At 46.6% G+C, this 144,179-nt stretch overlaps 1 protein-coding gene across 1 annotated transcript; it reads right to left on the reverse strand.

The window, feature by feature from the left end:
• Positions 1-29,212: 29,212 nt before the first annotated feature.
• Positions 29,213-98,505, reverse strand: LOC140732480 (protein FAM83H-like). The gene is made up of 5 exons (XM_073055193.1): positions 98,361-98,505; positions 75,904-76,375; positions 69,732-69,896; positions 39,165-39,289; positions 29,213-34,633 (listed from the first exon to the last, which is right to left on the reverse strand). The coding sequence occupies exons 2-5, from the start codon at positions 76,348-76,350 to the stop codon at positions 31,990-31,992; spliced, it is 3,381 nt and encodes a 1,126-aa protein (XP_072911294.1). The 5' UTR covers positions 76,351-76,375; positions 98,361-98,505; the 3' UTR covers positions 29,213-31,989.
• Between the last annotated feature and the right edge of the window lie 45,674 nt (positions 98,506-144,179).

Consider the following 144,179-nt stretch of genomic DNA (forward strand, 5'->3'; position numbering starts at 1 on the left):
TTTGACTCGAGAGATTCAGGCAGTTTTGGCAGTTGGACTGTGCAATCAAGTCAATCAAGATTTGAATAGCTCAGCAGAAAGCCGTTGATTAGACAATCAAGATTTGAATAGCTCAGACTCAGCAGAAAGCAGCTGATTGGGCAATTGAGGTCAGGTGACCAAGCAGTTTGAAAAGCTCAAACAAATAAATAGAGGGTTACCTCAAGCGGAGCGGCCTGTGTGTGAGCCGGCCAGCCAGTGAAGGAGTGGAGATTTGAGGCTTTGACGAGAAGAGGCTGAGGACGAGCTTCACTCCAAGTGAGGTAAGGCCGGGTAAGTTCCTTTCAAAGGAAAAAGTTTCAAAAGTTGAGGCAAGTATTGGGTAGGTCATGGCAGCTGAGATCGGCCCCGTGGTTTGTTCATCCTGCAGCATGTGGGAAATCAGGGATAATTCCAGTGTCCCTGACGACTATGTGTGCAGGAAGTGTGTCCAACTGCAGCTTCTGGCAGACCGCATTGAGCATCTGGAGCTGCGATTGGATTCATACTGGAGCATCCGCGATGCTGAGAAAGTCATGAATAGCACGTTCAGTGAGTTGGTCACACCGCAGGTAAAGGCTACACAGGCAGAAAGGGAAGGGGTGGCCACTAGACAGCGTAGCAGTAGGCAGGTAGTGCAGGAGTCCCCTGAGGTCATCTCCTTCCTAAACAGATATACTGTTTTGGATACTGTTGGGGGAGATGTCTCATCAGGGGAAGGCAGCAGCAGCCGAGTTCATTGCACCATGGGTGGCTCTGTGGCACAGGAGGGAAGGAAGAGGAGTGGGAGAGCTATAGTGATGGGGATTCAATTGTAAGGGGAATAGATAGGTGTTTCTGCGGTGCAAACGAGACTCCAGGATGGTATGTTGCCTCCCTGGTACAAGGGTCAAGGATGTCTCTGAGCGACTGCAGGACATTCTGGAATGGGAGGGTGAGCAGCCAGTGGTCGTGGTGCACATAGGTACCAACGATATAGGTAAAAAAACGGGATGAGGTCCTACAAGGTGAATTTAGGGAGTTAGGAGATAAACTAAAAAGTAGGACCACAAAGGTAATAATCTCTGGATTACTACCAGTGCCACGTGCTAGTCAGAGTAGAAATAGGAGGATATTTCAGATGAATATGTGGCTTGAAAAATGGTGCAAGGGGGAGGGATTCAAATTTCTGGGGCATTGGAACCAGTTCTTGGGGAGGTGGGACCGGTATAAACAGGACAGTCTGCACCTGGGCTGGACTGGAACCAATGTCCTAGGGGGAGCGTTTGCTACTGCTGTTCAGGAGGCTTTAAACTAATGTGGCAGGGGGATGGGAACAAGTGCAGAGAGACAGAGGGGTGTAAAATGAGGGTAGAAGCAAAAAGTAGTAAGGTGAAAAGTAAAAGTGACAGGCAGGCAAATCCAGGGCAAAAAGCAAAAAGAGCCACTTTTCAACATAATTGTATAAGGGCTAAGAGTGTTGTAAAAACAAGCCTGAAGGCTTTGTGTGTAAATGCGAGGAGCATTCGTAACAAGGTGGATGAATTAAATGTGCAGATAGTTATTAATGAATATGATATAGTTGGGATCACAGAGACATGGCTCCAGGGTGACCAAGGATGGGAGCTCAACATCCAGGGATATTCAATATTCAGGAGGGATAGACAGGAAAGAAAAGGAGGTGGGGTAGCATTGCTGGTTAGAGAGGAGATTAACGCAATAGAAAGGAAGGACATTAGCCTGGAGAATGTGGAATTGATATGGGTAGAGCTGCATAACACTAAGGGGCAGAAAACGCTGGTGGGAGTTGTGTACAGGCCACCTAACAGTAGTAGTGAGGTTGGAGATGGCATTAAACAAGAAATTAGAAATGCGTGCAATAAAGGAACAGTAGTTATACTGGGTGACTTCAATCTACATATAGATTGGGTGAACCAAATTGGTAAGGGTGCTGAGGAAGAGGATTTCTTGGAATGTATGCGGGATGGTTTTCTGAACCAACATGTTGAGGAACCAACTAGAGAGCAGGCCATTCCAGTTTGGGTATTGAGCAATGAGGAAGGGTTAGTTAGCAATCTTGTCGTGCGAGGCCCCTTGGGTAGGAGTAACCATAATATGGTGGAATTCTTCATTAAGATGGAGAGTGACATAGTTAATTCAGAAACAAAGGTTCTGAACTTAAAGAAGGGTAACTTTGAAGGTATGAGACATGAATTAGCTAAGATAGACTGGCAAATGATACTTAAAGGGTTGACGGTGGATATGCAATGGCAAACATTTAAAGATTACATGGATGAACTACAACAATTGTTCATCCCAGTTTGGCAAAAGAATAAACCAGGGAAGGTAGTGCACCCGTGGCTGACAAGGGAAATTAGCGATAGTATCAAGTCTAAAGAAGAAACATATAAATTAGCAAAAAAAAGCGGCACACCTGAGGACTGGGAGAAATTCAGAGACCAGCAGAGGAGGACAAAGGGCTTAATTAGGAAAGGGAAAAAAGATTGAGAGAAAGCTGGCAGGGAACATAAAAACTGACTGTAAAAACTTTTATAGATACGTGAAAAGAAAAAGATTGGTCAAGACAAATGTAGGTCCTTTACAGTCAGAAACAGGTGAACTGATCATGGGGAACAAGGACATGGCAGACCAATTGAATAACTACTTTGGTTCTGCCTTCACTAAGGAGGACATAAATAGTCTTGCGGAAATAGTAAGAGACTGAGGGTCTAGTGAGATGGAGGAACTGAGGGAAATACATGTTAGTAGGGAAGTGGTGTTAGATAAATTGAAGGGATTAAAGGCAGATAAATCCCCAGGGCCAGATGGTCTGCATCCCAGAGTGCTTAAGGAAGTAGCCCAAGAAATAGTGGATGCATTAGTGATAATTTTTCAAAACTCCTTAGATTCTGGATTCGTTCCTGACGATTGGAAGGTGGCTAATGTAACCCCACTTTTTAAAAAAGGAAGGAGAGAGAAACCAGGGAATCATAGACCGGTTAGTCTGACATCGGCGGTGGGGAAAATGTTAGAGTCGGTTATCAAAGATGTGATAACGGCACATTTAGAAAGAGGTGAAATCATCGGACAAAGTCAGCATGGATTTGTGAAAGAAAAATCATGTCTGATAAACCTTATAGAATTTTTTGAAGATGTAACTAGTAGAGTGGATAGGGCAGAGCCAGTGGATGTGGTATATTTAGATTTTCAAAAGGCTTTTGACAAGGTCCCACACAGGAGATTAGTGTGCAAACTTAAAGCACAAAGTATTGGGGATATGGTATTGATGTGGATGGAGAATTGGTTGGCAGACAGGAAGCAAAGAGTGGGAGTAAACGGGACCTTTTCAGAATGGCAGGCAGTAACTAGTGGGGTACCTCAAGGCTCAGTGCTGGGACCCCAGTTGTTTACAATATATATTAATGATTTAGACGAGGGAATTAAATGCAGCATCTCCAAGTTTGCGGATGACACAAAGCTGGGCGGCGGTGTTAGCTGTGAGGAGGATGCTAAGAGGATGCGGGGTGACTTGGATAGGTTAGGTGAGTGGGCAAATTCATGGCAGATGCAATTTAATGTGGATAAATGTGAGGTTATGCACTTTGGCTGCAAGAACAGAAAAACAGATTATTATCTGAACGGTGGCCGATTAGGAAAAGGGGAGGTGCAATGAGACCTGGGTGTCATTGTACATCAGTCATTGAAGGTGGGCATGCAGGTACAGCAGGCAGTGAAAAAGGCAAATGGTATGTTGACGTTCATAGCAAAAGGATTTGAGTACAGGAGTAGGGAGGTTCTACTGCGGTTGTACAAGGCCTTGGTGAGACCGCACCTAGAATATTGTGTGCAGTTTTGGTCCCCTAATCTGAGGAAAGACATTCTTGCCATAGAGGGAGTACAGAGAAGGTGCACCAGATGGATTCCTGGGATGGCAGGACTTTCATATGAAGAAAGACTGGATCGACTAGGCTGATACTCACTGAAATTTAGAAGATTGAGGAGGTATCTTATTGAAACGTATAAAATTCTAAAGGGATTGGACAGGCTAGATGCAGGAAGATTGTTTCCGATGTTGGGGAAGTCCAGAAAGAGGGGTCACAGTTTAAGGATAAAGGGGAAGCCTTTTAGGACCGAGATGAGGAAAAACTTCTTCACACAGAGAGTGGTGAATCTGTGGAATTCTCTGCCACAGGAAACAGTTGAGGCCGGTTGATTGGCTATATTTAAGAGGAAGTTAGATATGGCCCTTGTGGCTGAAGGGATCAGGGGGTATGGAGAGAAAGCAGGTACAGGGTTCTGAGTTGGATGATCAGCCATGATCATACTGAATGGCAGTGCAGGCTCAAAGGGCCGAATGGCCTACTCCTGCACTTATTTTCTATGTTTCTATGTGAAATTTGTTAATTTAGCAACAGTATTACAATGTAATATATGATAATATAGAAAGGAGAGAACTAAGTAAGTAAATCAATTACCATAAGACCATATGAGCAGAATTAGGCCATTCAGCCCATCGAGTCTGCTCCACCATTCCATCATGGCTGATCTCAGATTCCACTCAACCCCATTTACTTGCCTTCTTGCCATATCCTTTGATGCCCCGACTGATCAGGAAACAATTAACTTCCACCTTAAATATCCCCATGGACTTGGCCTCCACTGCAGTCTGTGGCAGAACATTCCACAGATTCACTACTCTCTGGCTAAAAAAATTCCTCCTTACCGCTGTTCTAAAAAGTTACTCAATTTTAAATCCATGCTCTCTAGTTCTGGATATGCCTGTCATAAGGAACATCCTCTCCACATCCACCTTATCTAGTCTTTTCAACATTTCAATGAGATCCCCCCGCAATCTTCTAAATTCCAGTGAGTACTGGCCCAAAGCTGCAAAATACTCCAGTCTCTGATTAGAGTACAGTGCAGGCACAGTAGAAGCATTCCCGCCCAACCTGGTAATTAGGGGTACCGTCCAGTGAAGCTGGCATCATGGGAGTGGTCTGAGTCAGAGTGATAAGGTTTTGGCTCAACAGGGTTTTAGCAAGATCCGGTGGAGGCAAGGTAGTTAGGTAAGTTCATTCTTTATTTCTTATTTGTTTTTTTCTTAATTAACTCTTGAGAGAATAGGAGATATGTCTACAGAGCCAGTTTTCAATTCTGGGTGTCAGATGCGGGATTTCCAGATTTCCAGCCTTTCCGATAGCCACATCTGCACCAGGTGCATCGAGATGTGTCTCCTTCGAGACTGTGCTGAGGTCTATTTCATTACGAGGAGTAGCATACACAGGACAGGTGAACTTTTGAGCGTGGATCAATATTTGGAACTATGACACTGTGGATATTACAGAGATTTGAATGTCTTAGGGGCAGAAATGACAGCTGAGTGTGCCGGGTTTTAGATGTTTCATAAAGGATGAGAAAGGAGGCAAAAGAGGTGGGAGCATGGCATTGTTAATCAGGAATAGTGTCACAGCTGCAGAAAAGGAGGAAGTCATGGAGGGATTGTCTACTGAGTCAGACAGGGAGGCAGATTCTGGAACAGTGCAATAATAATAGGGTTATTTTGATCAGTGATTTTAACTTTCCTAATATTGACTAACATCTCCTTGGAGCAAGGGATTTGAATGGGGTGGAGTATATTAGGTGTGTTCAGGAAGGTTTCCTGATGCAATATGTAGAAAAGCCAACTAGAGGAGAGGCTCTCCTTGATCTGGTATTGGGAAATAAACTTGGTCAGGTGTCAGATCTCTCAGTGGGAGAGCATTTTGGAGGTAATGATCACAATTTTACCTCCTTTACTAGAGAGGGATGGGAGCAGACAATTTGGGAAAACATTTAATTGGCTGGGGGAAGGAAATGCATGGCAGAAACGTGGCAAATATTCAGGGAACATTTGCATGGAGTTCTGCATAGGTATGTTCCATTGAGGCAGGGAAAGGACGGTAGGGTAGAAGAACCATGGTGTACAAAGCATTTAGAAAATCTAGTCAGGAAGACAAGAAAAGCTTATAAAGGTTCAAGGAACTAGGTACTGTTAGAGCTCTAGAAAATCACAAGGTTGTCAGGAAAGAGCTTAAAAATGAAATTAGGAGAGCTAGAGGGGGCCTTGAAAAGGCCTTGGCAAGCAGGGTTAAGGAAAGCCCCAAGGCATTCTACCAGTATGTGCAGAGCAAGAGGGTGAGCTGTGTGAAAATAGGACCAATTGGGTGCAATTGTGGAAAGTGTGCATGGAGTCAGAGGAGGTAACGGAGGTACTTAATGAATACTTTGCTCCAGTATTCACCACTAAAAAGAACACAGAATATAGAACATAGAAATTTACAGCACATCACAGGCCCTTCGGCCCACAACATTCTGCTGACCTATAATCTACCCTAGAGACTGCCTAGAATTTCCCTAGTGTGTAGCCCTCTATTTTTCTGAGCTCCATGTACAAAGACATCTAAATATCTGTAATGGCCACAACGTCACAGTTCCACATATTGATTCACACTCTAAGTTCATCTGCTTTGTTTATGATATTCCTTGCATTAAAATAGTCACATCTCAAACCACCAGGTTGAGTGCATCCTTGCCTATCCTTCTACACAAACTCCTTACAAGCTGTCTCTACTTGTGCTCCAACCGCCCCATCCTCCACCTCTTCACTGCAGTTCCCACCCCCCCCCCCCCGCTGTAAATCTAGTTTAAACTCTCCCCAGTAACCTTAGCAAACCTCCCTGCCAGGATATTGGTCTCCCTCAGATTCAACTGCAACCCATCCTTTTTGTACAGGTTACACCTTCCCCAGAAGAGGTCCCAATGATCCAAAAATCTGAATCCCTGCCCCCTGCTCCAATCTCTCAGCTACGCATTTAACCTCCACCTCACTCTATTCCTATACTCACTATTGCGTACCATAGGCAACTATCCCAAGATTACTACCTTGAGGTTCTGCTTCTCAGCCTCTTTCCTAACTCCCTGAATTCTGGTTTCAGGACCTCCACCCTTTTTCTACCTATGAAAAGCATTAAATTAGATAAGTCACCAGCACCGGACGACATATACCCCAGGCTACAGTGAGAAATGAAGGGGGAGATTGCTGAGCCTCTAGTGATGATATTTGTTTCATCAATAGGGGCAGGAGAAATACCAGAGAACTGGAGGGTTGCAAATGTTGAGTCCTTGTTCAAGAAAGCAAGTTGAGATAATCCAGGAAATTATAGACCAGTGAGTCTTACTTCAGTGGTTTCAAAAGTTTCAAAGGTACATTTGATAGAAACATTGAAAACCTACAGCACAATACAGGCCCTTCAATTCACAATGCTGTGTTGAACACATATTACTTTAGAAATTACCTAGGGTTACCCATAGCCCTCTATTTTTCTCAGCAATGTCAGAGAATGTATACAATATACATAGTGAATTGTTTTTTTCTTTGGAACCATCCACAAAAACAGGTGAGTGCCCCAAAGAATGAGTGGCAGTTAACTGTTAGAACCCCAAACTCCCCCCCCCCATGCACAAGCAGCAGCAAAGCAATAATCCCCTCTCCCCCACCAGCAAAAAATCCCTTCCTGACAACAAATTCCACAGATTTGCCGCCCTCTGATGAAAGTAATTTCTCTGCATCTCTGTTCTAAATGGACGTCCTTTAGTCCTGTAGTCATGCTCCCTTGTCTTCATATGTTAACCCCTTCATTCCTGAAATAATTCCCATTAACCTCCTCTGGGCTCTCTTAGTGTGGTCTGACTAGTGTCTTATAAAGCCTCAGCATTATCTCCTTGCTTTCATATTCTATTCCCCTTGAAATAAATGCCAACATTGCATTTGCCTTTACCAGGGACTCGATCTGTAAATTAACCTTGTGGGAGTCTTGCATGAGGACTCCTAAGTCCCTTTGCACCCCTGATGTTTGAATTTCCTTCCCACTTAGATAATAGTCTGCCCTATTGTTCCTTTTACGAAAATGCATTAACATACATTTCCCATCACTGCATTCCATCTGCCAATTTTTTTGTCCGTTCTTCCAATTTGTCTAAGTCCTGCTGCAATCGCATTGCTTCCTCAGAACTACCTACCTCTCCATATCTTTGTATCATCCACAAACTTTGCCACAAAGCCATCAATTCCATTGTCCAAATCATTGACAAATAATGTGAAAAGTAGCAGTCCCAATGCTGGCCCTTGAGGATCATCACTAGTCACCAGCAACCAACCTGTAAATGCTCCCCTTATTCCCTCTTACTGCCTCCTGCCTGTCAGCCATTCCTCAATCCATACCAGTATCTTTTGTAATGCCTCAGTTCTATCTTGTTAAGCAACCTCATATGTGGCCTATATGCAGTAAGTGTATGAATGTACATATATATATTTTTTTAAAGTGAGGTCCATTTAGGAATCTTATGACAGTGAGAAGAAACTGTCCCTGAATCACTATGTGTGCGCCTTCAGGTTTCTGTACCTTATGTTTCTTGCAAAAGTCTGCAATCTTTCTACAAATTTGTTGCTCTAAATCCTTAGGTCTGTTGGATAGATTGTAATATAGCCCTATTAACATGCATTTAGTAAGGCACTTGACAAGGTTCCACACGGTAGACTTATTCAGAAGGCATGGGATCCAGGGAAGTTTGGTCAGGTGGATTCAGAATTGGCTTGTCTGCAGAAGGCAGAGGGTCGTGGTGGAGGGAATACATTCAGATTGGAGGGTTGTGACTAGTGGTGTCCCACAAGGATCAGTTCTGGGACCTCTACTTTTCGTGATTTTTACTAATGGCCTGGATATGGGGGTAGAATTTGTTGACAAGTTTGCAGACAACACAAAGGTTGGTGGTGTTGTGGATAGTGTAGAGGATTGTCGAAGATTGCAGAGAGACATTAATAGGATGCAGAAATGGGCTGAGCAGTGGCAGATGGAGTTCAACCCGGAGAAGTGTGAGGTGGTACACTTTGGAAGGACAAACTCCAAGGCAGAGTACAAAGTAAATGGCAGGATACTTGGTATTGTGGAGGAGCAGAGGGATCTGGGGGTACATGTCCACAGATCCCTGAAAGTTGCCTCACTGATAGATTGGGTAGTTAAGAAAGCTTATGGGGTGTTAGCTTTCATAAGTCAAAGGATAGAGTTTAAGAGTCACAATGTAATGATCCAGCTCTATAAAACTCTGGTTAGGCCACACTTGGAGTACTGTGTCCAGTTCTGGTCACCTCACTATAGGAAGGATGTGGAAGCATTGGAAAGGGTTCAGATGAGATTTACCAGGATGCTGCCTGGTTTAGAGAGTATGGATTATGATCAGAGATTAAGGGAGCTAGGGCTTTACTCTTTGGAGAGAAGGAGGATGAGAGGAGGCATGATAGAGGTGTACAAGATATTAAGAGGAATAGATAGAGTGGACAGCCAGCGCCTCTTCCCCAGGGCACCACTGCTCAGTACAAGAGGACATGGCTTTAAGGTAAGGGGAGGGAAGTTCAAGGGGGATATTAGAGGAAGGTTTTTCACTCAGAGTGGTTGGTGCGTGGAATGCACTGCCTGAGTCAGTGGTGGAGGCAGATACACTAGTGAAGTTTAAGAGACTAATAGACAGGTATATGGAGGGGTTATATTTGAGGCAGGGTTTAAAGGTTGGCACAACATTGTGGGCCAAAGGGCCTTACAGTGCTGTTCTATGTATGTTCTATTTCCTATTTTTCAGTTTGAACCCATAATGCCTCACTAGTCAACTTCTCCAATCTGCCCTGACTGAGTACTGCCATAACATTTTCCCTGACTAGTAATGACACCCCTCCCCCTTTAATCCTTCCCTCTCTGTCACCTATAAAACAGTGGAACCCCAAAATACTGAGCTGCCAGTCCTACCCCTCCTGCAACCAAGTCTCACTAATGGCTCCATGCCCTAAGCTCATCTGCCTTTCCTACGATACGTCTTGCATTGAAATAGGAGCAGCTCAGGACACTAGTTGCACCGTGCTCAACCTTTTTGATTCCTGACTTTGTCTGAGGTCTTTCCAACATCAGCCTCCACAATCTCTCCACTAACTGTTCTGGCACTCTGGTTCCCATTCCTCTGAAATTCTAGTTCAAACCCCACCGTGCAGCATTAACAAACCTTCCCACTAGGATATTAGTCCCCTTCCAGTTCAGGGGCAAACTGTCCCTTCTGTACAGGTCCCACCTTCCCTGGAAGAGAGACCAATGATACAAAACTCTGGTGCCCTCCCTCCTACAGCAACTCCTTAGCCACATATTGAACTGTATAATCTTCCCAGTTCTAGCTTTGCTATCACGCGACATGGGTAGAAATTCAGAGATCACAACCCTGAAAGCCCTGCCCTTTAACTTAGCACTGAACTCCCTATGCAGAATCCTGTCACTCATAAGACCACAAGACATAGGAGCAGAATTAGGTCATCTGGCCCATTGAGTCTGCTCCACCATTCAGTCATGGCTGATCTTTTTTTGTAATCCCCTCCTCAACTCCAGTTCCCGGCCTTCTTTCCGTAACCTTTGATGCCATGTCCAATCAAGAACCTATTAATCTCTGCCTTAAACACACCCAACAACCTGGCCTTCACAGCTGCATGTGGCAATAAATTCCACAAATTCACCACACTTTGGCTAAAGAAATTTCTCCGCATGCTACCCGTGACATTGGTACCTACATGGACCACGGCCTCTGGCTGTTCACCCGCCACTTAAGAATGCTGAGGACTCGATCCAAGAAGCTCTAGGCCCTGGCACCCGGGGGGTAACATACCATCCGGGAATCTCGTTCCCGCCCACAGAACCTCCTGTCCTTTCTCTAAACAAACAAATCCCCTATCACCACCACAGTGTGCCTCTTCTCCCCTAAGCCCTTCCCTTCTGGGTCATACGTTAAGGGTGAAAGGTGAAATATTTAAGGGAGAGCTGAGGTATTTCCACTCAAAGTGTGCCGAGCATGTGGAATGAGCTGCTAGTGGAAGTGGTAGATGCCAGATCTATTTCAAAATTTAAGAGGTTTGGATTGGGAGGGGTAGGGATGGTGCAGGTCAGTGGGATGAGACAATAACCAATTCGGGCCAGATGGTCTCAGCTCTGGCTTCTACTCAGTCCTGGATTCATCATCTTCAATTCAACATTCTATATGAAGCTGGGGGGTAAAGTAACCTTTTGGGGGTTTAATTTCTCCCTCTGTAACTGGTTCTTGGACATTGATGGCAGCTGTATCTCTAGCTCCTTCCTGCAGAGCAGGACTGGGGGGCTGAGCCCGCTGCTGTTCACATTACTGACGCACTAGATCCATCTCTTACCACTGACGACACAACAATAGTTGGCCTCATCTGCAGTAATGATGAGACTGCATACAGGAAGGACAGTGGCTTGTGGACCGGTGTAAATACAACAATCTGCGTCTCAACATGGACAGGACAAAAGAGAAGTGCCGGATGGCCACATCAAGAGTTCCTCTATGGAGAGAGTCAGGAGCACCAAGTTTCTTGGATGATCTCACCTGGTCCTCCAACAACACCTCATTAGTCAAGTAAGCACAACCACGCTCCCATTTCTTGAGGGGATTGAGCTGAGCAAGGCTCCCCACCCCGATTCTAAGTGCCTTTGACCACAGTACTATTGAGAGTGTCCTGACCAACTGTATCACCGCCTGGTATGGGAATTGCAAGGTATCTGACTGCAGACCCTGCAACGGATTGTGAGGACATAACTGGGATCTCTCCTGCATGCATCGGATATATTTATCAGGTCTGCTGCATACGCAGGGCCCTCAGCGTTATCGTCCCATCCATCCCGCAATCTCTTTGACCTGCCATCAACAGGCAGAAAATAACACAGATGGATAACAGCTTCTTATCCAACATGTGAGACCGACAGTGCCAGAAGCAATAATACTCTTGTATATTTAACTGTTTTTATATGTGCATCTCCAAAGTACTGTTTTATCTGTTAATATCACTGTGTTAATGTTATTACATGTGCTGTGTGTGATTTATCTACTGTTTTCCACCTTTGCCTCTGAGGAACGTTGTTTCAGCTAGCTGTATACAGGTGTATAGTTGAATGACAAAGGGTCTCGAAGTGTCTGTTTCTGTGTTGTAGTGCTCTATGATCTAAATGGGGGCTTGAAAGGTTTCAAAGGTACATTTAATGTCAGAGAAATGTATGCAATATACATCCTGAAATGCTGCTTCTTCGCAACCTTCCATGAAAAACAGAGGAGTGCCCCCAAAGAATGAACGACAGTTAAATGTTATATCCCCAAAGTCCCCTCCAGCTCCCCTCCCTCCCACGCGTAAGCGGTAACAAGCAACAATCTCCCCTCCCCCACCAGCAAAAAAAAAGCGTCAGCACCCGCCATCGAGCACTCAAGCGTGCAGCAAAGCATCAACAAAGACAGACTTGCTGCACGCCAAAGACTACGCGTTCACCCGGTATTTGACATACCACAGGCTCTCTCTCCCTAATAAGGGAAAAGGAGGTGTCCCTGTTTCACAGCGAGAGGGGAGACATAACAAACAACTGGCTGGTTTATTACGTTAAACATCTGTTGTGTCACTTTTTCCAAGTTCTGTGCCCAAAGATCTCAGGTCTCTGGGGACACAGCCATAGATCTTCTGACTCCCACAACACACCAATCTTCTGCTGGGACACCGACCTTCGATCCTCCCGTCTCCAGAGCCAGGAGATCTTGGACCTCCGAAGGTGAGCTGAGCTCTTAGGCTTCATCTTTAGCATGTTGAGTAATGGTCACTTGTGAGACCCCGAGAGCGGGTCCCATTCCTGCAAAGAACCGAAGTCAGCATGTCACTCCAGGTCAGGGTCTTCAAAAGAAGCGCTGTTTCCAGAGATGCAAGCACAGGAGTCACCGTTTAGTGCCATCGTGATTAAGCTCTGTCCTCCAGATTCACAATTTACCAGCCCGACTACAGTCAGTGGTTTCCACATTTACCTCAGCAGTCTCCTCAAAACCGAGAAGTGGTGAGGCGCCATCAGTCCAGAGGGGTTGACTGAGGCAACTCTCCACAGGCCTGTGCAGCTGAGGGGAGTCACTGCACGTGTCACTCATTGAGAACTGAGGACCCAGGTGAGTTATACTTCTTCCTTCCAGCGAGTGCCAGTGTTGCACCATGAACATCCTGCAAACCAGGTGGACCCAGGCCTTTCAGCCCAACTTGTCCATACTGCATGGTGATCTCCATCTCCTATAATCCTACTCTCCTGCAGTGCCCTTTTCATGCCTGAGTACCCAATTCAAAAGCGGTCAGTCTTTGTAATTGTGTCTGCTTCTATCACTTCCTCTGGCATCTCATTCCGGATACCCACCACTATCTGTGAACAAACGGAACCCTCAGATCTCCCAGATTTCTCCTCTCTTACCTTAAAGTCTTCCCCTCTAGTTCTAGACTCACCTAGCGTGCGATAAAAGACCCTCAAAATTTTACAAATTTTTATGTCTCAGTCTCCTCTCTTCCAAAGAGGAGAAAAAACACGGCTGATCCAGTCTCTCCTGCTAAACTCAGAGCTCCTTTCCAGGCAACATCCAGCAAATCTCCCCCATTGTTCCCACATTCTTCCTGCTGACACCCCGTAGGGGGCTGCCAGTCATTTATTTTAAGTTGCAGACCGGGATTCATTCTCTCCAGCCTGAATGGAGGAATTGGAAACACGAGCAGGGTATGCCACTCGGCACGATGGAACTGATACACCATACACCGTGATTCATGGCTGACCCACTCCAGGCCTCACTTCCTCCTCTGCCCCAATTCCCCATCGGCCTCATTCAACATCAGTCTGCCTCCATTATTCATTCTCCATTATCCCAGCGACAGGAGATCCCAGGGATTTCCCACGCCCCACTTGGGTTCCAGAGATTCCTCAGCCCTGGGGTAGGGGTTCACGGGAATTTTCCTCCCCGAGATTGGGGTTCACTAGTGTATTCCACCCCAGATTCAGGGGTCTCAGACATTACCCATTATCCCGGCATAGCTGCTCGGGAATTCCCACCCCAAGGCTTGGGGCTCCAGAGATACCCACCTCGTGGTAGGTCGCCTCAGGGATTCCCAGCCCAGTTTTAAAATCCCGCTCACATATTTTCAACGAGGCGGGTATGAACGATGGCTGCCAGTCTGCTGACCGCTGGCCTGGCGGAATGTCCTTTCGTCTGGGAGCAAATGGTATGAGGACCATGGCCCGATAGAGAGGTGGCCTCTCGGCCTGCAGTGCAGCTTCAGTCTCCACCCTTAACCAGTGGAGAACCGTCCCCAGTCAACTGAAATCCTACCCAAAACCATCTCAGAGAACCGTCCTGGCAACTCAGCCTGATAAATATATACAGTACTGTGCAAAAGCCTTGTATATAGCTAGGGTGCCGAAGACCTTTGCACAATACTGTAGTAATTTTACTTATTGCAGTCTACTGCTGCAAAATAAAAATCATGACATCTATGAATGATGTTAAACGTGTGTCTGATATGGGTCTCGATTGTGAACTGTGAGAGGGGAGTCATCGTTGGGAAAAAGGGAAGACAGAGTGGTGGAGTGAGAAGAACCAGAAAGACATTCCGTAATGATCAGTAAATCAAATGACCTTTGATAGAAGAAAGGAAATTGTAGATCATTTAGCCTGACCTCAGTGGTTGGGAAGAGTTGGGAAGAGTTAAAGAAATGGTTTTGGGGTACTTGGAGACAAATGACAAAATAGGCCAAAGTCAGCATGGTTTCCTTAAGGGATAATCTAGCTGGACAAACCTATTGGAATTCTTTGAAGAGATAACAGGCACAGGCACAATAGACATAGGCGAATCAGTAGAAGTTGTGCACTTGGATTTTCTGAAAGCATTTGACAAGGTGCCACACATGAGGCTGCACAGCAGCTACACCCAGACACGTACACTGCTGTGGACCGCACTGCAATCTGTTTATGATACTGATTCACAGTGCCTCCACCCACAATATTCTCCTCCTTGCTGTGTCAGCACCTCATCACCGCCTCCACCCTCCCACACCTGCCCTGCTGATCACTGAGTCATCACAGCCTGAACTGGATGATAAGACAAGAGACCTTCTCTCACAGTCTCCATGCTAAAGACACCAGATTTCTGAATCATTGGGATCTCTTTTGGGGCAGGAGTGACCTGTACAAAAAGGATAGGTTGCACTTGAATCCCAGGGGACCAATATCCTGGTGTGGTGGTTTGCTAAAGCTACTGGGGAGAGTTTAAACTAGAATTGTTGGAGGATGGAAACTGAACTGTAGAGACTGGGGAAGAAGTGGTTGGCTCACAAATTCAGAAAGCTTGTAGACAGTGTGTGAGGGAGGATAGGCAGGTGATAGAGAAGGGACGCGGTCAGATGGACAGTTTGAGATGTGTCTATTTTAATGCAAGGAGTATTGTGAACAAAGCGGATGAGCTTAGAGTGTGGATCAGTACTTGGAGCTATGATGTGGTGGCCATTACAGAGACTTGGATAGGTCAGAGACAGGAATGGTTACTTCAAGTGCCAGGTTTCAGATGTTTCAGAAAGGACAGGGAGGAAGGCAAAAGAGGTGGGGCGTGGCACTGCTGATCAGAGATAATGTCACGGCTGCAGAAAAGGTGGACATCATGGAGATATTGTCTATGGAGTCTCTGTGGGTGGAGGATATCAACAGAAAGTGGTCAATAAGTTTACTGCATGTGTTTTTTTTTTACATAATCTGAATATCCCCTCACTCTCATCTGATTTCAAAGCCAAACTCAATGTGCCTATATCATCAGAAGAAATATCTTTTGCAATTTCTGCACTGTCCTCAGGGAAATCTCCTGGACCTGATGGGTTCCCTGTAGAATTTTATAAATCATTCTCTTCACTTCTTTCTCCTCAGTTACCTTCAGTATTATCTGACTTGTTTAATTATGGCAAATTGCCACCCTCTTTCAATGAGGCATCTATTATTCTTCTTTTAAAAAAGGGCAAAGACCCAACAGAGTGTTTCTCGTACAGGCCGATCTCTCTGCTCAATGTTGAATAAAGATCTTAGCTAAAGTGTTGGCTCATAGATTAGAAACTGTTATTCCCTCCATTATCTCTAATGACCAAACAGGTTTTATTAAAAACCGTCTCCCTTTTTTTAACATTCGGCGTCTATTTAATATTTTATACTCAGCTCCAACTGGGACTCCTGAATGTGTTATTTCCCTCGATGCGGAGAAAGCATTTGATCGTATAGAGTGGAACTACCTCTTTGCAGTCTTAGAAAAATTTGACCTCGGCCAAAGTTTCATCTCTTGGATCCAATTGCTGTACCTGTGTCCTACTGCTTCTGTTCTAACTAATTTTCAGAAATCCCAAGTATTTAATCTCAAACGTGGCACCCGTCAGGGATGCCCCTTAAGTCCCTTTCTCTTTGATTTGGCTATAGAACCTCTGGCGATAGCATTTCGAAACTGTCCTGAATTGACCGGGATTTGGAGAGGGGGTGTTGAGCATAAAGTTTCTCTCTATGCTGATGACTTATTACTCTTTCTCTCAAATCTGTCTACATCCTTACCTCTAATGTTTTCACTTCTTGACCAGTTTAGCCAGATCTCTGGCTATAAACTTAACTTACATAAGAGTGAACTTTTCCCAATAAATAAAGAAGCACAAGAACTAATATTTCGTGATCTCCCTTTTAAAGTAGTCCATAATCAATTTACTTATCTTGGAATTACAGTCACAAGGAAGTTTAAAGATCTCTTTCGTGAAAACTTTGTCAACCTTTCATATGCTATAAAACAGAGTCTGGTACAATGGTCACCTCTATCTATGTCTTTGGTAGGTCGTATTAATGTTGTTAAAATGTATGTTCTCCCCAAATTTTTATACCTATTTCAATCTATCCTAATTTTTATTCCTAAATCTTTGATTCCTTAGACTCTATTATTTTGTCATATCTGTGGCAGAATAAGTGCTCTAGAATTAATAAAATCCACCTCCAAAAATCTAAAAAAGAGGGTGGCATGGCTTTACCTAACTTTCGCTTATATTATTGGGCAGCTAATATACGTTGTGCTACCTTCTGGTCTTTCTTCCACGGCCAACCCGAGTGCCCTAACTGGGTGGCAATGGAGTTGAGCTCCACTAAAGAATTATCTATATCTGCACTTCTTGGCTCTGCACTCCCTAGCAGTTTGCCCAGATCAATAGCTAATCCTCTTGTTAGAAACACTTTGCGTATATGGGCTCAGTTTAGGAAATGCTATGGTTTCCAGGGGTTTTCCGTTTCTAGCCCTGTCGCACATAATCACCTTTTTTTACCTACTACATACGATTCAGCATTCCATGTTTGGTATAGGAAGGGCATTAGACATTTTGAAGATCTTTTCATCGATAATCGCTTCGCTTTTTTTCAGCAGCTCTCTGTTAAGTTCAACCTGCCTAACACTCACTTTTTCAGATATCTCCAAATCCGACACTTTACTGCTCCTTTAATTCCTAACTTTCCTGAAATGCCTGCGAAAAATGCTATGGACCTATTTCTTTCCATTAATCCACTAGGTAAAGGTTTAATTTCAATTATCCGAGATAAACTAGCAGCCTTACGACGGGCCCCTGTGGATAAAATTAAAATGGCCTGGGAGCAGGATTTAAATATCTCCTTATCCGAGGAGAGCTGGGACTCAGTTCTCAAATCGGTTAACTCAACCTCTCTTTGTGCTCGCCATTGCCTTTTACAGTTTAAGATTGTTCACAGAGCCCATATGTCTAAATCTAAACTATCTCGATTCTACCCTGGCATTAGTCCGCTCTGTGATAAATGCAAGAGGGGCGTGGCCTCTCTCATCCATATGTACTGGCTCTGTCCTAGCTTGGAGAAATTCTGGAAAGATGTCTTCACTACACTATCGGGTATTCTGAATCAGCACCTAGAACCAAACCCCTTAATTGCTCTGTTCGGTTTTTGGGGCGAGACAGATTTATGTCTGGGTCCGACCAAATGCCGAATACTATCCTTTGCCTCTCTCCTGGCTAGATGCTTGATCCTCCTTAGATGGAGAGTTTTGCCCTGCCCACTCATGCACAATGGCTTAACGACATTATGGCCTGCTTGGACCTCAAAAAAAATCATTATTCAGTTCTTAATTCGGATCTAAAGTTCCATAAGGTCTGGGGACCTTTTATTGAGTACTTTCATAACCTTCCTCCTGACTAGGGTTTTTTTTTCTTCTTTTCGGTCCCTTGCTTTCAGCTCCCTTTTTTTTCTGGTAGTAGGCATTATTATCCTCTGCTGCTAAGTGTATTCACAGTCTAGGAGTTTGACTGTCCTGTAGTATTGTGGTCAGTCTGGAGTTGTTGTTGTTTTTTATCTTGTGTTTTGGGGCTTGGGGAGGACACTAAGCTTACCTGTCTTTAATTTAGGTGCTTTTTTGTTAAATTCTCTTCCTTTGTAGCATATTGTTATTGTACGCTTAATTTTGCACTGTATTAATGCTCCTCATTGGGATTTGGGGTTTTTAATTTGTAAAATGTTTTGAAAAACTAATAAAAAAATGTTTAAAAAAAAAAATAAGTTTACTGCGTGTGTTTTATAGGCCACCCAGTAGTAACAGGGATATCGAGGAGCAGATAGGGCAACAGATCCTGGAAAGGTGTAATAATAACAGAGTTGTCGTGATGGGAGATTTTAATTTCCCAAATATCAATTGGCAACTCCCTAGAACAAGGGGATTAGATGGGGTGGAGTTTGTTAGGTGTGTTCAGGAAGGTTTCTTGACACAGTATGTAGATAAGCCTACAAGAGGAGAGACTGTACATGATTTGGCATTGGAAAATGAACCTGGTTAGGTGTTAAATCTCTCAGTGGGAGAGCATTTTGGAGATAATGATCATAATTCTATCTCCTTTACAATAGCGTTGGAGAGAGATTGGAACAGACAAGTTAGCAAAGTATTTAATTGGAGTAAGGGGAATTATGAGGCTATCAGGCAGGAAATTGGAGGCTTAAATTGGGAACAGATATTCTCAGGGAAAACTACGGAAGAAATGAGGCAAAAGTTCAGGGGATATTTGTGTGGAGTTCTGCATAGGCACGTTCCAATGAGACAGGGAAAGGATGGTAGGGTACAGGAACCATGCTGTACAAAGACTATTGAAAATCTAGTCAAGAAGAAAAGTTTACAAAAGGTTCAAAAAGCTAGGTAATGATAGAGATCTGGAAGATTATAAGGCTGGCAGGAAGGAGCTTAAGAAGGAAATTAGGAGAGCCAGAAGAGGCCTTGGCGGGCAGGATTAAGGAAAACCCCAAGGCATTCTACAAGGATGAGAAGAGCAAGAGGATAAGACATGAAAGCATAGGACCTATCAAGTGCGACAGTGAGAACTTGTGTATGGAACCGGAGGAAATAGCAGAGGTACTTAATCAATACTTTACTTCAGTATTCACTATGGAAAAGGATCTTGGTGATTGTAGCGATGACTTGCAGCAGACTGAAAAGCTTCAGCATGTAGATATTAAGAAAGAGGACGTGCTGGAAAGCATCAAGTTGGATAAGTCACCAGGACTGGACTAGATGTACCCAAGGCTACGGTGAGAGGCAAGGGAGGAGATTGCTGAACCTCTGGTGATGATCTTTGCATCATCAATGGGGACGAGAGAGGTTCCGAAGGATTGGAGTGTTATTGATGTTGTTCCTTTATTCAAGAAAGGGTGTAGAGATAGCCCAGGAACTTATAGACCAGTGTGGCTTACTTCAGTGGTTGGTAAGTTGTTGGAGAAGATCATGAGAGGCAGGATTTATGAACATTTGGAGAGGTATAATATGATTAGAAATAGTCAGCATGGCTTTGTCAAGGGCAGTTTGTGTCTTACGAGCCTGATTGAATATTTTGAGGATGTGACTAAACACATTGATGAAGGAAGAGCAGTAGATGTAGTGTATATGGATTTCAGCAAGGCATTTGATAAGGTGCCCCATGAAAGGCTTATTGAGAAAATAAGGAGGCATGGGATCCAAGGGGACATTGCATTGTGGATCCAGAACCGGCTTGCCCACAGAAGGCAAAGTGTTGTAGATGGGTCATATTCTGAATGGAGTTCAGTGACCAGTGGTCTGCCTCAGGGATCTGTTCTGGGACCCATACTCTTCATAATTTTTATTAATGATCTGGATGAGGATGTGAAGGGATGGGTCAGTAAGTTTGCTGATGACACGAAGGTTGGAGGTGTTGTGGATAGTGTGGAGGGCTGTCAGAGGTTACAGCGGGACATTGATAGGATGCAAAACTGGGCTGAGAAGTGGCAGATGGAGTTCAACCCAGATAAGTGTGAAGTGGTTCATTTTGATAGGTAAAATATGATGGTAGAATATCTTATAAATGGTTATACTCTTGGCAGGCTGGAGAATCAGAGGGATCTTGGGGTTCGAGTCCATAGGACACTGAAAGCAGCTGCACAGGTTGACTGTGCTTAAGAAAGCATACAGTGTATTGGCCTTCATTAATCATGGTATTGAATTTAGGAGCTGAGAGGTAATGTTGCAGCTATATAGGACCCTGGTCAGACCCCATTTGGAGTACTGTGCTCAGTTCTGGTTGCCTCACTACAGGAAGGATGTGGAAGCCATAGAAAGGGTGCAGAGGAGATTTACAAGGATGTTGCCTGGATTCAGGAGCATGTCTTATGAAAACAGGTTGAGTGAACTCGGCCTTTCTTCCTTTTAGTGACGGAGGATGAGAGGTGACCGGATAGAGGTGTATAAGATGATGAGAGGCATTGATCATGTGGATAGTCAGAGGCTTTTTCCCAGGGCTGAAATTGTTGCCACAAGAGGACACAAGTTTAAGGTGCTGGGGAGTAGGTACAGAGGAGAGGTCAGGGGTAAGATTTTTACGCAGAGAGTGGTGAGTGCGTGGAATGGGCTGCTGGCAATGGTGGTGGAGGCAGATACATCTGGGTCTTTTAAGAGACTTTTGGATAGGTACAGAGAGCTTAGAAAAATAGAGGGCTATGGGTAAACCTAGTAATTTCTAAGGTAGGGACATGTTCGGCACAACTTTGTGGGCTGAAGGGCCTGTATTGTGCTGTAGGTTTTCTACGCTTCTATGTTTCTCCCACTCACCCTCTGTTCCTGCCATTTGTGCAGGCAGCACCCACTCATCTCTCACTGGCACTGACATACAGATAGTGTGGGCGCTACCTCACCATATTCTGGGAGGGCCTGCACTCACTCTTGTTTCGAAGAATGAGGGATGGGGTCTCATTGAAAACTACTGAACATTGAAAGGCCAAGATAGAGTGGACATGGAGGAGATTTTTCCTGTAGTTGGGGAGTTTGTGACCAGAGGGCACAGCCCCAGAAAAGAGGGACGCCCCTTAGAACAGTGATTAGGAGGAACTTCTTTAGCAAGAGTGTGGTGAATCTGTGGAATTCTTTGCCATAGGCAGCTGTGGAGGCCAGCTCATTGGGTGCATTTCAGGCAGGGGTTGATTGGTTCCTGATGAGTCCTAGTGTGCATTGTTACAAGAAGAAGGCAGGTGTTTGAAGCTGAGAGGGAAATGGAAAAGCCGTGATGGAATGGTGGAGCTGACTCGATGGGCCGAATAGCCTATGACTTATAGTCGTAAATATGCATAACCCAGAAAAAAATGAAGAAATTACCATTATCAAATTAAAAGTTAACCAATACAAGAGTATGCCCCTCCATGGAAGATATCCCCATGATCCCAGCAGACCAGATGTCAACAAAGCAGTGTCAAGTGTCAACACTTGGCTCAGAGTTGGAGACCTCTTTTCAGAAACTACTTGATCCTTGTTGCGATGCAGGACCAGGTAATTAACACAAAAAATATGAAAAATACATAATAAAAGATCAACAAATTCAAGATGATAAATGTAGAAAATAGAAACAATCCAGCATGTGACAGGATCCTGCAGCAGTTTGACTCAATCTGATTACTTATACAGGTACATCAAGTGGCAAATATCATCCACCAAAATCTTGCTTTGAAATACAAACTCATAAAATACACCATACCATACCTAAAATACAAGCCTGATCCAGTTATGGAGCCAGAGCCTGACAAATTATATGATAACTGATCCATTATGACAGATTGGAAATCCATAGTAACTGTTTGCATATAATATTACAGGACAAACAAGCAAAAACAACTTAATTGATATAGCAATTCCAAACACACACAACATGTGAAAATCAGTAAGTGAAAAACATCAGTATTATGCGGAATTATAAGTGCAAATTGAGAAATGAGCATGCTTGGCTCTGCCTGTATTTTACCATCTTGAGCTGAGAAAAATAAAAATACAACAACAGCAATAATAATTGAAATTAATGTGGAGAATATGAGAGGAAGTGTTTTTGAAAGAGAGTCCATAGGCCATGGGAACAGCTTAGCGATGGGTCAAGTGAAGTTATCCCCTCGGGTACCCTGGGGTGAGAGGGACTGAGCACACCCCCTCTCCATACTTCCCCTTTCCAGCCGACCGTTTTCTCTTTCCTCACTGTGGGCAAGTAACGGTCGCCGAATACTGCACTTTCCCTCTCCTTCCATGTGCCTTTTACTCAATGTTTCGGTAGCCCAAAGCTGACAAAATGGCATTATCTTTCAGCCAATCGAAAGCTTGTTCTGGCCACCATTTGACCAGTGGGCACCGAACCGTCCCTGGGCTGACTCGATATAAAATGTGACCAAAGAGAATTCCTCAGCTCTGGTGGAGATTTGCGGTAGGTGAACAACTTTTACTGCTCCCAGAAATCCAATTTGAGCAGTACCATTACCCAGGTAATTAAAGGGTGAGCATTTTTACAGAGTCATTCACAACTGCAGATGGACGCTCAACTGTAAGGGCCCAGTGTATGAGTGGAGTGACTGGGGAACTGTGGGGCTAATTTTGCAGAGAAGGAGGGAATTCTCCAGAGGAGAAATACTCGGTGACCAGGTCACGCAGACAGCAGCCCAGCCTCAGAATAGAGGGACGTCCCTTTAGATCAGAGATTTGGAGGAATTTCTTTAGCCAGATAGTGGTGAATCTGTGGAATTCATTGCCAAAGACGTCTAAGGAGGCCAAGTCATTGGTTATATTTAAAATGGAGGTTGATAAGTTCTTGATCAGTAAAGACCTCAAAAGGTTTCAGGGAGAGGGCAGGAGAATGGGGTTACGAAGGATAATAAACCAGCCATGATGGAATGACGGAGCAGACTTGTTTGTCCGAATGATCTAATTCTGTCCGTACGGTATGACTTACGGTCTTGTAGTCCCACGAAGGAACCAGCCAGCAGATGGTGAGGATCGTTCACTTTCTAAGCGGTATTGGGATCCTGGGACCTGTGTCTGAAGCCTGGAGCAGGATGCGTACATTCTGCCCCTCGTTCACTACTGGATTCTACAAATTGGGGCCGACCTAATCTCAGCATCGGCACTCTTTTACCATCTATATTGGAGTCAGGTACAGTGACTGGTCTGAAGGGCTGTTCCATTCAATATTATTTCATGCCTCTACCTTAAGTAGATAACTTGGTCAGCATGGGCAAGCTGGGCCAAAGGATCTGTTCCAATACTGTACAACTATGAATGTCCTCTCTGTCAATCACATCCCATCTCTGGATACCTATAGGATGAGCTCCTATGAACATTATTTACTTGGATTTCCAGAAAGCATTCAGTAAGGTGCCACATAAAAGACATATCCACAAATGCAGTTCTGGTCTCCTTGCTTGATGAAGGCTTTGGAGGTGGTGCAGAGGAGATTCACTAGGTTGATTCCAGAGATGAGGGGGTTAGACTATGAGGAGAGATTGAGTCAACTGGGACTGTACTCACTGGAATTCAAAAGAGATCTTACAGAAAGATATAAAATTATGAACGGGATAGGTAAGATAGAGGCAGGAAAGTTGTTTCCACTGGTAGATGAGACCAGAACTAGGTGACATAGCATCAAGATTCAGGGGAGTAGATTTAGGATGGAGATGAGGAGGAACTGCTTTTCCCAGAGAGTGGTGAATCTGTGGAATTCTCTGCCCAATGAAGCAGTGGAGACTACCTCAGTAAATATATTTAAGACAAGGTTGGATAGATTTTTGCATAGTAGGGGAATTAAGAGTTATGAGGAAAAGACAGGTAGGTAGAGATGAGTCCATGACCAGATCAGCCATGATCTTATTGAATGGCAGAGCAGGCTCAATGGTCCAGATGGCCGACTCCTGCCTCTGTTTCTTATGTTTCCTGCTGCTGTTCGCTACTCTGTGTGCGATAATTCCCTGCACTAAGTTGCAAGGGAAGACTTTCCACTGTCTGGATTAGAGTTGATGAACTACCAGGAAAGGTTGGACAAACTTGGCTTGTTCTCCCTAGAGCCTCAGAATCTGAACGGAGATATGATAGAGGTTTGCAAAATTACAAGAGGCATAGATAGGGTAAACAGTCGGAAACTTTTCACCAGGGTAGAAATTCCCACCTGCAGAGGGCATACTTTTAAGTTAGGGGAAAGGGGGAAGATTGAAGACTTTTTTCCAAGAGAATGGTAAGTGCCTTGAATGGGTAACTTGCCATAGGAGTGGAAGCAGGCACGTCATTGTGGGCTGAAGGGTTTGTTCCTGTTCTGTGTTCTACGGTTCATGAGGGAACTATTTGTAACATCTCAAGATTTGGAGAAGGCACTATGCAATGGGGAGTGCACACATGCAGAGAGCTGTACTGTGATTTAGACCAGCTGGGTGAGTGGGTAGATAAAGTTTACCATGAAACAACAGATTGACAGGTTATTACAAGACTGTTAATTGACTGGGGAAAGGAGTGATGTAAAGTTCCCTTGTCCACCAGCTACTTGCTGAGGCCATTCTAAAGGGCTAACTTGCAGGTCGAGTGGATGCTATGGAAGGAAAATGCTGTTATCATTCATTTCAAGAGGACTAGGATATAATGCAAGGATATAATGCTGAGGCTTTATAAGTCATTGGGCAGATGGCACTTGGAATATTGTGAGCAGTTCTGGGCCCCTTATCTAAACAACCATAAGACCATAAGATATAAGAGCAGATGTAGGCCATTCAGCCCATTGAGCCTGCTCCACCATTCAGTCATGGGCTGATCCAATTCTTCCAGTCATCCCTACTCCTCTGCTTTCACCTAACACCCTTAGATGCCCTGGCTAATCAAGAACCGATCTATCTCTGTCTTAAATGCACCCAATGACTTGGCCTCCACAGCCGCTCGTGGCAACAAATTCCACAGATTTACCACCCTCTGACTAAAGTAATTTCTCTGCATCTCTGTTCTGAAAGGATGTCCTTCAATCCTGAAGTTGTGCCCTCTTGTCCTAGAATCCCTATTATTGGAAATAACTTTGCCAAATCTAATCTGTATATCTCATGTGCTGGCATCAGAGAGGGTTAAGAGGTTCATAAGAATGATCCCAAGACTGAAAGGGTTAATGTATGAAGAACATTTGACGTGTTTAGGTCTGTACTCATTGGAGATTAGAAGAATGAGGAGGGCATCTCATCGAAACCTATCGAATATTAAAAGACTGAGTTAGGGTAGATGTGGAGAGGATGTTTCCAAAACTGGGGGATTCTAAGACTAGAAGATACAGTCTCAGAATAGAAAGACCTCCCTTTAAGAGCAGAGATGAGGAGGAACTTCAGCCAGAGGGTGGTGAATCTGTAGAATTCATTGTCACAGATGGCTGTGGGGCCAAGTCATTGGATATATTTAACGTGCAGGTTGATTGGTCCTTGTTTATTAAAGGAATCAAAGGTTACAGGTTGAAGGCAGGAGAATTAGTTAAATAGAGATCTGTTTCTTGAGACCTTTATACAGTCAATGTGTTTCAATTGACTGTAGTAAAAGTTCTCTCTATCTGAAAGGTCAACTGCTGGTGAGTCAGTATCCTGGCAAAACTACACCATGACGACAAAAGAACACTCGAAGCAACTCCACTAAAAGCTTATTGAAAAACACAAGTCAGGAGATGGATACAAGAAAATTTCCAAGTCACTGAATATCCCTTGCTGTATAGTTAAGTCAATCATCAGGAAATGGAAAGAACTTAGCACAGCTGTAAATCTGCCTAGAGCAGGCTGTCCACAAAAGCTGAGTGACCGTGCAAGGAGGAGGCCATCAGGAGACCTGTGACAACTCTGGAGGAGTTACAAGCTTCAGTGGCTGAGATGGGAGAGCCTGTGCATACTACAACTGTTGTCTGTGTGTTTCACCAGTCACAGCTTATGGGAGAGTGGAAAAGAGAAAGCCACTATTGAAAAAAACTCACATCAGGTCTCAGCTGAAAGAAGGTTTTATAGTCAGATGAAACCAAAATTGAGCATTTTGGCCATCAGACTAAATGTTATGTTTGGCATAATCATCAAAAATGCGCCATCCCTACCGTGAAACATGGTGGTGGCTGCATCGTGCTGTGGGGATGCTTCACTGCAACAGGCCCTGGAAGGCTTGGGAAGGTAGAGGGTGAAATGAATGCAACAAAATACAGGGAAAACCTGGAGGAAAACCTGATGCAGTCTGCAAGAGAACTGTAACTTGGGAGATTTATTTTCCAGCAAGACAACCCAAGCATAAAGCCAAAGTTACCCAGGAATAGCTTAAAAACAACTAAGTTAATGTCCTGGAGTGGCCAAGTCCGAGTCCAGATCTCAATCCGATTGAAAAATCGTGGCTGAACTTGAAAAAGATTGTTCCAATGCAATCTGTCAGAGCTTGAGCAGTTTTGCAAAGAATGGTGAAAACTTGCAGATCCTAGATGTGCAAAACTCAGAGGCCTATCCACACAGACTCAAGGCTGTAATTGACGCCAAGTGCATCTACTAAATAATGACTTGAAGGGGGTGAATACTTATACTTTTTGTAGGCACTGTATATAGAAATAAGATAACGTTTCTCTGAACCGGAGTGTAAAGCACATAGTACACATAACACATATAACGTATGACAACTTATGAAGTTAAGGATAAAATCTAAAGATGAATCACGTATAAATAAAAACTAAAGTGCATAAATTAAATATTATAAGATACAGAATAGAGCAAACAGTGGCACTTTGAATACAAAGCAGCAGGGAGTTCAAAAGCCTCATGGCCTGAGGGAAAAAATTGTTTCCCTCAATGTCATGGGACTAGGGACATTGCTGCCCAACTCTGGTCTTATGTTAATAAGTCCAGTATCCAGTTGCAGACGGAGGTGCTGAGTCACAGCAAGCATCTTGAATAAAGTTTGATTTTGAAATTTAAAAAGGTGCCCCCCCATCTCTCATTTAGTGAAATAAGCAGGCACAGAGGGTGTGCAAACACAAGAATGCAGATGAAGAGTCTCGGCCTGAAACATTGACTGGTTATTCCCTTCCATAGATGTTGCCTGATCTGCCGAGTTCCTCCAGCATTTGGTATGGCCGTTGCACAGAGCAGTCACTTACGTTTTGAGTCATAGTCTTGCAGTAGGGCAACAGGCCCTTTGGACAAGTTTGTCTATCCGTGTTGCCCAATTACAAATACACACCCCTCTCCGAGTGATGAAGCTGCCCCTGAAGTTCCTTTTAAATCTCGCCTCTGCTAGACCCATAGAGTACTTCAGCAAAGAAGCAGGCTCTTTAGCCTATTTAGTCCGTGCTCAAATTTAATCTGCACAGTCGCATCGTTCTGTGCCCTCCCATCCATGTTGTTGTTCCTCTCCATGTCATGTGGAACATTTAGCATTTATTGGGTTTTCACAAGGCCAAGTTGCTAGCTCGATGCTCAACCCAGCACGGATAGAAAGTGGGTGAGGGGGCAGCTGGATTCAAACCCGGGACTACTTACCTCAAAGTCCAGTTCACCACCAGCTGGCTACCATTACTGTACCGATCTAAGTTTTGAATAAATGTTGAAATCAGACCCACATCCACCACTTCCACTAGCAACTCGTTCCACACTCTCACCACCCTCTGAGTGAAGAAGTTCCCCCTCAGGTTCCCCTTAAGTATTTCACCTTTAACTCCTGATCTCCCACTTCCACTAATCCCACTCAACCTCAGTGGAAAAGCTTGCCTGCATTTAGCCTATCTATACCATTCATAATTTTGTATACTGCCATCAAAACTCCCCTCATTCTCACTCTGTTCTTTAAGGCTGTGTACCTCGGAAAGGGCAGGGGTTGTTGGAATAAGTGTGCCAGAACAACACACAGATTAAACAAATCTAATTGTCAGGACTGTTTACACGGTTTGGTCCTTTGGATGCAGGGTGTTATGGGCTGACCTAACTGGGGGAGTAGGGTGGGCTTGGCTGGGGAATGAGAGCCAGTGGGAGTTTAGAGCAAACCAAAGGCAGAGGCTGGCACTCTTGCACAAATGAATTGGTTACTCATTAACAAGCCTCCTTTACAAATCACTTCATCCTAGCTGCTGGGTCTAAAGTCCTGCACTCTGCTGTTTTGGAACCTGTCTGTGATGTGGAACACATTTCCTGCTCCGGTGCTTTTAGGAGGCTGTGCCTGTGCACAGCACTGATCTACCTCTCCTGAAATCAAATGGCAACTAACCGGACCCAGCCACTAACCTTAAAGGGAGTTTCATAGATTACTGCCGCAGGCGACAACTGTCCAGAGAGTCAAAGAGCAAGACAGCATGAATACAGGCCCTTCAGCCCAACCAGCCAATGCTAACCCCTGAGCCCACCCAGTTGTGCCTGTTCCCTGCATTCAGGACACATGTCTCTATCCTGCCCCTCCAGGTACCTATATAAGTGTTTCTTCAATAGCACTATTGTACCTGCCTTATACCTCCCCTCCCACTCTAAATCTATGCCCCCATTCCCCGTTTGAACCTGCGATGCTGTTTTCAATGAGCTATGCACTTTACAACTAGGGCCCTCCATTCGATTGCACTCCCTGCACTGACAGTACAAGTTTTACACTGGATTAGAATGGACGTGGAGAGGGCTTCTTAGGGAAGAATGCAGGACCAGAGGGCACAGTGTCACGATACAAGGACACACCTTTAGAATAGAGATGATGATGGAATTTCTTCAGCCAGAGGGTGGCGAATCTGTGGAATTCATTGCCACAGACACCTGGAGGCCAACCCATCGGGTATATTTAAAGCACAGGATGGTAAGTTCTTGTTTAGCTGGGACATCAAAGGTTACAGGGAGAAGGCAGGAGAATGGAGCTGAGAGGGATAATAAATCAGCTGTGATGGAATGGCTGAATCACCCAATTCTACTCCTTTGTCTTACCGTCTTGTGTCTAATTCTCAAAGAGAACACCAGGATGTAAAAAGCCTTTTGTTTATTACCCAACACTTTACAGAGCCCAAAATAAACATCTGAATATTAGTAAAGAAAAGGCTGAAATATCTTGATTCTAAAATCAGTCATAAAAAAATTCAGGGAACAATGCACTAATTCTTCAGAGAGGTGAGTTAGCATTAATTACAGCTTATATATACACCGTAAAAACACAATTTCATGATGCAACAATGGATAACATTTTCATATAACAAGAAGCATTTATAAATACCTGAAAATATCAGCAGTTCACACACTTCTGCAGTTAAACTGCAGAATCTGTCAAACCCTGCTCCCTGTTACACTGGGGAATCTGTCAAACCCTGCTGGCTGTTACACTGGGGAATCTGTCAAACCCTGCTGGCTGTTACACTGGGGAATCTGTCAAACCCTGATCTCTGTTACACTGGGGGATCTGTCAAACCCTGCTCCCCGTTACACTGGGGAATCTGTCAAACCCTGCTGGCTGTTACACTGGGGAATCTGTCAAACCCTGATCTCTGTTACACTGGGGGATCTGTCAAACCCTGCTCCCCGTTACACTGGGGAATCTGTCAAACCCTGCTGGCTGTTACACTGGGGATCTGTCAAACCCTGATCTCTGTTACACTGGGGAATCTGTCAAACCCTGATCTCTGTTACACTGGGGGATCTGTCAAACCCTGATCTCTGTTACACTGGGGAATCTGTCAAACCCTGCTCCCTGTTACACTGGGGAATCTGTCAAACCCTGATCTCTGTTACACTGGGGGATCTGTCAAACCATGCTCCCCGTTATACTGGGGAATCTGTCAAACCCTGATCTCTGTTACACTGGGGAATCTGTCAAACCCTGCTCCCTGTTACACTGGGGAATCTGTCAAACCCTGCTGCCTGTTACACTGGGGAATCTGTCAAACCCTGCTCCCTGTTACACTGGGGAATCTGTCAATCCCTGATCTTTGTTACACTGGGGGATCTGTCAAACCCTTCTCCCCGTTACACTGGGGAATCTGGAACTCGCTGTCAGGGAAGGCAGTGGAATCTGATTGTCACTACATTTGAAGCATTTAGACAGACAAATATACAAGGAATGGAATGAAGTGGCTCTAATGTGGAGAACTGTGATTAGTGAAGATGTACACAAAGGCTGGCGTATGCACAGTGGTCTGAAAGCCCTTTCTCTGTTTGACTTGTCTGTGACTCCACTTGCACAGATACTGCCTGACACGTTGAGTGTTTCCAGAATTTTCTCTGTTTGTAGCTAAATGCCTTCCTCTATCATTCTGGGAATGAAATGGTCCGTGCACGAGAGGCATTTTGATGGCTCTGGGCCTGTACTCGCTAAGTTTACAAAAATGGGCAGTGGGGGGGAGGGAAGAATCTCATTAAAACTCAACCAATATTGGAATGTGTAGAGTAAACGTGGAGAGGATGTTTCCTATGAGGGAGTCTAGGACCAGACAGCACAGACTCAGAATAGAGGGACGTCCCTTTAGAACAGAGATGAGGAGGAACTTCTTCAACCAGAGGGCGGTGAATCTGTGGAACTCATTGCCTCAGATGGCTGTGAAGGCCAAGTCATTGGGTATATTTAAAGCAGTGGTTTATAGGTTTTTGAATAATCAGGGTCTCAAACATTACAAGGAGAAAGCAGGAGAATGGGACTGAGAGGGTACATAAATCAGCTGCAATCAAACGGCAGAACAACTTGATGAGCCAAGTCCCATGACTCCCAGGTCCCATGACCTTACCATCGTAGCCTCCTGCCTGAAAGGCTGGTAAACACGCTTATCTCCAGCGGTTGGAGCACTGGTTATAAAAATCAGGAAATAATTTTTCAGTTTTATGACATTTTGGTTTAAGCCACACTTGGAGTATTGTGTGCAGTTCTGGTCACCCAATCGCAGGAAGGACATGAAGGTTTTGGAGAGGTGCAGAGGGGTTGCTGCCTGGACAAACTACAGCTGGCAAACAGGCAGGGAATGGAGAGCTATGAACCACGATCAGGCAGGTGTACAGTTAAATTTAGCATCGCAGAGACGGTGGGCCAAAGGGGCTGCTGCTCTGGTGTGCTGTTCCAGGTTGTACGGTAAGGTTTAAGCTGAGCAGAGCTGACCTCCTCAGTGTATATGGGGGCCTTATCCAAAACTGGAGAGGTGGCACTTAGACTCTGGGTTCGGGAGTTCCAAGCACACCCTTCCCTCTTCACACAGACTTCAATGTAGAAAATAAAACACGTGGCTATCATACAATCGGCCGCTGAGCTCGCAATCTGCAGCATAGACATCACAAAGCAATTTGAATAAAAATGGACACAGGTAAAAGGTGGGGCAAAGCAACACCCCCTTCCTCCGTAAACCAACTCCTGCATGAGTGTCATCGTCCCAAAGGCAGTGAGCAGTCATCATTCACATCCTCTGCTTCTTCTACCTAATCTTTGTTCTCTCACCACTGTGAAGTTGTGTCAGTGCAGTGGCACCCTGCGTCGTAAACCCTCTCCCTTGCCCACTGCCAGTCTGCCACAGACTGCCCGATAAATGGCTAGGGATTTCATCTGCTGTAAACAGTGACCAGTCATGTGGGAGCTTCCCCCAGCTGGCTTGGTTCTCCAGAGACTGCACGACAAACACCAAGAGCCCCGCAGACCATGCTCCTGGACATAAAGCAGCTTTAGCTTGGTCATCTGTATCCCAGTTGCTGGAACCGTCCAGTGAAAGTCAAACTCAGCAGTCTGCAGCTCAAGACAAATCCTCAGTGCTTTAGAGGTGGGATGGAAGAGCATTAGAACTTTCGAAGCGTCCCCAGGAACCTGGGAATGAATTTGGTCGTCTTCTTCTTGTCGGCTCCGTCCACACCCTTGGAGTCTTGCTGGCCCAAAGGGTCCCCCTCGGTTTGCGGAGGCTCATCTCTCTTGTAGAAGACCTCAAATCGGCTGTACACCCGTCTCTCCTTTCGGAAGCTGTCCATCTTCTTTATCAGAGGGTCTGTGTGATCCAGAGGGTTTGGCACACTCCCTTTGTGTGTCATCAGACTGTTGAAGCCCAGCTTCTTTCCGGCATCTGTTTTCTCCGCGTCGGCCGTAGCTTTCAAGTCGTCGGCCTCATTGGCCGGGGCGAGCTGCGCCTTGGCGTTCTCAGCTCGGTTCTTCTGGCTGTTGGCCGAGATCTGCTCCAAAATGACCTTGGTGTCATCGCGGAGGTTGCTGCTGTAGATGATGTTGGATGTGGTGTTTGAGTACCGTCCGCCCTGGGATGTTGAAGTGGCCTTGGCTGGGACGGGGTGGATGGGAGATCGCTGTGGCTTCTCCTCTCTCTCCACGGCCTCGTCGTGGTTACTCATTGGAGTTTTCTCAGGACCCTTCTCACTCTCGGTGGAGGCGACAGCAGACGGTCCCTGTCCTGGGCTAATGGGCGATACTTTCGTCTTTCTGTCTCCAGGGTGGTGGGGAAGCCTCTGCTCTTCGGGAGATGCCTTGGGTGTGGTTTGGGAATCAGACGCTGCCCCTCCTGCCTCTTCGCCGTTCTCCACTGTATTCAGGCATACTGCATGAGAGTGCAGCTTCACCTTGGCTGGGCCGCCGGTGCTGGTACCCTCCGCAGGGGGAGGGGGAGGGGGAGGGGGTGTAGTATCCAGCTCCGAGGGTTGGACACCGGGCTTCAAAGCCGGGTCAGGACACGGCTGCAGAACCGGAGGCGTTTCCACAGGAGGCTCCAGATGTTTGTCAGGTTGCGGCGGTCCCGCGGTTTTGGGGGTGATCGAGCGCTGCGTCATCTTGTTGAGGGCAACTTGGACCTTCTGGCTGAGCTGGAGGTCTAACTTCAACAGCTTCTGACGGGGCTTCGGACTGACTTCCTGCTGCTGTGCTGGCTCCCGCTCGGGCTCTGGGTTAGGCAAGGGCAGTGCACCGGGTTCTGGACGCGAGGGTGCGGCCGTCTCGTCAGGCACGGTACGGCCAGCCGCCAGCCGGTGGTCCGTGATACCTGTCCCTTCAGCCTCCGTGGCCCCGGGCTGTTCCTGCTCCTTGGATTCCTTCACCTCGCCTGTCTGGAGCTGCTCCCGGACGCTCAGCACCCTGCGTCCCTTCTGGCCAACGTGCTGTTCGAGCTTTGTGGAGTTGAAGATGAGGGATGATCTCAGCCTGGAGCCCCTCTGTTGCAGGGGGTTCAGCTTACTGCGCAGAGAGGCATGCTTTGCAAGCTTACTAATCTGCTCGCCATTACCCTGGTCCGAGGACAGGTCCTCGGACGAGTCCACCTTCTGCAGCCTGCTGTACAGGTCAAAACGCTTATAACTGGTGAACTGTGGCAGGTCCCGAATCAGGGTGCTCTCACAGGGATCCCCTTCCTTCCCAGAGCCGGCAGGCACCTCACCGGCAGCTGACGTGTCCTCCTCTGGCACCCCTGGGTGATCGCTGAGGTAGGAGCCCAGCCTCCACTTCCTCAGCCCTAGCTTGGTGGGCTGGTCCTCGGACTTGCGTCCCAGGCCTGACTCCTGGAAGAGGCTCCGTGGGTCCAGCACCTGCTTCTGTGTGGGAGACTTCTGGCAGGAGTAGGACTGGCCAATGTTGGGCCGCTTCAGGGCCTTGAGACCCAGCCTCCCTTCGCTCTCCAGATCCAGCTCGGAGCCGTGCCGAACATCCTTGGAGGAATTGGAGTGCTCGTAGCTCACCAGTGGAGGCTGCAGCGGGTAGCCAGACAGGAAGGCCTCCTCAAAGTTTCTCTGCTGGTACCCATGCCGCATGTGGTGCAGGTGGTCGTCGGACAGATGCAAGTCCTCGCGGCTCTGCCTTAAGCGGTCGAGTACACAGAGCTTGGCATTGAAAGAGTTAAACCTCTCTCTCATCAGACCGGGCTCCAGGGGGAACGGCTTCTCCCGAAACAGATGTTCTGACCTGACGTCCAGCTCGTCGTAGTGCTGGGCAATGCGGCCGTACCGATACCCACTGGCACCGTAACAATCCCCAGTGCCCTCGGCGTAGCTTCTCCGCTTAAATGAGCTCATCTCTATCCGCTTGGCCCTGAGCATGGCGCTGGAAGTGTGGTCCTGCTGAAAGTGGGAGAGCTGCTGGGCATAGCCTCTGATGCCCACCCCCTCCGTGAATCGCCTCTCCTCACCATCCTGCCTGAACATAAGGGCCAGGCGGTCGGCGTCGAGGTCAGACTCTGCCCAGGAGTGGCTGGAATGCTGGGAGAGAATGTCCTCCTGTTGACGATGGATGTGGCCTGGTTTAGGCTGGGCTCTACCACCATGCTGGAACCGGGCCACACTGTAGTAGTTCTCCATGGCTGGCTCTGGGTACTCCAATCCGAGAAGAGGGCGTGACTGGGCATACAGAATCCGGAACTCCTCGTCAAAAATGGCCACCAGCTCTCCTTGAAACCGCTGCACGATACTCCGGTGAATCTTCTCAAAGGACCACATGAAACTGTAGGATGAAATCATTACAGGCAGAATTAGTGAGGGCGCTGGCAGCGCCAGTGATTGTGGGTGAGAACGAGGGCGCGGGCCCGGGTACGGGTGGCGTCAGTGACTGCGGTTACCGATGGCGTCAGTGATTGTGGGTGAGGACGAGGGCACGGGCCCGGGTACGGGTGGCGTCAGTGACTGCGGTTACCGATGGCGTCAGTGATTGTGGGTGAGGACGAGGGCACGGGCCCGGGTACGGGTGGCGTCAGTGACTGCGGTTACCGATGGCGTCAGTGATTGTGGGTGAGGACGAGGGCACGGGCCCGGGTATGGGTGGCGTCAGTGACTGTGGTTACCGATGGCGTCAGTGATTGTGGGTGAGGATGAGGGCGCGGGCCCGGGTGAGGACGAGGGCACGGGCCCGGGTACGGGTGGCGTCAGGGACTGTGGTTACCGATGGCGTCAGTGATAGTGGGTGAGGACGAGGGCACGGGCCCGGGTACGGGTGGCGTCAGTGACTGTGGTTACCGATGGCGTCAGTGATTGTGGGTGAGGACGAGGGCGCGGGCAGCGTCAGTGATTGTGGGTGAGGACGAGGGCACGGGCCCGGGTACGGACGGCGTCAGTGACTGCGGTTACCGATGGCGTCAGTGATTGTGGGTGAGGACGAGGGCACGGGCCCGGGCGGCGTCAGTGACTGTGGTTACCGATGGCGTCAGTGATTGTGGGTGAGGACGAGGGCGCGGGCCCGGGTACGGGTGGCATCAATGACTGAGGTTACCGATGGCGTCAGTGATTGTGGGTGAGGACGAGGGCACGGGCCCGGGCGGCGTCAGTTACTGCGGTTACCGATGGCGTCAGTGATTGTGGGTGAGGACGAGGGCGCGGGCCCGGGTACGGGTGGCGTCAGTGACTGAGGTTACCGATGGCGTCAGTGATTGTGGGTGAGGACGAGGGCACGGGCCCGGGCGGCGTCAGTTACTGCGGTTACCGATGGCGTCAGTGATTGTGGGTGTGTGTGGCGCCAGTGATCAGTTAGACTGGCACATGAATATGCAGGAAATGGAGGGATATGCAGGCAGAAGGGATCGATTTGGATTTGACATCATGCTCAGTGCAGATATTGTGGACTAGGAAGCCTATTCCTCTACTGTCCTGCCTATTGACCTCAGTAATGGCATTATGTTATATTATAAACCACCCGACGGTCTGCTGGATGTTGAGGAACAAATTTGTAGAAAGATTGTAACTGTTGAAAAGAACACAAGATTGTGACAGTCGGTGATTTTAATTTCCCACATATTGACAGGGACTCCCACACTGTAAAAGGGTTGAACGGGAAAGAGTTTGTCAAATGTGGTTAGAAAAGTTTTCTTAATCAGTACACGGAAGTTCCAACTAGAGAGAGTGATATTATATCTCTGAAAAGGGAACGAGACAGGGCAGGTGGCAGAGTTTGTGTTGGGGAACACTTTGCATCCAGTGATCATAATGCCATGAGTATTTAGGTAATTATGAAAAAGGATGGGTGTGGTCCAGGAGTTGAGATTCTAAACTGGAGAAAGGCCAATTTTAATGGTCTCAGAAAGGATTTGACAGATGTGGACTGGGACAAGCTGTTTCCTGGCACAGGTGTACTTGGAAAGTAAGCGGCCTTCAGAAGTGAAATTTTGCATGCACAGAGTCTGTATGTTCGGGTCAAAATAAAAGACAGGGATAACAAGTTAATGGAACCTAGGTTTCCGAGAGATATTGAGGCGCTGATTAAGAAAAAGAAGGAGGTGCATAGCAGGGACAGGCGGGTAGAAACAAATGAGGTGCTTGAGGAGTACAAGAAATGCAAGAGAACACCTACAAAAAGAAATCAGAAAGGCTATAAGAAGGCACAAGGGTATTCCAACAGACAAGGTGAAGATCATAAGAGCATAAGATATAGGAGCAGTATCAGGCCATTTGGCCCATCGTGTCTGCTCCTCAAATTTCATCATGCCTGATCCAATTCTCCTCTCAGCCTTCTCCCCGTATCCCTTCATGCCGTGACCCATCGAGAATCTATCAACCTCTGCCTGAAACATACATAAAAACTTGGCCTCCATAGCCACCTGTGGAAACGAATTTCACAGATTCACAACTCTGACTAAAGAACTTCTTCTTTATCTCCATTCGAAAAGGACACTCCTCTATTCAGAGGCTGTGCCCTCTGGTCCTAGACTCTCCCACATCCACTCTATCAAGGCCTTTCACCATTTGATAGGTTTTAACATGGTCACTCCTCATTCTTCTGAATTCCAATGAATACAGGCCCAGAGCCATGAAACATTCGTTGTATGACAAGCCATTCAATCCTGGAATTATTTTCATGAACCTCCTTTGAACCCTCTCCAGTTTCAGCACATCCTTTCTAAGATAAGGGGCCCCAAACTGTTCACAATACTCCAAGTGAGGCCTCACCAGTGCTTTATAAAATCTCAACATTACATCCTTGCTTTTATATTCTGGTCCTCTTGAAATGAATGTTAACATTGCATTTGCCTTCCTCACCCCAGACTTAACCTGTCAATTAACCTTTAGGGAATCCTGCACAAGGACTCCTAAGTCCCTTTGCGCCTCCATTTTTTTGTATTTTCTCTCCATTTAGGATATAGTTTACCCTTTTATTTCTTCTACCAAAGGACGTGACCATTCACTTCCCAACACTGATGCGTGAGAAGCTGGTCAAGACGGCTCAGTCGCTTGGCATTCAGGATGAGGTAGTAGATTGGACTAGGTAATAGCTTTGTGGGAGAAAGTGGATGGTTGCCTCTCTGACTGAAGGCCTTTGACTAGTAGTGTATCACAGGGATCGATGCTGGGTCCTTTGTTGTTTTTATCATCTATATCAATGATCTGGATGATGATATGGTTAACTAGATCAACAAAACTGTGGATGACATCAAGATGAGGGGTGTAGTGAACAGCAAGAAAAATTATCAAAGCTTGCAGAACGATCTGGACCAGCTGCAAAAATGGGATGAAGGATTGCAGAGGGAATTTAATGCCGACAATTGCGAGGTGATGCATTTTGCGAGGACTAACCAGCAGTAGGGCACTGAGGACTGTGGTAGAACAGAGAGATCTGGGAATACAGGTCCATAATTCCTCAAAATCCTGCAGACTGTCGGGTGACATCACAGGGAGATAGAGTCATATAGAAAGCTTCAGACACATTGGCCTTCATAAAGCAATGTATGGAGTTCAGGAGATGGGATGTTATGCTGAAGTTGTATAAGACATTGGTGAGGCCTAATTTGGAGAATTGTGTGCTGTTTTGGTCACCTACCCAAAGGAAAGATGTAAACGAGGTTGAAAGAGTACAGAGAAAATGCACAAGAATGTTGCCAGGACTGGAGGACCTGAGTTATAAGGAAAGATTGAATCGGCTAGGACTTTATTCCAAAGGGCATAGAAGATTGAGGGGAGACTTGATAGAGGAATACAAAGTTATGAAGGGTATTGATAGGGTAAGGCCTAGCCAGTGGTATAATGGCATCAGCAATGGACTTTGAGGCAGATTGTCTTGAATTCAGATCCAGCTTGGGCAGCAGCAGTATCTGAGGAGAAAGGCCTGGCAATCTACTTCCGTATCTTGCCACAAAATCCCTCCCTATCTGGGCACCCACACTATGCATGGAGTTGCCAAGAGTCGACGACGACTCGGGAGCAGTCAACAACAACAGATGGGCTAAATGAAAGCAGGCTGTTTCCGCTGGGGGTGTATGAGATGACAACGAGACAATAGACAATAGGTGCAGCAGTAGGCCATTCGGCCCTTCGAGCCAGCACCACCATTCTCTGTGATCATGGCTGATTATCCACAATCAGTTCCCCGTTCCTGCTTTCTCCCAATATCCCTTGACCCCGCTATCTATAAGAGCTCTATCTAACTCTCTTTTGAAAGCATCCAGAGAATTGGCCTCCATTGCCTTCTGGGGTAGAGCATTCCACATATCCACCACTCTCTGGGTGAAAAAGTTTTTCCTCAACTGGAGGTCATGGGTTAAGGGTGAAAGGTGAAAAGTTTAAGGGGAACATGAGGGGGAAACCTCTTCACTCAGAGGATAGTAAGGGCACAATAAATACGGGGTTTGATTTCAACAGCGGAGAAATTTGGATAAATTTGGGAGGGGTGTGGATTGCCACTGTTTGAGTGCAGGTCGATGGGACTAGACAGATTTGTGGCTTGGCATGGATTGATTGGGTCACAAGCCTGTTTCTGTGATGCAGTGCTCACTAACTCTATGACTCTAGGCTTGGTCCTGACATCAGGTACTACCTGTGTGTGTTTGCACGTCTCCCCCATAATAGTGTGCAGATTCCAATTTCCTCCCATGTCCAAAAGGCATACAGAATCAGTGGGTTAATTGGCCACTGTGATTTCCCACGCTGGTGGGAACACGGCTTAACGGGGTGGGATGGCTGGAAGGGGGTGAGTGAGGTGATCACAAAGCCCTGTGTCTGGGGGTACCGCGGCCTGACTGTGTAACCAATAGTGGGCAGCCTCGGTCACTGACCTGTAGGAGCCGCAGAGGACGGCATTACTGTCGACCAGCAGGAAGCGCTCGATCAGATTTCCAGTGAACGATATACCGGAGCGACAGAGGTAGGTAGATCCAACCAAAGTCCTCACCCGCAGGAACTGCAAGAGAGGGAGTGATCAGCCAGTGCTCGCCCAGGATACACCCCACTGGCCGTGAATAACCCCCTTACCGGCAGGTGATAGACCCACAGTGCAGACAGGACCAGATACAGCCCCTCCCACCTGATACACTGTACTAGATACACAGACAGTGGCTCCGCCATGCACCCTACAGAAAAAACAAACAGTTCCAGCATGATACACCGCCTCTGATATACAGACCCTCCCACAGTGATACACTGTATCAGATATGCAGACACTCCCACAGTGATACAACTGTGTCGGATATACAGACCCTCCCACAGTGATACACTGTACCAGATATACAGACCCTCCCACAGTGATACACTGTACCCAATATACAGACCCTCCCACAGTGATACACTGTACCAGATATACAGACCCTCCCACAGTGATACACTGTACCCAATATACAGACCCTCCCACAGTGATACACTGTACCAGATATACAGACTCTCCCACAGTGATACACTGTACCCAATATACAGACCCTCCCACAGTGATACACTGTACCAGATATACAGACCCTCCCACAGTGATACAACGGTGCCGGATAAACAGACCCTACCACAGTGATACACTGTACCGGATATACAGACCCTCCCACAGTGATACACTGTACTGGATATACAGACCCTACCACAGTGATACACTGTACCAGATATACAGACCCTCCCACAGTGATACACTGTACCCAATATACAGACCCTCCCACAGTGATACACTGTACCCAATATACAGACCCTACCACAGTGATACACTGTACCGGATATACAGACCCTCCCACAGTGATACACTGTACCCAATATACAGACCCTACCACAGTGATACACTGTACCGGATATACAGACCCTACCACAGTGATACACTGTACCGGATATACAGACCCTACCACAGTGATACATTATACCCAATATACAGACCCTACCACAGTGATACACTGTACCGGATATACAGACCCTACCACAGTGATACACTGTACCGGATATACAGACCCTCCCACAGTGATACACTGTACCAGATATACAGACCCTCCCACAGTGATACACTGTACCCGATATACAGACCCTCCCACAGTGATACACTGTACCCAATATACAAACCCTACCACAGTGATACACTGTACCGGATATACAGACCCTCCCACAGTGATACAACTGTGCCGGATATACAGACCCTACCACAGTGATACACGGTACTAGATACACAGACAGTGGCTCTGCTATGCACCCTACGAAAAAACAAACAGTTCCACCATGATACACCACCTCTGATATACAGACCCTCCCACAGTGATACACTGTACCCAATATACAGACCCTACCACAGTGATACACTGTACCGGATATACAGACCCTACCACAGTGATACATTATACCCAATATACAGACCCTACCACAGTGATACACTGTACCGGATATACAGACCCTCCCACAGTGATACACTGTATCGGATATACAGACCCTCCCACAGTGATACACTGTACCGGATATACAGACCCTACCACAGTGATACACTGTACCGGATATACAGACCCTCCCACAGTGATACAATGTACCCAATATACAGACCCTCCCACAGTGATACACTGTACATGATATACAGAACCTCCCTCAGTGATACACTGTACCGGATATACAGACCCTCCCACAGTGATACACTGTACTAGATACACAGACAGTGGCTCTGCCATGCACCATACCGAAAAAACAAACAGTTCCACCATGATACACCACCTCTGATATACAGACCCTCCCACAGTGATACACTGAACCGGATATACAGTCCCTCCCACAGTGATACACTGTACCAGATATACAGACCCTACCACAGTGATACACTGTACTAGATACACAGACAGTGGCTCTGCCATGCACCCTACCGAAAAAACAAACAGTTCCACCATGATACACCACATCTGATATACAGACCCTCCCACAGTGATACACTGTACCGGATACACAGACCCTACCATAGTGATACACTGTACCGGATATACAGACCCTACCACAGTGATACACTGTACCAGATATACAGACCCTACCACAGTGATACACTGTACCGGATATACAGACCCTCCCACAGTGATACACTGTACCCGATATACAGACGCTCCCACAGTGATACACTGTACCCAATATACAGACCCTACCACAGTTATACACTGTACCCAATATACAGACCCTCCCACAGTGATACACTGTACCCAATATATAGACCCTCCCACAGTGATACACTGTACACAATATACAGACCCTCCCACAGTGATACACTGTACCCAATATTCAGACCCTACCACAGTGATACACTGTACCCAATATACAGACCCTCCCACAGTGATACACTGTACCCAATATACAGACCCTCCCACAGTGATACACTGTACCCAATATACAGACCCTCCCACAGTGATACACTGTACACAATATACAGACCCTCCCACAGTGATACACTGCACCCAATATACAGACCCTACCACAGTGATACACTGTACCGGATATACAGACCCTCCCACAGTGATACACTGTACCCAATATACAGACCCTACCACAGTGATACACTGTACCGGATATACAGACGCTACCACAGTGATACATTATACCCAATATACAGACCCTACCACAGTGATACACTGTACCAGATATACAGACTCTCCCACAGTGATACAACTGTGCCGGATATACAGACCCTACCACAGTGATACACGGTACTAGATACACAGACAGTGGCTCTGCTATGCACCCTACGAAAAAACAAACAGTTCCACCATGATACACAACCTCTGATATACAGACCCTCCCACAGTGATACACTGTACCCAATATACAGACCCTACCACAGTGATACACTGTACCGGATATACAGACCCTACCACAGTGATACATTATACCCAATATACAGACCCTACCACAGTGATACACTGTACCGGATATACAGACCCTCCCACAGTGATACACTGTATCGGATATACAGACCCTCCCACAGTGATACACTGTACCGGATATACAGACCCTACCACAGTGATACACTGTACCGGATATACAGACCCTCCCACAGTGATACACTGTACCCAATATACAGACCCTCCCACAGTTATACACTGTACATGATATACAGAACCTCCCTCAGTGATACACTGTACCGGATATACAGACCCTCCCACAGTGATACACTGTACTAGATACACAGACAGTGGCTCTGCCATGCACCATACCGAAAAAACAAACAGTTCCACCATGATACACCACCTCTGATATACAGACCCTCCCACAGTGATACACTGTACCGGATATACAGTCCCTCCCACAGTGATACACTGTACCAGATATACAGACCCTACCACAGTGATACACTGTACTAGATACACAGACAGTGGCTCTGCCATGCACCCTACCGAAAAAACAAACAGTTCCACCATGATACACCAATTCTGATATACAGACCCTCCCACAGTGATACACTGTACCGGATATACAGACCCTCCCATAGTGATACATTGTACCGGATATACAGACCCTACCACAGTGATACACTGTACCAGATATACAGACCCTACCACAGTGATACACTGTACCGGATATACAGACCCTACCACAGTGATACACTGTACCGGATATACAGACCCTACCACAGTGATACACTGTACCGGATATACAGACCCTACCACAGTGATACACTGTACCGGATATACAGACCCTACCACAGTGATACACTGTACCGGATATACAGACCCTACCACAGTGATACACTGTACCAGATATACAGACCCTACCACAGTGATACACTGTACCGGATATACAGACCCTCCCACAGTGATACACTGTACCCGATATACAGACCCTGCCACAGTGATACACTGTACCGGATATACAGACCCTCCCACAGTGATACACTGTACCCAATATACAGACCCTACCACAGTTATACACTGTCCCCAATATACAGACCCTCCCACAGTGATACACTGTACCCAATATACAGACCCTCCCACAGTGATACACTGTACACAATATACAGACCCTCCCACAGTGATACACTGTACCCAATATTCAGACCCTACCACAGTGATACACTGTACCCAATATACAGACCCTCCCACAGTGATACACTGTACCCAATATACAGACCCTCCCACAGTGATACACTGTACCCAATATACAGACCCTCCCACAGTGATACACTGTACACAATATACAGACCCTCCCACAGTGATACACTGCACCCAATATACAGACCCTACCACAGTGATACACTGTACCGGATATACAGACCCTCCCACAGTGATACACTGTACCCAATATACAGACCCTCCCACAGTGATACACTGTACTAGATACACAGACAGTGGCTCTGCCATGCACCCTACCGAAAAAACAAACAGTTCCACCATGATACACCATCTCTGATATACAGACCCTCCCACAGTGATAGACTGTACCGGATATACAGACCCTCCCACAGTGATACACTGTACCGGATATACAGACCCTCCCACAGTGATACACTGTACCCAATATACAGACCCTCTCACATTGATACACTGTACCGGATATACAGACCCTCCCACAGTGATACACTGTACCGGATATACAGACCCTCCCACAGTGATACACTGTACCGGATATACAGACCCTACCACAGTGATACACTGTACTAGATACACAGACAGTGGCTCTGCCATGCACCCTACCGAAAAAACAAACAGGTCCACCATGATACACCACCTCTGATATAAAGACCCTCCCACAGTGATACACTGTACCGGATATACAGACCCTCCCACAGTGATACACTGTACCGGATATACAGACCCTCCCACAGTGATACACTGTACCGGATATACAGACCCTACCACAGTGATACATTATACCCAATATACAGACCCTACCACAGTGATACACTGTACCGGATATACAGACCCTCCCACAGTGATACACTGTACCGGATATACAGACCCTCCCACAGTGATACACTGTACCGGATATACAGACCCTCCCACAGTGATACACTGTACCCGATATACAGACCCTCTGACAGTGATACACTGTACCCGATATACAGACCCTCCCACAGTGATACACTGTACCCAATATACAGACCCTACTACAGTGATACACTGTACCCAATATACAGACCATACCACAGTGATACATTATACCCGATATACAGATCCTACCACAGTGATACACTGTACCGGATATACAGACCCTCCCACAGTGATACACTGTACCGGATATACAGACCCTCCCACAGTGATACACTGTACCGGATATACAGACACTACCACTGTGATACACTGTACCGGATATACAGACCCTCCCACAGTGATACACTGTACCCAATATACAGACCCTCCCACAGTGATACACTGTACCGGATATACAGACCCTCCCAAGTGATACACTGTACCCAATATACAGACCCTGCCACAGTGATACACTGTACTAGATACTCAGACAGTGGCTCGGCCATGCACCCTACCAAAAAAACAAACAGGTCCACCATGATACACCACCTCTGATATACAGACCCTCCCACAGTGATACACTGTACCGGATATACAGACCCTCCCACAGTGATACACTGTACTAGATACACAGACAGTGGCTCTGCCATGCACCCTACCAAAAAAACAAACAGGTCCACCATGATACACCACCTCTGATATACAGACCCTCCCACAGTGATACACTGTACCCAATATACAGACCCTCCCACAGTGATACACTGTACCGGATATACAGACCCTCCCACAGTGATACACTGTACCCAATATACAGACCCTCCCACAGTGATACACTGTACCGGATATACAGACCCTACCACAGTGATACACTGTACCGGATATACAGACCCTCCCACAGTGATACACTGTACCGGATATACAGACCATCCCACAGTGATACACTGTACCCAATATACAGACCCTCCCACAGTGATGCACTGTACCCAATATACAGACCCTCCCACAGTGAAACACTGCACCCAATATACAGACCCTACCACAGTGATACACTGTACCGGATATACAGATCCTCCCACAGTGATACACTGTACTAGATACACAGACAGAGGCTCTGCCATGCACCCTACCGAAAAAACAAACAGTTCCACCATGATACACCATCTCTGATATACAGACACTCCCACAGTGATACACTGTACCGGATACACAGACCCTACCATAGTGATACACTGTACAGGATATACAGACCCTACCACAGTGATACACTGTACCAGATATACAGACCCTCCCACAGTGATACACTGTACTAGATACACAGACAGTGGCTCTGCCATGCACCCTACCAAAAAAACAAACAGTTCCACCATGATACACCACCTCTGATATACAGACCCTCCCACAGTGATACACTGTACCCAATATACAGACGCTACTACAGTGATACACTGTACTAGATACACAGACAGTGGCTACGCCATGCACCCTACCAAAAAAACAAACAGTTCCACCATGATACACCATCTCTGATATACAGACCCTCCCACAGTGATAGACTGTACCGGATATACAGACCCTCCCACAGTGATACACTGTACCCAATATACAGACCCTCCCACATTGATACACTGTACCGGATATACAGACCCTCCCACAGTGATACACTGTACCGGATATACAGACCCTCCCACAGTGATACACTGTACCGGATATACAGACCCTACCACAGTGATACACTGTACCGGATATACAGACCCTCCCACAGTGATACACTGTACCGGATATACAGACCATCCCACAGTGATACACTGTACCCAATATACAGACCCTCCCACAGTGATGCACTGTACCCAATATACAGACCCTCCCACAGTGAAACACTGCACCCAATATACAGACCCTACCACAGTGATACACTGTACCGGATATACAGATCCTCCCACAGTGATACACTGTACTAGATACACAGACAGAGGCTCTGCCATGCACCCTACCGAAAAAACAAACAGTTCCACCATGATACACCATCTCTGATATACAGACACTCCCACAGTGATACACTGTACCAGATATACAGACCCTCCCACAGTGATACACTGTACTAGATACACAGACAGTGGCTACGCCATGCACCCTACCAAAAAAACAAACAGTTCCACCATGATACACCATCTCTGATATACAGACCCTCCCACAGTGATAGACTGTACCGGATATACAGACCCTCCCACAGTGATACACTGTACCCAATATACAGACCCTCCCACATTGATACACTGTACCGGATATACAGACCCTCCCACAGTGATACACTGTACCGGATATACAGACCCTCCCACAGTGATACACTGTACCGGATATACAGACCCTACCACAGTGATACACTGTACTAGATACACAGACAGTGGCTCCGCCATGCACCCTACCGAAAAAACAAACAGGTCCACAGTGATACACCACCTCTGATATAAAGACCCTCCCACAGTGATACACTGTACCGGATATACAGACCCTCCCACAGTGATACACTGTACCGGATATACAGACCCTCCCACAGTGATACACTGTACCGGATATACAGACCCTACCACAGTGATACATTATACCCAATATACAGACCCTACCACAGTGATACACTGTACCGGATATACAGACCCTCCCACAGTGATACACTGTACCGGATATACAGACCCTCCCACAGTGATACACTGTACCGGATATACAGACCCTCCCACAGTGATACACTGCACCGGATATACAGACCCTACCACTGTGATACACTGTACCGGATATACAGACCCTCCCACAGTATTACACTGTACCCAATATACAGACCCTCCCACAGTGATACACTGTACCGGATATACAGACCCTCCCACAGTGATACACTGTACCCAATATACAGACCCTGCCACAGTGATACACTGTACTAGATACACAGACAGTGGCTCGGCCATGCACCCTACCAAAAAAACAAACATGTCCACCATTATACACAACCTCTGATATACAGACCCTCCCACAGTGATACACTGTACCCAATATACAGACCCTCCCACAGTGATACACTGTACCGGATATACAGACCCTCCCACAGTGATACACTGTACCGGATATACAGACCCTACCACAGTGATACATTATACCCAATATACAGACCCTACCACAGTGATACACTGTACCGGATATACAGACCCTCCCACAGTGATACACTGTACCGGATATACAGACCCTCCCACAGTGATACACTGTACCGGATATACAGACCCTCCCACAGTGATACACTGCACCGGATATACAGACCCTACCACTGTGATACACTGTACCGGATATACAGACCCTCCCACAGTGATACACTGTACCCAATATACAGACCCTCCCACAGTGATACACTGTACCGGATATACAGACCCTCCCACAGTGATATACTGTACCCAATATACAGACCCTGCCACAGTGATACACTGTACTAGATACACAGACAGTGGCTCGGCCATGCACCCTACCAAAAAAACAAACAGGTCCACCATGATACACCACCTCTGATATTCAGACCCTCCCACAGTGATACACTGTACCGGATATACAGACCCTCCCACAGTGATACACTGTACTAGATACACAGACAGTGGCTCTGCCATGCACCCTATCAAAAAAACAAACAGGTCCACCATTATACACAACCTCTGATATACAGACCCTCCCACAGTGATACACTGTACCCAATATACAGACCCTCCCACAGTGATACACTGTACCAGATACACAGACAGTGGCTCTGCCATGCACCCTACCGAAAAAACAAACAGTTCCACCATGATACACCACCTCTCATATACAGACCCTCCCACAGTGATACACTGTACCCAATATACAGACCCTCCCACAGTGATACACTGTACCGGATATACAGACCCTCCCACAGTGATACACTGTACATGATATACAGACCCTCCCATAGTGATACACTGTACCGGATATACAGACCCTCCCACAGTGATACACTGTACCCAATATACAGACCCTCCCACAGTGATACACCACCTCTGATATACAGACCCTCCCACAGTGATACACTGTACCGGATATACAGACCCTACCACAGTGATACACTGTACCCAATATACAGACCCTCCCACAGTGATACACTGTACCGGATATACAGACCATCCCACAGTGATACACTGTACCCAATATACAGACCCTCCCACAGTGAAACACTGCACCCAATATACAGACCCTACCACAGTGATACACTGTACCGGATATACAGACCCTCCCACAGTGATACACTGTACCCAATATACAGACCCTCCCACAGTGATACACCACCTCTGATATACAGACCCTCCCACAGTGATACACTGTACCGGATATACAGACCCTACCACAGTGATACACTGTACCCAATATACAGACCCTCCCACAGTGATACACTGTACCGGATATACAGACCATCCCACAGTGATACACTGTACCCAATATACAGACCCTCCCACAGTGAAACACTGCACCCAATATACAGACCCTACCACAGTGATACACTGTACCGGATATACAGACCCTCCCACAGTGATACACTGTACTAGATACACAGACAGAGGCTCTGCCATGCACCCTACCGAAAAAACAAACAGTTCCACCATGATACACCACCTCTGATATACAGACACTCCCACAGTGATACACTATACCGGATACACAGACCCTACCATAGTGATACACTGTACCGGATATACAGACCCTACCACAGTGATACACTGTACCCAATATACAGACCCTCCCACAGTGAAACACTGTACCCAATATACAGACCCTACTACAGTGATACACTGTACTAGATACACAGACAGTGGCTCTGCCATGCACCCTACCGAAAAAACAAACAGTTCAACCATGATACACCACCTCTGATATACAGAACCTCCCACAGTGATACACTGTACCCAGTATACAGACCCTACCACAGTGATACATTGTACAGGATATACTGACCCTCCCACAGTGATTCACTGTTCCCAATATACAGACCCTCCCACAGTGATACACTGTACCCAATATACAGGCCCTCCCCACAGTGCTACACTGTACACAATATACAGACACTCCCACAGTGATACACTGTACCGGATATACAGACCCTCCCACAGTGATACACTGTACCCAATATACAGACCCTCCCACAGTGATGCACTGTACCCAATATACAGACTCTCCCATAGTGATACACTGTACTAGATACACAGACAGTGGATCAGCCATGCACCCTACCGAAAAAACAAACAGTTCCACCATCATACACCACCTCTGATATACAGACCCTCCCACAGTGATACACTGTACCCAATATACAGACCCTCCCACAGTGATACACTGCACCGGATATACAGAGCCTCCCACAGTGATACACTGTACCCAATATACAGACCCTCCCACAGTGATACACCACCTCTGATATACAGACCCTCCCACAGTGATACACTGTACCGGATATACAGACCCTACCACAGTGATACACTGTACCCAATATACAGACCCTCCCACAGTATTACACTGTACCGGATATACAGACCATCCCACAGTGATACACATTCCCAATATACAGACCCTCCCACAGTGATGCACTGTACCCAATATACAGACCCTCCCACAGTGAAACACTGCACCCAATATACAGACCCTACCACAGTGATACACTGTACCCAATATACAGACCCTCCCACAGTGATGCACTGTACCCAATATACAGACCCTCCCATAGTGATACACTGTACTAGATACACAGACAGTGGCTCTGCCATGCACCCTACCGAAAAAACAAACAGTTCCACCATGATACACCACCTCTGATATACAGACCCTCCCACAGTGATACACTGTACCCAATATACAGACCCTCCCACAGTGATACACTGTACCGGATATACAGACCCTCCCACAGTGATACACTGTACATGATATACAGACCCTCCCATAGTGATACACTGTACCGGATATACAGACCCTCCCACAGTGATACACTGTACCCAATATACTGACCCTCCCACAGTGATACACTGTACCGGATATACAGACCCTACCACAGTGATACACTGTACCCAATATACAGAACCTCCCACAGTGAAACACTGCACCCAATATACAGAGCCTCCCACAGTGATACACTGTACCGGATATACAGACGCTCCCACAGTGATACACTGTACTAGATACACAGACAGTGGCTCTGCCATGCACCCTACCAAAAAAACAAACAGTTCCACCATGATACACCACCTCTGATATACAGACCCTCCCACAGTGATACACTGTACCCAATATACGGACCCTCCCACAGTGAAACACTGTACCCAATATACAGACCCTACTACAGTGATACACTGTACTAGATACACAGACAGTGGCTCCGCCATGCACCCTACCGAAAAAACAAACAGTTCCACCATGATACACCATCTCTGATATACAGACGCTCCCACAGTGATAGACTGTACCGGATATACAGACCCTCCCACAGTGATACACTGTACCGGATATACAGACCCTCCCACAGTGATACACTGTACCCAATATACAGACCCTCCGACATTGATACACTGTACCGGATATACAGACCCTACCATAGTGATACACTGTACTGGATATACAGTCCCTACCACAGTGATACACTGTACCAGATATACAGACCCTCCCACAGTGATACACTGTACTAGATACACAGACAGTGGCTCTGCCATGCACCCTACCAAAAAAACAAACAGTTCCACCATGATACACCACCTCTGATATACAGACCCTCCCACAGTGATACACTGTACCCAATATACAGACCCTCCCACAGTGATACACTGTACCGGATATACAGACCCTCCCACAGTGACACACTGTACCGGATATACAGACCCTCCCACAGTGATACACTCTACCGGATATACAGGCCGTCCCACAGTGAAAGACTGTACCCAATATAGAGATCCTCCCACAGTGATACACTGTATCCAATATACAGACCCTCCCACAGTGAAACACTGTACCCTATATACAGACCCTACTACAGTGATACACTGTACTAGATACACAGACAGTGGCTCTGCCATGCACCCTACCGAAAAAACAAACAGGTCCACCATGATACACCACCTCTGATATACAGACCCTCCCACAGTGATGCACTGTACCGGATATACAGACCCTCCCACAGTGATACACTGTACCCAATATACAGACCTTCCCACAGTGATACACTGTACCGGATATACAGACCCTCCCACAGTGATACACTGTACCGGATACACAGACCCTACCATAGTGATACACTGTACTGGATATACAGACCCTACCACAGTGATACACTGTACCAGATATACAGACCCTCCCACAGTGATACACTGTACCGGATATACAGACCCTCCCACAGTGATACACTGTACCCAATATTCAGACCCTCCCACAGTGATACACTGTACCGGATATACAGACCCTACCACAGTGATACACTGTACCGGATATACAGACCCTCCCACAGTGATACACTGTACCAGATATACAGACCCTCCCACAGTGATACACTGTACCCGATATACAGACCCTCCCACAGTGATACACTGTACCCAATATACAGACCCTACCACAGTGATACACTGTACCGGATATACAGACCCTCCCACAGTGATACACTGTACCCAATATACAGACCCTACCACAGTGATACATTATACCCAATATACAGACCCTACCACAGTGATACACTGTACCGGATATACAGACCCTACCACAGTGATACACTGTACCGGATATACAGACCCTCCCACAGTGATACACTGTACCAGATATACAGACCCTCCCACAGTGATACACTGTACATGATATACAGACCCTCCCACAGTGATACACTGTACCGGATATACAGACCCTCCCACAGTGATACACTGTACCCAATATACAGACCCTCCCACAGTGATACACTGTACCGGATATACAGACACTACCACTGTGATACACTGTACCGGATATACAGACCCTCCCACAGTGATACACTGTACCCAATATACAGACCCTCCCACAGTGATACACTGTACCGGATATACAGACCCTCCCAAGTGATACACTGTACCCAATATACAGACCCTGCCACAGTGATACACTGTACTAGATACTCAGACAGTGGCTCGGCCATGCACCCTACCAAAAAAACAAACAGGTCCACCATGATACACCACCTCTGATATACAGACCCTCCCACAGTGATACACTGTACCGGATATACAGACCCTCCCACAGTGATACACTGTACTAGATACACAGACAGTGGCTCTGCCATGCACCCTACCAAAAAAACAAACAGGTCCACCATGATACACCACCTCTGATATACAGACCCTCCCACAGTGATACACTGTACCCAATATACAGACCCTCCCACAGTGATACACTGTACCGGATATACAGACCCTCCCACAGTGATACACTGTACCCAATATACAGACCCTCCCACAGTGATACACTGTACCGGATATACAGACCCTACCACAGTGATACACTGTACCGGATATACAGACCCTCCCACAGTGATACACTGTACCGGATATACAGACCATCCCACAGTGATACACTGTACCCAATATACAGACCCTCCCACAGTGATGCACTGTACCCAATATACAGACCCTCCCACAGTGAAACACTGCACCCAATATACAGACCCTACCACAGTGATACACTGTACCGGATATACAGATCCTCCCACAGTGATACACTGTACTAGATACACAGACAGAGGCTCTGCCATGCACCCTACCGAAAAAACAAACAGTTCCACCATGATACACCATCTCTGATATACAGACACTCCCACAGTGATACACTGTACCAGATATACAGACCCTCCCACAGTGATACACTGTACTAGATACACAGACAGTGGCTACGCCATGCACCCTACCAAAAAAACAAACAGTTCCACCATGATACACCATCTCTGATATACAGACCCTCCCACAGTGATAGACTGTACCGGATATACAGACCCTCCCACAGTGATACACTGTACCCAATATACAGACCCTCCCACATTGATACACTGTACCGGATATACAGACCCTCCCACAGTGATACACTGTACCGGATATACAGACCCTCCCACAGTGATACACTGTACCGGATATACAGACCCTACCACAGTGATACACTGTACTAGATACACAGACAGTGGCTCCGCCATGCACCCTACCGAAAAAACAAACAGGTCCACAGTGATACACCACCTCTGATATAAAGACCCTCCCACAGTGATACACTGTACCGGATATACAGACCCTCCCACAGTGATACACTGTACCGGATATACAGACCCTCCCACAGTGATACACTGTACCGGATATACAGACCCTACCACAGTGATACATTATACCCAATATACAGACCCTACCACAGTGATACACTGTACCGGATATACAGACCCTCCCACAGTGATACACTGTACCGGATATACAGACCCTCCCACAGTGATACACTGTACCGGATATACAGACCCTCCCACAGTGATACACTGCACCGGATATACAGACCCTACCACTGTGATACACTGTACCGGATATACAGACCCTCCCACAGTATTACACTGTACCCAATATACAGACCCTCCCACAGTGATACACTGTACCGGATATACAGACCCTCCCACAGTGATACACTGTACCCAATATACAGACCCTGCCACAGTGATACACTGTACTAGATACACAGACAGTGGCTCGGCCATGCACCCTACCAAAAAAACAAACATGTCCACCATTATACACAACCTCTGATATACAGACCCTCCCACAGTGATACACTGTACCCAATATACAGACCCTCCCACAGTGATACACTGTACCGGATATACAGACCCTCCCACAGTGATACACTGTACCGGATATACAGACCCTACCACAGTGATACATTATACCCAATATACAGACCCTACCACAGTGATACACTGTACCGGATATACAGACCCTCCCACAGTGATACACTGTACCGGATATACAGACCCTCCCACAGTGATACACTGTACCGGATATACAGACCCTCCCACAGTGATACACTGCACCGGATATACAGACCCTACCACTGTGATACACTGTACCGGATATACAGACCCTCCCACAGTGATACACTGTACCCAATATACAGACCCTCCCACAGTGATACACTGTACCGGATATACAGACCCTCCCACAGTGATATACTGTACCCAATATACAGACCCTGCCACAGTGATACACTGTACTAGATACACAGACAGTGGCTCGGCCATGCACCCTACCAAAAAAACAAACAGGTCCACCATGATACACCACCTCTGATATTCAGACCCTCCCACAGTGATACACTGTACCGGATATACAGACCCTCCCACAGTGATACACTGTACTAGATACACAGACAGTGGCTCTGCCATGCACCCTATCAAAAAAACAAACAGGTCCACCATTATACACAACCTCTGATATACAGACCCTCCCACAGTGATACACTGTACCCAATATACAGACCCTCCCACAGTGATACACTGTACCAGATACACAGACAGTGGCTCTGCCATGCACCCTACCGAAAAAACAAACAGTTCCACCATGATACACCACCTCTCATATACAGACCCTCCCACAGTGATACACTGTACCCAATATACAGACCCTCCCACAGTGATACACTGTACCGGATATACAGACCCTCCCACAGTGATACACTGTACATGATATACAGACCCTCCCATAGTGATACACTGTACCGGATATACAGACCCTCCCACAGTGATACACTGTACCCAATATACAGACCCTCCCACAGTGATACACCACCTCTGATATACAGACCCTCCCACAGTGATACACTGTACCGGATATACAGACCCTACCACAGTGATACACTGTACCCAATATACAGACCCTCCCACAGTGATACACTGTACCGGATATACAGACCATCCCACAGTGATACACTGTACCCAATATACAGACCCTCCCACAGTGAAACACTGCACCCAATATACAGACCCTACCACAGTGATACACTGTACCGGATATACAGACCCTCCCACAGTGATACACTGTACCCAATATACAGACCCTCCCACAGTGATACACCACCTCTGATATACAGACCCTCCCACAGTGATACACTGTACCGGATATACAGACCCTACCACAGTGATACACTGTACCCAATATACAGACCCTCCCACAGTGATACACTGTACCGGATATACAGACCATCCCACAGTGATACACTGTACCCAATATACAGACCCTCCCACAGTGAAACACTGCACCCAATATACAGACCCTACCACAGTGATACACTGTACCGGATATACAGACCCTCCCACAGTGATACACTGTACTAGATACACAGACAGAGGCTCTGCCATGCACCCTACCGAAAAAACAAACAGTTCCACCATGATACACCACCTCTGATATACAGACACTCCCACAGTGATACACTATACCGGATACACAGACCCTACCATAGTGATACACTGTACCGGATATACAGACCCTACCACAGTGATACACTGTACCCAATATACAGACCCTCCCACAGTGAAACACTGTACCCAATATACAGACCCTACTACAGTGATACACTGTACTAGATACACAGACAGTGGCTCTGCCATGCACCCTACCGAAAAAACAAACAGTTCAACCATGATACACCACCTCTGATATACAGAACCTCCCACAGTGATACACTGTACCCAGTATACAGACCCTACCACAGTGATACATTGTACAGGATATACTGACCCTCCCACAGTGATTCACTGTTCCCAATATACAGACCCTCCCACAGTGATACACTGTACCCAATATACAGGCCCTCCCCACAGTGCTACACTGTACACAATATACAGACACTCCCACAGTGATACACTGTACCGGATATACAGACCCTCCCACAGTGATACACTGTACCCAATATACAGACCCTCCCACAGTGATGCACTGTACCCAATATACAGACTCTCCCATAGTGATACACTGTACTAGATACACAGACAGTGGATCAGCCATGCACCCTACCGAAAAAACAAACAGTTCCACCATCATACACCACCTCTGATATACAGACCCTCCCACAGTGATACACTGTACCCAATATACAGACCCTCCCACAGTGATACACTGCACCGGATATACAGAGCCTCCCACAGTGATACACTGTACCCAATATACAGACCCTCCCACAGTGATACACCACCTCTGATATACAGACCCTCCCACAGTGATACACTGTACCGGATATACAGACCCTACCACAGTGATACACTGTACCCAATATACAGACCCTCCCACAGTATTACACTGTACCGGATATACAGACCATCCCACAGTGATACACATTCCCAATATACAGACCCTCCCACAGTGATGCACTGTACCCAATATACAGACCCTCCCACAGTGAAACACTGCACCCAATATACAGACCCTACCACAGTGATACACTGTACCCAATATACAGACCCTCCCACAGTGATGCACTGTACCCAATATACAGACCCTCCCATAGTGATACACTGTACTAGATACACAGACAGTGGCTCTGCCATGCACCCTACCGAAAAAACAAACAGTTCCACCATGATACACCACCTCTGATATACAGACCCTCCCACAGTGATACACTGTACCCAATATACAGACCCTCCCACAGTGAAACACTGTACCCAATATACAGACCCTACTACAGTGATACACTGTACTAGATACACAGACAGTGGCTCCGCCATGCACCCTACCGAAAAAACAAACAGTTCCACCATGATACACCATCTCTGATATACAGACGCTCCCACAGTGATAGACTGTACCGGATATACAGACCCTCCCACAGTGATACACTGTACCGGATATACAGACCCTCCCACAGTGATACACTGTACCCAATATACAGACCCTCCGACATTGATACACTGTACCGGATATACAGACCCTACCATAGTGATACACTGTACTGGATATACAGTCCCTACCACAGTGATACACTGTACCAGATATACAGACCCTCCCACAGTGATACACTGTACTAGATACACAGACAGTGGCTCTGCCATGCACCCTACCAAAAAAACAAACAGTTCCACCATGATACACCACCTCTGATATACAGACCCTCCCACAGTGATACACTGTACCCAATATACAGACCCTCCCACAGTGATACACTGTACCGGATATACAGACCCTCCCACAGTGACACACTGTACCGGATATACAGACCCTCCCACAGTGATACACTCTACCGGATATACAGGCCGTCCCACAGTGAAAGACTGTACCCAATATACAGATCCTCCCACAGTGATACACTGTATCCAATATACAGACCCTCCCACAGTGAAACACTGTACCCTATATACAGACCCTACTACAGTGATACACTGTACTAGATACACAGACAGTGGCTCTGCCATGCACCCTACCGAAAAAACAAACAGGTCCACCATGATACACCACCTCTGATATACAGACCCTCCCACAGTGATGCACTGTACCGGATATACAGACCCTCCCACAGTGATACACTGTACCCAATATACAGACCTTCCCACAGTGATACACTGTACCGGATATACAGACCCTCCCACAGTGATACACTGTACCGGATACACAGACCCTACCATAGTGATACACTGTACTGGATATACAGACCCTACCACAGTGATACACTGTACCAGATATACAGACCCTCCCACAGTGATACACTGTACCGGATATACAGACCCTCCCACAGTGATACACTGTACCCAATATTCAGACCCTCCCACAGTGATACACTGTACCGGATATACAGACCCTACCACAGTGATACACTGTACCGGATATACAGACCCTCCCACAGTGATACACTGTACCAGATATACAGACCCTCCCACAGTGATACACTGTACCCGATATACAGACCCTCCCACAGTGATACACTGTACCCAATATACAGACCCTACCACAGTGATACACTGTACCGGATATACAGACCCTCCCACAGTGATACACTGTACCCAATATACAGACCCTACCACAGTGATACATTATACCCAATATACAGACCCTACCACAGTGATACACTGTACCGGATATACAGACCCTACCACAGTGATACACTGTACCGGATATACAGACCCTCCCACAGTGATACACTGTACCAGATATACAGACCCTCCCACAGTGATACACTGTACATGATATACAGACCCTCCCACAGTGATACACTGTACCGGATATACAGACCCTCCCACAGTGATACACTGTACCCAATATACAGACCCTCCCACAGTGATACACTGTACCGGATATACAGACCCTCCCACAGTGATACACTGTACCCAATATACAGACCCTCCCACAGTGATACACTGTACCCAATATACAGACCCTCCCACAGTGATACACTGTACATGATATACAGACCCTCCCACAGTGATACACTGTACCGGATATACAGACCCTCCCACAGTGATACACTGTACCGGATATACAGACCCTCCCACAGTGATACACTGTACCCAATATACAGACCCTCCCACAGTGATACACTGTACCCAATATACAGATCCTCCCACAGTGATACACTGTACATGATATACAGACCATACGAGTGAATCTGCAGATGCTGGAAATAAATAAAAGCACAAAATGCTGGCAGAACTCAGCAGGCCAGACAGCATCTACGGGAGGAGGTAATAACGACGTTTCGGTTCGAAACCCTTCATCTGGAGTGAAGTAGCATGGGATGGTGGAGAGGTGATAAGAAGTGGAGGGAGAGATGAAGTAGAGAGCTGGGAAGTGATAGGTTGGATGGAAATGGGCTGGAGGAAGGAGGAGAATTATGGGAAATAAAAGAGAAAGAAAGGTAGGGCTGGGGGGGGGGGAGATTATAGTGAGGGGGGAAAAAAGAGAGAGAAAGAGAACCAGACTGAAATAATAGATAGGGATGGGGGTGGGGGGGTAGGGGTATCAATGGAGGTCAGTGAGTTGGATGTTCATGCCGGCAGGAAGGAGGCTACCCCGGCGGGAGATAAGGTATTGCTCCATCGACCTGTGCGCGGGATCTCCCTGTGGCCACACACTTCAATTCTACAGTCCACTCCCACTCCAACATGTCTGTCCATGGCCTCCTCTACCATCAAGATGAGGCCGCGCACAGGTCGATGGAGCAATACCTTATCTCCCGCCTGGGTAGCCTCCTACCTGCCGGCATGAACATCCAACTCACTGACCTCCGTTGATACCCCTGTCCCCCCCCTTACCCCCATCCCTATCTATTATTTCAGTCTGGTTCTCTTTCTCTCTCTTTCTTCCCCCCTCACTGTAATCTCCCTCCAGCCCTACCTTTCTTTCTCTTTTATTTCCCATAATTCTCCACTTTCCCCCTAGCCCATTTTCCTCCAACCTATCACTTCCTAGCTCTCTACTTCATCCCTCCCCCCACTTCTTATCCCCCCTCGACCATCCCATGTTACTTCACTCCTGATGAAGGGTTTCGGCCCGAAACGTCGTCACTACCTCCTCCCATAGATGCTGTCTGGCCTGCTGAGTTCTGCCAGCATTTTGTGTTTTTATGATATACAGACACTCCCCTGTGATACACTGTACCTGATAGGCAGTGTGGCTGATTTTCTTCTCCATCCTCCTCTACCCCCCTCACCTTTTCTTCCCAATTTCCCCAGCCCCTGCCTCTTCAGAGTTCCTTCCTTCTCTCCTTCCATCTCCTCTCTCTTTCTCCATGCTTACCTCCCTCCCCATCTCTTTCCCCTTTTGTCCTTCCTCTCTCCTCCACCTTCATCGACTCACTCTCCCTCATCACCTCACATTCCTCCTCTCCCTCCCCAACTCATTTTGCCCTCTCTCCCTTTCTCTCCCCTCTCTCTGCCCCCATGATCAGCATCTGGGATGTGAGGAGACTGGAAGCAAGTATCTGGGTGTTGTTGGCTGCATTTAATAGGGTGAGGTTTGAAGGGGCAATGGCCACTGGAAACTGTTCCGTTTACAATTCCTGAGAAACACAGACAATCGCAGTACAGAAACTGGTCATTCAGCACAGCAATCAATGGCATCTGTGTTGTCCAGTGAGCTCATCCCATGTGCCAAATGCCCTCTCATCCTGTCCCATCCAGGTGGCTTTTGAGTATTGGTGTTATCGCAGCTCCCTCACCAACAGGTAGACAGCTGGAACACGTGGACATGAAAATATACAGAGCAATGCGTCAGCAAAGAAATTATGCTGGGGGCTGCTGGCAAATGTCACCACGCACCCGGCGCACAACACGCCCACAACTCATTAACCCTAAGCCGTTCGTCTTTGAATTGTAAAAGGAAATCCACGTGGTCAAGGAGAGAACATACAAACTCCTTACGGAAATCGGCAGGAATCAAAACTCTGTCTTACAGCTGGTTCCTGTAAAGTGTTGCACTAACCGTGCTACCCTGTGTGAAAAAAAACAGCCCCAATGTCCCTTGTAAATCTCTTGCCTCTGATCGTAAACCTCTGCCTTCTTGTTTTACCCACACCCTGCCTGGTAAAAGATGATGTGCTTTCACCCTCATGATCTTATATACTTCCATCAGGTCACCCCTCAATCTCTACACTCAAGGGAATAAAGTCCCAGTCTACACATCTCTCCGTGTAACTCAGACCTCCAGGTCCAGGCACCATCCTAGTAAGTCTGCACTTTGTCTCGATTCATAACATCTTTCCTACAATGAGGTTACCAGAAATGTACATAATACGCCAAATATGATTCCCTGTTCTTCCCTGGACCAGGGAACCCAAGCACACTACTGATCATTCCCCTTCTGACACGATGATCCATGATTTCTACCATGGTCCACTCTCTTATCCGACTAAATTCCTTCTTCTCCTAATTTTCCCACCCATCACCTCCAGGCTTCTCACTTTATCCAGCTCCACCTCACTGGTATCAGCAATCAAGCTGCCAGTTTATACTCTTTCCCATTCGCTCCGCTACACACTACCTTTTTCTGGCTTCTGTCATCTTCCTTTTCTGTCCTGATGAATAGTCTCAGCCCAAGATGTCCACAAATTATTTCCCTCCATAGATGCCACCTGACCTGCTGTTCCTCCAGCACTTTGTGGGTGTAACACCACCTCATTATCTGGTATCAGATACACATTTTCTTTAATTTACCAGAATTTTACGTCACCACACTGCACTGCAGCCAACAAAACAACTACCGTAGATTCCGGATTATAAGCCGCTACTTTTTTCCCACGCTTTGAACAGCTTTGAACACTGCGGCCTTTACTACGGTGCGGCTAATGCATGGTTTTTTTTCATGCCGCCAAAAACATTTTGCCTCGTAACAGTAGACCAATAAAATTGATGAGTAGTTCACAGAGGTCCAATGAAATTGTACGATAAATCAAGCGCACTTTCACAATTAAATTATTGTAAATCAGTCATTTGTACTCACCCTCATCAACATGGAAAACACTCGAAGAAAAGCATATGATGCAGCTTTTAAGTTAAAGGCGATCAATCTGGCGGTTGAAGAAGGAAATCGAGCTGCTGCACGTAATCTTGGCATAAATGAATCGATGGTGAGACGGTGGAGACGCCAGCGTGAAGAACTGAGTCAATGCAAAAAGACGACAAAAGCTTTCAGAGGTAATCATAGCAGATGGCCCGAACTTGAAAACTTTCTTGAAGACTGGGTTAACACACAGAGAGCAGGCGGCCGCGGTGTTTCCACCATGCAGATCAGACTGAAGGCTAAAGCAATCGCCACCAAAATGAAAATCGAAGATTTTAGAGGTGGGCCATCGTGGTGTTTTAGATTTATGAGACGAAAAGACCTGTCCGTCAGGGTACGCACGACTCTGTGTCAGCAGCTCCCTCCCGACCACGAGGAAAAACTTGCTAACTTCCGCACATTCACTCAAACAAAGATAGCGGAGAATTCCATCGGGCCAGATGAAATCATAAATATGGATGAAGTACCTTTGACGTTTGACCTGCCTCTCACTCGGACTGTTAATAAAAAAGGTGACTCGTCCATCATACTGAAAACAAGTGGCCATGAGAGAACGCATTTTACTTGTGTTCTGAGCTGCACAGCATCCGGACTAAAGCTTCCACCGATGGTGATTTTTAAGCGGCTGACAATGCCAAAGGAAAAATTCCCAAAAGAAATCATGGTGAAAGTCAATAAGAAAGGTTGGATGATGGAGAGTCTAATGAAGGATTGGCTCAGAGAGTGCTACGCCAAGCGACCAGGGGGATTTTTTCACAGAAAAAAAGCATTGCTCGTTATGGACAGCATGAGGGCCCATATAACAGATTCAGTGAAAGCTGCCATCAAGAGTACAAACTCAGTTCCAGCTGTGATTCCTGGGGGCACCACAAAGTATTTGCAGCCACTGGACATCAGCATGAACCGGGCATTTAAAGTGGCGCTGCACGTTGAGTGGGAGACTTGGATGACGAGCGGCGAGAAATCCTTTACCAAAACAGGCCACATGCGAAGAGCATCTTTAACTCAAGTCTGCCAGTGGATCCTAAATGCGTGGAGCCGTGTCACAACATCCACCATCACCAACGGGTTTCGAAAGGCTGGACTGCTGCGTGATGAAGAGGATCGCGTGCGCTCAAGTGAGAGCGACAACGAAGAGACTGAAGTGAGTGATGAGATCCTGAGGTTGTTCAATTCGGACACTGAAGAAGAGGACTTTGATGGTTTTAGTGCGCAGGAGGAAGATGAAGAAGGCGATCAATAACTTTTCCTGGTAGGCTGCAGTATATATATTTTTTTTACCAGTCGTTAGGAGATGTTGGAATGTTGTTCGTGCACTGTTCAGTAAAAAAGTATACGCAACGTAATGTGTGTGTTACCGATACGTATGTATATTTAAAAGTAGCCGTGTTACAGGCACGGTTCGAAAAAAAGCATTTGCAATATGTATTTGTTTATGTTACCATACGGATTTAATTAAAAGTTAAAAAATCTTCACGTGTAATATCTTTCTGTGTAAATATCGCATATTACAACGTGGGACACCTGTGGCTTAAAATCCGGTGCGGCTTGTACAAGTACAAAATTGATTTTCTTTCTAAAATTAGAGCCTGCGGCTTTTAATCAGGTGCGCTCTGTAGTGCGGAATCTACGGTAACTTCACGTCAAAAGAGACAGTGATACATAAACTGCTTCTAAATTCCGATCGGCTTTGACCGGGGCCATCGAGAGCTCCACAAGACCATAGGAGCAGAATTCGGCCATTTGGCCCATCAAGTCTGTTCTGACATTCCATCTTGGCTGATCCAATTCCCTCAGCCCCATTCTCCTGCATTCTCCCTATAACTCAACATGTCCTGAATAATCAAGAACCTATCATCCTCTTCCTTAAATCTACCCAATGACTTGACATCCAATTCCAATGGAGAACGTACAAACTCCTTACAGGCAGCGGTGGGAAATGAACCCTGGGAATCCGGACCTACCCTGCCCACGGCCACTGGGATTCTGGACCTACACTGCCCAGGGCCACTGGGAATCCGGTCCTACACTGCCCACAGCCACTGGGAATCCGGTCCTACACTGCCCACAGCCACTGGGAATCCAGACCTACCCTGCCCACGGCCACTGGGATTCTGGACCTACACTGCCCAGGGCCACTGGAAATCCAGTCCTAAACTGCCCACGGCCACTGGGATTCTGGACCTACACTGCCCACAGCCACTGGGAATCCAGTCCTACACTGCCCACAGCCACTGGGAATCCGGACCTACCCTGCCCACGGCCACTGGGATTCTGGACGTACACTGCCCAGGGCCACTGGGAATCCGGTCCTACACTGCCCACAGCCACTGGGAATCCGGTCCTACACTGCCCACAGCCACTGGGAATCCAGACCTACCCTGCCCACGGCCACTGGGATTCTGGACCTACACTGCCTAGGGCCACTGGGAATCCGGACCTACACTGCCCACAGCCACTGGGAATCCGGACCTACCCTGCCCACGGCCACTGGGATTCTGGACCTACACTGCCCACAGCCACTGGGAATCCGGACCTACACTGCCCAAGGCCACTGGGAATCCGGACTTACCCTGCCCAGGGCCACTGGGATTCTGGACCTACACTGCCCAGGGCCACTGGGAATTCAGACCTACACTGCCCAGGGCCACTGGGAATCCGGTCCTACACTGCCCACGGCCACTGGGAATCCAATCCTACACTGCCCACGGCCACTGGGAATCCGGACGTACATTACGCAGGTCCACTGGGAATCCTGTCCTACACTGCCCACGGCCACTGGGAATCCTGTCCTACACTGCCAACGGCCACTGGGAATCCTGTCCTACACTGCCCATGGCCACTGGGAATCTGGTCCTACACTGCCCAGACCACTGGGAATCCAGACCTACAGTGCTCACGGCCACTGGGAATCCGGTCCTACACTGCCCACGGCCACTGGGAATCCCGACCTACACTGCCCAAGGCCACTGGGAATCTGGTCCTACACTGCCCAGGCCACTCGGAATCTGGTCCTACAGTGCTCACGGCCATTGGGAATCCGGTACTACACTGCCCAGGCCACTCGGAATCGGGTCCTACAGTGCTCACGGCCACTGGCAAGCCGGTACTACACTGCCCAGGCCACTCGGAATCTGGTCCTACAGTGCTCACGGCCACTGGGAAGCCGGTACTACACTGCCCAGGCCACTCGGAATCTGGTCCTACAGTGCTCACAGCCACTGGGAATCTGGTCCTACACTGCCCACGGTCATAATAGACAGTAGGTGCAGGAGTAGGCCATCCGGCCCTTCTAGCCAGCACCGCCATTCACTGTGATCATGGCTGATCATCCACAATCAATACCCCGTTCCTGCCCTCTCCCCATATCCCTTGACCCCGCTATCTATAAGAGCTCTATCTAACTCTGTCTTGAATGCATCCAGAGACTTGGCCTCCACTGCCTTCTGGGGCAGAGCATTCCACATATCCACCACTCTTTGGGTGGAAAAGTTTTTCCGCATCTCTGTTCTAAATGGCCTACCCCTTATTCTTAAACTGTGGCCTTTAGTTCTGGACTCACCCATCAGCGGGAACATGCTTCCTGCCTCCAGTGTGTCCAATCCCTTAATAATCTTATATGTCTCAATCAGATCCCCTCTCATCCTTCTAAATTCCAGTCTATACAAGCCCAGTTGCTCAATCTTTCAATATATGACAGTCCCGCCATTCCGGGAATTAACCTTGTAAACCTACGCTGCATTCCCTCAATAGCAAGAATGTCCCTCCTCAAATTTGGAGACTAAAACTGCACACAATACTCCAGGTGGGGTCACACCAGGGCCCTGTACAGCTGCAGAAGGACCTCTTTACTCCTATACTCAATTCCTCTTGTTATAAAAGCCAGCATGCCATTAGCTTTCTTCACTGCCTGCTGTACCTGCATGCTTGCTTTCATTGACTGATGTACAAGAACACCTAGATCTCGTTGTAATTCCCCTTTTCCTAACTTGACTCCATTTAGATCGTAATCTGCCTTCCTGTTCTTGCCATCAAAGTGGATAACCTCACATTTATCCACATTAAACTGCATCTGCCATGCATCTGCCCACTCACCCAACCTGTCCAAGTCACCGTGCATTCTCATAACATCCTCCTGACATTTCACACTGCCACCCAGCTTTGTGTCATCAGCAAATTTGCTAATGTTACTTTTAATCTCTTCATCTAAATCATTAATGTATATTGTAAACAGCTGCGGTCCCAGCACCGAACCTTGCAGTACCCCACTGGTCACAGCCTGCCATTCCGAAAGGGACCCGTTAATCACTACTCTTTGTTTCCTGTCAGCCAGCCAATTTTCAATCCATGTCAGTACTCTGCCCCCAATACCATGTGCCCTAATTTTGCCCACTAATCTCCTATGTGGGACTTTATCAAAAGCTTTCTGGAAGTCCAGGTACACTACATCCACTGGCTCTCCCTTGTCCATTTTCATAGTTACATCCTCAAAAAACTCCGGAAGATTAGTCAAGCATGATTTTCCCTTCATAAATCCATGCTGACTCGGACTGATCCTTCTACTGCTATCCAAATGTGTCTTAATTTCCTCTTTTATAATTGACTCCAGCATCTTTCCCACCACTGACATCAGGCTAACCGGTCTATAATTCCCTGTTCTCTCTCTCCCTCCTTTCTTGAAAAGTGGGACAACATTAGCCACCCTCCAGTCAGCAGGAACTGTTCATTGGGAATCTGGACTTACCCTGCCCATGGCCATTGAGAATCCGGACCTGCACAGCCCAGGGCCACTGGGAATCCGGACCTACTCTGCCCACGGCCACTGGGAATCCGGTCCTACTCTGCCCACGGCCACTGGGAATCCGGACCTACTCTGCCCACGGCCACTGGGAATCCGGACCTACTCTGCCCACGGCCACTGGGAATCCTGTCCTACACTGCCCAGGCCACTGGGAATCCGGACCTACACTGCCCAGGCCACTGGGAATCCGGACCTACACCGCCCACGGCCACTGGGAATCCGGTCCTACACCGCCCACGGCCGCTGGGAATACGGACCTACACCGCCCACGGTCGCTGGGAATACGGACCTACACCGCCCACGGCCGCTGGGAATCCGGACCTACACCGCCCAGGGCCGCTGGGAATCCGGACCTACACCGCCCAGGGCCGCTGGGAATCCGGACCTACTCTGCCCACGGCCGCTGGGAATCCGGACCTACTCTGCCCACGGCCACTGGGAATCCGGACCTACACTGCCCAGGCCACTGGGAATCCGGACCTACTCTGCCCAGGGCCACTGGGAATCCGGACCTACTCTGCCCACGGCCACTGGGAATCCGGTCCTACACTGCCCAGGGCCACTGGGAATCCGGACCTACTCTGCCCACGGCCACTGGGAATCCGGTCCTACACTGCCCAGGGCCACTGGGAATCCGGACCTACACTGCCCAGGGCCACTGGGAATCCGGTCCTACACTGCCCACGGCCACTGGGAATCCGGGCCTACACTGCCCACGGCCACTGGGAATCCGGACCTACTCTGCCCACGGCCACTGGGAATCCGGACCTACACTGCCCACGGCCACTGGGAATCCGGACCTACACTGCCCACGGCCACTGGGAATCCGGACCTACTCTGCCCACGGCCACTGGGAATCCGGACCTACAATGCCCACGGCCACTGGGAATCCGGACCTACACTGCCCAGGGCCACTGGGAATCCGGACCTACTCTGCCCAGGGCCACTGGGAATCCGGACGTACATTACGCAGGTCCACTGGGAATCCGGTCCTACACTGCCCACGGAAACTGGGAATCCGGACCTACACTGCCCACGGCCGCTGGGAATCCGGACCTACACTGCCCAGGGCCACTGGGAATCCGGACCTACACTGCCCACGGCCACTGGGAATCCGGACCTTCACCGCCCACGGCCACTGGGAATCCGGACCTACACCGCCCACGGCCACTGGGAATACGGACCTACACCGCCCACGGCCGCTGGGAATACGGACCTACACCGCCCACGGCCACTGGGAATCCGGACCTACACTGCCCAGGCCACTGGGAATCCGGACCTACACTGCCCACGGCCACTGGGAATCCTGTCCTACTCTGCCCAGGCCACTGGGAATCCGGACCTACACTGCCCAGGCCACTGGGAATCCGGACCTACACTGCCCACGGCCACTGGGAATCCTGTCCTACACTGCCCACGGCCACTGGGAATCCTGTCCTACTCTGCCCAGGCCACTGGGAATCCGGACCTACACTGCCCAGGGCCACTGGGAATCCGGACCTACACTGCCCATGGCCACTGGGAATCCAGACCTACACTGCCCACGGCCACTGGGAATCCTGTCCTACACTGCCCACGGCCACTGGGAATCCGGTCCTACACTGCCCACGGCCACTGGGAATCCGGACCTACACTGCCCACGGCCACTGGGAATCTGGACCTACACTGCCCAGGCCACTGGGAATCCGGACCTACACTGCCCACGGCCACTGGGAATCCGGACCTACACTGCCCAGGCCACTGGGAATCCGGACCTACTCTGCCCACGGCCACTGGGAATCTGATGATTGCACCATTAATGTGAGTAACGTCAGCACAGCCTGTGATCCCATAGGGATGGGTTTGGTTAGCCGCTACACATGGGGTTGGTTGGGGACACAATTGTTTCTTATCTGACTATAGGAGGCTGCCGGCACTCGGGGCAAAGTCTCGACACACTCCCAGCACAGAGTCCTCCCACTGCCTTGACAAGTATGGATAGCAGGTTCAGGGTAGGCTGAAAGAGCTGGTTCTGTGACTGTGTGGAAACTGCCTGTGGGCGAGGCTGTGCAGGGGAATCCCTGGGGAGTGCCAAGAATATCGGCAGAGTGGTGAAGCTTTGCAGACTCCTGTGGAATGTCATTAGGGGTGACTCATACACTGAGATTGCCCATAAACAGCAGCAAACTCCCTACAACATCAGCAGATGGCCGGGGGGTGGGGACTGAGGAGAAAGGTGAGGGGTGGAATTCTGGAAATCCACACTAGTGACACAGTGGCATAGCAGTCAGAGCAAAGCTTTACAGTGCCAGTGACCATCAAGGACATTTTTAGAAGGTGATGCCGCAGGAAGGCAGCTTCCATTATTCAGGATGCTCACCACTCAGGAATGCCCTCTTCTCATTGCTACCACCAGGAAGGAGGTACAGGAGCCTGAAGACACTCACTCAATGGCTTTCTCTCCTGCACCATCAGATTTCTGAACAGACAAAGAACCCCTGAACACTAACTCATTATTTTACTCTCTTTTTGCACTAATTACTAATTATTGTATGTTACAGTAATTTTTACAGTTTGCACTGTATTGCTGCCATAAAACAACACATGTCAATGATAATAGTCATCACTACCTCCTCCCATACATGTTGTCTGGCCTGCTGAGTTCTGCTAGCATTTTGTGTTTTTATTTATTTCCAGCATCTGCAGATTCACTCATGTTGTCAATGATAACAAACCTGATTTTGATTCTGATTCAATGTTTGAGAAACATTTGGACATGGATAGGAATGGTTTTGACCAGATTCCCAACCTTTCTCATGCCATAAACTCATACCATTAACCGAGGAGTCCATGGACCCCAGGTTGGTCGAGAAGGATATGGGCCAAACTCAAGCAGATTGGACTACTGTAGACAGGCACAGAGGCTAGCATGAGCAACAAGCCAGAAGGGCCTCTTTCTGCACTGGATAACTGGATGACTGATGGACACATGGAGCCACAGCTGGATTATCAGAGCAGTGCACAGTTTGCTCACCAGCCCTGCCCCCTGGAGGATGCCCAGGTAAGGGGGCAGAGCTCAGGATCACCTCTTTAGCCAAGCGGGAAACAGAACGGATCGGCAGTGTATCTTACGTTTACGTGGCTCAAGTTCACTTGACACTTCTTGACCATGTCCAGGAAGTGGTGAGAGAGCATCTCATCCAGGAGAAGATAGACAGCGATCCCACGGCTCGCAGCCTCTAACACCTCCTCAAACAGATCAATGTCGGTGAAAACATCCATCACTATGGCAATAACCTGCAGGGGCAGACGTGCAGAGGAATGTATCAATGGCAGCAGCAGCAATGAAGGGGTAAACTTGCAGGATGAGCAGGTAAGGAACACAAATGCAATATTAGAATTCATTTCGCGAGGACCAGAATATAAAATCAAGGATGTGATGCTGACGCTTTATCAGGTCAGACCAACCTGGAGTATTGTGAGCAGTTTTGGTCCCCTTATCTAAGAAAAGATCTGTTGGCATGGGAGGGGGTCCAGAGGAAGTTCAGAAGGATAATTCCAGGAATGAAAGGGTTAGTGTATGATGAGCTTTTAATGGTTCCAGGCATGTAATCACTGGAGTTTAGAAGAATCTCATTGAAACCTGTCAAATATAGCCTTTGACAAGGTTCCACATGGAGGTTAGTTAGGAAGGTTCAATCATTAGGTATTAATATTGAAGTAGTAAAATGGATTCAACAGTGGCTGGATGGGAGATGCCAGAGAGTAGTGGTGGATAACTGTTTGTCAGGTTGGAGGCCGGTGACTAGTGGTGTGCCTCAGGGATCTGTACTGGGTCCAATGTTGTTTGTCATTTACATTAATGATCTGGATGATGGGGTGGTAAATTGGATTAGTAAGTATGCAGATGATGCTAAGGTAGGTGGCCTTGTGGATAATGAAGTAGGTTTTGAAATTTGCAGAGAGATTTAGGCTAGTTAGAAGAGTGGGCTGAATGATGGCAGATGGAGTTTAATGCTGATAAGTGTGAGGTGCTACATTTTGGTAGGAATGATCCAAATAGGACATACATGGTAAATGGTAGGGCATTGAAGAATGCAGTAGAACGGAGTGATCTAGGAATAATGGTGCATGGTTCTCTCAAGGTGGAATCTCATGTCGATATCGTGCTGAAGAAAGTTTTAGGTATGCTGGCTTTCATAAATCAGAACATTGAGTATAGGAGTTGGGATGTCATGTTAAAATTGTACAAGGCATTGGTAAGGCCAAATTTGGAGTACTGTGTACAGTTCTGGTCACTGAATTATAGGAAAGATGTCAACAAAATATAGAGAGTACAGAGAAGATTTACTAGAATGTTACCTGGGTTTCAGCACCTAAGTTACAGGAAAAGGTTGAACAAGTTAGGTCTTTATTCTTTAGAGCGTAGAAGGTTGAGTGGGGGACTTGATAGAGGTATTTAAAATTATAAGGGGGATAGATAAGAGTTCACGTGGATAGGCTTTTTCCATTCAGAATAGGGGAGATTCAGACAAGAGGACATTAGTTGAGAGTTAGGGGGCAAAAGTTTAAGGGTAACATGAAGGGGAATTTCTTTATTCAGAGAGTGGTAGCTGTGTGGAACGAGCTTCCAGTAGAAGTGGTAGAAGCAGGTTTGGTATTGTTATTTAAAGTAAAATTGGATAGGTATATGGACAGGAAAGGAATGGAGGGTTATGGGGTGAGTGCGGGTCAGTGGGACTAGGTGAGAGTAAGCGTTCAGCACGGACTAGAAGGGCCGAGATGGCCTGTTTCCGTGCTGTAATTGTTATATGGTTATATAGAAAGGCCCAGATAAAGAGGATATGGAGAGGATGTTCTATGCAAACTCAAAGGTCTTAAGGTGGATAGGTCACCTGGGCCAGATGGACAATTCCACATCCATCATCCCTTACTCCTTCATTGGCCTGGCTACGAGCCCCTTGCACATGTACCTGCTTTGTACCACCACCACCCTTGCAGATCATTCCAGGCACTCACCTTTCTGTCTATACAAACATCCCATACATAAAGTCATAGTGTACGGCAGCAAAGCTAGTCAGCCCATCTAATTGTAGAAACATAGAAACAAAGAAAATCCTATAGCAAAATACAAGCCCTTTGCCCACAATGCTGTGCTGAACATGTCCTTTCCTTAGAAATGACTTAGGGATACCTCATTTCTAAGCTCCATATACCTATCCAGGAATCTCTTAAAAGACCCAATTGTATCTATCTCCACCACCGTCGCCGGCACCTATTCCATGCACTCACAACTCTCTGCGTAAAAAACTTACCCCTGACATCTCCTCTGTACCTACTTCCAAGCACCTTAAACCTGTGTTCTCTCATTTCAACCCTGGGAAAAAGCCTCTGACTATCCACACGATCAATGCCTCACATCAGCTTATACACCTCTATCAGGTCACCTCTCAGCCTCCGTCGCTCCAAGGAGAAAAGGCCGAGTTCCCTCAACCTATTCTCATAAGACATGCTTCCCAATCCAGGCAACATCCTTGTAAATCTCCTCTGCACCCTTTCTATGGTTTCCACATCCTTCCTGTAGTGAGGCAACCAGAACTGAACACAGTACTCCAAGTGGAGTCTGACCAGGGTCCTATATAGCTGCAACGTTACCTCTCAGCTCCTAAATTCAATTCCACAATTGATGAAGGCCAATGCACCATTTGCTTTTTTAACCACACAGTCAACCTGCACAGCTGCTTTGAGTGTCCTATGGACTCAGACCCCAAGATCCCTCTGATCCTCCACACTGCTAAGAGTCTTACCATTAATACTATATTCTGCCATCATATTTGACCTACCAAAATGAACCACCTCACACTTATCTGGATTGAACTTTATCTGCCACTTCTCAGCCCAGTTTTGCATCCTATCAATGTCCTGCTGCAACCTCTGACAGCCCACCACACTACCCACAACACCTCTAACCTCTGTGTCATCAGCAAATTTACTAACCCGTCCCTCCACTTCTTCATCCAGGTCATTTATAAAAATCACGAAGAGTTAGGGTCCCAGAACAGATCTCTGAGGCACACCACTGGTCACCGACCTCCATGCAGAATATGACCCGTCTACAACTGCTCTTTGCCTTCTGTGGGCAAGCCAGTTCTGGATCCACAAAGCAATGTCCCCTTGGATCCCATACCTCCTTACTTTCTCAATAAGCTTTGCACGGAGAACCTTATCAAATACCTTGCTGAAATCCATATACACTACATCTATTGCTCTACCTTCATTAATGTGTTTAGTCACATCCTTAAAAAATTCAATCAGGCTCATAAAGAATGATCTGCCTTTGACAAACCCATGCTGACTATTCCTAATCATATTATGTCTCTCCAAATGTTCATAAATCCTGCCTCTCAGGATATTCTCCATCACCTTGCCAACCACTGAAGTAAGACTCACTGGTCTATAATTTCCTGGGCTATCTCTACTCCCTTTCTTGAATAAGGGAACAACATCTGCAACCCTCCAATCCTCCGGAACCTCTCCCGTCCCCATTGATGATACAAGGATCATCGCCAGAGGCTCAACAATCTCCTCCATCACCTCCCACAGTAGCCTGGGGTACATCTAGTCCAGTCCTGGCAACTTATCCAACTTGATGCTTTCCAAAAGCTCCAGCACATCCTCTTTCTTAATATCTACAAGCTCAAGTTTTACAGTCCGCTGCAAGTCTGCACTACAATCACCAAGATCTTTTTCTGTAGTGAATACTGAAGCAAAATAATCATTAAGTACCTCTGCTGTCTCCTCCGGTTCCATACACACTTTTCCACTGCCACACTTGATTGGTCCTATTCTCCATTCACATTGTTTCAGCCAGATTTTCTGCTAGACCCATGTAGCTGCACCCAGATTGTCTCTCTGCATATCCCTCTCATCCAAACTTCTCCCAACTGCTACCTTCATCACCTTCACTAACAGCCCATTCCACACTCTCACTACCCTCTGACTGAAGTTCCCCCCAAACATTTCACCTTTCCTCCTTAACCCATGGCCTCTACTTGCAGTGTTAACTGGAGTAAGAGCCCGCATGCGTTCGCCTGATCTAAACATCCTCCAATATCTCTATGAGAACAGAGAGCACAACAGCAATGTTCAGTCTGTTCGGCCCATGATGCTGTACTGATCATTTAACCTACTCCAAGATCAACCTAAACGTTCTCTCCTACCTAGCCTTGATTTTTCTGTCATCCATGTGCCTATCTAAGAGTTTCTTTAAATTATCTGTCTCTATCACCACCCCTCGCTGGGCTTTGTACCTACTCACCACACAGTTACCTCTGACATCGCCCCCCACCTGGACTTTCTTCCAATTACCTTAAAATTATGTCCCCTGTTATTAGCCTGAGATTACTCTGGGATCTTATCCTGCTAGGATAAGATCTTTCTTCATTCTGCTACGTTCAATGGAACAATGTCCTAACTTATTCAACCTTTCTTTAACACAAGTCCTCAAGTAAATTTTCCTTCAGGTTTATTGACATCAGAAGATGGACACAGAGGGTAGAGAAATGAGGGAAAGTGACAGTGTGGTCATGAATTACATGCAGATTAGAGTAAAAGGTGTTTGTGATCTTGTGGTGAACTGGGGTGCATATAATGACAATATGTTCCCTCAGACCTCATGGAAGGCCAGTGCAGAAAGGACAGGGGCCCTGGCCAAATATTTACAACGGGTGACGTGCCGGAGGAGTGAAGGATGGCTCATGTTGTCCAGTTGTTCAAGATAGGCTTTAATAATACATTGGGAAAATATAGACAAGTTACACTGACATCAATAGTGGGTAACTTATTGGAAGATACTCTAAGAGCCTGGATATACAAGTATTTGGATAGGCAGGGACTGATTGGGGATAGTCACCCCTCATACAATCTCTTCTCCCTTCTGCCGCCTGGGAAAAGGCTCCGAAGCATTCGGGCTCTCACGACCAGACTATGTAACAGTTTCTTCCCCCAGGCTATCAGACTCCTCAATACCCAGAGCCTGGACTGACACCTTACTGCCCTATTGTCCTGTTTATTATTTATTGTAACGCCTGCACTGTTTTGTGCACTTTACGCAGTCCTGTGTAGGTCTGTAGAATAGTGTAGCTTTCTGTGTGTTGGTTTTTTTTTTACGTAGTTCAGTCTAGTTTTTGTACTGTGTCATGTAACACCATGGTCCTGAAAAACGTTGTCTCATTCTTACTATGTACTGTACCAGCAGTTATGGTCGAAATGACAATAAAAGTGACTTGACTTGACTTGATAGTCACAGGCTTTTTCCCAGGGCTGAAATGGCTAGCACGAGAGAGCATAGTTTTAAGGTGCTTTGAAGTAGGTACAGAAGAGATGTCAGGGGTAAGTTTGTTTACACAGACTGGTGAGTGCGTGGAATGGGCTGCCGGCTACATAGAGCTTAGAAAAATAGAGGCCTATGGGTAAAGACTAGGTAGTTGGAAGATAAGGACATGTTGGGCACAGATATGTAGGCCGAAGGGCCTGTATTGTGCTGTAGGTTTTCTATGTTTCTATGTAAGTTGTTGGTGAAGCCAGATTTGGAGTATTGTGTGCAGTTTTGCTCACCGACATACAGGAAAGATATCAATAAGATTGAAAAGAGTATAGAGAAAAGTTAAAAGGATGTTTCTGGTAGGACCCGATTTAGAGGGAAAAGTTGAAAAGGCTATGTTTACACCCTAAAGTGTAGGAGAATGAGAGGATATTTGGCAGAGGTAATACAAAATTATGAGGGTAAATCAAGCAAGATTTTTCCACTGAGGTTGGGTGAGACTAGAGTTAGAGGTCATGGGTTAAGGGTGAAAGATGAAACGTTTGGGGAGAACATGAGGGAAACAACTTCACTCAGAGGGTGGAGAGAGTGTGGAAGGAGCTACCAGTGGAAGTGGTGGATGCAGGTTCAATTTCAACATTTTAAGAGAAGTTTGGTTGAGTACAGGAATGGGAAGATCATGGAGAGCTCTGGTCTAGTTGATGCGACTAAGAATAACAGTTCGGCACAGATGGGCTGAAAGGCCAGTTTCTATGCTGTAAGACACCCAACACTGATTTAACCGGATGACACAGATGTCAGGAAGCTGGGGAAAGAACCATCTGAGTGAGATGGCGTGGGTATGTGTAGAGTGCGAGGCACAGAGGCTGTCCCAACATTGACCCTGACACAAAGGGTAGGAGTCAGAGTCCAGGGTGCAAAGACTGAATTACCATCAGGTCAGAGGGTAGGACTCCCTCAGCACATGGGGCTCCACCTCACCTGCGTGGCAGAGCGGATCAACCGGCGCACCTCATCCTTGATGCTGAGGGCATCGGGGGCGGGAGGGTGCACAAAGATGGTGACGTCAGACGGCCCCCGGAAGCTGTGGGCGCTGGGCCAGCCCAGATCCAGGACGGGGGCGGCAATGTCCGTGTGCATGGGCCAATAGGTGCCCGAGGAGTCCGAGTCCTCATAGGTGCTGGGGTTGTACTCCAAACAGTCGAGGGGGACCACAGGCTTCTTGAGGTGCGTGTTGATGTGTTCAATTTCAGTGCTGTTGAGAAAGTCCACCTCCTGCTCGGCAGCCAGGAAGCGATAGTAGGCGTCAATGCCCTCCTCAGCCAGGATATCAATGGCGATTCGGTAATACTCCTTATAGTGGGGCGGAACATGTCCGGGGTCCTGGTCCACATCTCCAAACGACGAGCACTGTGAGCGGTGAGCCATGGCTCAGTTGGCAGCAGAGGCAGCCCTGTGTACAGGGAGAGAAAGACAGTGAGTATTAGACAGTGGTGCTGGGTGTGGGGCTCGGGGAGAGGGCATCACAGCCCTGTGTACAGGGGAGAACGACAGTGGGGATTGGACAGCGGTGCCGGGTGTGGGGAGAGGGGAGAGGGGAGAGGGGAGAGGGGGCATCACAGCCCTGTGTACAGGGAAAGAAAGACAGTGAATATTAGACAGTGGTGCTGGGTGTGGGGAGAGGGGAGAGGGGAGAGGGGAGAGGGGAGAGGGGGCATCACAGCCCTGTGTACAGGGAAAGAAAGACAGTGAGTATTAGACAGTGGTGCCGGGTGTGGGGAGAGGGGAGAGGGGGCATCACAGCCCTGTGTACAGGGAAAGAAAGACAGTGAATATTAGACAGTGGTGCCGGGTGTGGGGAGAGGGGCTCGGGGAGAGGGGAGAGGGGGCATCACAGCCCTGTGTACAGGGAAAGAAAGACAGTGAGTATTAGACAGTGGTGCCGGGTGTGGGGAGAGGGGAGAGGGGAGAGGGGAGAGGGGGCATCACAGCCCTGTGTACAGGGAGAGAAAGACAGTGAGTATTAGACAGTGGTGCTGGGTGTGGGGAGAGGGGAGAGGGGAGAGGGGGCATCACAGCCCTGTGTACAGGGAAAGAAAGACAGTGAATATTAGACAGTGGTGCCGGGTGTGGGGAGAGGGGAGAGGGGAGAGGGGAGAGGGGAGAGGGGAGAGGGGGCATCACAGCCCTGTGTACAGAGAGAGAAAGACAGTGAGTATTAGACAGTGGTGCCGGGTGTGGGGAGAGGGGAGAGGGGAGAGGGGAGAGGGGAGAGGGGGCATCACAGCCCTGTGTACAGGGAAAGAAAGACAGTGAGTATTAGACAGTGGTGCCGGGTGTGGGGAGAGGGGAGAGGGGAGAGGGGAGAGGGGAGGGGGGGGCATCACAGCCCTGTGTACAGGGGGAGGACGACAGTGGGGATTGGACAGCGGTGCCGGGTGTGGGGAGAGGGGAGAGGGGAGAGGGGAGAGGGGGCATCACAGCCCTGTGTACAGGGAAAGAAAGACAGTGAGTATTAGACAGTGGTGCTGGGTGTGGGGAGAGGGGAGAGGGGAGAGGGGAGAGGGGGGCGTCACAGCCCTGTGTACAGGGGGAGGACGACAGTGGGGATTGGACAGCGGTGCCGGGTGTGGGGAGAGGGGAGAGGGGAGAGGGGAGAGGGGAGAGGGGGCGACACAGCCCTGTGCACAGGGGAGAACGACAGTGGGGACTGGACAGCGGTACCAGGCTCGGGGTGGGGTGACCTGCAGGCTAGCGGAGGGAAAGATTGCCTCACACCTCCTTTGGCAGAGGTGCTTCTCCACCCTGCCACTCAACATTTCAGGAACAGCATCTTCCCCTCTGCTTCAGATTGCTTCTGGACAATGAACATGGACACTACCACACTAGTTTCACTCTTTCTTTGAACCACTACTTTGTTAATTTTACATTTATGTAATTCTTATCGTACAATTATGTATTGGTGCTTCAAAACAACAGACTTCATGCCATATGCCACTGATTCTGAACTCACCATAACCAATACTCTCTTGTGCTTTGGGAAGAAGTTTGCTGTCGTCTACCCAATGGTATTCAGGACCATTTGTATATCTCATGTGCAATGAAGCATAAAGTGAAAGGGGATGTTTGCATTAATATCCAACACAGCCGAATGTTGTGCTGGGGGCAACCCACAAGTGTTGCCACACATTACGGCACCAAAAGAGCACGTCCACAACGTTCAGCAAAATAACTCAAACAGCAGCTGTACCCACACCTCCAGTCATGGCCACAAACACTCCCTCAGGTGAGCAACACGTCACCTGCAAATCATCCGGGGTCATCTCCTACATCCAGTGCTCCCGAAGCGGCCTCCTCTAATTTGCTGAGACCCAACATAGATTGTGACCACTTTGTCAAGCACTTTCGCTCCACCCACGAAAAGCAACTTTTCTGGTGGCCAAACATTCTAATTCCTGTCCCCATTCATATTCTGACACGTTGGTACTCAGCCTCCTCTTCTGCCATGATGAGGCCACTCTTTAGTGGGAGAAGCAACTCCCCATGTTTCATCTGGCTGTGGCATGAACATTAATTTATCTAACCTCTGGTAATGACTTTCTCTGACCCCCCCTCTTCCATTCCCTACTTTGGCTCCCTTCTTCTCACCTGCCTATCACCTACACCTCCTTCTTCCCATTCTCTCATGGTCCACTCTGCTATCAGATTCCTTCTTCTCCAGCCCTTTACATTTTCCAACATCGCCTCCCAGCTTCATGCTTCATTCCCCCTTCCCTTCACCTATCACCTTCTAGTTTGCCCTTCTTCCCCTCCCCCACCTTCTTATTCTGGTGTTCTTCCCCCTTCATTTCCAGTCAACTGCTCATAGATCCTGCTTGACAGAGGACAATCAGTTGATGTTGTGCACTTGGATTGTCAGAAGGCCTTTGACAAGCTACCACTCATGAGGCTGCTTAACAAGCTACAAGCCCATGATGTTATAGGAAAGATTCTAGCGTAGATAAATCAGTGGCCGGTCGACAGAAGGTAAAGAGTGGAAATAAAGGGAGCCTTTTCTGGCTGGCTGCCGGTGATTAGTGCTGTTCCACAGGGGTCTGTGTTGGGACCGATTTTCTTTACGTTATATGTCAATATGATGGAACTGATGGTTTTTTGCAAAGTTGGCAAACATTATGACAATAGATGGAGAGGCAGGAAATTTTGAGGAAATCAAGAAGGACTTAGATTAGAAGAATAGGAAGGGAAAATGCTGGCAAAATACAATGTCAGTAAGTGTATGGTCATGCACTTTGGTAGAAGAAATGAAGGGGTTGACTGCTTTCTAAATAGAGAAAAAAATACAAAAAACTGAGACGCAAAATGTCTTGGGAGTCATTTTGCAGGATTCCCAAAAGGTTACTTTGCAGGTGGAGTCTGGGGTGAGGAATGCAAATGCAATTTCAGCATTCATTTCCACAGTCTTTAATGTGAAAAAGACTAAGGAGCTGGTGGTGGACCTGAGGAGGGCTAAGGCACCGGTGACCCCTGTTTCCATCCAAGAGGTCAGTGTGGACATGGTGGAGGATTACAAATACCTGGGGATACGAATTGACAATAAACTGGACTGGTCAAAGAACACTGAGGCTGTCTACAAGAAGGGTCAGAGCCGTCTCTACTTCCTGAGGAGACTGAGGTCCTTTAACATCTGCCGGATGATGCTGAGGATGTTCTACGAGGCTGTGATGGCCAGTGCTATCATGTTTGCTGTTGTGTGCTGGGGCAGCAGGCTGAGGATAGCAGACACCAACAGAATCAACAAACTCATTCGTAAGGCCAGTGATGTTGTGGGGGTGGAACTGGACTCTCTGTCGGTGGTGTCTGAAAAGAGGATACCATCCAAGTTGCATGCCATCTTGGACAATGTCTCCCATCCACTCCATAATGTACTGGTTAGGCACAGGAGTACATTCAGCCAGAGACTCATTCCACTGAGATGCAACACTGAGCGTCATAGGAAGTCATTCCTACCTGTGGCCATCAAACTTTACAACTCCTCCCTCGGAGTGTCAGACACCCTGAGCCAATAGGCTGGTCCTGGACTTATTTCCACTTGGAATAATTTACCTATTATGATTTAATTATTTATGGTTTTATATTGCTATATTTCTACACTATTCTTGGTTGGTGAGACTGTAACGAAACCCAATTTCCCTCCGGATCAATAAAGGATGTCTGTCTGCCTGTCTGTCTAAAATGTAAAAGCAAGGATGTAACGTTGAGACGATAAAACACTGGTGACGCTTCATGAAATATTGTGAGCAGGTTTGGACCCTTTATAGTAGAAAGGATGTGCTGAAACTGAAGAGGGTTCAAAGAAGGTTCCCGAAAATGACTTCAGGATTGAATAATTTGTCATATGAAGATTGTTTGATGACTCTGGGCCTGTACTAAATTGAACTGAGAATTTAAACAGGCAGGAAGGATTTAAAAGAAGACAGTTTTTTTCCTCATCAGTTTGAATGAGGCACAACTGCGCAAGTGTGTGGACGTCAGTGAGTTAGACCGGTGGGAAGGACTTAAAAGAAGACAGCTTTATAGAGTGCGTGTCAGAGGAGTGAGCAATGAAGTAGAAGGAGACAGAGTAGGAGATCGTTGGATCATTGGGGCTTCAGCGATAACAGGTCGTGGCAAGGCAAGTTACTTGTGAGGAATAGAAACAGGAAGTATGTGTGAGGCTGGTGTTCTGTGCTCGGTGTCAGATGTGGGACGTCCGGGAGACTCTCAGCCTCCCGGACAGCCACATCTGCAGCAGGTGCGTCCAACTGCAGCTCCTTAGGCACCGGGTTAGGGAACTGGAGATGCAACTCGATGACCTTCGTCTGGTCAGGGAGAGTGAGGAGGTGATAGAGAGGAGTTACAGGCAGGTGGTCACACCGAGGCCTCGGGAGACAGATAAGTGGGTAACAGTCAGGAGAGGGAAGTACAGGAGCCAGAGGCTAGAGAGTACCCCTGTGGCTGTCACCCTTAACAATAAGTACTCCTGTTTGAGTACAGTTGGAGAGACGACCTACCTGTGGAAAGCAACAGTGGCTGCACCTCTGGCACAGAGACTGGCCCTGTGGCTCAGAAGGGTAGGGAAAGGAAGAGGAAGGCAGCAGTGATAGGGACTCTATAGTCAGGGGGTCAGACAGGCGATTCTGTGGATGCAGGAAAGAAACACGGATGGTAGTTTGCCTCCCAGGTGCCAGGGTCTGGGATGTTTCTGTTCGCGTCGAAGATATCTTGAAGTGGGCAGCTGAACAGCCAGAGGTCATGGTACATATTGATACCAACGACATGGGTTAGAAAAGGGAGGAGGTCCTGAAAACAGATGACAGGGAGTTAGGAAGGCAGTTGAGAAGCAGGACCTCAAAGGTAGTAATTTCCGGATTACTGCCTGTGCCATGCATCAGTGAGAATAGGAATAGAATGAGGTGGAGGATAAATACGTGGCTGACGAATCGGAGCAGGGGGCAGGGATTCAGATTTCTGGATCATTGGCATCTCTTTTGGGGAAGGTGTGACCTGTACAAAAAGGACGGGTTGCATTTGAATCCGAAAGGGACCAATATTCTGGCGGGGAGGTTTGCAAAGAATGAGGAAGAGGCGGTTGGATCACAAATAGAGAAAGCTTGGAGACAGTGTGAGAGGGAGTATAGGCAGGTGATAGAGAAGGGACACGCTCAGACTGGTGGTTTGAGATGTGTCTATTTTAATGCAAGGAGTGTCATGAACAAAGCGGATGAGCTTAGAGCGTGGATCAGTACTTAGAGTTATGATATTGTGGCCATTACAGAGACTTCAAAGGTCAAATTTAATGTCAGAGAAATGTATACAATATACATCCTGAAATGCTCTTTCTTCACAAACATCCAAGAAAGCAGAGAAGTTGCCCCTATTGTCTAAAGCAGAGAAGTGCCCCAAAGAATGAATGACAGTTAAATGTGAGAACCCAAAGTCCTCCCCCCAGCTACACCCCCCCCCACATGTAAGCGGCAGTGAGTAACGATCCCCCTCCACCCACCAGTAGAAAAAAACACGCATGACTTGGATGGCTCAAGGGCGGGAATGGCTACTTTGAGTGCCAGGGTGTAAATGTTTCAGAAAGGACAGGGAGGGAGGCAAAAGAGATGGGGGTGTGGCACTGTTGGTCAGAGATAGTGTCACGGCTGAAGTAAAGATGGACGTCATGGAGGGATTGTCTAGAGAGTCTCTGTGGGTGGAAGTTAGTTACAGCAATAACTCTACAGGGTATTTTTTATAGACCACCCAATAGGAACAGGGATATTGAGGAGCAGATAGGGAGACAGATTCTGGAAAGGTGTAATAATAACAGGGTGGTCGTGGTGGGAAATTTTAGTTTCCCCAATATTGAGGGCATCTCCCTAGAGCAAGGGGTTTAGATGGGGTGGAGTTTGTTAGGTGTGTTCAGGAAGGTTTCTTGACACAATATGCAGATAAGCCTGCATGAGGAGAGGTTGTACTTGATCTGCTATTGGGAAATGAACCTGGTCAGGATTCATGTCTCTCAGTGGGAGAGCATTTTGGAGATAGTGATCACAATTCTATCTCCTTTACCATAGCATTGGAGAGGGATAGGAACAGACAAGTTAGGAAAGCATTTAATTGGAGTAAGGGGGGAATATGAAGCTATCAGGCAGGAACTTGGAAGTACAAATTGGGAACAGATGCTCTCAGGGAAATGTACAGCAGAAATGTGGCAAATGTTCAAGGGATATTTGCGTGGCGTTCTGCATAGATATGTTCCACTGAGACAGGGAAAGGATGGTAGGGTACAGGAACCGTGGTGTACAAAAGCTGTTGAAAATTTAGTCAAGAAGAAAAGAAGAGCTTGCAAAAGGTTCAAAAAACTAGGTAATGATAGAGATTTAGAAGATGATAAGGGTAGCAGGAAGCAGTTTAAGAATGAAATTAGGAAAGTCAGAAGGGGCCATGAGAAGGCCTTGGCGAGCAGGATTAAGGAAAAGCCCAAGGCATTCTACAAGTATGTGAAGAGCAAGAGGATAAGACGTAGGAGAATAGGACCAATCAAGTGTGACAGTGGAAAAATGTGTATGGAACCAGAGAAGAGAGCAAAAGTACTTAATGAATACTTTCCTTCAATATTCACTATGAAAAGGACCATGGCGATTGTAGGGATGACTTACAGTGGATTGAAATGCTTGAGCATATAGATATTAAGAAAGAGGATGTGAAGTTTTTGGAAAGCATCAAGTCGGATAAGTCTCCAGAACTGGATAAAATGTACCCCAGGCTGCTGTGGAAGGTGAGAGAGGAGATTGCTGAGCCTCTGAAAATGATCTTTGTATCATCAATGGGGATGGGAGAGGTTCCGGAGGAGTAGAGGATTGTAAATGCTGTTCCCTTATTCAAGAAAGGGAGTAGAGATAGCCCAGGAAATTATAGAACAGTGAGTCTTACTTCAGTGGTTGGTAAGTTGATGGAGAAGATCCTGAGAGGCAGGATTTATGAACATTTGGAGAGGCATAATATGATTAGGACTAGTCAGCATGGCTTTGTCAAAGGCAGGTCGTGCCTTACGAGCCTGATTGAATTTTTTGAGGATGTGACTAAACACATTGATGAAGGTAGAGCAGTAGATGTAATGTATATGAATTTCAGCAAGGCATTTGATAAGGTACCCCATGCAAGGCTTATTGAGAAAATAAGGAGGCATGGGATCCAAGGGGAGCTTGCTTTGTGGATCCAGAATTGGCTTGCCCACAGAAGGCAAAGAGTGATTGCAGGTGGGTCATATTCTGCATGGAGGCCGGTGACCAGTGGTGTGCCTCAGGGATCTGTTCTGGGACCCCTACTCTTTGTAATTTTTATAAATAACTTGGATGAGGAAGTGGAGGTATGGGTTAGTAAATTTGCTGATGACACAAAAGTTGTGGGTGTTTGTGGATAGTGTGGAGGGCTGTCAGAGGTTACAGCAGGACATTGATAGGATGTAAAACTGGGCTGAGAAGTGGCAGATGGAGTTCAACCCAGATAAGAGTGTGGTGGTTCATTTTGGTAGGTCAAATATGATAGTTGAATATAGCATTAATGGTAAGACTCTTGGCAGTGTGGAGGATCAGAGGGATTTTGGTGTCCAAGTCCATAGGACACTCAAAGCTGCTGTGCAAGTTGACTGTGTGGTTAAGAAGACATATGGTGCATTGGCCTTCATCAACCATGGGACTGAGTTTAGGAGCTGAGAGGCAAAGTTACAGCCATTTCAGACCCTGGTCAGACCCACCTTGGAGTACTGTGCTCAGTTCTGGTTGCCTCACTGCAGAAAGAACATGGAAACCATAGAAAGGGTGCAGAGGAGATTTACAAGGATGTTGCCTGGATTGGGGAGCATGCCTTATGAAAACAGATTGAGTGAACTCGGCCTTTTCTCCTTGGAGCAATGGAGGATGAGAGGTGTATGAGATGATGAGAGGCATTGATTGTGTGGATAGTCAGAGGCTTTTTTCCAGGGCCGAAATGGCTAACAAGAGAGGGCACAGTTTTAAGGTGCTTGGAAGTAGGTACAGAGGAGATTTCAGGGGTAAATGTTTTACTCAGAGAGAAGTGAGTGCGTGGAATGGGCTGCCCACAACGGTGTGGGAGGTGGATTAACAGGTTCTTTTAAGAGACTCCTGGATAGGTACATGGAGCTTAGAGAAATGGAGGGCTATGGGTAACCTTTGGCAATTTCTAAAGTAAGTAGATGTTCGGCACAGCATTGTGGGCCGAAGGGCCTGTTTTGTGGTGCAGGTTTTCTATGTTTCTACTTCCTATACCTAATAAAGTGGCCGCTGAGTGTATGTTCATGGTCTCCTGCTGCTGTCTCCCATCCACGTAAAGGTTTGACCTGTTGCGCATTCAGAGATGCTCTTCTGCACACCACTGTTGTTATGCTGGGTTATTTGAGTTACTGTCACCTTCCTGTCAGCTTGAACCAGTCTGACCACTCTCCTCTGACTTCCATTTTTACCAGCAGAACCACCACTCACTGCATGTTTTCGTTTTTACTCCATTCTCTGTAAACTCTAGAGCAGAGGTTCCCAACCCATTTTAAGTCATGCACCAACAGCTTTAAGCAAGAGGTCCATGGACACCAGGCTGGGAACCTGCGCCATTGAGGCTGGCGTCCATGAAAATCCCAGGAGATCTGCAGTTTCTGATCAAACCACCCTGTCTGGCTACAACAATTGCTCCACAGTCAATCACAAACAAGCAAAAATCTGCAGATGCAGGAAATCTGCGCAACACACACAAAATGCTGGAGGAGCACTGCAGGCCAGCAGTATCCGTGGGAAAGAGTAGAGTCAACATTTTGGGCTGAGACCCTTCGTCAGGAAGATGAGGAGTCAGAGTGAGAGAGTTGGGGGCAGGGGAGAAGTAAAGAGCTGGGAATTCGATTGGTGGAAGAGATACGGGGCTGGGGAAGGGAAAATCTGATAGGAGAGGACAGAAGGCCATGGAAGAAAGAAAAGGGGGGAGGGGCGACAGGGGAGGCGATTGGCAGACGTGATATGATGAGAGATGGAAAAGGGAATGGAAAATGGTGAGAAAAGGGAGGGGGGGGCATTACTGGAAGTTATAGAAATCAACGTTCATGCCATTAGGCTGGAGGCTAACCAGATGGAATATAAGGTGTTGCTCCTCCAACCTGGGTGTGGCCTCATTGTGACAGTAGAGGTGGCCGTGGACTGACGTGTCGGAATGGGAAGTGGAATTAGAGGAGATGACCCCCAACAGACTCACAGGTGAAGTGTCACCTCACCAGGAAGGACTGCCTGGATACACCAGATGATTCCACAGTCAAAGTCACTTCAATCACATTTTTCCCCATCCTGAACAGCAACTGAACCTTTTGACCATGTCTGCATGCGGCTCTGCATTGAGCAGCTGCCACATGATTGGCTGTTTAGATATTTGCATTAACGAGCAGCTGTACAAGTCTACATAATAAAGTGGCTGCTGACCCAATGAACAGTAGGGTGTAACCCGATGGATTGCATCACCACCTGGTATCGAGGCTCCAATGCACAGGATCGCAAGAGACCGCAGAGGGCTGTAGATGCAGCCAGCCCATCACAGGCGCAACCTGACTAGGATTGTAAGTCTGGACATGTCGCAGTGCTGCCAGAAGCAGGGTAACACTTGTGGGCTGCCTCCAGTAAGTCCTCGGGCTGAGCTGGTCGTACGTCACTGTATGTTTCCATGTTTCAATGTACATGTGACAAATAAAGCTAATATTTTAAAGTATCCCTTCATCTTCAAGAGGCAATGCCTCAGGAAGGCAGCGTCCATCAAAAAGGACCCTCACCATCCAGGGCATGCCCTCTTTTCCTGAAAACCATCGACAATCTGTCTGAAGTCCTGCACTCATCGATTCAGAAACTGCTTGTTCCCCTCTGCCATTAGATTTCTCAACAGTCCATGCACACCCCTCGTTGTTTTGCACTAAAATTACAGTGATTTTATGCTTTTGCTCTGGACAGCTGCCACAAAACAAGTCATGCCATTTAATTCAGTGGTAATAACTGTAATTCGATTCTTACCATCTTAACTCAACATCACACACAGACCTTCCTGTCAGTCACCTCCTGCAAGAATGAACAGAAGCTTGAGGAACACCACCTCTGACTTTGCCTGGACACGCTGCAACCTGCAGGATTTATTTGCAAATTCTCCAACTTTAAGTAAATTCCTCTTTGTGTCAGAACTGGCAGTTTGTGTGCTCAGTCACTCATCCATTGCTTTGGCCCAGTTTTCCTTTCTGTCTGAACTGGAGGCTTGAAGAGAGTCCAACATTGAGTACAGGAGTTGGGATGTTGTGTTATTGAATAAGACTTTGATGTGGCCTAATTTGGAGAACTGTGTTCAGTTCTGGTCACCTAGCTGCAGGAAAGATATCAATATGACTGAAAAAGTGCAAAGAAAATTTACGAGGATGTTGCAAGGACTTGAAGACCAGAGTTATAGAGAAAAGTTGAATTTTAGGACTCTGTTCCCTGGAGTGCAAAAGAAAGAGGTATACAAAATTATGCAACACACTCAAAATGCTGGAGGAACTCAGCAGGCCAGATGGCATCTATGAAAAAGAGTACAGTCAACGTTTCAGGCTGAGACCCTTCAGCATTATTCTTCACTCTGGATATCCAGTCCCTATACACCTCCATCTGCCAGCAGGAAAGCCTGAAAGCTCCCCATGTAAAAAAAAACCAGCAATCCACACCATAGGTTCTGGATCTTTTCAGTGATTTCAAGTTACCTGGCCCCCATCATCTTACTTTCACTCTGGATGTCCAGTCCCCATACACCTCCATCCCCTACCAGGAAGGTCTCACAGCTTTCTGTTTCAAATAAAGTTCCTCCAGCATTTTGTATGTGTTGCTTGGATTTGTGGCGTCTGCAGATTTGCTCGTTTGTGATATAAAATTATGAGTTGTATAGACAGGATAAATGCAAGCAAAGTTTTTCCACTGAGGTTAGGTGAGGTGAGAACGAGAGGTCATGGGTTAAGGGTGACAGGTGAAATATTTAAGGGGAACTTCTTCACTCGGTGAGAGCATGGAACATGCTGCCAAAAGAATTGGTGAAGGCATGCTTGATTTCATCATTTAAGAGAAATTTGGACAGGTACATAGATGGGAAGACTATGGTGGGCTATGGTTCATATGTAGATCAGTAGGACTAAGCAGATCAATGGTTCATTATGGTTCTAGATGGACTGACCAGGCTGTATCTGAGACATTGGGTAGGCTGCAGATGGTTTTCCCAGGAACAAAGGAGGCCAAGAAGATGACCTGAGAGAGTTTTATAACATCATGAGATACAGGGGATGGTCACTGCCCAAGGCTGAGGAGTCTAGAACTAGAGTGTGTAGGTTTAAGCTGAGAGGAGGAGATTTAAAGGAGACCCAAGAAGCAAATATTTCACTAAGTTATTGGAATGAGTTGCCAAAGGGATCTACAGAGATGGATATGATCATAATATTTAAAAGACATTTTAGGAAGGTAAATGGCAAGGATCACTGTATCATTGGGACCTCTTTTGGGGCAGGTGTGACCTGTACAAAAACAACAGGTTACACTTGAATCCTAGAGGGACCAATATCCTGGCGGTGAGGTTTGCTAAGACTTTTGGGGAGAGTTTAAAATAGAATTGCTGGAGGGTGGGAACAAAACTGAAGAGACTGGGGAAGAGGCGATTGGCTCACAAATAGAGAAAGCTTGTAGACAGTGCAAGAGGGAGGATAGGCAGGTGATAGAGAAGGGATGTGTTCAGACCGATGGTTTGAGATGTGTCTATTTTAATGCAGGGAGTATCATGAACAAAGTGGGTGAGCTTACAGCATGGATCAGTACTTGGAACTATGATGTTGTGGCCATTACAGAGTCTTCAATGGCTCAGGGACAGGAATGGTTACTTCGGCTTCCAGGCTTTAGATGTTTCAGAAAGGACATGAGGGATGCAAAAGAGGTCGGGGTGTGGCACTACTGATCAGAGATATAGTCATGGCTGCAGAAAAGGAGGAAGTCATGGAGGGATTGTCTACTGAGTCTCTGTAGGTGGAAGTTTGGAACAGGTCAATAACTCCACTGGGTGTTTATTATATAGTAACAGGGACATCAAGACAGATTCTGGAATGGTGTAATAATAACAGAGTTGTCATGGTAGGAGATTTTAATTTCCCAAATATAGATTTACATTCTCCCTAGGGTGAGTTGTATAAATGAGTTTGTTAGGTGTATTCAGGAAGGTTTCCTAACACAATATGTAGATAAGCCTGCAAGAGGAGAGGCTGTACACGATCTGGTATTGGGAAATGAACCTGGTCAGGTGTCGGATCTCTCAGTCGGAGAGCATATTGGAGATAGTAATCACAGTTCTATCTCCTTTACCATAGCATTGGAGAGCGATAGAAACAGACAAGATAGGAAAGCGTCTAATTGGAGTAAGGGGAAATACAAGGGTATCAGGCAAGAACTTGGAAGTATAAATTGGGAACAGATGCTCTCAAGGAAATGTATGGAAGAAATGTGGCCAATGTTCAAGGGATATTTGCGTGGTGTTCTGCATAGGTACGTTCCAATGAGACAGGGAAAAGATGGTAGGGTACAGGAACCGTGGTGTACAAAGGCTGTTGTAAATCTAGTCAAGAAGAAAAGCTTACGAAAGGTTCAAAAAACTTGATAATGATAGAGATCCAGAAGATTATAAGGCTAGCATGAAGGAGCTTAAGAAAGAAGTTAGGAGAGCCAGAAGGGGCCATGTGAAGGCCTTGATGGACAGGATTACGGAAAACCCCAAGGCATTCTGCAAATACGTGAAGACAAAGAGGATAAGACATGAGAGAATAGGACCAATCAAGTGTGACAGTGGAAAAGTGTGGATGAAACGGAGGAGATAGCAGGGATACTAAATGAGTACTTTGCTTCAGTATTCACTACAGAAAAGGGTCTTGACAATTGTAGGGATGACTTACAGCCAATTGAAAAGCTTGAGCATATAGACATTAACAAAGAGGATATGTTAGAGCTTTTGGAAAGCATCAAGTTGAATAAGTCTCCAGGACCAGATGAGATGTACCCCAGGCTACTGTGAGAGGCGAGGGAGAAGATTGCTGAGCCTCTGGCAAAGAGCTTTGCATCATCAGTGGGGATGGGAGAGGTACTGAAGGATTGGAGGGTTGCAAATGTTGTTTCCTTATTCAAGAAAGGGAGTAGAGATAGCCCAGGAAATTATAGATCAGTGAGTCTTACTTCAGTGGTTGGTAAGTTGATGGAGAAGGTCCTGAGAGGCAGGATTTATGAACATTTTGAGAGGTATAATATGATTAGGAATAGTCAGCATGGCTTTGTCAAAGGCAGATCGGGCCTTATGAGCCTGATTGAATTTTTTGAGGATGTGACTAAACACATTGATGAAGGTAGAACAGTAGATGTAGTGTATATGGATTTCAGCAAGGCATTTGATAAGGTACCCCATGCAAGGCTTATTGAGAAAGTAAGGAGGCATGGGATCCAAGGGGACCTTTCTTTGTGGATCCAGAACTTGCTTGCCCACAAAAGGCAGAGTGGTTGTAGATGGGTCATATTCTACACGGAGTGCGGTGACCAGTGGTCTACCTCAGGGATCTGTTCTGGGACCCCTTCTCTTTGTGATTTTTATAAATGTCTTGGATGAGGAAGTGGAGGGATGGGTTAGTAAATTTGCTGATGACTCAAAGGTTAGGCAAGTTGTGCATAGTGTGGAGGGCTGTCAGAGGTTACAGTGGGACATTGATAGAATGCAAAACTGGGCTGAGAAGTGGCAGATGGAGTTCAACCCAGATAAGTGTGAAGTGGTTCATTTTGGTAGGTCAAATATGATGGCAGAATATAGTGTTAATGTTAAGACTCTTGGCAGCGTGGAGGATCAGAGGTATCTTGGGGTCCGAGTCCATAGGATGCTCAAAGCAGCTGTGCAGGTTGACAGTGTGGTTAAGAAGGCATATGGCGCATGGGCCTTCATCAATCGTGGGATTGACTTTAGGAGCCAAGAGGTAATGTTGCAGCTATATAGGATCCTGGTGAGACCCCACTTGGAGTATTGTGCTCAGTTCTGGTTGCCTCACTATAGGAAGGATGTGGAAACTATACAAAGGGTGCACAGGAAATTTACAAGGTTGTTGCTAGGATTGGGGAGCATGCCTAATGAGAATAGATTGAGAGAACTTGGTCTTTTCTCTTTGGAGCAACGGAAGATGAGAGGTGACCTGATAGAGGAGTACAAGATGATGAGAGGCATTGATCGTGTGGATAGTCAGAGGCTTTTTCCCAGGGCTGAAATGGCTAGCACGAGAGGGCACAGTTTTAAGGTGCTTGGAAGTCGGTACAGAGGAGATGTCAGGGGTAAGTTTTTAATGCAGAGAGTGGTGAGTGTGTGGAATGGGCTGCCGGCGACAGTGGTGGAGGCGGATATGATAGGGTCTTTTAAAAGACTGCTGGATAGGTACATGGAGCTTCTAAAGGCAGAGGGCTATGGGTAACCCTAGGTAATTTCTAAGGTAAGAGCACGTTTGGCACAGCTTTGTGAGCCGAAGGACCTGTATTGTACTGTAGGTTTTCTCTGTTTCTGTGTTTCTATCTGTTCAGAGGGATGTGCAATAAACACAGGCAGCTGAAATGAGCTCAGGTAGGTACCTGGCCAGCAAACACAGGTTGGACCAAGGTCAGATCGTATTGGTACAGTCTGCCCTGCTCAACATTTTATACAGCCCTGAATTTCGCAACTTTGACATTACTTTGTGTTCTCACCAATTCCACTAATTAACCCATGAATTAGATAACTTTACCAGCAGCTGAAGCTTTCACAACTCTGGCCTGACTCTACAGAGGCATGACCCTGCCCTCTGCACCCTTTCCCACTCTCTCTGCTACTTCAAAACAACTGGATTTTCTATCTTCCTTGTTCTGACCGAGCTTGTTTGACATGAAGTGCCACTGTATCTCTCTCAACAGATGCTGTCTGTCCAGTTAGATGTTTGAGCATTTTCTTATTTTATCTCCTCACCACAGTTTTTCATCCGTTGCAAAATCACCCTGGGAAAAGATGCTGGTGTTGGTTTGCCTCTCCTTCCAATAAATCTGGAGGACTTTAAGTAGACCATCAGACATTGGAGCAGACTTAAACCATTCAGCCCATTGAGTCTGCTCTACCATTTGATCATGGCTGACCTTTACAAACTTATTTTCCCACCTTTTGCCTCGAACCCTTACCAATCAAGAACCTATAAAACTCTGCCTTAAGTATGCCCAATAACTTATCCTCCACACCCATCAATGGCAACAAATTCAACAGATTCACCACCCTCTGGCTAACGAAATTCCTCCTCATCTCTCTTCTAAAATGATGCCACTTTATTCTCAGGATGTGCCCCCGAATCCTAGACTCACCAGCTGATGGAAACATCTTCTCCACATTCACTCTATTCAGGTCTTTCAGTCTCTGGTAGGGTTTCATGAGGTTCACTGCTTTATCCTTCTGGATGGTGCCAGCTGTCCAGGGCTTCCTGCAGCCTAGTCCAGGCCTGACAAACTCACCTTCAAACATATTTCCCTCTTGGCAGTGCTGAATTCATCACTCAGTTCTACATTCACAACATACGGGGTCGTCCAAGTTTGCTGGGGTCTTGCCAGGATTTTTTACTGTTCCTAGTGCAGGGGCTTTGCCGTTGTGCATAGTAAGTGCAACCATACCTTAAAAGTGGCATCACGGTTAGAGAGGGCCACAGAGAAAGCTTTTGGCTCACTGACCTTCATAAATCTTAGTACTGAGTGCAGGAGTTGCAATGTAATTTTGAAGCTGTCTAAGACATTGCTGTGGCCTAATTTGGAGTTTTTGTCATATCATTTTTGTCACCTCTGTACAGGAAAGGTATCAATAAGATTGAAACAGTGCAGAGAAAATTTACAAGAATGTTGGGCCTTGAGTTAAAGGAAATGGTTGAATAAATACGGGGTTTATTCCCTGGAGCATAGAAGAATGAGGGGAGATTTGACAGAGGAGTACAAAATTGTGAGTGGTAAATGAAGGCAGGCTTTTGCCACTGAGGTTAGATGAGACAAGAACTAGATGTCATAAGAACATAAGAAATAGGAGCAGGAGTAGGCCATCTGGTCCATCCAGCCTGCCCTGCCATTCAGTAAAATCATGGCTGATCTGTCCGTAAACTCAGCTGCATCTACCTGCCTTTTCCCTGTAACCCTTAATTCCCTACTATGTAAAAACCTATCTAACTGTTTCTTAAATATATTTAGTGAAGAAGCCTCAACTGCTTCCTTGGGCAGAGAATTCCACAGATTCACCACTCTCTGGGAAAAACAGTTTCTCCTCATCTCCATCCTAAATCTTCTCCCCTGAATCTTGAGGCAATGTCCCCTAGTTCTAGTCTCACCTACCAATGAAAACAACTTTCCTACTTCTATCTTATCTAGCCCTTTCAAAATTCTGTATGTTTCTATAAGATCCCCTCTCATTCTTCTAGGTTAAAGGTAACAGGTGAGATGGTTGAGGGGAACATGAGGGAGAACTTCACTCATAGGGAGGTGTGAGTGTGGAAGGAGCTGGCAGCTGAAGCGATGGATGCAGATTTGAATGTAACATTGCAGAGAAGTTTGGATAAATACACAGAAAGGAGAAGTATGGAGGGCTATACTTCAAGTGCAGGTTAATGGGACTAAACAGAACAACAGGTTGGCATTGACTAGATGGGCCGAAGAGCTTGTTTGTGTGTATGTTGTTGAACCATCAGTTGGCACCTATAAGTCTAACGGAGATACAGTCTGTGCAGTAATGTCCTCCTGTGACCCAAGACCACCACCTAAACCTCTGCCGATCTCAGTTTCATCAGTGTAACTGCAGTGGCTACACACGTCAGCCGTTCACATGTTCAGGACAGCAGGGCAGCACAGTGCAGTAGTGGGTACTGCTGCTGCCTCGCAACCCACCCCCAGGGCTCCGTCCTGACCTCAGAAACTGTCTGTGTGGAGTTTGCACACTCTCACTGACCACATTCATGGTATCAAACAGTAGAAAGATGTGACATAGGATCGGAAGACGTTGAGTCCTTGTGGGTTGAGTGAAGAAACTGCAAGGGTAAGAGGATGTTGATGGCAGTTACATACAGGCCTCCCAACAGTAACTGGGATGGGGACCACAGAATACAACAGGAAACAGAAAAGCATGTCAAAAGGCCAAGGCTATGGTAGTCATAGGAGATTTTAACATGCAGGTCACTTGGGGAAATCAGGCTGGAAATGTGGAATGCCTATGAGACAGCCTGTTAGTGCAGCTTGTCGTTGAGCCTATTCGGCTGTACTGGGTTGGGTGTTACGTGAGAAACCGGAGCTGACTGGGAAGAACCATTAGGCAGCAATGATCACAATATAGTTGTGTTCAACTTGAAATCTGATAGGGAGAAAGTTACATCTGACGTAGCAGTATTTCAGTGGAGTAAAGGAAATTGCAGTGGTATGAGAGAGGAGTTGGCCAAAGGAAATTGGAAGGAGATGCTGGCAGGGATGACAGCAGAACAGCAATGGCGTGAGTTTCTGGGAAAAGTGAGGAAGGTGGAGTATAGATGTGTTCCTGGAGCCCCTCAGGGCTGGGTACTGAGTCCCCTCCTTTACTCCTTGTATACCCATGACTGTGTCGCCACCCCCAGCTCCAATCTGCTAATTAAATTTGCCGATGACACTATGTTCATTGGCTTTATCTCAAACAATAATGAGGCGGCCTACAGGGAAGAAGCCATCTCTTTGACACAGTGGTGTCAAGAAAACAACCTCCCCTCAATGTCACAAAAACAAAGGAGCTGGTTGTGGATTGGATGTGTGGTGAAAAAAGACACAACAGATAGTTGAAGAAGTTTGGCATGAGTCCCCAAATCCTAAGGAACATATTGAAAGTACTGGATAGGATGGATGTGGAGAGGATGTTTCCTATGGTGGAGGTATTCAGAACTAAAAGTCACAGCTCAAAGTTGAGGGGTGACCCTTTAGAACAGAGGTAAGCAGGAAATTTTTTAGTCAGAGAGTAGTGAATCTGTGGAATGCTCTGCCACAGACTGCGGTGGAATCCAAGTCCATGCGTATATTTAAGGTAAAATGTTAATCATTTCTGGATCGGTCAGTGTGTCAAAAGATATAGTGAGAAGGCAGGTGTATGGGGTTGAATGGGATCCAGGATCAGCCACGGTGGAATGCTGGAGCAGAGTCGATGGGCTGAATGGCTTAATTCTACTCCAATATCTTATGGTCTTCACTATCTACACCTCGAACTTCAACTACTGCACAGAGTCTTGCCATCTTCAGAAGTTTTCTGATGACTCTGCCATAGTTGGATGCATCAGCAAGGGAGATGAGGTGGAGTACAGGGCTACAGTGGGAAACTTTGTCACATGGTGCGAGCAGAATCATCTGCAGCTTAATGTGAAAAAGACTAAGGAGCTGGTGGTGGACCTGAGGAGGGCTAAGGCACTGGTGACCCCTGTTTCCATCCAAGGGGTCAGTGTGGACATGGTGGAGGATTACAGATACCTGGGGATATGAACTGACAGTAAACTGGACTGGTCAAAGAACACTGAGGCTGTCTACAAGAAGGGTCAGAGCTGTCTCTATTTCCTGAGGAGACTGAGGTCCTTTAACATCTGCCGAACGATGCTGAGGATGTTCTACGAGTCTGTGGTGGCCAGTGCTATCATGTTTGCTGCTGTGTGCTGGGGCAGCAGGCTGAGGGTAGCAGACACCAACAGAATCAACAAACTCATTCATAAGGCCAGTGATGTTGTGGGGGGTGGAACTGAACTCTCTGACGGTGGTGTCTGAAAAGACGATGCTGTCCAAGTTGCATGCCATCTTGCACAATGACTCCCATCCACTCCATAATGTACTGGTTAGGCACAGGAGTACGTTCAGCCAGAGACTCATTCCACTGAGATGCAACACTGAGCGTCATAGGAAGTCATTCCTGCCTGTGGCCATCAAACTTTACAACTCCTCCCTCGGAGTGTCAGACACCCTGAGCCAATAGGCTGGTCCTGAACTTATTTCCACTTGGAATCATTTACTTATTATTATTTAATTATTAATGGATATATATTGCTATATTTCTACACTATTCTTGGTTGGTGCGACTGTAATGAAGCCCAATTTCCTCAGGATCAATAAAGTATATCTGTCTGTCTGTCTTAAATCTGTAACCTATCATGTTAGCCATTTCAGCCCTTGGAAAAAGCCTCTGACTATCCACATGATCAATGCCTCCTATCATCTTATACACCTCTATCAGGTCACCTCTCATCCTCCGCCGCTCCAAGGAGAAAAGGCCGAGTTCACTCAACCTGTTCTCATAAGGCATGCTCCCCAATCCAGACAACAATCTTGTAAATCTGCAACATCCTTCACGTAGTGAGGTGACCAGAGCTGAGAACAGTTCCCAAGTGGGGTCTGACCAGGGACCAATACATCTGTAACATTACCTCTCAGCTCTTGAACTCAATCCCATGGTTGATGAAGGCCAACACACTATAGCCTTCTTAACCACACAGTCAACCTGTGCAGCAGCTTTGAGTGTCCTATGGACTTGGACTCCAAGATCTCTCTGATCCTCCACACTGCCAAGAGTCTTACCAATAATACTATATTCTGCCATCATATTTGACCTACTTACTGAACCACTTCACACTTATCTGGGTTGAACTCCATCTGCCACTACTTAGCCCAGTTTTGCATCCTATTGATGTCCCGCTGTAACGTCTGACAGCCCTCCACACTATCCACGACACCCCCAACCTTTGTGTCATCAGCAAACTTACTAACCCATCCCTCCACTTCCTCATCAGGGTCATTTATAAAAATCACGAAGAGTAGGGATGTGTTCTGGGACCCTTGAGGCACACCACTGGTCACCATGCAGAATATGACCCGTCTACAACCACTCTCTGCTTTCTGTGGGCAAGCTAATTCTAGATCCACAAAGCAATGTCCCCTTGGATCCCATGCCTCCTTACTTTCTCAATTAGCCTTGCATGGGGTACCTTATCAAATGCCTTGCTAAAATCCATATATACTACATCTATGACTCCACCTTCATCACTATGTTTAGTCACATCCTCAAAAAATTCAACCAGGCTCGTAAGGCACGACCTGCCCTTTACAAAGCCATGCTGACTATTCCTAATCATGTTATGCCTGTCCAAATATTCATAAATCCTGCCCCTCGGGATCTTTTCCATCAATTTACCAACCAATGAAGTAAGACTTACTGATCTATAATTTCTTGGGCTATTTCTACTCCCTTTCTTGAATAAGGAAACAAAATCTGCAACCCTTCAATCCTCCAAAACCTCTCCCGTCCCCATTGATGATGCAAAGATCATCGCCAGAGGCTTAGCAATCTCCTCCCTCACCTCCCACAGTAGCCTGGGGTACATCTCGTACGGTCCCGGTGACTTATCCAACCTGATGCTTCCCAAAAGCTCCAACACATCCTCTTTCTCTCTTTAATACCAGAGAGGATGTATTTAAGGTGAGGGGTAATTTCACAGGAAATGTGAGGGGCAAGTGTTTTTCTTATACAGAGACTGGTGGGTGTTTGGAGTGCACTACCTGGGGTGGCAATTGAGCAGATGCATTAGGGACTTTGAAGAGATGTTTAGATAGGCACATGAATGTGTGGAGAATGGAGATTATTGATATTGTGTAGGCAGAAGAGATTAGTTTAGTTGGCCATTTGATTACTAATTTAATTGGGTTGGCACAATGTTGTGAACCAAAGGGGCTGTTCCTGTGCCATACTGGTCTATTTCTATATTCAATGTACCCAGCTACAATGACAAGCTTGTCTTAAAATCATCGTGGCAACTCCAGTGACCCAGGTTCAATTCCCACTGCTGTCTGTAAAGAGTTTGCATGTTCTCCCCGTGATTGTGAGGGTTTCCTCCAGGTGCTCTGGATTCCTCCCACATTCCTAGACCTACAGGTTAGGGTTAGTGTGTTGTGGGCATGCTATGTTGGCACGGGGAGTGTGGCAACCTTTGCAGGTTGCCTCTTTAGCACAAGACCAATCTAATCCATCCCACCCACATGATGCTCGAGTTCTCTTTCATCCATGTGACTAAGTCTCTTAAATTTCCGAATGTATTTACCTCTCCCAGCACCCCTGGCAGAGTGTTCCATGCCCTTATCAGTCTCAGTTGTAAAAAAAAACACACCTCTGACATCCCCCGTCTACCCTCCTGTATTTGCCACTTCACAAGGAGTCTGAGGGTGACATTTTTGAGTTGCAAAACCGTGAGGGGCAGACCCATGAATCCCAGGGTAGAGGCTCTATTATTATTATCACTAGTTTATTGTTTTTCTTGTATGTTATGTACTGCATTGAATTGCTGCTGCTAAGTTAATAACTATCACGACGCATGACGGTGATAATAAACCTAATTCCGATGAAAGTGAAATGGAAAAGATTTACAAAGGAGGCTCACCGGAGAGCGCGTCTGTGGAACGTGCAATCACAGTTTAAAAGACTGGTTCGCGGACAGGAAAGCGCGGACATGAGCGGGTAAATGGGACTAGTCCAGGTAGGCGCCTTGGTCGGCAGCGACAGGTCGGGCCGAAAGGCCTGTTTCCATATTATGATTCGACGGCCTCGCTCTCCGAGGAAGTGCTGAAACAGGAGAAGCGAGGAGTCGCGTCCCGAGACCGGAGGGACCCCGCTACCGGCAACCCCACCGCCCGCCCGCAACGTACCGGCTCCAGGACCCTGGCGATCACCTGTACTTTTGACGGACAGCGCACTTCCGTAGAGCTGAGCCGCCCAGACAGCTTCTCCACCCCAACTACCTTCCGCCGCCAGGCCCGCACACTCACCTGGATCCTGGGGAGCTTCTACTCAGGCCACTCGGCCGATCGGGCGCAGTGTTGACCCTCCCCCAGGACAGCTAGACCAGCTCGGGCCACACAGTGCTGGAAAGCTGCTCACCGGAGCCGGGAAGCGGTCGCACATCCGGCGAGAGCCGCGCCTGGGGAGGGTGTGGTGAGAGGTGCTCCATCGGAGCAGAGTTCGGCTCCGCCTCCGGCCTCTCCCAGCACCAGCACCTCCTGCCTGGCGTCCCGCGGCAGCTTCGTGAAACTTTTCCCAACTTTCTCGCAAGTTGATCCATGGGGGAAGAGGAACAGGCGGGTCCTGGGCCCGCGGTAGGGGCTGGGGGGAGTCTCGGCCTCTTGGACAATGACCCCCGCCCTTCACCTGAGACTTCACTGTAACTGCTGCCGGCTGCCTCCCCCCACCCTAGTCTGTATTCAGTGAGCGCGACTGTTTCACCACGGAAGTTTTCACGTTGCCCTCAGTCGGGAATTGAGAGGTGGTGAGCGGGGTAGCATCCACTAAACGGGGTGTGTTGAATGGTCTATTACTCTGCGGCAGAGCAGCCAGCGTCTTGCAGAAAGACCACTCAGTCAAAGTAAATGTATTACAAACGTATGGGTGTCATCAGAAACAAACCGAGAATTCTTTTCTTGCGAGCATACTCAATAAATCCTTAAGAGAGTAAGACGATAAGATATAGGAGCAGAATTAGGCCATCGAGTCAGCTGGATAAGGTGGATATGGAGAGGATGTTTCCTCTGGTGGGGGCATCCAGAAATAGAGGGCACAGCCTCCAAATTTAGGGGCTGCCCTTTAGAACAGAAGTAAGGAGGATATTTTTTAGCCAAAGGAGTGGTGAATCTGTGATATGATCTGCCACAGACTAGGGTGGAGGCAAATCCGTGAGTATATTCAAAGTGGAAGTTGATACATTCCTGATTAGTTGGGGCATCAAGGAATATGGTGAGGGGGCCGGAGTATGGGGTCCGGGATCAGCCATGATAAAATGGTGTAGAGGACTTGATGGGCCGAATAGCCTACTTCTGTTTCTATGTCTTATGGTCTAAGACCTTTCACCATTCGATGGGTTTCAATGAGGTCACCCCTCATTCTTCTGAATTCCAGTGAATACAGGCCCAGAGCCATCAAAATCTTTTTATATGAAAAGCTGTTTAATCCTGGAATCATTTTCGTGTACCTCCTTTAAACCCTCTCCAGTTTCAGCACCTGCTTTCTAGATAGGGGCCCCAACCTGCTCACCAGGCCTCAACAGTGCTTTATAAAGTGTGAACATTACATCCTTAATAGAATCAATCATTCTATTGGATTAAATGAAAGACAGTACCAGCCTGGGTGTTCAACCAGTGTGCAAAACAACTAACTGTGAAGTACAAAAAGAAATAATTAATAATAATAAATAAATAGGCAATAAATATTGACAACATGAGATGAAGAGTCCTTGAATGTTTGCCTATAAGTTCAGGTGAGTGAAGTTCTCCCCTTTGGTTCGACAACCTGGTGGTTAAGGGTTAATAAATGTTCCTGAATCTGTTGGTGTGGGTCCTGAGGCTCCTGTACCTTCCTGATGGCAGCAGTGAGAAGAGAGCATGTCCTGGGTGGTGGGGATCCCTGATGCTGGATACTGCTTTCCTGTAAAAATGCCCGTATGGATGCGCTGAGTAGTGGAGAGGGCTTTTACCCATAATGGACTGCTCCGCATCCACAATGTTGGAATGATTTCCTTTCAAGGGCATTGGTGTTTCTATTCCAGACTGATGCAGCCAGCCAACATGCTCTCCTCTACACATCTGTAGAAGTTCATCAAAGTTTTACATGGCATGCCAAATCTTTGCAAACTAATAAGTAATAGATTCTCTGTCCTGCTTTCTTCGTAATTCACTTGTGTGCTGGGCCAAGGACAGGTCTTGTGAAGTAATAACACCATAAAAGTGATGACCCTCACAAAGACGGGAGGGGAGAAATCAGGAGTTGTAGAATGGGGAGGGGAGATGGTACAAGAATATCTCCATCAGAAGGTGATTCTGTTGAAATCTCCCAGAGGAGAGAGAATGCTGCTGAAGATTAAAGATAAAGGTTGCAAACAAGGGAAAAACTACAAAAGCTGGAAATCCAAGCAACACATGAAAATATAGTCAACACTTCAGGCTGAGACTTCATCAGGACACTGATAGTTAGTGGGACAGATAGGAGGTTCTGTGGAAGAGATCGAGAATCCCGGATGGTCTGTTGCCTCCCTGGTGCCAGGGTCTGTGATATCTCGGATCGAGTTCATAGTATTCTCAAAAGGGAGGGTGAGCAGCTGGATGTCGTGGTCCATGTAGGGACCAATGACGTGGGTAGGAAGAGTGAGGAAGTCCTGAAAGGTGAGTTTAGGGAGCTAGGTGCCAAGTTAAAGGACAGGACCTGCAGGATAGCAATCTCAGGATTGCTACCAGTGCCACGTGCAGGTGGGTTTAGAAATAGTAAGATAGTGCATATCAACACATGGCTGAAGACATGGCGCAGGAGAGAGGGCTTCAGATTTATAGATAATTGAGCAGTTTTCCAGGGAAGGTGGGACCTGTTCTGGCGGGACGGTTTACATCTGAACTGGAGGGAGACAAATATTCTTGCAGGTAGGTTTGCTAGAGAGGCTCCAGTGGATTTAAACTAAATATGAGGGGGGAGGGGAACCAGAGTGTAGGAACAGATGTATGGGAGAAGGAAGAAAAAGAAGACAGTAAAGTTCTTTGTACTGTTAGAGATAAACAGAGAGGAAGAGGTGGAGAATTTCTTAAATGCATTTATCTTAATGCTAGGAGCATTGTAAGAAAGGTGGATGAGCTTAGAGCATGGATTGATACCTGGAAATATGATGTTGTAGCTCCTCAGACAGGATGAAGAGGTCAATACTCCCCAATGCCATTAGGCTTTACAATTCTACCGCCAGGACTTAAGAACTTTTTAAAGCTATTATTAATGCTTTTTGAGATGGTGATTTAGATGCATATCATATTTTTTTTACTGAGTTAAGTAATGTATGTAATTAGTTTTGCTACAACAAGTGTATGGGACATTGGAAAAAAGTTGAATTTCCCCATGGGGATGAATAAAGTATCTATCTATCTATTAGTGAAACATGGTTGCAGGAGGGGTGTGATTGGCAACTAAATATTCCTGGATTTCGTTGCTTCAGGTGTGATAGAATTGGAGGGACAAGAGGGGGAGGTGTTGCGTTGCTTGTCAGAGAAAATATTACAGCGGTGCTTTGTCAGGATAGATTAGAGGGCTTGTCTAGGGAGACTATTTGGATGGAATTGAGGAATGGGAAATGTGTAGTAACACTTATAGGGGTGTATTATAGACCATCTAATGGGGAGCAAGAATTGGAGGAGCAAATTTGCAAGGAGTTAGCAGATATTTGTAGTAAGCACAGGGTTGTGATTGTGGGAGATTTTAATTTTCCACACAAAGACTGGGAAACCCATACTGTAAAAGGGATGGATGGTTTGGAGTTTGTAAAATGTGTGCAGGATAGTTTTTTGCAGCAATACATAGAGGTACCAACTAGAGAAGGGGGCAGTGTTGGATCTTCTGTTAGGGAATGAAATAGGTCAGGTGATGGAGGTATGTGTTGGGGAGCACTTTCAGTCCAGTGATCACAATGCCATTAGTTTCAATATAATTATAGAGAAGGATAGGACTGGACCCAGGGTTGAGATTTTTGATTGGAGAAAGGCTAACATTGAGGCAACGCGAAAGGATTTAGAAGGAGTGGATTGGGACAATTCGTTTTATGGGAACGATGTAATAGAGAAATGGCGGTCATTTAAAGGTGAAATATTGAGGGTACAGAATTATATGTTCCTGTTCCGTTGAAAGGAAAGGTGAAAAGATTGAGAGAGCCATAGTTTTCAAGGGATATTGGAAATTTGGTTAGCAAAAAGAGAGATATCTACAATAAATATAGGCAGCATGGAGTAAATGAGGTGCTCGAAGAATATAAAGAATGTAAGAAGAATCTTAGGAAAGAAATTAGAAAAGCTAAAAGAAGATACAAGGTTGCTTTGGCAAGTAAAGTGAAAATAAATCCAACGGATTTTTACAGTTATATTAATAGCAAAAGGATAGTGAGGGATAAAATTGGTCCCTTAGAGAATCAGAGTGGACAGCTATGTGTGGAGCCAAAAGAGATGGGGGAGATTTTGAACAATTTCTTTTCTTTGGTATTCATAAGGAGTAGGATATTGAATTGTGTAAGGTAAGGGAAACAAGTAGGGAAGATATGGAAACTATGATAATTAAAGAGGAGGAAGTACTGGCGCTTTTAAGGAATATAAAAGTGGATAAATCTCTGGGTCCTGACAGGATATTCCCTAAGACCTTGAGGGAGCTTAGTGTAGAAATAGCAGGGGCTCTGACAGAAATATTTCAAATGTCATTAGAAACGGGGATGGTGCCGGAGGATTGGCATATTGCTCATGTGGTTCCATTGTTTAAAAAGGGTTCTAAGAGTAAACCTAGCAATTATAGGCCTGTCAGTTTGACGTCAGTGGTGGGGAAATTAATGGAAAGTATTCTTAGAGATGGTATATGTAATTATCTGGATAGACAGGGTCTGATTAGGAACAATCAACATGGATTTGTGTGTGGAAGGTCATGTTTGACAAATCATTGAATTTTTTTGAAGAGCTTACGAGGAAAGTTGACAAGGGTAAAGCAGTGGATGTTGTCTATATGGACTTCAGTAAGGCCTTTGACAAGGTTCTGCACGGAAGGTTAGTTAGGAAGGTTCAATCGTTAGGTATTAATATTGAAGTAGTAAAATGAATTCAACAGTGGCTGGATGGGAGATGCCAGAGAGTAGTGGTGGATAACTGTTTGTCAGGTTGGAGGCCGGTGACTAGTGGTGTGCCTCAGGGATCTGTACTGGGTCCAATGTTGTTTGTCATATACATTAATGATCTGGATGATGGGGTGGTAAATTGGATTAGTAAGTATGCAGATGATACTAAGGTAGATGGCGTTGTGGATAATGAAGTAGGTTTTCAAAGTTTGCAGAGAGATTTAGGTCAGTTAGAAGGGTGGGCTGAACGATGGCAGATGGAGTTTAATGCTGATAAGTGTGAGGTACTACATTTTGGTAGGAATAATCCAAATAGGACATACATGGTAAATGGTAGGGCACTGAGGAATGCAGTAGAACAGAGTGATCTAGGAATAATGGTGCATAGTTCCCTGAAGGTGGAATCGCATGTGGATAGGGTGGTGAAGAAAGCTTTTGGTATGTTGGCCTTTATAAATCAGAGCATTGAGTATAGGAGTTGGGATGTAATGTTAAAATTGTACAAGCCATTGGTAAGGCCTATCACCTCCCAGTGTCTCACTTCATCTCCCCCCCCACCCACCCACCTTCCCCCTCACCTGTCTCACCCATCACCTGCCAGCGTCTCACTTCATCCCCCCTCCCCCACCCACCCACCTGCCTCCTCACCTGGTCTCACCTATCACCTCCCAGTATCTCACTTCATCCCTCTTCCTCCCCCACCCACCCACCTTCCCCTCATCTGGTCTCACCTATCACCTCCCAGTGTCTCACTTCATCCCCCTCCCCTGCCCTCCCGCCTTCCCCCTCACCTGTCTCACCTATCACCTCCCAGTGTCTCACTTATCCACCCACCTTCCCCCTCACCTGGTCTTACCTATCACCTCCCGGTGTCTCACTTCATCCCCCCTCCCCCACCCACCCACCTTCCCCTCACCTGGTCTCACCCATCACCTCCCAGTGTCTCACTTTATCCCCCCTCCCTCACCCACCTTCCCCCTCACTTGGTCTCACCCATCACCTGCCAGTGTCTCACTTCATCCCCCTTCCCCCACCCTCCCACCTTCCCCTCACATGGTCTCACCTATCACCTCCCAGTGTCTCACTTCATTCCCCCTCCCCCACCCACCCACCTACCCCTCACCTGGTCTCACCTATCACCTCCCAGTGTCTCACTTCATTCCCCCTCTTCCCCACCCACCCACCTTCCCCTCACCTGGTCTCACCTATCACCTCCCAGTGTCTCACTTTATCCCCCTCTCCCCCACCCACCCAACTTCCCCTCATCTGGTCTCACCTATCACCTCCCAGTGTCTCACTTTATCCCCCTCTCCCCCACCCACCCACCTTCCCCCTCACCTGGTCTCACCTATTGCCTCCCGGTGTCTCACTTCATCCCCCTCTCTCCCACCCACCCACCTTCCCCCTCACCTGGTCTCACCCATCACCTCCTAGTGTCTCACTTCATCCCCCTCTCTCCCACCCACCCACCTTCCCCTCACCTGGTCTCGCCTTTCACCTCCCAGTGTCTCACTTCATCCCCCCCTCACCTGGTCTCACCTATCACCTCCCAGTGTCTCACTTTATCCCCCTCTCTCCCACCCACCCACCTTCCCCTCACCTGGTCTCACCTTTCACCTGCCAGTGTCTCACTTCATCCCCCTCCCCCACCCACCCACCTTCCCCCTCACCTGGTCTCACCTTTCACCTGCCGAGTTGTATTCTCACCCTCCCCCCAACTTCTTCTTCCGGCTTCTGCCCCCCTTCCTTTCCAGAACCGAGGAAGCCCTTAGCTGGAAACAGCAGCTGTTCTTTCCACTCTCTCGATGCTGCTGACCAGCTGAGTTCCTTAAGCATTTTGTGCGTGTTGCTCTGGATTCCCAGCATCTGCAGAATCTTTTGTGTTTGTGATGTGTGATGGTACAGTCCTGTGGGAATAAATGTCTTTAGTCCTCCTGTACCGATGGGCCCCACATCGGTGGTGGTGGGTTGGGGCAATCATGCGGAGATCCCAGCTGACTTCCCGAGTGTGGTGTAGGATAGGTGAGCAGTATGGGCTGAATGGCCTCTGGCAGACTGGGGGTGGAGATCCTAGGACGGTCAATGAGTGCAGTTTACTCCCAGGGAGTCTGTCATATTCTTAAAGTCCCAGGGCTAAACCTCATCAAATATTTCTGCAGTTGCTGAGCAACAGAGGCGGGGCATTACGCCACTGATAAAGGCCCATGTTGTGTAAACAGAGAGAGAAAGAGCTGATCACACAGGCTGCACGGAGATCACACTGGGAGACTGGAGAGAGCAGCAATCGCACCAGGACACAGGGAGTGCACGGATTACTTCGGGGCGGGGGGAGAGGGGATCGCTCTGAGACACAGTGAGAGAGCACGATTCACTCTGGGACACGGAGAGCACGATTCACTCTGGGACACAAGGAGAACAGGATTCACTCTGGGACACAGGGAGAGCAGGGTTCACTGTGGGACACAGAGAGCATGATTCACTCTGGGACACGGAGAGCAGGAAGATCTCTAGGATACAGAAAGAGCAGGGATCACTGTGGGACACAGAGAGAGCACGATTCACTCTGGGACACGGAGAGCAGGAAGATCTCCAGGACACAGAAAGAGCACGATTCACTCTGGGACACAGGGAGAGCATGATTCACTCTGGGACACAGGGAGAACAGGGTTCACTGTGGGACACAGAGAGAGCATGATTCACTCTGGGACACGGAGAGCAGGAAGATCTCTAGGATACAGAAAGAGCAGGGATCACTGTGGGACACAGAGAGAGCACGATTCACTCTGGGACACGGAGAGCAGGAAGATCTCCAGGACACAGAAAGAGCACGATTCACTCTGGGACACAGGGAGAGCATGATTCACTCTGGGACACAGGGAGAACAGGGTTCACTCCAGGACACAGGAAGAGAGTACATTGACTCTAGGACACAGGGAGAGGGCAGGATTCACTCCGGGACATAAGAAGAGAGCAGGATTTTCTCTGGGACACAAGAAGAGAGCAGGGATCACTCTGAGACACAGGGAGACCAGGGATTATACTGGGATACAGGGAGTGAGCAGGGATCATTCTGGGACAGAGAGAGGGCAGGGATCACTCCGGGACACAAGGAAAGAGTTAGGATCTCTCTGGGAGACAAGGAGAGCAGGATTTAATCTAGGACATAGGGAGAACAGTACTCATTCCAGGACACAGGAAGAGGGCAGAATTCACTCTGGGACACAGGGAAAGGGTTGGGATCACTGTGGGAGACAGGGAGAGCAGGGATCACTTGGAAATATAGGGAGTGAGCAGCATTTACACTGAGACACAGGGCGAGAGCAAGATTCACTCTGGGACACAGGGAGAGGGTAGGTTTCACTCTGGGACACGGAGAGAGTGTAGGGATCACTTCAGGACACAAGGAGAGACACAGGGAGATGGCAGGGATCACTCTGGCTCACTGAGAGAACAGGGATTAATCCCGGACACAGATCGAAGGCAGGTTTCAGTCCAGGATACAGCAAGAGAGCAGGGATCATGCTGGGACACAGGGAGAGAACAGTGATCACTCCAGAACACTGGGAGAGGGCAGTATTCATTCTGCAACACAGGGAGAGAGCAAGGATCACTGTGGGATACAATGAGAGGGCAAGGTTCACTACAGGACACAACGAGAAGACAGGATTCACTCGGGGACACAGAGAGAGCAGTATTACTCCGGGTAAATTGGAATGAGATGCTGGGAGGGATGACAGCAGAGCGGCGTGAAATGGTGTGAATTTCTGGGGAAAATAAGGAAGGTGCAGGATAGATGAATTCCAAACACAAAGAAATACTCAAATGGCAAAATAATACAACCGTGGCTGACAAGGGAAGTCAAAGCTAATGTAAAAGCAAAAGAGAGATTTACTAGAAAAGGGCAGATTTACTAGAGCAGTTGGGAGTGGTTTAAACTAATATGACAGGGGGATGGGAACCAGGATGATAGAGCTGAGGATGAACCAGCAGGTTTACAGGTAGATGATGAATGTAACATGAATGTAAGGAAGGATAAGACAATGATTGGGTACAAATGCAGACAGAGCAAAGGGTTAAATTGTACCATGCAGGCTAATTCAAAAGGGTGAAGAATGCAGACTGAAAGTGCTGTATTAAATGTGTGTAGCATTCGGAATAGGGTAGACAAACCCGTGGCACAATTAGAGATTGGTTAGTATGACGTTGTAGGCTTCACTGAGCCGTGGCCGAAAGAAGGCCATAGTTGGAGCGTAACATCAAAGGATATACTTGTATCAAAAGGACAGACAGGAAGACATAGGTGGAGGTGTGGCTCTGTTGGTAAGAGATGGAATTACATCTTTAGAAAGAGGCGACATAGGTTCAGACAAAGTTGAATCTTTGTGGGTGGAGTTAAGAAACTGCTAGGTAAAAAAACCATTAAGGGAATCATGAAAGGAGAATCTGCAGATGCTGGAGATCCAAGCAGCACACACAACATGCTGGAGAAACTCAGCAGGCCAGGCAACGTTAATGGAAAACCCTTCGGCAGGTCTGGGGAAAAAATGATGAAGACTAGATGGGAGGAGGAAGGTGATAGGTAAAACCTGGAGGGGGAGCAATGAAGTAGAGCTGGGAAGTTGATTGGTGAAAGAGACAGAAGGCCATGGAAGAAAGAAAAGGGGGGAGGAGCACCAGGGGAGGTGATGGGCAGGCAAGGAGATGAGGTGAGAGAGGAAAACGGGAATGGGGAAGGCCGAAGTGGGGGGAGAGGGTGAGGTCATTACCAGCAGTTCAAGAAATCGATGTTCATGCCATCAGGTTAGAGGCTACCCAGACGGAATATAAGATCTGTTTCATGCGTGAAAATGGAAGAGATGCAGTTGAGGGCCGCGTTGATGGTGAAGGAAGGGAAGTCCCTTTCTCCTTCATTTTGGAATGAAAAACTTCATCCTGAGAGCAAATGCGGCAGAGACAGAGGAATTGCACTGAATTGAATTGACTTTATTTCTTACATCCTTCACATACGTGAGGAGTAAAAATCTTTATGTTACATCTCGGTCTAAATGTGTAATGTGCAATCATAATAATTTATAATAAATAGAACAGTCAATGTAATATAGAGTACACTCAAACCAGTGTGAGTTCATCAGCCTGATGGCCTGGTGGAAGAAGCTGTCCCGGAGCCTGTTGCTCCTGGCTTTTATGTGCAGCTGCTTCCCGGATGGTAGCAGCTGGAACAGATTGTGGTTGGGGTGACTCAGGTCCCCAATGATCCTTCGGGCCCTTTTTACACACCTGGCTTTGTAAATGAACTGAACAGTGGAATGTTCACATCTACAGATGTGCTGGGCTGTCCGCACCACACTCTGCAGAATCCTGCGATTAAGGGAGGTACAGTTCCCATACCAGGCAGTGATGCAGCTCTCAATTGTCCCGCTGTAGAAGGTTCTTGGGATTTGGGGGTTCATGCCAAACTTCCTCAATCACCTAAGGTGAAAGAGACGCTGTTGTGCCTTTTTCACCACACAGCTGGTGTGTACAGACCACGTGAGGTCCTTGGTGATGTGGATGCTGAGGAACTTAAAGCTGTTTACCCTCTCAACCCCAGATCCATTGATGTCAGTAGCGGTTAGCCGGTCTCCATTCCTCCTGTAATTTCTGCAATCAGCTCTTGGTTTTTACGACATTGAGGGAGAGGTTGTTTTCTGGACACCATAGTGTCAGAGAGATGATTTCTTCCCTGTAGGCCACCTCATTATTGTTTGAGATAAGGCCAATCAATGTAGTATCCTTGGCAAATTTAATTAGCAGATTGGAGCTGTGGGTGGCGACACAGTCATGGGTATACAGAGAGTAAAGGAGGGGACTCAGTACGCAGCCCTGAGGGGCTCCTGTATTGAGAGTCAGAGTGTTAGAGGTGAGGGAGCCCACTCTTACAACCTGCTGGTGATCTGACAGGAAGTCCAGGATCCAGCTGCACAAGGCAGAAGAGAAAGGGGTGGTGTTTTAACAAGTAACAGGATGGGAGGAGGTCTAGATATGGGCCTCCAAATAGTAGCCAAGATGTGGGGTTGAGATTGCCAAGGGAGCTGGAAAGGGCATGCAGTAAAGGTAATGGCACAATCGTAATGTGGGACTTCAATATTGCAAGCAGATTGAGAAAATCAGGTTGGTGTTGGATCGCAAGAGAGGGAATTTGTTGAATCCTTACAAAATGGCTTTTTAGAGCAGCTTGTGCTTGATCCTACTAGGAACAAGGCTGTCTTAGATTGGATGTTGTGAAATAATCCAGATTTTATTAGGGAGCTGAATGTAAAGAAACCTTTAGGAGGCAATGATCCTAATATGATTGAATTCATACTACAGTTTGAGAGAGAGAAGCACAAGTCACATGTATCAGTAGATAGATAGATAGATAGATACTTTATTCATCCCCATGGGGAAATTCAACTTTTTTTCCAATGTCCCATACACTAGTTGTAGCAAAACTAATTACATACAATATGATATGCATCTAAATCAATATCTCAAAAAGCATTTATAATAGCTTTTAAAAAGTTCTTAAGTCCTGGCAGTAGAATTGTAAAGCCTAATGGCATTGGGGAGTATTGACCTCTTCATCCTGTCTGAGGAGCATTGCATCGATAGTAACCTGTCGCTGAAACTGCTTCTCTGTCTCTGGATGGTGCTATGTAGAGGATGTTCAGAGTTTTCCATAATTGACCGTAGCCTACTCAGCGCCCTTCGCTCAGCTACCGATGTTAAACTCTCCAGTACTTTGCCCACGACAGAGCCCGCCTTCCTTACCAGCTTATTAAGACGTGAGGCGTCCCTCTTCTTAATGCTTCCTCCCCAACACGCCACCACAAAGAAGAGGGCGCTCTCCACAACTGACCTATAGAACATCTTCAGCATCTCACTACAGACATTGAATGACGCCAACCTTCTAAGGAAGTACAGTCGACTCTGTGCCTTCCTGCACAAGGCATCTGTGTTGGCAGTATCGCAATGGAATAAAGGGAATTATGGAGGCATGAGAGAGGAGCTTGCCCGGGTGGATTGGCGGGGATGACAGCAGAGCAGAGATGGCTGAAGTTTCCGGGAATAGTTCACAAGGCGCAGGATAGCTATGTCCCACAGAGGAAAAGGTTCTCAAATAGCAAATTTAGCCCCAAGCTACTGTGGGAGGCGAGGGAGAGATTGCAGAGCTCCTGGCAATGATCTTTGCCTGGGCTGGCCCCCTCCTATACCGCAGACCCTCTAACCCCTTATTCTACTTCCAGGTCCCTCAGGTCAGCTGACTTGGGGCTCTTGGCCATCCCGTGATCCAAATTGAAGTTCAGTGGTGACTGCACCTTTGCTGTTGCAGCCCCTAGATTGTGGAACAGCATTCTCCTCCCTGTCAGATCTGCCCCCTCCATCGACTCTTTTAAGTCCAGGCTCAAAACTTACCTTTATTCACTAGCGTTTAAATCTTCCTGATGTGGCTGATTTTTGGCTTGTGCCTAGGCTCATGTGTTGTTTATTTTGTGCCTATAAGCTGAGTGCCTTGTTGTTTATATCTGGGTTTCTTGTATTTGTGATTTTATTTGCCTGTTCTGGTTTATACAGCACTTTGATCAACATGGATTGTTTTTAAATGTGCTTTATAATAAATCTGATGACTATACACCCTATTGTCACCACCTGAGATTCTACCAACAATGGTTGTATTGTCAGCAAATTTATAGATGGTACTTGAGCTATACCTAGCCACACAGTGATGTGTATATATAGAGTAGCTGTACATAGTGACTGACAGGAAATGGTAAAGTGGTGGTGGTTGGGGGTGTGGAGGGCTGGGTTAGTGGGTGAAGGTGTTGATCAGCATTACTGCTCAGGGAAAGTTACTGTTTTTAAGTCTGGAGGTCCCAGCGTGGATGCCACAAAGCCTCCTCCCTGATGGGAGTGGGACAAACAGTCCACGAACAGGGTGGCTGGGATCCTTCATGACGTTGCTGGCCCTTTTCCAGCCTGTTTCTGTATGTGTGTCCTGGATGATGGGTTAAGCTGGTGCTACTGATGCATTGGGCAGTTTTGAATACCCATCGGGGAGCCTTCCTGTCTGCCGCAGTGGTCTGCAAATGACACAGTATTGCAAGTTGTTGGGATGTTCTCTACTGTGCATCTTTAGGATGAAGCACCAGTAGAAACTGTAGAATGTAACTGAAGACCCAACATGTCTATCCAAGTCCACCAGAGGCTGGTGGCCAAAGACATTCTTTCATGGGGGGGGGGTTAGAGGACTGTGTACGTGTGTGGATGGGAGGAATGAGGTCAGGGTACTTGGAGGTGCTTGATAAAGTAGGTCAAAGTCAGCATGGTTTCCTCAAGGGGAGATCTCACCTGACAAATCCTTTGGCAATTCTTTGAGGAAATAACAAGCAGAATAGGCAAGGAGAGTCAGTGGAGGTTGTTTATTTGGATTTGCAAAAGGCCTTTGATATGGTGCTGCACATGAGGCTGCTTAACAAGGTACAAGCCCATGGTATTATGGGAAAAACAAGCATGGACAGAAGATTGGCTGACTGGCAGGAATCAAAGAGTGGGAATAAAGGGGCCTATATTGATAGGTTGTGAGTGACTAGTGTTGTTCTGGAGAGGTTAGTATTGGGACTATTTCTTTTCATTTTATGTCAGTAATTTGGATGACAGAATCGATGGCTTTGTGATCAAACTTGACGACTATACTTGTTGTCCAAGTCCTGCTGAAATCGTATTGATTCCTCAGTATTATCCACAAACTTTTCCACAAAACCATCCTTATGAACCATATCACATTCTGAAGACCTCTTTTTACTCCACAGGAAAAACAGAACGGAAAACTCACAGTGGACCACGCTGAGGCTCCACACACAGATGAACACTTTGGTCTTTGAGTGGTTGTATTGTCTCATTATTTAAAAGGGTGGGGAGACAGCAAAGTAGAAGGGCAGAGTGGGTTTGTGAGAGAGGGATTCGAATCCGATGTATGGCCATTGATATAGGATGTGGGATCATCAAGATTCAAGACTGTTTAATGTCATTTCCAATACCCAAGTGTAAAGAGCACAAAATAATTGTTACTCCAGATCTGATTGAGCACAATAATAAGAAACACAATAAAATTAAACACATAAAATAGCCTATTTACATGGATTGGTTGTATGTCCATAAAGTGACTCTAGGCACAGGAGTGTCAGAACCAGCTTTTTCACCAGCATGCAACGTGAGATTTGTTAACTTAGCAGCAGCAGTTCAATGCAATACATAATATAGAAGGAAAAAAAAGTAAATCAATTACAGTGTACATGTATTGAATAGATTAAACAAGTGCAAAAAACAGAAAAACTATGTTAAAAAAAGTGAGGTAGTGTCCAAGGATTCAATGTCCATTGGATGGCAGAGGGGAAGAAGCTATTCCTGAATCGCTGAGTGTGTGCCTTCAGGCTTCTGTATCTCCCACCTGATGGTAACAGTGAGAAAAGGGCTATGCCCTGGCTGCTGGAGGTCCTTAATAATGGACGCTGCCTTTCTGAGACACCGCTCTCTGACGACGTCCTGGATACTTTGTGGGCTAGTACCCAAGCTGGAGCTGACTAGATTTACAACCTACTGCAGTTTCTTTCGGTCCTCTGCAGTAGCCCCTCCATACCAGACAGTGATGCAGCTTGTCAGAATGCTCTCCATGGTACAACTATAGAAGGTTTTGAGTGTATTTGTTGACATGCCAAATCTCTTCAAACTCCTAATGAAGTATAGCCACAGTCTTGCCTTCTTTATGACTACATCGATATGTTGGGACCAGGTTAGATCCTCAGAGATCTTGACACCCAGGAACTTGAAACTGCTCACTCCCTCCTCTTCTATTCCCTCTATGAGGATTGGTATGTGTTCCTTCATCTTACCCTTCCTGAAGTCCACAATCAGCTCTTTCGTCTTACTGATGTTGAGTGCCAGGTTGTTACTGCAGCACCACTCCACTAATTGGCATATCTCACTCCTGGCTGTCCCATGATCTAAATCGAAGTTCAGAGATGACGGTGCCTTTACTGTTACAGTCCCTAGACTGTGGAACAGCATTCTCCTCCCTGTCAGATCTACCCCCTCCATTGACTCTTTTACGTCCAGGCTCAAAACTTACCTTTATTCACTAGCGTTTAAATCTTCCTGATACAGCTGAGTTTTGGCTTGTACCTAGGCTCATGTGTTGTTTATTTTGTGCCTATAAGCTGAGTGCCTTGTTGTTTGTATCTGGGTTTCTTGTATTTGTGATTTTATCTGCCTGTTCTGGTTTATTCAGCACTTTGATCAACAGGGGTTGTTTTTAAATGTGCTTTATAATAAATCTGGCTTGACTTGACTTGACATCAGTGGGAACGAGAGAGGTTCTGGAGGATTGGAGGATTGTGGATGTTGTTGCCTTATTCCAGAAAAGGAGTAGGAATAGCCCAGGCAATTACAGACCAGTGAAACTTACTTCAGTGGTTGGTAAGTTGACGGAAAATACCCTGAGAAGCAAGATTTATGAACATTTGGAGAGGCAAATTATGATTAGGAACAGTCAGCATGGACTTGTCAAAGGCAGATCGGACCTTACGAGCCTGATTGAGGATATGACCAAACACATTGATGAAGGTAGGGCAGTAGATGTAGTGTATATGGATTTCAGCAAGGCATTTGATAAGGTACAAATGTTATTGAAAAGTTATGTTATGAAAAGTAAATGTTATCGCAAAGCTTATTGAGATAGTAAAGAAGCATGGGATCCAAGGGGACATTGTTTTGCAGACCTAGAACTGGCTTGCCCACAGAAGGCAAAGAGTGGTTGTGGACGGGTCATATTTTGCATGGAGGATGGTGACCAGTGGTGTGTCTCAGGGACTCTGTTCTGGGACCCTTACTCTTTGTGATTTTTATAAATGACTTGGATGAGAAAGTGGAGGGATAGGTTAGTAAGTTTGCTGATGACACAAAGATTGGAGGTGTTGTGGATAATGTGGAGGGCTGTCAGAGGTTACAGCGGGACATTGATGGGATGCAAAACTGGGCTGAGAAGTGACAGATGGAGTTCAACCCAGATAAGTGTGAAGTGGTTCATTTTGGTAGGTCAAATATGATGGCAGAATATAGTATTAATGGTAAGACTCTTGGCAGTGTGGAGGATCAGAGGGATCTTGGGGTCTGAGTCCATAGGACACTCAAAGCAGCTGCTCAGGTTGACTCTGTGGTTAAGAAGGCGTATGGTGTATTGGCCTTCATCAATTGTGGAATTGAATTTAGGAGCCAAGAGGTAATGTTGCAGCTTTATAGGACCCTGGTCAGACCCCACTTGGAGTACTGTGTTCAGTTCTGGTCACCTCACTACAGGAAGGATGTGGAAGCCATAGAAAGTGTGCAGAGGAGATTTACAAGGATGTTGCCTGGATTGGGGAGCATGCCTTATGAGGATAGGTTGAGTGAACTCAGCCTTTTCTCCTTGGAGCGAAGGAGGATGAGAGGTGACCTGATAGAGGTGTACAATATGATGAGAGGCATTGATCATGTGGATAGTCAGAGGCTTTTTCCCAGGGCTGAAATGGTTGCTACAAGAGGACACAGGTTTAAGGTGCTGGGGAGTAGGTACAGAGGAGATGTCAGGGGTAAGTTTTTTACTCAGAGAGTGGTGAGTGCAGGGAATGGGCTGCTGGCAACAGTAGTGGAGGCGAATATGATAGGGTCTTTTAAGAGGCCTTTAGATAGGTACATGGAGCTTAGTAAAATAGAGGGCTATGGGTAAGCATAGTAATTTCTGAGGTAGGAACATGTTCAGCACAAATTAGTGGGCCGAAGGGCCTGTATTGTGCTGTAGGTTTTCTATGTTTCTATGGATAGGTATTGCTGAGGAATCAATGCAGCAGGACTTACACAGATTGGAAGAATAAGCCCAAAAAGTAGCAGATGGAATATAGTGTTGGGAAATGCATGATAATGCATTTTGGTAAAAGGAACAAATTGTGCAGGCTGTTATCCAAATGAGGAGAAGGTTCAAAGATCAGAGGTGCAAAGGGACTTGGGAGTCTTTGTGCAAGATTCCCAGAAGGTTCATTTACAGGCTGAGTATGTTATCTTCTGCTTAAAAGCTTCCCAGTCCTCCGGTTTCCCGCTCATCTTTGCAATGTTATACTTCTTCTCTTTTATTTTTATACTGCCCTTTACTTCCCTCGTCAGCCACGGCCGCCCCTTACTCCCCTTAGGATCTTTCTTCCTCTTTGGAATGAACCGATCTTGCACCTTCTGCATTATTCCCAGAAATACCTGCCATTTTTGTTCCACTGTCTTCCTTGCTAGGGTATTGTTCCATTGAACTTTGGCCAGCTCCTCCCTCATAGCTCTATAGTTCCCTTTGTTCAACTGTAATACTGACACATCCAATTTTCCCTTCTCCTTCTCAAATTGTAGGTTAAAACATATCATATTATGGTCACTACCTCTTAATTCTTCCTTTACCTCGAGGTCCCTGATCAAATCCGGTTCATTGCACAACACTATATCTAGAATTGCCTTCTCCCTGGTAGGCTCCAGTACAAGCTGTTCTAAGAATCCATCTTGGAGGCACTCCACAAACTCCCTTTCTTGGGGTCCAGTACCATTCTGATTCTCCCAGTCTACCTGCATGTTGAAATCCCCCATGACAACTGTATCATTATCTTTGCGACATGCCAATTTTAACTCTTCATTCAACTTACACCCTACATCCAGACTGCTGTTTGGGGGCCTGTAGATAACTCCCATTAGGGTCTTTCTACCCTTAGAATTTCTCAGTTCTATCCATACTGACTCTACATCCCCAGATTCTATGTCACCCCTCGCAAGGGACTGGATATAATTCCTCACCAACAGAGCCACCCCACCCCCTCTGCCAGTCAGTCTGTCCTTTCGATAAGATGTATATCCTTGAATATTCATTTCCCAGGCCCTGTCCACTTGAAGCCATGTCTCAGTTATTCCCACAACATCGTACTTGCCAATTTCCAATTGAGCCTCAAGCTCATCTATTTTATTCCTGGGAATCTAGGAAGCTTTTAAAGAGCAACAGAAGATAACAAAAAAGGCAATACGCCAAGAAAAAATGAGGTACGAAGGTAAACTGGCCAAGAATATAAAGGAGGATAGTAAAAGCTTCTTTAGGTATGTGAATAGCAAAAAAATAGTTAAGACCAAAATTGGGCCATTGAAGACAGAAACGGGTGAATTTATTATGGGGAACAAGGAAATGGCAGATGAATTGAACAGGTACTTTGGATCTGTCTTCACTAGGGAAGAAACAAACAATCTCCCAGATGTAATAGTGGCCAAAGGAACTAGGGTAAAGGATGAACTGAAGGAAATTTATATTAGGCAAGAAACGGTGTTGGATAGACTGTTGAGTCTGAAGGCTGATAAGTCCCCGGGACATGATGGTCTGCATCCCAGGGTACTTAAAGATGTGGCTCTAGAAATTGTGGACGCATTGCTAATCATTTTCCAATCTTCTATAGATTCAGGAACAGTTCCTGCTGATTGGAGGGTGGCTAATGTTGTCCCACTTTTCAAGAAAGGAGGGAAAGAGAAAACAGGGAACTTAGCCTGACATCAGTGGTGGGAAAGATGCTGGAGTCAATTATAAAAGAGGAAATTACAACACATTTGGATAGCAGTAGAAGGATCAGTCCGAGTCAGCATGGATTTATGGAGGGAAAATCATGCTTGACTAATCCTCTGGAGTTTTTTGAGGATGTAACTATGAAAATGGATAAGGGAGAGCCAGTGGATGTAGTGTACTAGGACTTCCAGAAACTTTTGATAAAGTCCCACATAGGAGATTAGTGGGCAAAATTAGGACACATGGTATTGGGGGCAGAGTACTGACATGGATTGAAAATTGGCTGGCTGACAGGAAACAAAGAGTAGTGATTAACGGGTCCCTTTCGGAGTGGCAGGCTGTGACCAGTGGGGTACCGCAAGGTTCGATGCTGGGACCACAGCTGTTTACAATATACATTAATGATTTAGATGAAGAGATTAAAAGTAACATTAGCAAATTTGCTGATGACACAAAGCTGGGTGGCAGTGTGAAATGTCAGGAGGATGTTAAGAGAATGCAGGGTGACTTGGACAGATTGGGTGAGTGGGCAAATGTATGGCAGATGCAGTTTAATGTGGATAAATGTGAGGTTATCCACTTTGGTGGCAAGAACAGGAAGGCAGATTACTATCTAAATGGAGTCAAGTTAGGAAAAGGGGAAGTACAATGAGATCTAGGTGTTCTTGTACATCAGTCAATGAAAGCAAGCATGCAGGTACAGCAGGCAGTGAAGAAAGCTAATGGCATGCTGGCCTTTATAACAAGAGGAAATGAGTATAGGAGTAAAGAGGTCCTTCTGCAGCTGTACAGGGCCCTGGTGAGACCCCACCTGGAGTATTGTGTGCAGTTTTGGTCTCCAAATTTGAGGAAGGACATTCTTGCTATTGAGGGAGTGCAGCGTAGGTTCACAAGGTTAATTCCCAGAATGGCGGGACTGTCATATGTTGAAAGATTGGAGTGACTGGGCTTGTATAGACTGGAATTTAGGAGGATGAGAGGGGATCTGATTGAAACATTTAAGATTATTAAGGGATTGGACACGCTGGAGGCAGGAAGCATGTTCCCGCTGATGGGTGAGTCCAGAACTAAAGGCCACAGTTTAAGAATAAGGGGTAGGCCATTTAGAACAGAGATGCGGAAAAACTTTTTCACCCAGAGAGTGGTGGATATGTGGAATGCTCTGCCCCAGAAGGCAGTGGAGGCCAAGTCTCTGGATGCATTCAAGACAGAGTTAGATAGAGCTCTTATAGATAGCGGGTTCAAGGGATATGGGGAGAGGGCAGGAACGGGGTACTGATTGTGTATGATCAGCCATGATCACAGTGAATGGCGGTGCTGGCTAGAAGAGCCGAATGGCCTACTCCTGCACCTACTGTCTATTGTGTATTATGTGGTAAAGAAGGCAAATGCAATGTTGGCATTTATTTCAAGTGGAACAGAATACAAAAGCAAAGAGATAATGTTGAGCCTTTATGAGACACTGGTCAAGCTGCATTTGGACTATGGTCAACAACCCATATCTCAGAAAGGATGTGTTGTCATTGGAGAGAGTCCAGAGGAGGTTCACGATGATGATTCCTGGAATGAAGGGGTTAACATATGAGGAGCATTTGGCAGCTTTAGGTCTCACTGAAGCCTGCTGAAGGTTGAAAAGACTAGGACGGGAGGATGTGGAGAGGATCAGAATCAGAATCAGAATCAGACTTTAATCGCCAAGTACCTATGCACATACAAGGAATTTACTTCCGGCAGATGTTGTCTCTCTGCTCATAACAATAATAATGATAAATATAAATGAAAATATAGATTATACATACAGATAGTGCAATCCAAGTAATAGTTAGCCGACAGTTAACCGGCAGTTAACTGTTCAGCAAAGTGACCGCAGTAGGGAAAAAACTTCTCCAATGACTATTAGTCATAGTCTGGAGGGATCTGAAGCGCCTACCAGACGGAAGCAGATCAAACAGTCCGTGCGCAGGATCGGAGGAGTCCTTTATGATGTTCCCCGCCCTCTTCTTCAACCTGGAAGAGTACAGGTCCACAATAGAGAGCAGGGAGGCTCCAATGATGCGCTCGGCAGTCCTCACTGTGCACTGTAGTCTGGTTCTATCCTGCTTGGTGGCGGCTCCAAACCACACAATGATGGAGGTGCACAGGACAGACTCAATGACTGCAGTGTAGAACTGCAGCAGCAATTCCTGAGGCAGACCGTATTTCCTCAAGAGCCGCAGGAAATACATCCGCTGCTGGGCCTTCTTCAGGATGGAGCTGATGTTCTGCGCCCACTTCAGATCCTGAGAGATGGTGGTTCCCAGGAACCTGAAGTTCTCCACGGTGGACACAGGGCTGCTGAGGACTGTGAGGGAAGACATAGCGGGGGGATGTCTCCTGAAATCCACTATCATCTCCTTTGTCTTGAGCGTGTTCAGCTCCAGATTGTTCCGACTGCACCAGAGCGCCAGTTGGTCCACCTGCTGTCGATATGCAGGCTCATCACTATTCTGGATGAGTCCGATGACGGTAGTGTCGTCTGCAAACTTCAAAAGCTTCACATAGGGGTTGGAGGAGGTGCAGTCATTGGTGTAGAGGGAGAACAGCAGTGGAGAGAGGACACACCCCTCGGGGGCGCCGGTGTTGGTGATTCGAATATCCGAGGTGACCTGTCCCATCCTTACCTGCTGACTTCTGTTGGTCAGGAAGCTGTAAATCCAATCGCAGAGGTCAGGTGGCACAGTAAGGTGAGACAATTTGGAGCAGAGGATATGAGGGACGATGGTGTTAAACGCCGAACTGAAATCCATAAACAGCATCCGAGCATAGGATGTTTGCTTTGGTGGGGCTATCAAGAACTAGAGGGCACAGCCTCAAAACTGAGGGGCCACCCTGTAGAACAGAGGTAAGGAGAGGTAAGTGAGTAGTACATCTGTGAATGCCCCGCAACAGACTTCAGTGGAGGCCAGGTCTATACTTAAGGCAGAAGTTGATCATTTCCTGATCAGTCAGAGCATCAAAGGATACAACAAGAAGGCAGGTGAATGGGGTTAATTGGGATCCAGGATCAGCCATGATTGAATGGCAGAATAGAATCAATGGGTTGAATGGCAATGCAGCCCTATGTCTTATGCTCTTATGGTGAGGGCATGCAACAAAGCAAAAATTAGTGGGAAGACAGAGGATTGGGAAGTTTCTAAAACCCTACAGAGAGCAACTAAAAGAATCATTAGGTGGGAAAAGATGAAATATGGAAGCAAGCTAGCAATATCAAAGGGGACAGCAAAAGTTTTTTCAAGTATGTAAAAATAAAAGAATGGATACAGGACCACTAGAAAATGAGGCCGGAGAAATAATAATGGGAGCCAAGAAGATGGCAGATGACCTAAATGAGTATTTTTGCGAACACGAGGAAATCTGTAGATGCTGAAAATTCAAGCAACACACACAAAATGCTGGTGGAACGCAGCAGGCCAGGCAGCATCGACAGGGAGAAGTGCTCGCGGACAAAGCATAGGTGTTCAGCAAAACGATCTCCCAGTCTGCGTCGGGTCTCACCAATATATAAAAGGCCACACTCGGAACACTGGACGCAGTATACCACACCAGCCGACTCACAGGTGAAGTGCCGTTCAGCGAAACGGTCTACCAGTCTGCATCAGGTCTCACTTCAGCGAAACGGTATCCCAGTCTGCGTCAACTGGGAGACTGCCAGAGAAAGCAGGATCTCCCAGTGGCCACACATTTTAATTCTGCGTCCCATTCCCATTCTGATATGTCTATCCATGGCCTCCTCTACTGTCAAGATGAATCCACACTCAGGTTGGAGGAACAGCACCTTATATACCAGCTGGGTAGCCTCCAACCTGATGGCATGAACATTGACTTCTCTAACTTCCGTTAATGCCTCTCCTCCCCTTCTTACCCCATCCCTGACATATTTAGTTTTTTTTCCCCCTCCCTTTTTTTTCTCTCTGCCCATCACTCTGCCTGTACTCCATCTCCCTCTGGTGCTCCCCTCCCCCTTTCTTTCTCCCTAGGCCTCCCGTCCCATGATCCTTTCCCTTTTCCAGCTCTGTATCCCTTTTGCCAATCACCTTTCTGGCTCTCAGCTTCACCACATCCCCTCCGGTCTTCTCCTATCATTTTGCATTTTCCCCTCCCCCTCCTACTTTCAAATCTCTTACTCTCTTTCCTTTCAGTTAGTCCTGACGAAGGGTCTCGGCCCGAAACGTCGACAGCACTTCTTCCTATAGATGCTGCTTGGCCTGCTGTGTTCCACCAGCATTTTTTGTGTGTTGCTTGAGTATTTTTGCATCTGTCTTCACTGTGGTAAACACTAGCAGTGTGCCAGATGCTGGTGGGTGTGAGGGAAGAGAAGTGGGTGCAGTTACTATTACAAGAGAGAATGTGCTCCAGAAGCTGAAAGACCTAAAGGACTATATGAGTTGCACCTGAGGGTTCTGAAAGAGGCAGAAATGATCTTTTGAAAATCATTGGACTCTGTCATGGTGCCAGAGGACTGGAACATTGCAAGTGTCACTCCACTCTTTAAGAAAGGAGGAAGGCAACAGAAAGGAAATTATAGACCAATTAGCCTGACCTCAGTAGTTGGGAAGATGTTAGAGTCAAGGATGAGGTGATGGAGTACTTGTTGATACAGGAAAAGTGCAGACAAATCTTGCCTGAGGAACCTGTTGGAATTCTTGGAGGAGATTACAAGCAGGATAGATAAAGGGGATACAGTGGATGTTGTATATTTGGATTTTCAGAAGGCCTTTGAAAAAATGCCACACATGAGGCTGCTTAACAAGTTAAGAGCGCATGGTATTACAGGAAGGTTACTGGTATGGTTAGAGCATTGGCTGATTAGTAGGAGGCAGCGAGTGGGAATAAAAGGATCCCTTTCTGGTTGGCTGCCAGTGACTAGTGGTGTTCTGCAGGGGTCAGTGTTGGGACCATTTCTTTTTATGCTGTATATAAATGATTTAGATGATAGAATAGATGGTTTTGTAACCAAGTTTGCAGATGATATGAAGATTGGTGGAGGGGCAGGTAGTGTTGAGGAAACAGGTAGGCTGCAGAAGGACTTAGACAGATCAGGAGAATGGGCAAGAGAGTGGCAAATTTAATACAATGTTGAAAAATGCATGGTCATGCACTTTGGTAGAAGCCATAAATGTGTGGACAATTTTCTAAACAGGGAGAAAATCCAAAAATTTGAGATGCAAAGGGACTTGGGAGTTCTATGCAGAACACCCTGAATGTTAACTTGCAGGTTGAGTCAATGGTGAGGAAGGCAAATGCCATGTAAGCATTCATTTCAAGAGGTTTAGAATACAAGAGCAGGGATGTGATGCTGAGGCTTTATAAGGCACTGGTGAGGCCTCACCTTGAGTATTGTGAACAGTTTTGGGCCCCTCATCTAAGAAAAGATGTGCTGCCATTGGAGAGGGTCAGAGGCGGTTCACAAGGATGATTCCAGGAATGAAAGAGTTATCGTATGAAGAATGTTTGATGGCTCTGGGTCTATACTTGCTGGAATTTAGAAGGATAATGGGGGATCTCATTAAAATATTTCAAATGTTAAAAGGACTAGACAGAGTAGATGTGGAAAGGGTGTTTCCCATGGTGGGGGAGTCTAGGACAAGAGGTCACAGCCTCAGGATAGAGGGGTGTCCATTTAAAACAGAGAAATTTCTTTAGCAAGAGGGTGGTGAATCTGCGGAATTTGTACCCCGGGGAGCTGTGGAGTCTGGGCTATTGGGTGTATTCACCACAGGACACAGGGCGGAGGTTGCTTAACATGATAAAATCCTACGGTGTCACAGGAAATATACTGGCATTGATAGAGGAATGGCTGCCAGGCAGGGTATAAAGAGGCCTTTTCTGGTTGGCTGCCAACAACTGTTGACTTCCTCAGGGTCAGCATTGGTATTGTTTCTTTTCACATCATTTACCAAAGATTTAGATAATGGAATTGATGGGTTTGTGGGAAAGTTTGCAGATGATACGAAGATAGCTGGAGGCATTAGGTAGTCCTGAGGAAGCAATGTGATTGCAGCAGAACTTAAAACAATTGGAAGAATGGGCAAAATCTGGTAGATGGAATACAGTGTTGGGAAATGTACGATAATGCATTTTAGCAAAAGGAACAACAGTGTGGATTATTGGGGAGAGGTTTCAAACATCAGAGGTGCAGAGGGACTCAGGAGTCCTCATGCACGACTCCCAGAAAGTTAATTCACAGCTTGAGTCTGTGGTAAAGAAGGCAAATGCAATGTTCCCATTTATTTCAAGAGGAATAGAATATAAAAGCAAGGAGATAATGCTGAGCCTTTATAAGACTCTAGTCAGGTCGCACTTGGTGTATTGTCAGCAGTTTTGTGCTCCATATCTCAGAAAGGTTGTGTTGTTTTTGGAAAGCGTCCAGAGGAGGTTCACCAGGATGATTTTGGGAATGAAGGGGTTAACATATGAGGATCATTTGGCAGCTTTGGGCCTGTACTCACTGGAATTTAGAAGAATGTAGTTGAAACCTACCAAATGTTGAAGGGACTAGATGTGGAGATGTATCCAATCGTGGAGGTTTCTAGAACTTGAAGGCACTGCCTCAAAATTGAGGGGCCACCCTTTGGAACAATGGTAAGATGAATGGAGGATTATTTTTCACCTGCAAATAGTAAATCTGTGCAATGCTCTGCTACAGACTGCAGCGGAGGCCAAGCCCATGAGTATATTTAAGGCAGAAGTTATTCATTTCCTGATCAGTCAGGGCATCAAAGGATATGGTGAGAAGGTAAGTGTATGGGGTTGAGTGGGATCCGGGATCAGCCATGATGGAATGGCCGAGCAGACTCGATGGGCTGAATGGCCTAATTCTGCTGCTATGTTTTATGGACACAGCGAGAGCAGAGATCATTCCAGGAGACACGAAGATCAGGAGTCACTTTGGGACACAGGGAGAGAGCACGATTCAATCCGGGACACACGCGTAGGGCAGTGATCACTCCAGAACACAGACAGAGCAGGGATCACACCGGAATGCAGAGCGAGTGCATAATTCAGTCTGGAACAGTGGGAAAGAGGAACTGCTACTGCCAGTGAAACACCTGCAGGGAAATGTGAACTCTCTCTCTCTATCTTTGTGTCTCTGTGTTTCCTTGTCCCAGTCTCTCTCTGATTCTCTACCTCTGTCGCTGTCTCTCTCTTTCTCTCCTTGTCTCTGTGTCTCTTTTAGAATTAGAATCAGCTTTAATATATCAGGAAATTTGTTGTTTATGTGGCAGCGACAGGTTACTATCGATGCAATGCTCCTCAGACAGGATGAAGAGGTCAATACTCCCCAATGCCATTAGGCTTTACAATTCTACCGCCAGGACTTAAGAACTTTTTAAAAGCTATTATTAATGCTTTTGAGATAGTGATTTAGATGCATATCATATTTTTTACTGAGTTAAGTATTGTATGTAATTAGTTTTGCTACAACAAGTGTATAGGACATTGGAAAAAAGTTGGAATTTCCCCATGGGGATGAATAAAGTATCTATCTATCTATCTATCTATCTATACCTACTGTATATTAAATGCTTAAATTAAATAAGTAATGCAAAAAAATAGAATTACAAAACTAGTGATGTCGTGTTCATGGGTTTAATGTCCATTCAGAAATGGATAGCAGTGGGAAGAAGCTGTTCCTGAATCGCTGAGTGCGTGCCTTCAGGCATCTGTACCTCCTTCCTGGTGGTAACAATGTCTCTGTCTCTCCCTGTTTCTTCCTGTCTCTGTCTGCTTCTGTCTCTCTCTGTTTGTCTTTGTATCTCTGTCTCTTTCTCTTTCTGTCTGTCTGTCTCTCTTTCCCTCTCCCTGTCTGTCTGTCTGTCTCTCTCTTTATCTCTGTCTCTTGCTCTCCCTGTCTCTCTTTGTCTGTCTCTCCTGTCTTTTTCTCTCTCTCCCTATCTCTATCTCTCTCTCTCCCCGTCCCTGTCTCTCTCTATCTTTCTCTCTGTCTCTCATTCTGTCTCTCTCTTTCCCTGTTTCTCTGTTTGTCTGTCTCCCTCTGTGTCTCTCTCTCTCTCTATCTGTCTGTTTGTCTCTCCTGTCCCTCTCCCTATCTCTGTCTCTTCCTGTCTCTCTCTGTCTCACTGTGTCTCCCTCTTGATGCTGCCTGAGCTGTGAGGAGTTGCTGACATTCTTTGCTTTTCTTCCAGATTTCCAGCAGTTTATTTAGAGATGAGCAGAATTATTCCCTTCATTGTTCCAACACAGTTTGTTTGCAGTTATCATTGCATTATTCAAGGACAGTGTCGATGTCCCACCCCCCATCTCTACTGTTAACTACCTTGGATACGGTTTTGACAAGCTACATTGGACACCCTAGTTCCCCAGGGTTGTCGTGGGTGGGGATCCCAGGAATTCGACCTAGCAACCACTCCAGACGTTGATCTTGCCAAGGACAATGCTATATTTTGATACAAGGTGAATTGGATACCAGTGCCAGGAACCTGATAGTTTGCTCTAATTCATCGCGCAAAGTTTGCAAAAATATTTCACTCTGTGATGAAAGAATTTGCACAACTGTGGCTTTGTTTTGGCAACATGCAAATTTCTAGTCTCTGAGATAGTTAGAACAGCAAGAGAAGAAGGTACTATGAGAGGGTGGTGGAAGCATAGATTCTTACAACATCTAACCAGCACTTGAATTACCAAGGCAAAGAATGGTAGGGTCAAGTACTGGCTAATGGGAGCTGTACAGTTGGTCAGTATGGATATGGTGAATGAAGGGCCCATTTCTTTAGGAACCTCAGGACCCCCACCACCAGGTTCAGGACCATTACCCCTCAACCATCAGGCTCTTGAAGCAGAGGGGATAACTTCACTTATTTTCACTTTCCCCATCATTGAAATGCTCCCACGACCTATGCACTCACTTTCAAGGACTCCTCACCTCATATTCAATAGCTTAATGCTTCCATTTAATATCAAAGAATATATGCAATATACAACCTGAAATCCTTTCTTCCCGCAGACATCCTTGAAACAGAAGGAAAAAAAACAAAGAATGAACAACAGAAAAGACATAAGAACTTCAAAGCCCTTGCCCCCTCTCATCAACCCTCCCCACACTTACTCCAACATAAAGCATCAGCATTCCCACCACCCGTCATGTCAGCAAAGAGACAGCATGGTCTACAGTCCATCAAAAACTAACTGTTCACTCCAACATCCCCAGGCTCTCTCCCTCTCACTAACAAGGGAGAGACATTCCACAGTGACAGGGGAGACAATAGTCATTGTTTCAAAGTTTATTTATTTACTGCTTATTTATTTAGTATTATTATTTGGTTTTTTTATTTCATTTGCACAGTCTGTTGCCTCTTGTACATTTTTGTTAGTCCACATGGTTGGTCTTTCATTGATTAGATTATGGTTATTGAGTATGCCTGGAGGGTTGTATATGTAAACTTTGATAATGAATTTACTTTGAGCTTTGAACTCTATACCTCTCTCCATTTGACCTTTCTTCATTTTGTGTCTCTCTCTCTATCTTTATCTCCATCTCTCTTCCAGACAACACAGCAAGTCCAGTTGCTTTGATTTACTACTGTTTGATTTACAATGACCTGGATGACTGAGAACCTTCATGGACATACCAAATTATTCCTTTTTATTGCACTGTTTATTATGTTGTAACTTACAGTCATTTATTGTCTTTGCACTGTACTGCCACTGCAGAACAATGGGTTTCAATTGATAGGTCAGTGGAGTCTCATGTATATAAGGTGGTGAAGAAGGCTTTTGCAATGCTGGCCTTTATAAATCAGAGCATTGAGTACAGAAATTGGGATGTAATGTTAAAATTGTACAAGGCATTGGTAAGGCCACATTCGGAATATTGTGTACAGTTCTGGTCACCGAATTATAGGAAAGATATCAATAAATTAGAGAGAGTGCAGAGACGATTTACTAGGATGTTACCTGGGTTTCAGCACTTAAGTTACAGAGAAAGGTTGAACAAGTTAGGTCTCTATTCATTGGAGTGTAGAAGGTTGAGGGGGGATTTGATTGAGGTATTTAAAATTTTGAGAGGGATAGATAGAGTTGACGTGAATAGGCTGTTTCCATTGAGAATAGGGGAGATTCAAATGAGAGGACATGATTTGAGAGTTAGGGGGCAAAAGTTTAAGGGAAACACGAGGGGGTATTTCTTTACTCAGAGAGTGATAGCTGTGTGGAATGAGCTTCCTGTAGAAGTAGTAGAGGCCAGTTCAGTTGTGTCATTTGAGGTAAAATTGGATAGGTATATGGACAGGAAAGGAGTGGAGGGTTATGGGCTGAGTGCGGGTAGGTGGGACTAGGTGAGATTAAGAGTTCGGCACGGACTAGGAGGGCCGAGATGGCCTGTTTCCGTGCTGTGATTGTTATATGGTTATATAATAAACCTGATTTAGATTCTGATGTGGACGGTATGACCTAATGATGATACTAATCCCATTTCCTTATCTATCCCTGTATCTCTCTATGACTTCCCTTTCCAAGTATCTATTCAAATCCCTTTAAAATATTGTCATTGTATCTATTGAAATCTGTAATGTATCAGACAAATAGCAAGGATCCCAGCACTGGGTAAAGCCCACCCTGCCATTAAGCACCTATGTAAGGCGTGCGAGATCCTGGAACCTCAGAAACCTCACCACAAAGTTCAGGAACAGTTGTCACCCCTCAGCCATCTGACTCTTGAACCAGAGGAGATAAAATTTTACACACCCCTACCCCGAACAGATTGCACATTGGTTGTTTGGCCACCCTGTTGGGTGTAGTTTTTCATTTTGAAAGCCTGCAAGAAAATGAATCTCAGGGTAGTGTAGTATATGGTGACATGTATATATTTTGATCACGAATTTACTTAATGTTTGCAGTCCATTCTTAAATTCTGGGAAAAGGCTGGGAATATCAATAACTGTAGTGCTTCTCTTCCTGACGAACTTAACATATTCTACGCAAGATTCGAACAGAAGAGGAGTGTCCCACCCCCTCTGGATGAACCAGACCTGGTGGCATTGAGATTCATCGTCACCGAGGAAGACATTAGAAGAGTCTTCCTGAAGATAAATCCAAGGAAGCCGACGGGCCCAGATGGCGACCCGGGACGGGTTCTCCGGGCCTGTGCAAGCGAGCTAGCTGGAGAATTTGCTGACATCTTCAACTGCTCCCTGCTTCAATTTAAGATCCCCTCGTGTTTTAAGAAGGCAATGATAATCCCGGTGCCGAAGAAAAGCAAGGTAGCATGCCTGAATGGCTATTGACCTGTGGCTCTGACATCAATTGCTATGAAGTGCTTCAAGCAATTGGTTATGGCACACATCAGCCATAGCCTACCGGTCAACCTCGACGCTTTGCAATTCGCCTACCGGTCAACCTTGATGCTTTGCAATTCGCCTACCGGTCAACCTCGACGCTTTGCAATTCGCCTACCGGTCAACCTCGACGCTTTGCAATTCGCCTACCGGTCAACCTCGACGCTTTGCAATCCGCCTACCGGTCAACCTTGATGCTTTGCAATTCGCCTACTGGAGCAACAGGTCAATGGCAGATACCATCTCTCTGGCACTACATTCCTCCTTAGAACACCTGGAGAATAAAGACGCATATGTAAGGCTCCTTTTTATCGACTACAACTCTGCCTTCAATGCCATCATTCCAAATAAACAGATTCTTGAGCTCTGGAACCTGGGTCTTAGCACTCAGATCTGCAGCTGGATCTTCAACTTCCTCACAGACAGGACACAGAAAGTTGTTTCCCATGGTGGGGGAGTCTAGTACGAGAGGACATGACTTAAGGATTGAAGGGCGCCCATTCAGAACAGAGATGCGAAAACATTTTTTTCGCCAGAGGGTGGTGAATCTGTGGAGTTTGTTGCCATGGACAGCAGTGGAGGCCAAGTCATTGGGTGTAGTTAAGGCAGAGATTGATAGGTATCTGAGTAGTCAGGGCATCAAAGGTTATGGTGAGAAGGTGAGGGAATGGGACTAAAGGGGAGATTGGATCAGCTCATGATGAAATGGCGGAGCAGATTCAATGGGCCGAATGGCTGACTTCTGCTCCTTTGTCTTATGGTCTTACGGACCCAGGCTGTAAAAATAGGGGACAAGCTTTCTTCTACAATCACTCTGAGCACCAGTGTCCCACAAGGCTTGTGTACTCAGCCCCCTGCTGTACTAACTGTACACCCATGATTGTGTAGCTAAGTTTCCATCGAACTCAATATATAAGTTTGCTGATGACACCACAATTGTAGGCCGTATCTTGGGTAATGATGAGTCGGAGTACAGAGAGTAAATTAAGAACCTGGTGGCATGGTGCGAAGACAATAACCTATCCCTCAACATCAGCAAGACAAAGGAATTGGTTGTTGACCACACGGCCCCATCTGCATCAGTGGTGCGCAGGTGGAACAGGTCAAAAGCTTTAAGTTCCTCGGTGTAAATATCACAGATGACCTGACTTGGTCTAACCAAGCAGAGTCCACTGCCAAGAAGGCCCCACCAGCGCTTTTACTTCCTGAGAAAGCTGAAGAAATTTGGCCTGTACCCTAAAACCCTCACTAATTTTTATAGATGCACCATAGAAAGTATTCCTCTAGGGTGCATCACAACCTGGTATGGAAGTTGTCCTGTCCAAGACCGGAAGAAGCTGCAGAAGATCGTGAACATAGCCCAGCCCTTCACACAATCCAATCTTCCATCTTTGGACTCACTTTATACCGCACGCTGTCGGAGCAGTGCTGCTAGGATAATCAAGGACACGACCCACCCAGCCAACACAATTTTTGTCCCTCTTCCCTCTGGGAGAAGGTACAGGAGCGTAAAGATTCATATGGCCAGATTTGGGAACAGCTTCTTTCCAACTGTGATAAGACTGCTGAATGGATCCTGACCCGGATCTGGGCCGTACCTTCCAAATATCCGGACCTGACTTGCACTACCTTCCTTTCCCTTTTCTATTTTCTAATTATGATTTATCATTAAAATTTTTATTATATTTACTTTGATTTGTACTCCAGGGAGCGCGAAGCGCAGAAACAAATATCACTGTGATGATTGTACGCTCTAGTATCAATTGTTTGGTGACAATAAAGTAAAGTAAATTCCCTTGAAGTGGTAATAGTGAGCTGACTATCTGAATGGTGATAATCTTGTGGTGATGGTATCTCCAAGGCATGTTGGGATTAAATTGGGTTCAAACCCATTCTGAGTCTTGGAACTTAGAAAAATAGAGGGCTATGGGTAACCCTAGGAAATTTCTCAGGTAAGGACAGGTTGGGCACAACCCTGTGGGCTGAAGGGCCTGTACTGTGCTGTATGTTTTCTGTGTTTCTATGTAAACTTTTGAACTTTGATCCCTGTCACAGGCATCCAATCAGACAAATAACCCTGCACCGTTCTCTGTCTCCTTTCACCAAGAAAACACGGGATCTATGTTTGCCTGCTTGCTTTGGATCTCAGATGTTAACACCAAGTTTATCCAACCTTGCCTCATAGCTGATATCCTCTAATCCTGGTGAAACTCTTCTACACCCTCTCCATAATCTCCCCATTCTTCCTATAATCAAACAATTAGAATTACGTACAACACCTCAGATGCAGCCTGAGGAGAATTTCACAACTTCCCGTTTGAACTTAGTGCCTTATCTAATAAAGCAAGAATGTTGTGTGCCTTTGTTGCCACCCTATCAACTTCTCTAACCTGATTTACCAGCCTTCCAAATGGGACATACTGTGGCTTTGTAGACAAAACATAGCTATTGTCCTCATTGCTGATATAGTTATTTCAAATACTAAATTATGTTAATAACATTAAGATAACGATATAAGTTATTATTATCTTAATGACATCACGTCCGTCTGCTGCCCCTCCGCCCCCTTCTTCCACGGTCCACTGTTGTCTCCTCTTAGATTCATTCTTCTTCAGTCCTTTATCTCTTCCACCCAGCTTTTTTCTTCCCTCCGTCCCTCCCTCCCCCCCACCTGCCAGCTTGTCCTTCCCCTCCCCCATTCCACCTTCATATTCTGGCATCTTCGCTCTTCCCTGCCAGTCCTGGTGAAGAGACTCAGGCCAAAATGTCGACTGTTTATTTCCCTCCATAGATGCTGCCAGACCTCCGGCATTTTGTGTGAGTTGCTCTAGATATCCAGTTCCTCAGATTCTGACTCACTTATTTATCACAAGGATAAACAAGGATGGAAACACACAGCGAAATGTATCATTTGTGTCAACAACCAACACAATCTAGGTTGTGCTGAGGGCAGCCCGCAAATGTCAGCACACATCCCGGCACCAACAGAGCATGCTCACGATGCTCAGCAGAACAAAGAACCAAAGAGCATTTGTTATCAGTGTACAGCCCTGAGATTCGTGTTCCCACCGCCACAACATGAAGAAGAATCATGGAACCAATTCTTTCAAAGATAAACATCAAACGTCAAAATCCACCTCCCCTCCATGCACAGACATTAACAATCAAAAACACAGAATACAAAAGACAAATTTCAGTTCAGATCATCGTCTGCAGGCTCCTGATTGAAAAAATGCCCAACTGTATTAACAAAAAAAGATGAACCAAAACTAGAACTAGAAGTAGAACACATCCTGATAACTGAATTGGAGTCTAAATCTACAGTCCATGTTAATAATCCTTGCTCTTCATCGAGGGAAAGATAGATCACTCTGGGAACACCAATTGACTGGCCCTCATGCCTCGTTGTGCTCCTGTAGGATCTCTTGTGTTGCTAAACAGAGGATCTCTCACCACAAGGTAAAAGTGACTGCAAATGAAAGCTGTTGGGTGCTCACTGTAACATACCGATTTGGGGGCTCACTGTAACAAACCGATTTGGGGGCTCACTGTAACAAACCGATTTGGGGGCTCACTGTAACAAACCGATTTGGGGGCTCACTGTAACAAACCAATTTGGGTGCTCACTGTAACATACCGATTTGGGGACTCACTGTAACAAATCGATTTGGGGGCTCAATGTAACAAACCGATTTGGGGGCTCACTGTAACAAACCGATTTGGGGGGTCACTGTAACAAACCGATTTGGGGGCTCACTGTAACAAACCAATTTGGGTGCTCACTGTAACATACCGATTTGGGGGCTCACTGTAACAAATCGATTTGGGGGCTCACTGTAACAAACCGATTTGGGGGCTCACTGTAACAAATCGATTTGGGGGCTCACTGTAACATACCGATTTGGGGACTCACTGTAACAAACCGATTTGGGGGCTCACTGTAACAAACCGATTTGGGGGTTCACTGTAACAAACCGATTTGGGGGCTCACTGTAACAAACCGATTTGGGTGCTCACTGTAACAAACCGATTTGGGGGCTCACTGTAACAAACCGATTTGGGGGATCACTGTAACAAATAGATTTGGGGGATCACTGTATCAAACCGATTTGGGAGCTCACTGTAACAAACCGATTTGGGGGCTCACTGTAACAAACTGATTTGGGGGCTCAGTGTAACATACTGATTTGGGGGCTCAGTGTAACAAACCGATTTGGGGGGGGGGTCACTGTAACATACCATTTTGGGGGATCACTGTAACAAACCGATTTGGGGGCTCACTGTACCAAACCGATTTGGGGGCTCACTGTACCAAACCGATTTGGGGGCTCACTGTAACAAACCGATTTGGGGGATCATTTTAACAAATCGATTTGGGGGATCACTGTAACAAACCGATTTGTGGGCTTACTGTAACATACCGATTTGGGGGATCACTGTAACAAACCGATTTGGGGGCTCACTGTAACATACCGATTTGGGGGCTCACTGTAACAAACCGATTTGGGGGCTCACAGTAACATACCTATTTGGGGGCTCACTGTAACAAACCGATTTGGGGGCTCACTGTAACACACCGATTGGGGGCTCACTGTAACAAACCGATTTGTGGGCTTACTGTAACATACCGAATTGGGGGCTCACTGTAACAAACCAATTTGGGTGCACACTGTAACAAACCGATTTGGGGGCTCACTGTAACAAACCGATTTGGGAGCTCACTGTAACAAACCGATTTGGGGGATCACTGTAACAAATAGATTTGGGGGATTACTGTAACAAACCGATTTGGGAGCTCACTGTAACAAACCGATTTGGGGGCTCACTGTAACAAATTGATTTGGGGATCACTGTAACAAATCGATTTGGGGGCTCACGGTAACAAACAGATTTGGGGGCTCACTGTAACATACTGATTTGGGGGCTCAGTGTAACATACTGATTTGGGGGCTCAGTGTAACAAACCGATTTGGGGGGGTCATTGTAACATACCATTTTGGGGGATCACTGTAACAAACCGATTTGTGGGCTCACTGTAACAAACCGATTTGGGGGATCACTGTAACAAACCGATTTGGGGGCTCACTGTAACAAACCGATTTGGGGGCTCACTGCAACAAACCGATTTGGGGGATCACTGTAACAAATCGATTTGGGGGCTCACTGTAACAAACGAATTTCGTTGCTCATTGTACCAAACCGATTTGGGTGATCACTGTAACAAATCGATTTGGGGGATCACTATAACAAATCGATTTGGGGCTCACTGTAACAAACCGATTTGGGGGATCACTGTAACAAATCGATTTGGGGCTCACTGTAACAAACCGATTTGGGGGATCACTGTAACAAATCGATTTGGGGGATCACTGTAACAAATCGATTTGGGGCTCACTGTAACAAACCGAATTGGGGGAACACTGTAACAAATCGATTTGGGGATCACTGTAACAAACCGATATGGGGGATCATTGTAACAAATCGATTTGGGGGATCACTGTAACAAATCGATTTGGGGCTCACTGTAACAAACCGATTTGGGGGATCACTGTAACAAATCGATTTCGGGGCTCACTGTAACAAACCGATTTGGGGGCTCACTGTAACAAACCGATTTGGGGGATCACTGTAACAAACCGATTTGGCGGCTCACCGTAACATACTGATTTGGGGGCTCACTGTAACAAACCGTTTTGGGTGCTCTCTGTAACTAACCGATTTGGGGGCTCACTGTAACAAACCGATTTGGGGACTCACTGTAACATACCGATTTGGGGGCTCACTGTAACAAACCGATTTGGGGGCTCACTGTAACATTCCGATTTGGGGGCTCACCGTAACAAACCGATTTGGGGGCTCACCGTAACAAACCAATTTGGGGGATCACTGTAACAAATCGATTTGGGGCTCACTGTAACAAACCGATTTGGGGGATCACTGTAACAAATCGATTTGGGGATCACTGTAACAAACCGATTTGGGGGCTCACTGTAACAAACCGATTTGGGGGCTCACTGTAACAAACCGATTTGGGGGATCACTGTAACAAATCGATTTGGGGGCTCACTGTAACAAACGAATTTCGTTGCTCATTGTACCAAACCGATTTGGGTGATCACTGTAACAAATCGATTTGGGGGATCACTGTAACAAATCGATTTGGGGCTCACTGTAACAAACCGATTTGGGGGATCACTGTAACAAATCGATTTGGGGCTCACTGTAACAAACCGATTTGGGGGATCACTGTAACAAATCGATTTGGGGGATCACTGTAACAAATCGATTTGGGGCTCACTGTAACAAACCGAATTGGGGGATCACTGTAACAAATCGATTAGGGGATCACTGTAACAAACCGATTTGGGGGATCATTGTAACAAATCGATTTGGGGGATCACTGTAACGAATCGATTTGGGGCTCACTGTAACAAACCGATTTGGGGGATCACTGTAACAAATCGATTTCGGGGCTCACTGTAACAAACCGATTTGGGGTTCACTGCAACAAAAATATTTCGGTGCTCACTGTAACAAACCGATTTGGGGGCTCACTGTAACAAACCGATTTGGGGGATCACTGTAACAAACCGATTTGGGGGCTCACTGTAACAAACCGATTTGGGGGCTCACTGTAACAAACCGATTTGGGAGCTCACTGTAACATACCGTTTTGGGTGATCACTGTAACAAACCTATTTCGGTGCTCACTGTAAGAAACCGATTTGGGGGCTCACTGTAACAAACCGATTTGGGTGCTCACTGTACCAAACCGATTTGGGGGCTCACTGTAACAAACCGATTTGGGGGATCATTGTAACAAATCGATTTGGGGGATCACTGTATCAAACCGATTTGTGGGCTTACTGTAACATACCGATTTGGGGGATCACTGTAACAAACCGATTTGGGGGCTCACTGTAACATACCGATTTGGGGGCTCACTGTAACAATGCGATTTGGGGGCTCACAGTAACATACCGATTTGGGGGCTCACTGTAACAAACCGATTTGGGGGCTCACTGTAACACACCGATTGGGGGCTCACTGTAACAAACCGATTTGGGGGATCACTGTAACATACCGAATTGGGGGCTCACTGTAAAAAACAGATTTGGGGGCTCACTGTAACAAACCAATTTGGGTGCTCACTGTAATATACCGATTCGGGGGCTCACTGTAACAAACCAATTTGGGGGCACACTGTAACATACCGATTTGGGGGCTCACTGTAACAAACCGATTTGGGGGCTCACTGTAACAAACCGATTTGGGGGATCACTGTAACAAATAGATTTGGGGGTTCACTGTAACAAACCGATTTGGGAGCTCACTGTAACAAACCGATTTGGGAGCTCACTGTAACAAACCGATTTGGGGGCTCACTGTAACAAACTGATTTGTGGGCTCACAGTAACATACCGACTTGGGGGATCACTGTAACAAACTGATTTGGGGATCACTGTAACAAATCGATTTGGGGGCTCACTGTAACAAACCGATTTGGGGACTCACTGTAACAAACTGATTTGGGGGCTCACTGTAACAAACCGATTTGGGGGCTCACTGTAACATACCGATTTGGGGGCTCACTGTAACAAACTGATTTGGGGGCTCACTGTAACATACTGATTTGGGGGCTCAGTGTAACATACTGATTTGGGGGCTCAGTGTAACATACTGATTTGGGGGCTCAGTGTAACAAACCAATTTGGGGGATCACTGTAACAAATCGATTTGGGGCTCACTGTAACAAACCAATTTGGGGGATCACTGTAACAAATCGATTTGGGGATCACTGTAACAAACCGATTTGGGGGCTCACTGTAACAAACCGATTTGGGGGATCACTGTAACAAACCGATTTGGGGGATCACTGTAACAAATCGATTTGGGGGCTCACTGTAACAAACGAATTTCGTTGCTCATTGTACCAAACCGATTTGGGTGATCACTGTAACAAATCGATTTGGGGGATCACTGTAACAAATCGATTTGGGGCTCACTGTAACAAACCGATTTGGGGGATCACTGTAACAAATCGATTTGGCGCTCTCTGTAACAAACCGATTTGGGGGATCACTGTAACAAATCGATTTGGGGGATCACTGTAACAAATCGATTTGGGGCTCACTGTAACAAACCGAATTGGGGGATCACTGTAACAAATCGATTTGGGGATCACTGTAACAAACCGATTTGGGGGATCATTGTAACAAATCGATTTGGGGGATCACTGTAACAAATCGATTTGGGGCTCACTGTAACAAACCGATTTGGGGGATCACTGTAACAAATCGATTTCGGGGCTCACTGTAACAAACCGATTTGGGGGCTCACTGTAACAAACCGATTTGGGGGATCACTGTAACAAACCGATTTGGGGGCTCACCGTAACATACTGATTTGGGGGCTCACTGTAACAAACCGTTTTGGGTGCTCTCTGTAACTAACCGATTTGGGGACTCACTGTAACATACCGATTTGGGGGCTCACTGTAACAAACCGATTTGGGGGCTCACTGTAACATTCCGATTTGGGGGCTCACCGTAACAAACCGATTTGGGGGCTCACCGTAACAAACCAATTTGGGGGATCACTGTAACAAATCGATTTGGGGCTCACTGTAACAAATCAATTTGGGGGATCACTGTAACAAATCGATTTGGGGATCACTGTAACAAACCGATTTGGGGGCTCACTGTAACAAACCGATTTGGGGGCTTACTGTAACAAACCGATTTGGGGGATCACTGTAACAAATCGATTTGGGGGCTCACTGTAACAAACGAATTTCGTTGCTCATTGTACCAAACCGATTTGGGTGATCACTGTAACAAATCGATTTGGGGGATCACTGTAACAAATCGATTTGGGGGATCACTGTAACAAATCGATTTGGGGATCACTGTAACAAACCGATTTGGGGGATCATTGTAACAAATCGATTTGGGGGATCACTGTAACGAATCGATTTGGGGCTCACTGTAACAAACCGATTTGGGGGATCACTGTAACAAATCGATTTCGGGGCTCACTGTAACAAACCGATTTGGGGTTCACTGCAACAAAAATATTTCGGTGCTCACTGTAACAAACCGATTTGGGGGCTCACTGTAACAAACTGATTTGGGGGATCACTGTAACAAACCGATTTGGGGGCTCACGGTAACAAACCGATTTGGGGTCTCACTGTAACAAACCGATTTGGGAGCTCACTGTAACATACCGTTTTGGGTGATCACTGTAACAAACCTATTTCGGTGCTCACTGTAACAAACCGATTTGGGGGCTCACTGTAACAAACCGATTTGGGGGCTCACTGTACCAAACCGATTTGGGGGCTCACTGTAACAAACCGATTTGGGGGATCATTGTAACAAATCGATTTGGGGGATCACTGTAACAAACCGATTTGTTGGCTTACTGTAACATACCGATTTGGGGGATCACTGTAACAAACCGATTTGGGGGCTCACTGTAACATACCGATTTGGGGGCTCACTGTAACAAACCGATTTGGGGGCTCACAGTAACATACCTATTTGGGGGCTCACTGTAACAAACCGATTTGGGGGCTCACTGTAACACACCGATTGGGGGCTCACTGTAACAAACCGATTTGGGGGATCACTGTAACATACCGAATTGGGGGCTCACTGTAACAAACCGATTTGGGGGCTCACTGTAACAAACCAATTTGGGTGCTCACTGTAATATACCGATTTGGGGGCTCACTGTAACAAACCAATTTGGGGGCTCACTGTAACATACCGATTTGGGGGCTCACTGTAACAAACCGATTTGGGGGCTCACTGTAACAAACCGATTTGGGGGATCACTGTAACAAATAGATTTGGGGGATCACTGTAACAAACAGATTTGGGGGATCACTGTAACAAACCGATTTGGGAGCTCACTGTAACAAACCGATTTGGGGGCTCACTGTAACAAACTGATTTGGGGGCTCACAGTAACATACCGACTTGGGGGATCACTGTAACAAACTGATTTGGGGATCACTGTAACAAATCGATTTGGGGGCTCACTGTAACAAACCGATTTGGGGACACACTGTAACAAACTGATTTGAGGGCTCACTGTAACAAACCGATTTGGGGGCTCACTGTAACATACCGATTTGGGGGCTCACTGTAACAAACTGATTTGGGGGCTCACTGTAACATACTGATTTGGAGGCTCAGTGTAACATACTGATTTGGGGGCTCAGTGTAACAAACCGATTTGGGGGGGGGGTCACTGTAACATACCATTTTGGGGGATCACTGTAACAAACCGATTTGGGGGCTCACTGTAACAAACCGATTTCGGGGATCACTGTAACAAACCGATTTGTGGGCTCACTGTAACAAACCGATTTGTGGGCTCACTGTAACAAACCGATTTGGGGGATCACTGTAACAAACCGATTTGGGGGCTCACCGTAACATACTGATTTGGGGGCTCACTGTAACAAACCGATTTGGGGGCTCACTGTAACAAACCGATTTGGGGGATCACTGTAACAAACCGATTTGGGGGCTCACCGTAACATACTGATTTGGGGGCTCACTGTAACAAACCGTTTTGGGTGCTCACTGTAACTAACCGATTTGGGGGCTCACCGTAACATACTGATTTGGGGGCTCACTGTAACAAACCAATTTGGTGCTCACTGTAACAAACCGACTTGGGGGATCACTGTAACAAACCGATTTGGGGCTCACTATAACAAACCGATTTGGGGGATCACTGTAACAAACTGATTTGGGGCTCACTGTAACAAACTGATTTGGGGGATCACTGTAACAAACTGATTTGGGGCTCACTGTAACAAACTGATTTGGGTGCTCACCGTGACATACCGATTTGAGGGCTCACTGTAACATAATGTATATAGGGCTCTATCCACCCTGGGATCAGCCCCGATTGAAGCTCATATTCAGAGGGATATGGGCCAAATGCAAGCAAATTACATTGGCTCATGTGAGCACCTCGGTTCAGCATGGAGGAGATAGGCCAAGGGGCAGGTTTCTGTGCTGTGTAAATCTGATTCTCTCAGCCCCGCTCACACAACAGACCAGAGGGTACAAGACATTCTTGTGACCTGTTGCCAACTCACTGCAGTAGCAGTGTCCGCTCAAAGGTATAGAAGGCCTTTACTCTGCATAATATCACCTCTCAGTCCCAACAATCCATGGAGTTTATTCCTTTGCACATGGACTCTGAGAGGTCATCTTCAAATCCAAAGTTGAAAGTGCAAAGTAAATTATTTCGCCAAGTATGTCTATGTCACCATATCAACACACACAAAATGTTGGAGAAACTCAGCAGATCCGGCAGTATCTATGGAAATGATTAAACAGAAAATATTTTGGGTGGAGGCCCTTCTTCAGCACTGTTTAGTTCCTCTAGCATTTTGTGTTGCTCTAGATTTCCAGCATCTGCAGAACCTCTTGTGTTTATGTCTCCATATACTACCTTGAGATTTATTTTTTGTGGGCATTCACAGCAAGACAAAGAAATACAACAGAACCAATGAAGAAACCTACACACAAAGACAAACAACCAATGAGCAAAAGAAGACAAACAGTGCCAATACAAATGGGAAAACAAACAATAATAATAATAAATGCAATACCCTTTTACTTTAGAAATGAGGAGATCTCTATATAATAGAGTGATGTGGCCAGTGCCTGAGGAATGGCGGGACATACTTGGGGTTAGCACTAGACATGACAATATATGAACCACTAGTGGTGCCCTGCTGAGTAGGCAGGCAGGCAGGCACTAGAAACCCAAAACAGATACTACCAGCATAGAAGAAGAGCTTGTAGAGAGCATGGCCTGGATAGAGAGAGAACTTGAAGGGAGCGTGGCCTGGATAGACGGAGTCCCTGAAGGGAGCGTGGCCTGGATAGAGGGAGAACTTGAAGGGAGCGTGGCCTGGATAGTGGGAGTCCCTGAAGAGAGTGTGGCCTGGATAGAGGGAGAACTTGAAGGGAGCGTGGCCTGGATAACTTGAAGGGAGCGTGGCCTGGATAGAGGGAGTCCCTGAAGAGAGCGTGGCCTGGATAGTGGGAGTCCCTGAAGAGAGCGTGGCCTGGATAGTGGGAGAACTTGAAGAGAGTGTGGCCTGGATAGAGGGAGAACTTGAAGAGAGCGTGGCCTGGATAGAGGGAGAACTTGAAGAGAGTGTGGCCTGGATAGAGGGAGAACTTGAAGAGAGCGTGGCCTGGATAGAGGGAGAACTTGAAGGGAGCGTGGCCTGGATAGAGGGAGTCCCTGAAGGGAGCGTGGCCTGGATAGAGGGAGAATTTGAAGAGAGTGTGGCCTGGATAGAGGGAGAACTTGAAGAGAGCATGGCCTGGATAGAGGGAGAACTTGACGAAAGCATAGCCTGGATAGAGGGAGAACTTGAAGACAGTGTGGCCTGGATGGAGGAAGAACTTGAAGAGAGCGTGGCCTGGATAGTGGGAGAATTTGGAGAGAGTGTGGCCTGGATAGAGGGAGAACTTGAAGAGAGTGTGGCCTGGATAGAGGAAGAACTTGAAGAGAGCGTGGCCTGGATAGTGGGAGAATTTGGAGAGAGCGTGGCCTGGATAGAGGGAGAACTTGAAGAGAGTGTGGCCTGGATAGAGGAAGAACTTGAAGAGAGCGTGGCCTGGATAGTGGGAGAATTTGGAGAGAGTGTGGCCTGGATAGAGGAAGAACTTGAAGAGAGCGTGGCCTGGATAGTGGGAGAATTTGGAGAGAGCGTGGCCTGGATAGAGGGAGAACTTGAAGAGAGTGTGGCCTGGATAGAGGAAGAACTTGAAGAGAGCGTGGCCTGGATAGTGGGAGAATTTGGAGAGAGCATGGCCTGGATAGTGGGAGAACTTGACAAAAGCATAGCCTGGATAGAGGGAGAACTTGAAGAGAGTGTGGCCTGGATAGAGGGAGAACTTGAAGAGAGCATGGCCTGGATAGTAGGAGAATTTGGAGAGAGCGTGGCCTGGATAGAGGGAGAACTTGAAGAGAGTGTGGCCTGGATAGAGGAAGAACTTGAAGAGAGCGTGGCCTGGATAGTGGGAGAACTTGAAGAGAGTGTGGCCTGGATAGAGGGAGAACTTGAAGAGAGTGTGGCCTGGATAGAGGAAGAACTTGAAGAGAGCGTGGCCTGGATAGTGGGAGAATTTGGAGAGAGTGTGGCCTGGATAGAGGGAGAACTTGAAGAGAGTGTGGCCTGGATAGAGGAAGAACTTGAAGAGAGCGTGGCCTGGATAGTGGGAGAATTTGGAGAGAGTGTGGCCTGGATAGAGGGAGAACTTGAAGAGAGCATGGCCTGGATAGAGGGAGAACTTGACGAAAGCATAGCCTGGATAGAGGGAGAACTTGAAGAGAGTGTGGCCTGGATAGAGGGAGAACTTGAAGAGAGTGTGGCCTGGATAGTGGGAGTCCTTGAAGAAAGCATGGCCTGGATAGAGGGAGAACTTGAAGAGAGTGTGGCCTGGATAGTGGGAGAACTTGAAGAGAGTGTGGCCTGGATAGTGGGAGAACTTGAAGATGGGTGCTCTTTTCTTGCACTCTTACAGGGCTGTGTACATTATGAAGTGCAAACAGAGTGAACAGACACAGCTTTTTCTAATTCCACATTTGGTGAAACCAAGAACTGGAGAGCACAGGTTTACGTTGAGCAGGGAAGATTTAATAGGAACTTTAGGGGTAACATTTACACAAGGAGTGGTCAGTCATGGAGCGAGCTGCCAGAGGATGTGTTTGAGGCAGGGACATTAACAGCATTTAAAAGACACTTGACAGGTGCATGGGTAGGAAATGTTTAGAGCAGAGGTTCCCCCCCCCCCCCTCCAGTTTTTATGCCAGATTGTGAACGCCTGGTTTAGGGGGATACGGACAAACATGGGCAAATGGAACTAGTCTAGGTGGAGCCTGGGTCAGCATAGACCAGTTGGGCTGAAGGGCCTGTTTCTGTACTGTATGGCTAGCTATTTAACCCGTTCAGTCTGTGCCAGCCCCAGCTCTTCTACCTAGAGGTCTAAAAGCTCAGACACAGAACAGGATGCCAAATGAAGTCAATTCCCTTCTGTCTGCACAAAGCATTTCTGAACAGTGAGGAATGTCACCACCCCCATTTTTTACAAAACTATAAATGTTTATTTACACTACAAATACAAACGTTCAGTATTTGCAAGTCAGTGAGTACACTCAGATTAAAATGACAGTTGAATTCCGAGCGGCTCAACCGCTCCTGGAAATCCCCATTGTGACCACATGCTCCTTCCCCAAGGACAGCTGGGCATGAACATATCCTCAGTAAAAGGGCAGGCAGAGCCCTCCACTTCCACAGTGTGACCCTCCCTCAGTACTGGAATTGCAAATGGTATATTATTGTCAGGTGCACAGAGGTACAGTGAAACACTTCTCTTGCAAACTGTTCATACACTTCAGTGTGTTGCATGGTGCATTGGGAGGCAATAAAGAGCAACACACACAAAATGCTGGAGGAACTCAGCAGGCCAGGCAGCATCTATGGCAAAAAGCACAGTCGACATTTTGGGCCAAAACCCTTTTGAAGGACGGGGGTCAACATCTCGGCCCGAAACGTTGACTGTTCATTTTTCCATTGATGCTGCCTGGCCTACTGAGCTCCTCCAGCATTTTGTGTGTGTGCTCAGATTTCCAGCATCTGCAGATTTTTTCTTGTCTGTGAGATCTTGATGAGGTAGATTGTGAGATTAAGTGTTTATCTTATGGTACTTGAACTCTTCGATAGTTTTATAACAGCACGATAGAAGCTGACCGTCAGCCTGGTGGGACTTGCTTTCAGTCTTTTGTAAGATCTGCCTGATGGGAGAGGGCAGAATAAAGAATGTCTGGGGAGGGTGGGGTATTTGATTATGCTGACCACGTTACTGAGGCAATGAGAAATGTAGACAGAGTCCATGAAAGGTAGGCTGATTTCCCTGATGTTCTGAGCTGTGTCCACAGCTCTCTGCGGCTTCTACAGTCAAATGCAGAGTAGTTGCCATACCAAGCTCTGCTTCATCGGCAGAGGATGTTTTCTATGGTGAATCGATAGAAGCCTCTTCCATTAAGTGACACTCCCTCAATACTGTCCCTCCCATTATGTGAAACTCCCTCAGTACCGTCCCTCCCATTATGTGAAACTCCCTCAGTACTGTCCCTCCCATTATGTGAAACTCCCTCAGTACCGTCCCTCCCATTATGTGTAACTACCTCACTACCATCCCTCCCATAAACTGACACTTCCTCAGTACCATCCCTCCCATTATGTGAAAATCCCTCAGTACTGTCCCTCCCATTATCATAGAAACATAGAACATTACAGCAAAGAAACAGGCCTTTTGGCCCTTCTTGGCTGTGCTGAACCATTTTTCTGCCTAGTCCCACTGACCTGCACCTGGACCATATCCCTCCATACATTTCTCATCCATATACCTGTCCAAATTTTTCTTAAATGTTAAAAGTGAGCCCACATTTACCACTTCATTTGGCAGCTCATTCCACACTCCCACCACTCTCTGTGTGAAGAAGCACCCCATAATATTCCCCGTAAACTTTTCCCCCTTCACCCTTAACCCATGTCCTCTGGTTTTTTTCTCCCCTAGCCTCAGTGGAAAAAGCCTGCTTGCATTCACTTTATCTATACCTATCATAATTTTATATACCTCTATCAAATCTCTTCTCATTCTTCTACGCTTCAGGGAATAAAGTCCTAACCTATTCAACCTTTCTCTGTAACTCAGTTTCTCAAGTCCCGGCATCATCCTTGTAAACCTTCTCTGCACTCTTTCAACCTTATTAATATCCTTCCTGTAATTAGTTTACCAAAACTGCACACAGTACTCCAAATTCGGCCTCACCGATGTCTTATACAACCTCACCATAACATTCCAACTCTTATACTCAATACTCTTACATGACACTCCCTCAGTATTGTCCCTCCCATTATGTGACACTCACTCAGTACCGTCTCTCCCATTATGTGACACTCCCT

This window comes from Hemitrygon akajei, chromosome 8 (genome assembly GCF_048418815.1).
Source record: "Hemitrygon akajei chromosome 8, sHemAka1.3, whole genome shotgun sequence".
Taxonomy (NCBI): Eukaryota; Metazoa; Chordata; class Chondrichthyes; order Myliobatiformes; family Dasyatidae; genus Hemitrygon; species Hemitrygon akajei.

What these genes read in the sequence shown, in the direction of transcription:
- LOC140732480 (XM_073055193.1), bottom strand. Translation starts at nt 76,350, where the DNA reads ATGGCTCACCGCTCACAGTGCTCGTCGTTTGGAGATGTGGACCAGGAC. An exon ending in TGATCCGCTCTGCCACGCAG is followed by an intron (nt 69,897 to 75,903) that starts GTGAGGTGGAGC and finishes CTGCCCCTGCAG; the next exon opens with GTTATTGCCATAGTGATGGA. An exon ending in TGAACTTGAGCCACGTAAAC is followed by an intron (nt 39,290 to 69,731) that starts GTAAGATACACT and finishes CCTCTCTTGCAG; the next exon opens with TTCCTGCGGGTGAGGACTTT.